The sequence below is a fragment of the Sinohyriopsis cumingii genome, chromosome 9 (assembly GCF_028554795.1).
Source record: "Sinohyriopsis cumingii isolate HCF-2022 chromosome 9, ASM2855479v2, whole genome shotgun sequence".
Taxonomy (NCBI): Eukaryota; Metazoa; Mollusca; class Bivalvia; order Unionida; family Unionidae; genus Sinohyriopsis; species Sinohyriopsis cumingii.
The window spans coordinates 7,449,570-7,593,748 of NC_142969.1; the positions used below are offsets into that span (position 1 = coordinate 7,449,570).

The window sequence follows — 144,179 nt, forward strand, 5'->3', positions numbered from 1 at the left end:
ACAATGGGTACTAAATGTTAGCCTGGAAAGTCCATTATTTCCCTTCGTAGTCAATGAACAGATTGCTCTTTTCTAAATGACTATACAATTTAAATTACTTTTTTTCCAAACTGGAAAACGTCATACACTGTTAAAGTTTAATTAGTAACTTCTGTTGGATATTGCACTATTTCTTGAAATCATTCGTTTTTAGTCTCAAAGTATAGTTGCGTATGTTTTATTATGAATCTGCTGGTTCATTGTTATAAAATGTGTTTTTTTAATCAACTCATGAGAAAAAAAATTGTTTAACAAATAGTGTGCGTTTCAGTCCATGACAAATTCACATTAACCTTTCTTATACATGAGCAGCTCAGAATATTACTGTCTTAACGACTCACCGGAATCTAGTTTCCGTAACTGGAACTTGTCGATCATGACCGTCCTCTGGTGATACCCTACCCGCGACATACAAATAGAAACATATATACACACACAAACACACTTACATGCATGTTAGGTATTTACGCATTATTAACAGTTTTATAAAGGGAAGGAGAAAGGTCGTTTAATATAATTCGCGTCATTCTCCGGTATATAATTAAATTTTTCATAATCGTCGTTGTTATCTTCGTCTTCATAATCATCGTCAACAACAACAATATAATTGTTATTTTCATCATCATCATCATGAGCAAATCTAAGCATGAAAACACCAGACAAATATATGCATACATTTTGTTACCACGATACTCATCAGAAAGTGACTGCTGATCGTCACATCTATAAAGACACCGCCACGTCGGAATGATATATATTTAAATTTACAACACGGAAGAAAGCACTAGAACGTTGTAAGTTTTTCTCCTTGTTTAGATCTGAATAATAACACAGCCGGAGATGGTGCATGCAAGTACTGCTGGTAACTGTTCAGAAAAAGACGTCTTTTACATGCACTGTTGTTGAGTAGAGCGACCTAACATGAATTAACATGACATGGCAGTCGTTTGGGACACAAAATAGGGGAACAAAAATGACCATGGGATTACTGTACATCATAATTAGTCTTCTTTTAAATGGTACGTATTGACATATAGAAGTTCATCTTCTACAGTCACAGAGTGTAATTTGTAAACATGGATCAAAGCACGATATGTATGTAGACTACCTCAGTGCGTCAATACTGACAGATCCATTAGATAACTATCAACATTTCCCTCTCTTGTATGCTAGCAGTCTCTGTCAGAATTTAAGTTCTTTGTGCATATATATATATATATATACATACATACATACATACATACATGCATTTCTGCATACATACAAACATACCTACCTACATACATACATACATACATGCATGCATGCATACATACATACATACATACCATTGCCTTTAAATTTTTGGTATAAAATGCTTTGATATACCAATATACTAATACTGTTTTGGTGTCAAGTTGGGATCCACAAACGGAACATTAACATACATAGATAAATACTGTGCCAACATTATGTTGCATTTTCACATTAGGCAGTCAGTTATATTTTCCCTAAATTAGTGATGAGTTCTTGCTTATTAGTAATTTGCATTGTAATAAAATAACGATAAAAATATCAATAATCCGCGCCTTCCAAACGAATTATCATGGTGAAGAATTTCACCGAATCCTCTATGCTTCCTCCCTCTCTACACGCCTTCTATCTCTCATTGTCTATGTATGTATGCATATATGTATGTATATATGTATGTATGTATGTATGTATGTCGGTCTGTCTGTCTGTCATGTGCAGTGGAGAAAACACGTGGAAGTATGTGGTGTAAGAGAAAAGTAAAAAAAACTGAACTTACACCAAGTAACGTACAAGAAACATGGGACTTAGTAACGTTTAGATGTAAACGTTCATTGGGATTCTAACACATTGTTCACAATACTCGTGTTACAAAATTGCAATAATATGTCAAGATTTGTATGGTGCATTTAATTGTCAGGACGAATACACAAATAATCTATTTAATAATTTGTTTTTATTTTTTGCTTCATGTTTTATAAAATGTTAATATGGGTCTAAGTCTACATTGTTTCATATTAAACTTTCCGCTCTACCATCCCTCAATCTCTATCACAGTGGTATGACTGATCTACTGAGAGACCAACAGAGAGTGAGATAGAGAGAGAGATGTGGTGGTAGTGGGGTGGGGAGACTTATCATAAAGGTATGTATTTATTGCTCATCCCATCCTTACGTTTCTTTGTTGGTCGATTATTATGCTGCCTTACCTAATAATGGGAGGGAAATGCTGATGGAGTGATAGGACATTGTATATTTAAATATTAAATCATGTTTTTAGAACAGTAATAATGTGTTTAATAAGATAGGAAGAAAACATATAAAGCATTACATAGTATAGTATATTTGTTCCTTCTAAACAAGAAATGTCTGGCCGCTGAAATTTTGTATCAATGATATCATGTGTCTGTGTTTGTGTGTGTGTGTGTGTGTATGTGTGTGTGTGTGTGTGATTTGGATTTTTAACGTAGCTTTAACCATTTTTAAGTCATATCGCTAAGGTTTCTGCAATGTGACAGTTTATAATAATGTCTAGCACTGGGGCATCATGCCGCAGACATGTAGCATAATGTCTCACCCAGTCACATTATCCTGACACAAGGCCGACCAGTCCTAATACTAAGCTATTAATGCTGAGCGCCAAGCGAGGCAGCTGCTAGTACTATTTTCGTAAGTCTCAATGGTACCATGAACATTCTAATGTCTACACCTAACCGTTACGAAGACCCATATTCTTGTATGTTACTTTGTTTTCTTTTTCCTTCTCTTTCCGCATATTTTCCCATATTTTATCCGTTGTGCATTATGGAGAGATCTCAAAAGGAATGTAGAGAGGATTACGATGAATTTTTGTGGGTTTTTTTTTTTGTTTTTTCTTTCATTTACAAAAGTGGTATTACTAATATTTTTCCCTTAGTTTTGTAAGTCTCTAATGATTATTCAGTATAAATTCGAAACTCATTTAGTGAGTATAGAAACAATAGTCGATAATAACCTACAGTTAAAACAATATTTATAGATGTGTATCAAAGCCCTAATGCCGCCAATTATCATACATTTCACAATTCTTACGTCTACCTAACGTAAAAACATAAACCGTTCTTTAAAATAATTAAGATCTTAGGTTTAAACAACACATTCATTCCCTTTAGATTTCAGCAGTGCCATCCCTTAATTCAATCAACGAAGTTAATTCTTACCTTTTTTCTGTAGTGTTCCAAATGTGTTGATGTGGTACATTCCACAAATTCCTTTAGTTACTAACAACATTTGCACAGCTTGATTCGAGATTAAGAGAGGCAGACCATTTTTTCCTAAGCAGATCTGAGACGAAATAGCATGCATTTTATAAAATTAAGACTCAGGTTAAAATTGGCGATCAGTTGGTACTCTGGAATATACATCGAAGGGCGAACATGGACTGAAGAAAATCCAACACATCGGTTTAATTCGTGAACATGTGGAAAATGGCAAAGAATCTTTGTTTGATGAGACCTTTCCTGGCCCATAATGTGATGAAACATTCATAATATCTAGTTTTAAATGAATACAACTATGTTTGGGACTAATATATTTCAAACTTAAGTACTATTCAGGTGATTTGTAATATAACACATTTTGTACGTAAGTCGGCTTCGGGTCTTTCACGATATATGGGCGGATCATATTTTAATGCACCAACAGGATTGGTACATCAAATTGCTTTATACCAACACTTTGGTTTAGTAGATAAGTGGATTGGAGAGTGCAAGCATGGCGATGGGAGCCGAAACACGAGAACCCAAATCTTAACAGAGTTACAATATAACTTGTTGAACCCCGAGTAACATAATTTTTCTCCATACAATTTCATTTTACGTTATCACGCATTTTTCTGTTGGATCCAGGAATGCTATTATGTTGTAGATTAGTAAGTATCTAAAACAAATCAAATAATAAGAGAGAGAGAGAGAGAGAGAGAGAGAGAGAGAGAGAGAGAGAGAGAGAGAGAGATCGGGGGTAAGGCTTGGTTGAAAGAAAAAGATAGATAACAGCATAATAATAGTTGAAGTGAACGTTGATTATTAAGTAAAAGGATTTTAAAGCAAATTAAACAAATACATTTAACTGGCACGTAACGTATATATTTACTTAAACGAAAATTATCACAGACCGGTCGAGAGACTGCTTTTCCTCTTCATTTGAGATTGAATGTGGCTGTTGCTATATTAGCATATAATTCCTAGGGAGAAGACCACCCGCCACCACCAACACAAATATCGCTTAATAGCCATTATAGCTAGGTAGAAGACTATCCACCCACCCCACGACAACAAATATCACTTACAATGTTTCCTTTTAAAAGTAACTTCCACAATATTTATCGGTGGTCGGTAATCGTGGATTACACCACGATTACTGACCTAGTGATATTTCAAATAAAAAAACCGAATTAGAAGAATGATTTAATTCAACACTCTTTCAAGTCTCAGAGAATATATAAATGGAGTGAGTATGATGATTTGCAGAGCAAAGATGTTTCATCAATTTTGGGTCATACCAACTACATCATTATCAATACGATCATTTCTAGACAATACCATTTTAGCCTGTAGAGGATGTCTATCGAAACTATTGAATTAATGTCTCATGTAACGTGCATAGTGAACCGTGCAATTACACAACGAATCACTCACTACAAGTTTTCTGGACTAGCAAAGATCGCCCGTCTAAACTCCCACTGTAACCTTTATTTAGCTATACCACAATGTACAATTTTACATAAAACACGGGTTGTTCACTCTTAGTATTGTTGTAAATTATGGGAAAGATACTGGAATCTCAATACGCAACTGTGCAATTACAACTTTGCCCATATAACGTCATATGAACTTGTTCTACCTGGCAAATATATATTGAAACAGGATTTTACAACATAAGTAAACACACTTTCCCAGATATTTTATCAACTTTCTCCGATAAAAAGGTGGAAAGCAAACTTGTGTTTTTCATTCAAGATATTTTTTTATTTTTTTTCAAGTAATCTCCCTTTTTTAGCCTATGCTTCTGTATATCAATGATCCTGTAAAACGAAGTATTTCCCTTTATGTTCGTATTCTTGAATATGCTATTGTTGTGGGCTTAATGCCATTTTTCAGCATGTGACTAACTTTACATGGCAGCCAATATAAGCGGTGGAGGAGGAACCATGGGAAAATTACGGGAAGAACCATCGACTCCACCTCAAGCTACTGGCAATTTTCCTCACACTCTCTTTTGGACCCAGGCTGAAACTCGATCCCACGCAGACAGAGCTGATAGGAGAAACGATACAAAATAGTCGGATATTAGTGCATCTATCTAACTATCGGTCTATCCATTACAGATGAAGTTCACTCAGTATTTGAAGTCATCGAGTCTCCAAACCAATTATCCTGGGAGACAGCCTTACACCATTGTAAGAACAGCAGAATCAATTTGACTGTTGCCATCCCTGCTGTAAATATAACAAGAATGAGAGTTATTGACAACATCGCTTTGAAAGGAGAAGCTTGGGTTGGCTACTTCCAGTCATATGAACATTTTCGTTTCATAGGTAAGATGCTATCAAACTGGACAGAAAGATATAATAAAAACTAAACATCATGCCAAGTCCCATTGGTATTTTTCATCATATTCTTCATTGTAATCGAGAACAAACCTTTGTCACTAGCAAGCAAAAGAGTTTTATTTTTTGGTTTAATGTAATTGTTTAGTATATGCAATAACATCAACTCTTAAAATCCAAATCAACCATACGATCTTGCATCGGAGGATAGACAATGTATGTTTTTGTTATTTTTAGCTCAGGTAGACAAATTTACTACGTTTGGGACCCGCTGGCGAGAATCAAGTTAGAACTTATAAATCAATGCATGAAATTACTAAGTTATATGCATGTCTGTTTTACAAATTGGCATGGCGGTAAAACAAATGGGATGGAATGAGATTCGAGGTGTCTTACGTCCGCATGGAGTCGTCTACACTGGTCATCAGCACGAAACAAAATTCGCGACTATGTAATCTATGAATAAACCAGCTATTGACTATAATGCTTAATTAGTTTATAACAGCATTCATATTGATTACCCTATGACTGGTATGTCGTATGCAATACTGATTTCAATATCCCTATCTCATAAAACGCGTAAAGACAAGGTATTTACCCTTTTTACAAAATTGTCAGTACGAAGTTAAGTCAATGAAGTTAACATTTATAAATATGCTCTGTGTTTGATAATGCTTTTGTGTTATCTAGTGGTGGTGGCACCTAATGTTGTACACGAACCAAAACGTCAAAAAATAGTCTTGCATTAAGTTTTTTGAATAGTTCGTCAATTTATTTTTAAGACTTTTTCGATAGTTTATAATATTTTTTGTCAATTTGTAGGCATTATAAATAGATGGAACAGTTTAGTTGCCTGTATTAGCTAAGTCTAATCTATCATAAAACGAATTAAGCATTCTAAGGGTTACAAAATGCACAGCAACAAACGAGACTCATCGCGTCGTTGAATAGTTCTGATCCCTATATAGTTTTAAAAGCCGTCCATTTAAATTATATTCACGTTCTGACAGTGACAATCCATGCATTTCGCACGGTGTGGAAGGCTAGTGGATCGTATGAGCGACCATCAGTTTAAAGTGATGCTTCCAAAGCATATCACCAAGTTTCGTTTTCAGCGATATGCGTAACTTCCTAAATAATAAGGTGTGCAACCGCATATAATTTCTTCTTCCCTGAGGTACTGGAAACCGCCTCCATTAAACATTGAAATTTTGATACATACTTAATCCTATAGTTTGCTCCTTTATAAAATTAATGTAATAATAATAATTTCAGTGTTAATTCATACAATAACAAGCGTGTTTAAACATGAATGCGTTATTAATACAAGCTGGATATTGCCGATTTAGATTGTTTTTAGATTATAATATATATATATATATATATATATATATATATATATATATATATATATATATATATAACCTGAAAAAAATTAAAGTCACACACACACACACACACACACACACACACATATATATATATATATATATATATATATATATATATATATATATATATAACCTGAAAAAAATAAAAGTCACACACACAAACACACACACACACACACACACACACACACACACATATATATATATATATATATATATATATATATATATATATATATATATATATATATATATATGTATATATATATATATATATATATATATATATATATATATATATATATATATATATATATGTGTGTGTGTGTGTGTGTGTGTGTAACTTTTTTTTTTCAGGTTGTGTTCCTCTAAGTGAAATAGACTCCTACGTATTTGCTAAGTTTAGCATTGGAAGAACCCAAAACGGACCAGGGATATGCTATTCCCTTTGTGGATTACAGGGATATATCGGCTTACAGGTATTGTATGAACTATTCATTTCATGTAATGTTTTGCAATATGTACATCAAGATTCAGATGACCCCAAAAATATATGACAAATATAGGGTACAAATGCTTAAACAGTAGTAATCTTTAACTATGAAATCATTTTAGAAAGGTGACGCTTTGGTAAGATAATCCAACAGTTGTGACTCCTGAAAAAAATTTGTGGCCCCTTCAAAAATATGAAACTCCTTGCTTTTATTTCCTCGATGTATACCTAATATTGGTGACATTGCTATTAAAATTCTTTAGTAATGCATCTGTATGTGAAGTTCTATGTGACCCACTGTTATGCGTTGGGGTGGGATGCTCTCAATCTGGCTCGTTTTTGTAGGAATTGAAATTAATGATAGAGAGAGGTAAAGCTCCGATTCCCCAGTCAGCAGTACCGACAATTAAATTATTAAGAACACAAAGGTGAAATTCAAAAGAATAACAATTTAATACAGATTAAACGATATTAATTTCTCAACCAATCTTCTTCCTCTCGACCATGTAACAACCTATTTCATCACGTGATTATAGTGTGAGATGGCTTTCCCCCTGTACTTGGTTTCTACTCATCTGTGTTTACTCCGCCAGTTCCTTTCCTCCTTCCGGCGTTCTCCGTACTACGTTCTTCATGTACGCTTCCCCTTCTTGTTCCTTTTTCTCCTCCTCCTTCTCTCTCTCTCTCTCTCTCTCTCTCTCTCTCTCTCTCTCTAGCAACTAGGCTTGTTCTCTGCCTAATGCCTTGCTCTATCCTGTCTCCCTCTCTGAGTCTCGGGGACTTAGTTCTGTCCCCAAAAGCTTCCTGTGAAAAACACAAGGACGTTATCATTTGTGTTAGCCATCTCGCCTCACACTACATCAACAATCAATCATCAGATAAAGGCTATCTACATCTTCGGTCACGCATTCGTGCACATCGAAAACCACACACGTTCTTATAGAAAACAACGTTGCAATAAAGTGCGGTATACTACTTATCATACAGACATCACTAAATTGCGTCACATCAATATATTCTTAATCTCATTATTCTCAACAATATCACAATAATCCGACGCATTTCTGTACATTACACTCCCACAAGTGTACACAAATATTCAAATATCCATATTATTTAATTTTACACACTGCAACCATTTCTAAAGTTACAATTCAATTCAACAGTTGCAGAATCTGGAATATCACATGAATAAATACACTAGTTTACCACGAAGTAACTAAATAGCGAATTACAATATTAATTCTGACTACGAGCTAGCAATCTACATAATCATAGCTCATTTCTCAAGTACGCATGTAAATTAAATAATACAAAGGTAATTCTACGTACTAACGATTCTAGTAAGTAAATATTCATACTGCACGTAATTACAATTACAATGCCGTAACATTCTGCAACAAATGAGCAAATAACTTACTGACCTTTACGAAGCTTTCGATCCTTAAGAATGTACTAAGTGTTTTCTTTCTTTTTTTTTTTAAATAAGATAACTGTGCTCGAGGTGGGGTACATACTTATTTTATTTTGATGTATTTCTCCCAGCTCGGACAGGTTATCATTTTAAATTATTTATTTCCAAAGAGTCTAATTTTTTTTTTAAAAAAAAAAAAGGAAAAAAGGAAAGAAGGAAAAGAAAGCAGTTTAGTATATTTGTCTAGTGATCCTGTGTATTCCTCTATGGATTATTTCCTATCTCTTCCCCACGCCTACCCACTTTGCGTGGCGCCTTGTAGTATAGCCCTGTGGTTCATTGATAGTACTTCCTCCATAGAGGAACTGTCCCTTCCCCCCATATAGAGCTAAGGAGAGTACTTTGTGGGATAAACGTTCCGTCTAGTCTTTTCCAATTTTTATAACTTGTCCACAAGCCATCATAGTGTCTACTATGTAATTCGTTACTGTGTATAGAGTCTTTTTATCAAAGTTTCCGTCCAAGTAGAATAAGTTCTGTATTTTGTATATATTTTTCTCCCTAATTTTTTCAATTACTTTTTGTCTTATTATCTGTCTTTTGTCACATTGTAATATTGTATGGATTTTACTAAAATTATGTATTTTACACAGTGGGCATTTTGGCGATACTCTGATCATGTGCCGCCGCATTGCAGCCTCTCCTGTCAACCATGCGTTATGAATGTATTTGAAGCAGAGGCACTGTATTTTTAGAGATTTTAGCTTCATCCAATTTCCTCATGCTTGTTTCCAATTCACATGTATGTTCTCTATTTCTACTTGATTCTTAATTTTCCCAGTTACATTTTCCCTGATCCAAACGTATGTCTTGTTTTTCCCTATATCCCATAGTTCGTTTTTATCCCTATTTTTAATTAAAATTTCCCTAATTTCCCTAAATTTCCTTGGCGTTTCAAGTAATCTGCTTAATTTGTTATTTGTATATATATCTTTTCTCTGCCTTAACAGTAGGCCAAACCAATATATATAAAGGCCTTCCCATGCCATATCTGGGACAGATTTTAGAACCTTAAACCTGTTTATAATATTTGTGTATTTAAGTATCATGGGATTTGCAATGGCTAACCCCCCACACTTTCCCTTGCTTTATAGATTGTTTCTTTTCGTATATAGTGGGTTTTAAAGTCCCAGATATAATCATTAATAAAGTTATCCATAATTTTTAAAATATCATTTTTAAAATCCAAGGATTTCATTAAATAATTTATATTTGCATACATATATGTTTTGGCTACCTGTGCCCGCTCCATAAGACATAGAGGCGTAAGTGCCCAGATTTTCACATTTTCTGCTATTTTATTCTTTAGATGATTATAGCTTTCTTTTTCTTCATTTAAGCCAAAATATACCCCTAGGGCTTTGACTCTTCCCTTAATGTGTTCTGGGGGTAATCCAGAGTAGTTTCCCCTCCAGTTTCCTATTTTTAGAATTTCAGTCTTATCATGATTTATTCGGCATCCCGATGCTTTACAAAAATTGTCAAATTCATTCATTAAGTGTTTGAATGAATAATCGTCCCTTATAAAGTTGGTACAATCGTCTGCGTGCTGTATCATTTTGATTTTTTCTATTAGGTTCGGGATTTTGATTCCTTTTATTTCCGAGTTTTGCCTCATCAGTAAATTTAGCATTTCTATGGCTATCACGTATAATAGCATGGACAGGGGGCATCCTTGCCTCACCGATCTTTTTATTTCAAATTTTTCCGTGTTAGTTCCATTTACATGTACTGTTGAAGTTATTCCATTATACAGGATTTTGGTCCAGTTTCGGAATTTTTTTCCAAAACCAAATTTCTCTAGAACCTTTTGTAAATAGTTTTGTTCTAATTTGTCAAATGCTTTTTCCTGGTCGAGAAGTACCATGGCACCTCTCTGACCAGAGATATTTATATAATCAATAATAGTTCTTATGTTTAGGATATTATTTTGAATATCCCGCCCTTTAGATTCACATGTCTGCTTTTGATTTATTATTTTCCCCATATCTTTTTTCACTCTCTCAGCTAGAATTTTACTTAGAATTTTATAATCGGTATTAAGGAGGGAGATGGGCCTCCAATTTTTTATGTCTTCCCTGTCTCCCTTTCCCTTATAAATAAGTGTAATCATTCCCTCCCTCATACTTTCAGTCATTTTGTCATTTTTTAAAAGTATATTATTGTACAACCATTCAAGTATGGGCGACAACTCACCACAGAATTTACGATAGAATTCTGCAGTGAGTCCATCTCTCCCTGGTGCTTTCCTTAAAGATAAGTTTTGTATCGCTGTCGTTACGTCATCTTGCGAAACGAAATCATCACATAAGTCCTTATGTTCTGATGATATCGTTTCGCATTTAATCCCTGCTATATACTCATCAATAATCTCTCCTTCTATTTCTTGTGATTTATATAGTTCACTATAACATTTATGTATATGATTTAAAATTTCATGTTTATCATCAGTTATTTTGTTTCCTATCCTAACTGTATTTAAAATTCTCTCTCCCCCCCCCCCTTACTTCCTCCCTCTTATACAAGCCCTCTGCCTTTCTGTAAACTTGTGTATATTTTCTGGCCCTTATTTCTTTCCCTCTAATTTCTTCTTCTTTTATTTTTTCGAGTTTTTTTGTTAGAGCTTCTTCTCTTTCTTTTGTGACTTCTTTCTTAAGTATATATAAAATCGCTTCCTTTTCTTTTCTATTCCTGTATGATCGTATTTGTGAGTGTCTTAACGCAATGTTTTTAAAATTTTCTTTCAGACCCTCCCATTCCTGAATTATATCCTTGTTTCCTTTAGCTTTAAAATTTATTATTTCTTGTTTAATTTCATCAACTAAGTCTTTTGATTCCAAGATTTTACAATTTAATTTCCAATTCCCTTTACCCCATCTAGATGTATTGTTAATTTTAATTTCTAAATAAATTAGTTTATGATCCGAAATTTTAAAATTTTCAATTGCTGCTTCTTTATACATGTTTGTATTATAACAAGTTCCATAAAATTTATCCAACCTACTGGCATCATTTATTTTATAGTCATATGTGTATTCAGTTTTTATGATATTTAAACGTATATATATATATATATATATATATATATATATATATATATATATATATATATATATATATATCTACAAGGTTATGGTTATTTAAAAAAATTTCTATCTCTGTTTTAAATCTTATATCACTAGTTGCTAATTTACCATTCTTCCTGTCTATCTCATCCCCCACCCAATTAAAGTCTCCTCCCACTATAAGTTTTTCCATATTATATTTCTCGATGGATTTATTTAATTTTTCTAAAAACTCCTGTTTCTTATATTTATTAGCTGGGACATAGATATTAACTAATTGTATTTCCCCAATTGTTATGTGTAGTAATCTTCCTTTAAAAAATTCCCCTTCATTTTTCCTCTCCCATTGTATTCCCCTTTTATTTTTTATTATAGTTGCCACCACTCCCCTGATGTCACTCCCTACATAATTATTTAATATTATTACTCCATCCATAAGTTCTTCACGTAATTTAATCAACTCTCCTGTATGCACATAACATCATAATTTTTAATTTCACTCAGTTTAATAATTTTTTCCTTATTAATTCCATTTGTGTTTATAGACAGAATCCGGAAGTTGTTTCCTTCCATTTTTCTCTACCCAGGTTGTCGCTGGTTGTAAAAACTAAAATTTTCAATTGTATAAGAGATATAAGAGTATATAATAACTATTTAATTTAACATATAATTTAATAGAAGGAATTGTATTCTGTGGGGAGAACTATGTCCCCCCTCCCTCAAATCTATTTCCAATCATTGTCTGTGACTTTCCTGTGGGGTCGGTCTCATCTATATCCATTGTCATATTTCCAGTGTCCATGTCTTTTGTCGTATTTTGGTCCGTTTGTGTTTCCTCTGTCTCGTCTTCATATGTTTGATTTTCACTCTCTGTCTCTGTCTCTGTTTCTATATCGTCTTCAGTGTCTCCTCCATCCGTACTCTCTTTAGTTATTTCTCGTTTCTTTTTCCTTGTTTTTCCCCTTCAATATTTGTCCCACTGATCGGTGATGTTGGCGTCCTCTCTTTTCTTTTCCTTATCATTTTATGTGCTAGTGGTGTAGAGCAATCAAGGGGAGCCATTCCTGATACATTTTGTTCTTCCTCTCTCGCACTCGTTATCTCCTCTTCCTCCTCCTCCTCTTCTTGTGGTGCACCGTATTTATTGGTAAGTAATATCCCTTTTTTGATTGGTGTCTTTAATGGTGTAGTTTTATAGGGACTCATAAATTGAACCCATTGGGCATTTGTCTCCGATGGCAATCCTGCTATTTCAGGAGTCTGGGTTCCCGCCCTTTCTTTATTCACTTCTCTAGTTGTTTCCCTTTCTTCTTCTCTTGTTCTATTTTTATCTCCTGTTGGTTTTATTGCAACCTTGCTTGCATAAGTTTCTTTTTCTGGTGGTTTATTTTTTCCTTTTTGCAGTCTCTGGGCTCATGTCCCACTTGGCTGCATATGGGACATATTCGATTGTTCTCGCACCCTCTGTACCATGTCTTTATTCTAAATCCCATGACATAGAAGCATGGTGGCAGTTTTTTTGCTTCTTCTTTATCCATTATCATGGTCCTGGTCCCCGACTTTATAGGACCGAATCCCCACACAGTTGCCATCTTGTGAGCTTTCACTTGCACTTTAAACTTGTTGGCAACCTTTTTCACTATTTCCTCCGTGTCTATTTCCATTGGTAAGCCCATGGCGTGTACTTCTATGGTCCTCTGCTCTAAATGTTTTGTGAATGGGGCGGAGGGGGGCGTCTTCGATAGTAGCCACTGTCCCCCTTACTTCTAGAGTTGCCTTTTCCAGCAACTTTTTCATTTCTGTAGGATATATGCAGAATTTGTTGTAGCCTGCATTCTGATGGGTATCAATTTTTCCTGTTTCTATTATGTTGTTAAGTACTGCTAGAATTTCGCCCTGCCTAGGGATCGCCGCTGCCGTTCCAAAGTTGATAATATGACATCCTTCTGCATGTAGGGAATGCAGATGTCCATCTTGTATATATGTATTAAAATATACATTAAGTTTTGTCCCTTTCTGTCCCGGTACTAATCTTTCCCCGATCGGATCCATTGTTATCCTTGGTTTGAATATCACTCACTTTCCAGGTCGCACACCACTGTATTCTCGTGTATATGTGCTAAAGCACTTTATAGTCCAAATGAGGCGTCCAAGGTGAAAATTTCACAGTCACAAACAATTAAGTCTTAATTAGTTCTCACACATAAATGTACCAAAGAAAGCTATTTGAATTGCGTATTATAAAACAAACACATGAAGACTTTTCCCGTATGACTAAGGATAGGCAATGTTCAATCTAGTAATTTTCACACATATGAGAAAATATAAGGCATTACATTTCCCCGTAAGAAACGAGAAATGAAGTGCAAATGCAACAGAGAAAAATAAGAGAATAGGAAAAAAGAAAATGAAGAAACTGACCAAAAACAACCCCAAAAAAATAATAAAAAGTAGAGAAAGGATATAAAACAAAAATATATAAAAGCTACTAAACTACCGCTCATGTCTTAATGAGTTGTTTTCAGTTGTCTTTGCTTTGTCCTTGCCATTTTCAGACGATAAAACAACGGACTGTACTTCTTTGGTTTCAACTAGCTTACTAAGTGTTTTCCCGCCAAATCACGAGTAGCTCCCGCAGTGAATATATTTCTGCTTGATCAGTACGATGGCTTACAATCACTAACATGTTCCCAGCCAAAATGACTGTTAAATTCTGGTTCGAATTGATGGTCCCACCCCTTCTCAGTTCTGCTTGGATATTAATTCTACCCCAGTCGGTCTAGATTAACAGACGAGCCTCAGGACATCTGTCAACGCGGAAAGATTTACAACAACATCGAGGGTCCTTTGTTCTAGAACAAAGCTTCTAACGTCTACATGTTAGTTTTGACACCTAACGAAGAGAACTCTTGTACAAACACGAATCGCCACGACAGTGCAGGGTCGACATACTCATGGCGCTAACCCATTCCTTTGTTCATGACTTACGTAATCGCGGGCAGACAAACGTGACACTGTATGTACAATAATATTATTGTAGAAGTCTTCAAGTGACTTATTCCTTATAAACTTGAGTAAATTATAGCATTTAAATGATAAGTTTAAATGACTAAAATTTCATAATTGTTGGTAGTTTCTTTCAGTTTGAATTCGAATCGAGAGTATTAACAAGAGAAACTAATTTGGGGTCTTCAAAAGTATTTATGCAGTATTGACTGACCAAAATGGGATATTGATTGTCCGTCACGATATGTATGTATGTATGTATGTATGTATGTATGTATGTATGTATGTATGTATGTATGTATGTATGTATGTATGTATGTACGTATGTATGTATGTTATGTACGACTATATGGTCCTAAACTAAGTTGTTGTTGTTGTGGGGTTTAACGTCATTTTTCAGCACACGATAGGCTATGCATGGCGGCCAGTATTATTGGTAGAGGAAGAACCTAGGAAAACCCCGGGAAGAACCACCGACCTACGAGAAGCTACTGGCAAGCTTTCTCACATACCCACATTAGCCGAATCAGAGACTCGAACCCACACAGACAGAGGTGAGATGGCAGTGGTCCGTAACGGAGAGCGCTTTAGACCACTCGGTCACTCGGCCCCCCCCCCCAAACTAAGTAACAGTCAAAGCAAACCCATCAAGCTGTACAAAATTTCACTCATAATGTAATGCTCTAACTTATATTAATTAAACTTTAAGAGAAAATTACGATGATCTGAAGTAGAACCCAAATAAGCACATGTTCTACCTCAATTCCAAAAGACTATAGCGTTTCGAATGAATCATAAGTCCTAAATGTGATGCTATTTTACTATCCTTGAATATGGCGAAGTTCTATCACATGCTCAAAAGAAGTGATAACATCCTTGAATGTGCTTAAGTACAAACAGTCTTGATATCTCACAACGTCTTTGTTCAGGTCCTCTTTGAATAAATTCACAATAGTCCCAACTGTTTTCTTAGTTTTATAGACAGTTTGTAATTCCAATAGCTCATCTCTCTCTCTCTTTGTTTTTTCTCTCTCTCTCTTAAATAAACTGGTTTAAAAAAACCTAGATCAAGTAAAGTCCTAAACATGCATCAAGTTTCCAAAAATATTAGTTTATTTAAAGTAAATAGTAGAATAATAAAACAGAGAACAACAGTCATTCATTCCATTATATGTTTATAAAGGATATACTACATATCAATTTTAATTAACATTTTGTACAATTGTATAAAGTGCCTTGGTAAAACTTACGAATCCAGTAACTTTCCTTTATCAGTCTATTCGCCTCTCCATCCTCAATATATATTGGCATGAAATAAAACTCGAGAAAAAAGTGATCATTTATATTAAAATGTATTGAAACATTAGGGGAGAAATGAGGATCTCAACAATGTTTTATATGAAAGAGATGATTATTCATTCTCTTAGAAACTTGTTGAATTGTTCCTCGAATATAGTGCATGTTAAGTGAAATGTTGCACATATTCCGATTGTATTAATTAATTGTTTAAATGCTTGCATATAATCACATAATCCCGAAGTACTGACTTTAAATTAATGATTTACCACTCATCTATACCTAAAAACATGTAAGTATAAATCACCATTTTCGATGGCTCATATTGACTCAGAAAAAACTGCATTATAGCTTCTAGTAACATCTATAAACTTGCAAAATTAAAGAACAAAAAATATATGTCACGTTTATAGGGTCTTGAAACTGGCAATAGTAAAAGAGTGAGAAGCAACTAGCCTTGACAAATTCAACAAATATTGTATTGGCCTAGAATACAAAATATAAAAAGTAAAAATAACTTCTGGTATTACGAATTAAATCGCAAATACTCCTAACATATCTAACATAAGTAAAAACTGTTTTAAATTATGAATAAACTAGTGTGATATTCCAAAATAAATCCAATACTGGAAACGATGATTTGACTGTGATGACCAATGTCGCAGTGATGTGCCAACAGCCGTTTGGTGAATCACAATAATATAATCCAAGATTATATGCTTACTTGAATTTTACTATGACTTCCTGTCTTTAGTTAAAAGACAGATGTTATTGAGCACATTATATCTCAAGAATAATAAGTTGATAATAGGTTTAATAATCTGAATAAAAAAAATTCCAGCCCAAATGATATACTAACTCAATAATCATACAAATGATTCTAGTCAGATATTAAAGCACAGAAAATATTGTTTCCACTAATAAGATTATATAGGCCCCTAGATGATCTCAGCTCACAATTAGCACATTCTAAAATATATCAAATGATGAAAAATGCATTGCAGACATGTTCCAAATGTTTGGATGATATTTTCTTAGTTATATCTAGAAGTTTTGTTTCCAATATTATAATACAAGAACATAGTAAACACAATGTCCTTGCCTCAGACCAACATAAACATGGTTACTTCTAGTAGTAGTAATGATAATATTATACTTATACTCATTGATAAAAAAAATGGGATCTATAGTTTCTTCAGAATAAAAATATAAATAATTCGGGTCAGGTAGAAAATGAACACGCAGGTCATCCACATTTAAAATGTCATTGCTTATAGAACTAAACTATACCTGACAAAGAACTGAATGTATTGGTGTTGCTCTTCTAATGTATCACTCGTGTGTTTGCATCCCTTAATATCTGCATAGTGTTGAAAATATGTACAATATATATATATATATATATATATATATATATATATATATATATATATATATATATATATATATATATATATATTGTTACCTAAAGGCTCTTAATACACGTAACAAGAAGCAATGCAAGACAACAAGATTTATATAATTTAACATATAATTGATTTCCCTAGAAAACCAATATCAAAATGGAAAATAGAACTTACGGTTTTAAGAATCAATTCCAAAATAAAATCCAAGAATGTTCCAAAAATTAAAAAGTCCTAGCATTAATATGTTCTAATAAATTTGAGTTCGACTTCAGGCGAAATATCCTAAATGGGAAGGCGAAGAATTAGGTTATAGCCAGTGTAATACTATATTAATATTAAGGAGATTGAATTCCGAATAAAATTTCAAAAAACTTCTTTTTTCAAGAATTCTGTGTGAGTACTTAAATCTTTCAGGGTAAAGAATTAATCGTTATGAATCCTAATAATTTGAAGAAAATTCAAAATGTGACTCCAACTGGTCACAACAAATTGAACACCTTAACATCAAATGTTTTAAAGCCCAAACTGAGATTACTTCTCGAAACATCAGACTTGCACCTAGCTACTGCGCAAAAAAGATGCCCGTATGAGTTTCACGTGACCATTTTCAAGAAACAGATCGAATATTCCAATGATTAAAATCATTTATTCCCAGTCAACCTCGATTTCATTCTTATGAATCCCACATTGGGAATTAATAATAAAAAGTTTTTTACTTGATTCTCAATCAAAGCTAGGAACTAGGTCACCTCTTACATACTAAACTCTATTATTAGGTGTTTACGAATAAAACAGTCAGGTCAAACTTAATCCTGGAAAATGTCAAATTCAAGTAAACAAAATTATATTACTATAGCGTGTAAAGAAATAAAAAAAACCTAAACTAACAACCAAACAATTAAATTAAATCAAATATACATAGCAATATATATATATATATATATATATATATATATATATATATATATATATATATATATATATATATATTTGATTAACTACATATATACATTATACATATTTTCACAACTATGCAAATATCAAGGGATGCATTTTTTCCAACGTTTCAAGATGGAATGCTATAAACAAAATATATATTCATTATAATTTTAATTTTAAACTTGTCTTGGAAAATTGGCTTCAAAAATAGACTTCGCTCACTGAATTCACATTTTCTCCAAGAGAAGCCACCAAATTGTATTTAATGTCGAACAGATTATATTTAATGAAACACAATTAGTCCATGATTATTTTCCAAAGCTACAACGAAACGTTAGAGGCTAAAGTATGTAATTAATGATGATCATTTCTGAAGAATTGTCTTCTTTATATATATATATATATATATATATATATATATATATATATATATATATATATATATATAGTTTTAATATCTTGGTTTCTACGGTGGCTATCATTGTTATTATTATTATTATTATTATTATAGGCACTTTTTTGACCATTCTGTTGTCATAACTTAAGAAACAAATAGAAACCAGCACCATTTTGTCTTTAAAAGTTAACAAATAATTTAATTATCAAGTTATAAAGTGAAAATGTAAAGTATCGTGAAGTATAATGAGTCCAACCTAATCCTAAAAAATATATTCAAGTGCAAACGAATTGAATGTTCAGAAAGGATTTCAGTTCCTCGATTGTGTGTATAACAATGACATTGTCTATAATTCCTTTGAATGATTCCAAATAGTCATGAATAATGTTCTAGTCCAGTGAGCATATGGTAATTGCAATGAATAAACCTAATAAACTTCTACTCCAAAATTATCTTAGCACAGTATGGAACATATTTGCAGACTGATTTCATCAAATGAAATAAGAATCCGAAATAGTAATGAATCAAATATAAGAATGCTGGCTGCTCATTGCTGTCCAATATACACACCTTTAAGAGTCTATTACAACTATATTTCACATTATATCAGACCAGACAGATCATTCTACTCAATCTAATATTTCAAAATACATATTCTTGTGACCTAATCCAAACAATGGGAAATAACTTAATTATGCGAAGAACACAACTTATTTAAACCCTGTAATCGGAAGAAAAAAATAGCAACAAGCAAACAGGTCTTATTATTAGTATAATTACTAATATTCCGAAACACCGACGCCAACAATTATGTACAGATCGTACGCAATCTTCACTCTCAATATCTTAAACAAGAATTGTATACCCGTGTACAAAAATTAACTACCGAAAGATGATTACAGATTATAATCATGAATGGAAACTACACATAATATGTGCACACCAAATCATGTACCAAGAGTTACAAAATTACATAATTATACATAACTACGTCCATCATATATATTTTGCTAATTTTAGCCCTTACATGTTACTAATTGCACATCACAAGTTAACACATGGCAGGCAAAGGTTTTCAGTGAACAGATTATTCTGACATATTGCGGGCAATAGACGACACGATTTTTACTATTAATGTATTTATATGCTGGATGCACTATCTGCACAATGAATTCGACTGATTGAGCAGCGTTCAATCATTTACAACACATACTTCCAAGATGTATACTTTGGAAAAGATGATACAATATGAAACTTAAATGCGACATAAATCAACTTTTACAACCACCTGAATTAATTTCCAATTTTCTGTTTGCAAGATGTTTACAATGCAATATCAAAGAATTTGGATAAATGGAATCGTTAGGATTTTGTATCTTGCATTGCTGAACGAAAACTGAGGGCAGAAGTAGAAGTGCTGTATTGTGAATCTTAATTGTTTTTTTTTACTTATATATATATATATATATATATATATATATATATATATATATATATATATATATATATATATATATATATATATATATATATATATTAAAAAGGATCTTAAAGAAATTAGGTTTTCACTGCAATAATTAGCTTAAACATCAAATGTCGCTTTAAATCAGTTTAATATTTAAAGAAAGTGGGTGCATTTCATTATAGAAAATGCAGCGTTCTTAACTTGAGACCATGTCTTGAATGTTGTTTGAGGTGGGAATAAATAGTTTGCAAACTTTTTAATATGCCTATCATTTGCATATCTTAATATAGTATTCGTTGTTTGCTATGCAAATTAAAAGTACATTAATTTTCTTTTTTTAAAAGGCACCTTATCTTGAATATATAATCCACGTGCAAAGTATCACATTCTAATCACCATGTTCTAATACTTCTAATAATAAATAAACATGCTTTGTTATATAAAATTGTAATTGGTGTATTTCAGGATGGCCTTTGCTACTGCATTGCTAAAAGGGACTTTTCCGCCTTAGACACCCAATTTTTCAACAGCAGCTATGAGCAACCATTGCATTGTGGAAATGGAATGCTTTGTGGAGATCAAGGATACAGGACTATATCAGTCTATAAGGAAGGTCAATCGTGTTAAAAATGTTTTTGCCTTACTGATGAAACAAATGGTATCTCTATCAAGAGAGAGAGAGAGAGAGCTATCCGTGCAATGTGAATTTCAATGTACCCGATATAAATTGCGCTACAACTAAACGGCTGCGGACAAAGCATATTTGTCTTAGTCATCACTAACCCTACCCATATATCCAAATTTGTCCTCAGCCACTCAACATCTTCACTTAAACTTTGCAACCAGGAAATTTATCCAAAGTCCAAACCAGTTCCTCACATATGCGTATAACCCATTCTTATATCCCACTTTTTTAAAACTTTATCTGACTCCTACTCCGAGGATATGTTGTGAGAGTTTAAACATTCAATTAAGTCCGGACCGGCTGGATACCATACTCCTACTATTTCTTCGAAAATGTTTAGTAGAATTAAACGTTTGACATGGAGCTTCGTAGACAATTCGTATTTGATGATCGGAAACATTTGAAGTTAACTCGCGAGCAGATAACTTATACATAATAAAGATGCAGTCAAGGCAAGATGGTAACAAATAAGATCAATTCGAAAAATAAACATGATTTAGTAGCAGAAAAAAAGGCAACAATTGATCTTTGCACTTCACCATGAAACCTTATTGTCATGGATATCAGATGATAAACATATAATAATTTAATCTAATTTAAATTGAAGTAATTCCAGTTTTTATGAATTGACCGTGTTTTCTACATTTTGCTTAGATGTAAACGGTCACGCGATACTGATCTTGAACTTTTTGCACCTCAATACATTATGCGGATTACGTTTGTTTTCCTGCTTCTATGTCATTCTTCGGAAAGTCGTCTCGACAACATGTTCCAGCAGGAATTATTTAGTGTCAGGGTTATATATCATGCAAGGGAAATCACTCAGAATGAACACCAATTGTTTGAAAGATCGAAATAAGTAGAAGTAACAACAACGGACGCTATGACAACATGTCACATTTGCAAGAGTAATTCTATATAAAACAAAAGAATACCCTTGTTTAAACAATCTCAACCAATTTGTATTTATTGAAATAATGTTCATGGCAATGTATCACTATGATAATCTGCTCTCTATTACTGTATAAAGAATCGACGAATTTTGGCTAGAGAATATCGGGCTATGTATTCTGTTGCAGTTAAGAGGCTAACGGAAGAAAATTTCGATCTACATAAAAGTGAATGTTTTTTTGATGAAATCTGCTGATCTGATGACAGAAAATGAAAGTTCATATAAATTATATGGATTACATGATCAGGGTTGGGTATTTCTCGATGTGTCAGTTGTACCTAATCACTTATAAATTTATAACAAAGTACATCGGACCAAATTTGTAAAGAAAGTATAATCAAAGATAAAAAAACAATAAAGGAAAAAATATATCCGTTGCAGCTTGGTTCAATATATTAACAACTTGATACATTTAGCAAATACATTAAATGAAGCACTGAGAACCAGGCTCCTATATATCTTATGATAATTAAATATAATAAGCAACCGTTATGCAAATCACTTTCCGACATGGTCTTTCTGTCTTCATTGCCCTCATAGGACCGTCATGTACGCTCGTTCAGTTAACCTTTGCCTTTGATGGGTGTACACAATATTTACGAAACACGACTGAGCTGGCAATATTAACTTTTTAAACGATATAGAAATGCAAAATCGTACTAAATCAGTATGTGATTTTCCCTTATTTAGAAAGAAAGTTGATACAAAAATGATCTCACGAGTCAAACTAAATAACGAGCAGGAATATTAAGTCACGTTTTACATGCATACTAATTAGTACATATTAGCAAATTGCATATACTTGATACATGATACCAACTTTGATGAACGGTTTATATTTCTAATGCAAAAACTACAAGCAGGTAGATCATTACACCACGGGCACCATATCTTAACTAAAAAGTAAGGGATTTGCGTTCTTAGTGTGATACAACACTATTTGTTGGATTATTTTTAACGAACAATGTACTGGTATAACCGTTTCTGTTTCATCATATTACTCTTTATAAAGAAAATATACATTTCCTTTGATCGGGATCCCTAATTTTGTCCCACCATATCCTTATATATTTGATTCTCCTTGATAACATAATTTTTATGATTATGCCTTTTATTCATATGGCGCTATTTAACCTCACTTTGCAAGTGAACCGTAAAGTAGACAATCAATCGATGCTGAAATGAATAATCACATGCCAATAGATAAGCAGTTAGGTGTGAAGTTTGGCAATTGTATATATATATATATATATATATATATATATATATATATATATATATATATATATATATATATATATATATATATATATATATATATGTATGTATATATACTTCATACCTGCATACACACACACACACACACACACACACATATATATATATATATATATATATATATATATATATATATATATATATATACATACATATATATATATATATATATATATATATATATATATATATATATATATATATATATATATATATATATATATATATATATATATATATATATATAATTGCCAAACTCCCCACCTAACTGCTAATGATGTTTGAAAACATTTTTGTTGCACATTCAAAGTATGCAAATATATGCAGCCCAACCTGTCCTATCCGTCACTTGTGTTCATCGGCCACATGTTCATACCGGATACTGTAATTCTTTTCCGGCAATGTCATGTTATCAACGTCATCTGTTTTCCGCGGCCAGTGGCGAGTTGTTTCTTAACCGAGCATTGATTTCACCCTGCCTTCTGCGGATACTGGAGCTCATCAGCAGTAACCGCTCCAAGCATGCAAATGAAACTTATTTTGTTTGAAAAGTGAATGGTATATATCGATATTTAAACGTATCATAGTTTGATTGTACTTACCAGGATCCAGTGAAACAACGAAGTTTTTGAAAACTCTAAATGTTGACACTTGCTCTATTCTTGACGAATATGACGTTATCCAAGCTGAGGCGACTAAAATAGTTTATGGTCGTTGTTCTCAGAATATGTTGTAAATTATGTTTTCTTTCGTTCTTTTACAAACTGCATGTGACTTTAAAGTAATTCTTTCATATTTTTGTACAACAGAATTGGAATAAGGGGTATTGATGATATGATGTGACTACTGGTCCTCTGCTGTCATCAACATGTAGGTTGCGAGATTTGTGTTGTCATTTTACTACAAATGCAAACGGTTAGTACCAGATCATATTTCATGAACGTTGTAGCTTTGCCTCGTCTGTCAGCCGATTAAATACACAACGATTATAATAATCGCCATTTCTTTAAAAAAAATAATATTTGTTTCCCCTTTCCATGTCACGGAAGTATGACTCGAGGTAACATCGGTTAAGTTTGATAGGAACGTTGGTAAGAGGTTACCTGTTCGGTGGCTTTGAATTCATATTTTTGACAGACAATTTACTCTTTCCCTACAACACAACACAAATGTAGAAATGTCAAAACTGGGGTGGGAACGACCAGACGAAACCCAGAATGATGGTGTAGGTGCCACTACCAATAGTCTCAGGAAGGTTCTTCTCAGTACCTAATCATCAAAAGCGGCAAATAAATTACGACCGTGTTCTGATCTCGTTGAGCTATGCAACTGTTTAATACATTAACTGTTTAAAGTCTGAAAACTGTTTCAAGCCTAATTATACAAACTGCCCTGCCAAATAATCAGTCGTGTGTAAAACAATTATATATACTCTGTCACATAGTAATTTGCTTAGGAGACGTTTCTACTTATAATGAGAGAAACGCGTCTCCTTCTCTCTGTGCGTATGTGTATGTGAGATAGGGAGATACATAAACTAGTACATGTACACAGCTACACATTTGTTGTCCTAGGGTTTTTCAATTATGAAATTGGTTTTATGATAAAGTTAAGAAATTCCATGACAGAAAGAGATAAATACTGATAAATGAATAGTGTTATTTCTACATTAGACGCCATAACGCCTCTTGGTATTAATAAGTCAAGCAACATGTGAAGCCATAGTATCCTTGTGCTGAATGGAATATAGCTTATTAATTTTTTTCTTTTATTCTTCTTCTGCAAAATAGCTAAACTAACACGTATATCTTCGTAGCATGCTGCTAATAGAATGCATTTAAAACAATAATAATGACAATCTGAATACTAATAATGATAATGCTTTTGGGTTCATAATACATATATTTCCAGGTATGGGAGATCAACCTGCCTTAAGAGGTCACCTGTCTACGAATATCACTGTTGTATCTTCCCATGTGTGACTTCTATACACATACATACATACATACATACATACATACATACATATATATATATATATATATATATATATATATATATATATATATATATATATATATATATATATATATATATATATATATATATATATATATTATAGTTACCATTTCATCACATGTCAGAGGCGATGGCGGTGGTTGCTTGATAGTTACAAAGGACACAAAATATGAAATGTCAGTAGTGAATTGCAGTAGTAACTATCGACCTCTGTGCGAAAATCAAACTAGTAAGTTGTCTGCGTTAATAAGTTACAAAGGAGTTAATTTGTGACACATTATTGTCATGGTGTCACCTCATTCATCTGCCTTTTTCTTGTTTAATTATGTGTCGTTAATTGTATTCAAGTATTTAATAAAATGATTGTGAGCAGGTTTATTGCTCCTGACGTTAGTTTTAAGATGATTTGTTTTGTTTTTAAATGGTTTTTGTATGAGAAACGATCACATAATGCTGTTCCAATACAACTTTACGTATACGCTTTAATCTTAATGACGTGAAAAATAATGACATTATTTAATTCACTTTTTAATATTTTAGGAAACAAAATATCTGGTGAATGAAGAGTAGTGATTTGCAACTCTTGAATTTAATCGTAACTCTACACTATTTTATTTCTGAACCACACTACCTACCGCCATGCAACACGTACAAATACTCTTTATAATTATATCACATTCGTTGGACATTTGTAAGACATACAATATTATTTATGAAGTTAATGAAGTATCTGCAAATTGCATAACTGTAATTTATGTAGCTCGCAAGATCCCTTCCACGAAATTTTATCCGTATTGCCCTCTAATTTTCCACATTTTAGGGCAAAATCTGTATCTGGAGAGTGGTAGAGACACGCAGGGATGGGTTTATTCAGTTAAAAACTGTGCAAAAACTGGCAAGAGACCTACAACATTTATTGACGACCGAACAAATTTCATATTCCCAAACGTTTCTGGGTCGTGGTGGACCTCCGTTGTCCGAGATATCGTCATTCGGAATTGTTCAGAGAGTGAGTATACGTTTTTACTGATTACATGACATTAATGGTCATATTACATTAACATATAAAAACAAGAACGTGCAATTACGGGATGATACATTTGAGAAATTAGATAGGACATAGTATCCACTTGATAAGAAAGACTTAATCATTTATTCCACTTAGTATACTGAAGCAAACTAAATTAGGACTAATGCATTATCTATTCAAATTGCTTGGTCCGGAAAGAAATGAAATATAACAATTATATGGATATGTTAAAAAATCGTTAATATTACCAACGTCTTGTGATTAGTTTCCAGGAACTTATTCGAGGGTATACTACTATCTGTTGAAAAAGATGTCTGATTAATTGCACACAATTAAATAACCTCGTTATATGAGCATGTTCAACATTTATGTGCATCATAATATACATTTGTACCAATTTTGGCTGAATATGTATTTCTATTTTATAGCTTGTACAACAAATGGAACACATTCATATGAAGGCTTCTTGAAAAGCACCAATGGCGTAATACAACTGGAATTTGTCCATGCAGGAAATAATGCAAGGAAGACGTCCGTTGTCTGTATGTCTGGTAGGTTCTCCAGGAAAGAGAATCAGTCACGTTTTGCAAAAGAGATGCAAATACAATAGATATAAGAGGCTAATTAATGAACTCATATATGACAACGGAATACAGAAGTAAAATGAATTTGGATGTTGCTGTGCGAATCTATCTCGTGTTATCATATATATATATATATATATATATATATATATATATATATATATATACCGCCTCCATATTATACTCCCATTACTGCTGCTACTACTAATATTACTAGTACTACTAAGAAGAAGAAGACAGAGAAGTTGGCTGGGGAGAAAACGTTCGTACGATAATAATGGTAGTACATAATATTTAAATATTTTTCCGTCCCATGATCATCCACTTAGGTGATGGATCGGTTTTCATAACTATTTCGGACATCAACCCACCGTTAGAAAACCCCCAATTTGTAAAATCTTTGTTATTCATGATGTATTATCGACGAAACCAATCTTAAGACGATTCACAAAGTCTTGTTTTTTGGAAAGATCTAGTAAATGTAATTAATAGCAACAATATTAGTAGCAATTGTAGTAGTAGTTGAAACAGCTGTTGTTTCAAATGCATTTGTGCTTTCGAGATTATTAGTTTTGCCTACATAACCTTTCTCCGTTTAATTTATTTGTCTTGTCAAAGCTCGCTTTTGTCTGCCAGTTGTAGATGTTTCGTCATTATTAATCTTAGGCAAATGTTTTGTTTCATTTTGGTAAACAACGTACTGATAGGTATCGATCACGTCACAATAATATAAGTCATCTTCCATGGAAGTATAGATGGCTAGTATATTCATTGTTGTGCTAAACTTAGTCGTTGAAATGTCACACTGGCTAACGATTTCATAAAGTCGGAAGCACACGTGAGATCGATTTCATGACCACTCTGGTCATAAAGAAATAACATTATTGATGACACGTGTGGTTTTGATGAAGGATATATCATGGTGAGTTAGATTTTACAACACAATTATTTTACCAAGGTACCTTGAAGGATGCAAATAAAATGATTGTAACTAGTGGCACATGACAACTGACCCAAATACATGCTCTTAGTTTTATTTCCAAGGTGTTACATATATTGGTCGTTTTAACTGCAAATCTTGTAATAGTAATGAGAATATTACAGTTTCGAATGATCTTCAAATATCACCTCCACCATTAGGTCTGCGAATGCCATTAATAACCCTTTGTATCACAATTGCACGGTTTGCACGATTTTTGTGCTGTACCTTTACAGTTTTATTTACTGAGACCAACAAAAAATAAAAATTAAAGCACTATTTATATTTATACTCAGATGGAGAGACCTAGCCTAATATCCATTCCATCAAAAGAGGACGATATCCAGTGTATATGAGCGTTAGCTATTGTTCTGCGTGCACCGTGCATAATGGATGACACCTCATACAAGTGATAATAAACTTCTAGCTAGTGTACATGCGTTTTTGTCTTTCCATGTAACTTAGGTCATCGGTGAACTACAAAGCCATATCGTATATTAGTTCAATATGTAAGAGAAGTTAATTTGTGGTACATTTGTTTCTAAACTCGTTTGCTTATAAATTTCATAATTAACATAAATTATAAGATTGCCCTTTTATTTGAGAAGTCCATACAATTTTTTTATCTGGGAACCTCCTTTGCGATTCAAAAGGTACTAGAGATATTTATTAAATCTTGGAGTTTCCAGTTCCTGTATTATATATTGTCCCTCGTTCTTTCGTGAACAAGCTATCTTGCATATACCAATAATGCAAGAAACAATCACAACATTAAAACTTTCTCTACAGCGAATAATAAGTGTTTTAATAGAAGGCATATGTTCACCATTTAGAGATTTTGTCTGATATATTGGCTTTACAAGATTTTATATAAGCACTTACTTACTAGACCTGAAATATAACATCCCAATTTTGTGTTTAGATGTTGCATCAAACTGCACAAGATATTCTAAAGAAATAGCATGCACAAAAAAAGGCACTAACCTGTGTAGGAAGCACTTATTGTTCACAATATGCCGTTGATTACAATCAGATTCCACTTGCGCAGGCAGACATGTCATCCGTACATTTAAGAATTATAATATTCGCGTAAGGTCATTTCAAGCATGGTAAAATATATTAGAACTTAGTCAAATTAGCAAAATTTGTATATCTTGAAATTTTCCACATTATATAACGCGATGGAAACTGAAGAAAGAAACTCCCACATGATACAGATTTCTCACGGAATGTATTCACTTAATTCATACATTTCAGTTGTATTTCATGCAGAACATTAGTTCGATTTGATTTTTTCTGCAGCAGGAGCGAAAATTTAGAAATTTATATCAAATAAGAATAGTACGTCACCTGAAATGACTTCATCAGTTCCAGCAAAGACTATGTCGACCCATAAAATATTTAAAGCAACAATTAAAACATTCGTATATATATATTCATTTATTCACTCATTCTTATACGATAATATAATTCGGGTTCGAATCCTACCATCCTATCAGCCTGACATAGTTGAAGTGGTATGTCCTATGACAAGGATCTTTACTCCAGGTGCTTTGGCATGATATAATCTCGACATGTTCAAACTCCGTCAAGTAAGATTGAAACAAGCTAACCAGAGATTTGCAAGATTAACATCCTTTTCAGGTGTACATATTACAATGCCTTAGTTCTTTACATTTTTCGCATTCTCTCGCTTTTGTCTCTCGAATAGACAAATATACCTGAATAATGGTTGTATTATTGGCAGTTAGTAACTTATAGGCTCGATTAGAATGTAAATAGGCAATTAAGGTAATCTATCTAAAATCAGATGTCTGTTTTTGTATGCGTGAACCTTGATATAAAAATGTCTTATTATGTTGTAGTGTCTAAGGTCTGTTTTACTAGCATATGCGTATTGTTTTAGTTAATAAATGTTCAATGCAATAATCACCATCAACCTTGATGCATTGCCTTAGGATCAGATTTAGCGTTAAATATTTATTCCCCAGCCAACCCGCCTAACATTTCTGTAACTGATGGGGTGTTTTCAGCTGGGATACAAGGAGGATGTGAAGCAAATACATTCTCGTGTGATGATATGGGCGGAAATCTTTACTGTGCCTGCGGTGACTTTATATATGTTTTATTATGGCTGGGCACCAAACTGAGCTGTGTGATTATGTGTATGGATCAAGGTCAACAACCTCTGATTGCTGGGGAATCTCCTCGTTGATTATTTTGATGAGTATCGTGCCAACTACTATCCGCTTCGACACCTAAAGTCTAGAATGCGTTTAACATCTGACCTTTGATTGAACCCACAAAATGTATTCCCGCCAGAACCTTGCAGAAAGGAGTATCTTTTTCCACGCACACCATCTCAGCATGGGTTACAAGGTATAATACAGGCATCACGTCGTACACGGCATGTATCCAACCATATTCATTGACTCCCTGCTAACCGTATTTCGTCCTACTCCCCATGAAAAGCCATTTGAAATAATTTTTTCCGATCATATGCATTTAATGTTCATAGTTACTTTCGGTGTGTGGTATGTTCATCATTTGCGCGGTTACAAATTCTGTGGCGGTTAGTGTTGTGCTGTCTTGGACGAATAGTAACGGTAAACATCTTATCAGGTGGATACATCGTTTCCAGTCGAACAGTAAAATACATGTTTTTTTTTGTACATCTACTCCATCATTGCTGCTCCTCCTGAAGATTTAAAGACACACCTAATCTAATAAATATTGATACCGCTTTGAGATTTAAAGGAACACAGAATCGATATGCGAGATCCATCATGTTCTATTTGGACCTGACTAACAAACTCAAATCCACTCTATCTCAAGGTAGACACGATCGATAAGTTTGAGGGTAGCTGTTGAGTAATATACCCTATTTCCAATGATCATTTTAATTGTCATTGTAGAATGATATAGACCGAGTTGCAGATGTATTTTATTTACACCAGATATTATAATATTTCGAATTAATTTGAATGTGGGACAGTGGGTACACGTCAGTGGTCGTTTCATCGGTTGATTGAGAGACGCACCATGTTGGAAAAGATTTATTCCGGGTTGCTGTTATTGTTTTGATAACTCAATGTGTAGTAACAGTATGTAACGTGGGGGATAAATATGTTCCTGTTCTTTGGTCAATCATATCGTAAAAAAACTATTTTGGAGGAGGCACCCCCTTTGTTACTTCTTTGCTCATTCTCCTTACTTTTAAATGTTCTTGACAGCGAAGAACGTCTTCATAAGTGGTATTGATTCTCAATTACAATTTGAAGTAAAATAAAACATCAACATATTTTGGAATATATTTCTCTTCCCTGTCAGGTCTGAGATTTAGTTCAAATAAAAAGCATTGAAAGGTAAAGACAGTTTTCATATGACTACACAATACTTAATCTATGATATTATGAAGCAATAATCACTTGCTAACAAGTAGTCAGCTAGTGTAAGTGTTCTGGAACATCACTGATGCATCCACACTCAATATTGATATCCGTATGATATACTATTTACTTTTGAAACATATTAATTGAAATAGAAGAATGTTTCTTTATAAAAATGCCCATTGTGTCTGTTTCTGATGATGAACTTCAAGACTACACTGACATACTTAAAGCTTGAAAGTCGGGAGACTTATCTTCGTTTGATTGCTGGTAAGCAATTTTAAAGAACAACTAAGTGGGTGTATATGGCGGAAACAATTTGTTAGCTATGCATATAAATTATTAAATACAATAGTTTGATATTCCCAAGAAACAGTATATTACCACACTCTTCACTCTCTGAATCATGATAAATGATAAACAATGATGATGGCACTAGATTATGGTCAATTCCTGAACTGTTCCACATATTAAAGAATACGATTCTAAATACCCACTCTCAACATCATTGCATTTAAGTGTTTATGGACTTCAGCAACATTTCCCCAGTTTATTCGCAGTCTGGATACAGTTTTAATTGCAAAATTAAATCTCCTCCCAAGCTCACTTTAACCTTATTAATAATGACTTATTAGGTCGCATGTGGACGTAGGTAATCGTCGATTATCAATACATTTTGACTTTCTATTTCCAGGCATGAATATATATATATATATATATATATATATATATATATATATATATATATATATATATATATATATATATATATATATAATATTTCGAATTTTTTAATATTTAACAGTTAAATAAGAATCATAACAGAAGTAGAAAACAAAGTTACTCCCTCTAAGTCTTTTTTTCACTACAGACGTACTACCCGGAAAAATAAACCATTTATGGGTTTCGTATATAACAACACCGTTTATTAGCAAAAACCATTTAAAATCTTTCAAGCAAAAAATAGATGGAACTACTTATTTACCAGGCACTTATTGACTTAACTAATATCATTCAGCTGCATTTAATGTACACAATTTTAATTCCATTTGATGTACTTTTGCAGAAGGTAAAGTTAACAAGGTCTCTACACCAGCTAACAAAGACGCGGAATCAGAGACAATGTCAAAAGAAACAGCAGGTACCGTTATGCCCCATACAATTTTGGGAACAACGATAGCGATATTGCCATCGGTATATCTAGTCCAAAGCAACATTGTGTCATTACATCCAATATATCTAGTCCTAAGTAACAAAAACCTCTAAATGTCTATCATTATTTGAATATTGCTCATGAATAGAAAAATAATTAAGATAAACATAAATTATAAGCTATTTATTTTCCTATACGAACAGTGGCTGCAGTTAGGTGCGCTGCAAACATGTTAACCTAGCTAATTGTACCTCCTGGTTCGGTTTAGTGTATAATAACGCCAGTGGTGTAATTGTATGTATCCTTTGCTTTTTTTGCGGGGTGGGAGGTGGGTTGCTAGGGTTTTGTCTTTTGTATATACTCACTATTATTTCATTAAGCTTAAATCACTAATAGATCAAAGTCGAATCTTGGACTATTGTATTATATTGTATCTGTGTGCTTAGTTAATGTATAAGGAATGTACTTTATTTGTTACCTCTGCCTCTTTATATATGTACCATTGTACATGCACAAGTGAGACGATGTGTGATACAGTCGCTATTTCGTTTCAAACATTTTTCCTTGAAATGTAAACGTTACTTAACTCCATTTAAAATTTACACTGAATTTTCCAGTGCAAGCTAAACCCTATGCGGAAACTTTCAGTGGGTATTTTTTGTATTCGCAAAATGTTCTTTTCTCATCAACCCAAATATGTTGTCCAACAATGTAAGACAATTAAACTTTCCTGATGCTCCAGATCAATATCTAGTGACAATATCCATCCAATCAAATTGCAGAATATGCATCGAGTACATAAAATTAGAAAAGTATTTTAAATTATTATCTAGCTTAATTAATATTATTTTACCAATCAGCAATATCATGACACTATACTTATTTATTTGTTACGCTTATATTTATTTCTGTACACTCAACAATCTCGCTATGAAAATTTCCGCATTATTAGCATATTAGAGTTGTAATCGATAATAAATGGAATAAACTTGTTATATCATAAATGGTGCTCCCACAAACCTATCATGACTGATTTGGAAATTAAGAATACCAACATAGTAATTGGTTTTCTTCTCAAAGGAAAACTACAATTAGCATGCACTGACATATTCCCAATAAGAACAAAAATGATCGCGTGGAACAAATTTGGTATTGAACAACAAATCTACTTATGGAGAGCCCATGTGACTTCCGTGAAATATTATGAAACGGCTAGAAATCACCTCGTAGTCAAAGGATAAAGCGTGGACCACACGTATGTATACTGTTTAATATACTACTTAAACTGTTCACCTTGATCATTATGATCTTGCCCATCTAAGTGGTAATTAAAATGAACTATCGTGGCAATGATATGAATTGCAATGGACAAAATCATTGATGGTCCTCATATTTATCTTAATTTTTACTAGACTTCCTTAAATGAACTGCATAGTTTCCAAACAATGATATAACAATTTGGATTCTTTTTTACGTACGTCATAATTTGGAACAGCATATGTCTTTGTAAAACGTATCACACAATCCTTGTGAAATCCATCCCATGTCTAACTTTTGGATCGTAGCACGTCTTCTCTTCAGCGTAATTATTCAAGGTTGTTGGAGCTTACAAAGGAACCAGTGCAGATTGGATGAATGGAGACGTAACAGAAATTGAGCGTTGACTATACCAATAAATGTTCGTTCTATAATCATTGCTTATACAAAATTTGAGAATCATTATGCTACGAAATTAATAAGCACTTATTAATAAAGCCGGACTAAATACGTCCTATATGTTATATCGTTCTCTCCTCCTCAAGTTGACATAATTCATCAAGATGGTCAGGTTCCTACAACGATTTGTCTACAATAAAATCTAAGAAAACTGTGTACAAGGTGGTTCTCTTCACAGACACGCTAAAGAGTTTGTACCGCAGCGGTGTCGTAAGTGGTTGGAGCGTTAGCCTTGGATGCGGGAGGTCGTGGATTCGAACCCCGGCCAAGTCATACCAAAGACTTATACAAATGGTCCTAGAGGCTGCCTCGATTGACTCTCAGCATTAAGAGGCTAGCGTTAGAACTGGTCGGCCTGGTGTCAGGATAATGTGACCGGGTGGGACATGATGCTGGATGAATACAGCATGATGCCCCAATGATTGACATCACTATAAACTGCCATAATGCAGACATTGTAGCGATATGACTTAAATAATTAAAGCTTAATTGTTTTAAATGTTCTAAATGTTTTAAATATTAGTCTCTCTCTGTCTCTTGCTCTCTCTCTCTCTCACACACACACACATACACAAATAGACACACACAATAAAACACACACACACACTTTTTCTTAGCAGAACATGAACGTAACATATGTATCAACTCTGTCGACAAGATAGATGGCTTCTCCGATTACAAAACCTACTGACTTGCAAATTTTTAAAAATGTTAAATAATGTTCTCTCGCAGACTTCTTCACCTACTATTATGCCATATTTTCAGTATATATATATATATATATATATATATATATATATATATATATATATATATATATATATATATATATATAATTGGCTGTAAACCACAAGTGTCATTTATTGCCACCTACTATGATATCATATTTTCAGTATATATATTGGTTGTAAGCCACAAGTGTCATTTATTATCACCTGCTATGATGGCATATTTTCTTTATCTGTACTGGCTGTAAGCCACAAGTGTCATGTATTATCACCTGCTATGATGGCATATGTTCAGTATATATACTGGCTGTAAACCACAAGTGTCATTTATTACAATGGGTTCTTTCTTTTATTTGCAGTACTGATGGTTTTACTGCCTTTAAGATTGACCGCACTTGTGTTGATTGCAGTGGTTGCTCTAATCATTGTGTGTCGGAAAAGGTAACAATGTACATACATGGACCTTACGAATATGATGAATGCAAAATATAAATCAAATTCCCTTATCCCACCGATATTTCATTCCTCGGTGAAGGAAACATAATTCTGCCAAATTCAACATTTACTCTGTGGAAAATAGGTCTTTCCGGCAAATAAAGTTACAATGCAGATGTATTTGTCGAATTGTAATTGAACTGTTACTGTATGATTACATATTTAAGCTACTTTTATTACGTGTATCACCTTCAAGTAGATATGGAACATATTGTATAAAAATTAAAATTTTAGCATGCAAACTATAACGTGTACAACAAATAATAATCAAGTAGACGGAACTCAGAAACAGAGCTAAATTCGGATCATGTTCTACATTGCCTCGAGAAATTACCAGCAGAAATTGACTTTGAACAAATATTCACTTACGCAGTCTACTCAAGAACCCACTGACTGGAATGCGCTCTTGGATGTAGAGGTAGGAAATGGTATATACCGGTAGTTTTAAAACATGGCTGAATGATACAGTTCAAGTCATGAACTGGTTTCTAAAGCACTAGTTTAGTCCTAGCGTTTCACATTTCCAACGATGCATGCACTGTCACAGTACATGTACAAACCCCTTTCCTTATTTATTTAGACAGGAATATAAAATAAAATGTATTTTCTCAAAAATAAATATGATATATTTTAGCAAATTTGGCTAAAAATGGAATAATTATGTTTTCCTTTATCACCGGTTTTTGATAAATATATGTTAATAAACAGATATAGAGATACCAAAAAAGTAATAATTGAATCAACACATAGTTTATTTTATTTGTAATAGGCATATGAATGAGAGAGGTTATAATTACTATCTTCAGGCGTAAAGAGAAGGCAACTATTAATGTGGAAGCCCCGAAACAGACGAATACTGAAGCTGTTGTATCACGAAACGCAGAAAGCCATCAAAGGTACTATGAACATGATAATGACAAACTAAATCAACACGAAGAAATCGATCAAGGTCATGTTTCTTCCGAGTACGACGCATTTAAAGAACATAATGCACCTTTTTCTGCTCTGAAGGGAAACCTATATGATACAGCCAATTTCAACATTGGAGATGTAACATATGATGCTGCATTTTCCGAAAACAATCCGAGACAGGCAGTCCAAGCGAATTCTTATGACCATGTGAGACTAACAACAACAGATGATGAAACGTATGACCATGTCGATTTTCAAGACAAAAGCATTACAGTGCATGAGAGAGACACATATGACCAAGCAAATGCTCTAGCTTAGACAATGCGTAATATGACAACTTCCAAGAAAAATTCAAGCTGCATCAACAATTCGTTATAAATGTATATGATGCGGCACATTTTCACCTGACAAAGTAGCTAATAACAAGACCATCAAAGTGGGTAGACTTATTGTGTATAACAATAATTTTTAAAAAAATCCAAAACTCACATTGATCGCAGATTACATTTTTTATTAATGCAAATACACAATTTAATTTTGAATAGGTACTCAACAATATATGGTATCACGAAACATAATTATCATATAGAAAACTTAATTAAATGAAAACAAATATGTATTATGCAAACACAATTAGATTGCAATGACAAAAATTCATTTGGCAAGCACTGTATCGGATAAAATGACATATTTTAACCACGAAATGTGTACAGGCTCCAAATAAGAATAGCAAATGTAACAACTCTAGTGAAAATAAATTGACATTTATTGAAACTACTAAATTTGATTAAAACGGTTATATTTGTTCCTAAAATGATTCTGATAATCTCCTACATCGTTTCTATCTCCGGAGACTTTGCCTTCGGTTATGGGTATATTTGTAAAGAAAGACATATCTTAGCTTTCATTCGGTACGCATTTCTAGATCAAATTTCATGGCGTGTCGATACCGTTTATCGCAAATGTTAACATCAAACCAAGACGAGGCTGTGTAAATAATACAACGTGATCTTATAGCACAGACATATATCGGCAATGTTCACCAAGCGTTTTTTGTTTTTGTTTTCAAGCTAGAATATTGCTACTTTTCACTTATTTATGGAAATAATTACAAATATTTGCTGAAGCTTTCCACTCGTCTTAAAGACGTGATCACATTCTAGTATATCACTACCAAATGTTTCATATGCATCTAAACATTTTACCATACTTTATATAGACAGATAAATGGCTGCGATAAACACACACACACACACACATATATATATATATATATATATATATATATATATATATATATACACACACACATATATATATACATATTGCATCTAAACATTTTACCATATTTTATATAGACAGATAAATGGCTGCGATAAACACACACACACACACACACACACACATATATATATATATATATATATATATATATATATATATATATATATATATATATATATATATACATATTGCAGTACCTATATCAAGTGTCGCTACTAACGTTTCTTTATACAGCTATTTTATATATTCATATAACGAAACTATTTCCATGACTTGTTTTATTTTGAATTTAGTAGGTCAAGCAATGAACACGCTTCGACGTGCTCAATATCTTAATCATTTTCTGTAATGCAATCTGCGGCATAATTAAGTGGACATGACACATCACACTTTCTAATTTTAAGTATTGCCTTAAAGTTTATGCAATTATATTTCTTTTGTGCGTTTATTAAATCTTTTGTTATCTTCTTGGGACGATTGATAAGTGCAACTATCAGGTTCGTGACAATTCCGTTTTATTTCTTTTGTCCTTGACATTTGGAGATTTGAATCCATTTTTACGAATTAATTTTGAAATCATATTTTCATATTTAAAGTAACCATGATATAAGACATGCGCTATAGCCCTGCTCTAGAGTATGATATTGAGAACGCTATTGAGGTTTATTATTGAAAATCTGTCCATAAGATATATGAACATATATTAAAGTAAATCGGTCACGTTTGTTTTCTTCTTCTTTCGGTTTTGTTTCTTCACGAGCTACATCAAATCTGACTAGGTAATAGCACATAGACTTCCACCTGTCTTGTCTAAGTCTCTGTTGTCAAGTGTGTTATAAGAACACGTTTGCATTTGTAAAGAAAAATCAGATAAGTTGGTTATGGGCACCGCACCTACAGAGTGTATACTAGTGGTGTGTCTGATATTTTCTAATCTATGCTTAGGATTTTAATGAAATTTTACTTTTTTGTATTTCAATGCTGCTGTAGTATATAATAGATGTTATGAACATTTTCACGAGGCAAAGCAAACTTACTTGACTGGTATCTCAACAAGATTTTGAATTTGAACAAATTAAATGTTAGCAGCAAAATACTCCTGAGTATTCCCATTTCTGTATATCTATTTTAATTTCATCGTTAAATCGCTTCGTCCTACAACGCATGCTCTTTACTAGTTTATATCAATATATTTATTTGATTGTATTATTTATGAATGAAGCATCTATCACGTTATATCATTTTGTTTTATGTACATATCAAGAAATACACGTATCTGTATATTCTTGCATCATATTGTTGAGACATCTAGTCACTACTATATTTTTATTTCCTTATGTTTGCTATCAAATTATATGCATTTGCTTCCGCATCGTGATTTGCTATATTTGTTGTACAGCTTGTTGAATTCAATACATGGATTTATGATTTTAGGGGACGGACAATTTGTAACTGTTAGAAAATTGGCCCAGACACTTTGATTTATACTTATAATTTGACAATAAAACTATTGGAATGAAATCACTTACCCTCTTGTAAATCTTGTTGTCTATTAAAATGTCTCTTGTGGAACACATATTGATCAAATATCATGTAAAGCATAACTACATTAATGGCTTTGTCTTAAATAGTTGTGTCCATCATAGGGATTACCTAAGGGATACAATTTTGCAGCACCTTGGAGCAAATCTAATCACCTTAAAATACTTATAGTTAGTGTTAATATAAGAATGGTTTGAGTTTCAAACATATGAAATTGTCTATGGGAGACATGTGCGATGTAAATTCATATTACACTTTGTCAGTACCAAATTGTGCAGCCTTGTTTCGATACCTTTTTAATCGGATGTTGGTTAAAACATTGCACATAATCGCCTTCTTTGGAACATATCATTTCACTAGCATTCATTGGTTAGTTTTAATTTGTATATTTTTTAATCAAGTAAATGTTGAACGTGATCAGTTCTTTAATAAATTAAGTAACCAAATATAACTGCAGTCATAAGCAGATCAATGTGATTATGTACGCATATATTATATTTGAGCGATTGTGAACATACTAAACGACTGAAATAATGTAATATGATCCTGCAATACTTCCTTCGAATTAAGTTGTACATATTTTCCTTTGTCTCTGGTAGATTTACGAGAATAATCTATATTTATTTTCGCTTTTTATCCTGTTTTGAGGACTGCATGATGTTGTCGGAAAATGCCATATAAATAAATCAATCATAAAGCACTGAAAACATTACTTTCAGCGGTTCTGTTTGTTAATATGAAAAGTTAAATTAACGATAAAGCCAGTTTATCTGAGATTTAAAATATATAGATAGCTTTCACTCAAATAGTGAACTATTTATTATATTTACATTTAAACGGCAAATGGGGAAATTGTAATAACACTCAAGGGAGCTTATGTCTTTCTGATATATTTTTCGTCTCTTAGTCATCGAAAATATTTGCCATCCATATTTCTCCGTCAAATCCTGGAGGATTGTATTGGTACTTAGAAGTTAATCTAAATCCATGCGTTTGGCAGATATATGTACAGGTATAGACGGAGCGGGTGCTCTCCCAACCCAACAAATAAGTTGAACGGGTCACAACCAACATACAATTGTTTTATATTTTAATGGTTAATCGTATACCCTTTTAACTCTGAAAATGCAGGAGTCTCAAAGAATTTTATCCACATGCCCCCCCCCCCCCCGGAGTTTCTGTCAAACAGACATGTTCCCTACATGTTTACTCTAACATCCACTTACCACAAAAGCACTTATGCTTCGGTCAATGAAAGAATCTACATTTTTATTTATTTAGATATACGTTTATCCATATTGGCATAGCAAGGGTTCTCTGGGATGTGGTTGATCCCTTTTAGTCAACCTTCCGATCTTTCCAGTATTTTGTATGATAATTAAGTGCTCTTCCTAGCAATGTATTTAAGTTTATTCCTTTGGTTTGAACTCATATCTTAGAATATATCTACAAAACGTCAAAATATTTTTTCTGTGTACAATATAATTTCTGTTTACAGTACGATTATATGCATTTCCTTAACTATATTTCTGTTTATTTGTTATTGTGTTTATAAAATTGTTGCAGCCTATTTACATTCTAAATAACACACGCGTGACTTTTTCTTACGTACAACGTAAAGTAATTTGTTTTTAGGACCCCAAGTTAAACAGATCTAAAGGTGTAGAACATCAAATTGATCCATCGATATAAAAGATATAACTATGTCGTCCTGTTAGCAACCTCTTGTGCTGGCGCCGTCGAGTGGTCTTTTTTGTCCACTTTTCACTGGAGTCAATAACCCGAAACCATAATCTGCCGCCTGTACTTCTACAAAAAACAACCAGTTGGAAACAATTGAGAAGTTGTTCGTGTCAACAAAGTGTGTAGTGAAGGGGGATACTATACAGACTGTGGGACTTCATTGTATTATATGGATGTTTGTACTATCGGGTCTATGGGAGTTTAACATAGGTTGGACACTCTAGGGCAATGTGAAATTAACATAAGGAATGTATAGCGACAATAAATTGGGACTGTATTGGGTCAATTGGAATTGAACAGTGTGACGTCACGGTACTTGATACTTGGGAAACAATGGCAACACTGTTGCAAGGGGTTGCCCTCAGTCGGGCGGGTCATTATTGTAAGGGGCTGACCTGAATACGTGATATTCCCTATGTTAAATTCAAAATGGACTCTAGAGTATCCCACCCATGTTAAATTCTCATAGACTCAATAGTACCAACACCAAGTTTTAAAATAGATGTCCCATGAACCCTATTTTATCTCCCTTCGCTACTAGCTTGCCGTTGTAGGCATCAGCTCTTATTTCTATATGCTAGAGTAATGATGTATTATCATAATATCGCGTACATCGAATTCATCGCCCATACTGAAATAGTGTGCGCTACTACTTTAAGTAGATTTAGAGATTTTAAGCATTTATCTTTCAGGTTCATTAGGTGTGGAATAAGAGTCAGTTTTCTGTCGAAGATATTACCCAAACACTTTGTTTCCTCAACAACTGGAATAGGTGTTGCGTCCAGCGTGAGTTTAGGTTCATCGTGGTGGCTTCGAACTGATAGAAATGCATACATACCGTTTTTGATTTCGAGAATTTGAAACCGTTGGTACTGGCCAAATTTTGAATCTTGTTTACATTTTGCTGTAGATGTCATTCGAGTGTATGCATGTCCTTTGATCGATAACATATTAGAAAATCATCAACATATAGCGAGCAATTGACACCAGGAGTCAAACACTTGTTGATGCTATTAATTTTGATGTTGAAATGCGTCACATATTAAATACTGCCCTGGGGCACACCCATCTCTTGCTCGTGCAAATCTGAGAGGGTACAGCCCACTCGTACTTTAAAGTATCTGTCTGAGAGAATGTTTGATATGAAAGAGGGCAGACGGTCTTTTAGACTCATATCGTGCAGGTCATTTAATATCCCGTACTTCCATGTCGTGTCATAGGCCTTTTCTCAATGAAAGAAAACCGCTACTAAATGTCCCTTCTTGATAAATGCATCGCGAACAAATTTTTTCCAGTCTAACCATATGATCATTGGTGCTCCGGCCATATCAAAAGCCACTTTGGAAAGTAGATATTTAATCATTCGTTTCCAGGTACCATACGAGACGAGAATTAATCATTCTTTCCATTGTTTTACACACGCAGCTTGTGAGTACAATAGGTCGATAGCTGTTAGGATCTGCGCTAGCTTTACCTGATTTGGGAACTGGTATTGCTGTTGCTTCTTTTCAAATGTTAGGTACATTACCAGTAATCCATAAATCATTTAAGATTTTTATAAGGGATCTAAAGTTGATTATGGAAGGTTTTTCAAAAACTGATAATGTGTTTCGTCAGGCCCAGCGGATGTATCATGTGCCTTATATAAAGCCTCCATAAGCTCCAGTAGTGAGAACAGTTGGTTATAATTGTCTGAGTTGTTGGATGTGAATTTTAGACGTGACGTTTTGAGGTTTTATTCTTCGAAAGGCTTCTGAATAATTAGATGATGACGAATTTGTAGAGAAACTGTCAGCAAGAATATTTGCTCTGTCACATTTTCAATTAAAATTGTTATTGTTCAGTTTCAGATGTCGAAGTGATGTGTGGTTTCTCCTTCCCCTTTTTTTTGCTTATAGTTTCCCAAACTTTCTTAATACAGAAACGAGAGTATAAATAAGACACATATTTCTTCCACGATGCTCGATTACTTTCTTTGATTGTGTGGAGAGCTTTGGTCCGTACAATACGATATATACCTATGTTTTTCGGCGTCGGACGATTGTTAAATGATTTCAGTGCTTCTCGACGTTGAATAATGGTTTCCTTACATTTTTTAGTGAACCAAGGTTTTGGGGTTCCATTACAGCTCGTTGAGGACATAGGAATGGATTTTTCGGCGATCTCGATTAAAATTGAATTAAAATCCTGAATAGGATCATTAACGTTGAAAAATATATTCTCATTCAGTCTAGTTTGACAGAGTGTTTCAAACTTAGACCAGTCGGCCTTCTTAAGATTCCATTGTGGAATTGCATCATCAATTGTAAAGTTAATTCTTTGAAGGGAGATTGGAAAGTTATCATTGCTGTGAAGATCATCAGCGACCTTGCATTCATAGTCTAAAAACAGTGAAGGATAACAAATTGTCAAGTCGATGCATGTGTATGTAACCTTTCCTGGGTGTAAATATGTCGGTAATTTGCTGTTATATAGACACAAATCGTGTCTAGAAATGAAGTCTTCTATTTTATGACCTCGGTCAGGTATGTCGTTTGATCCCCATAAATTGTTATGGGCATTACAATCCGCGAGTAAAACAAATGGTGAGGGAAGTTGCTGAAGAAGTTTGTCTGAATCGTTTGATACTACGTTGTTGTTTAGTGGTAAGTATATAGACCAACATGTAATCACTCGATGTAGAGTGACGCTTACAGCAATGGCTTGCATATTTGTGTTTATAGGGATGACGCTATGAGGGGATTTATTGTTCATAACAACATAAACTCCTCCTAATGCCCTGTTAACATTTAGGTAGTAGGGGTTAAACAGGGAGTAGTTTTTAAGTGTTATGTTATCCGTATCTTTCAAGAACGTTTCCTGATGGCATAGTACTGCAGGATTGTGTTCATTTAAAAGCGAATTAATATATCCTGGTAGTTGGCGGTAAGTCCTCGACAGTTCCATTGTATTATGGTGTTCTTCATTATATATTTAAATAGAAGATTATGGAGCTAGGTTTGAACTTCAGTGGAGGCAATTTATGAGGTTATGTCTCTGGGTGAAGTACGGGAGTTACGTTTTTGTTGGTTGGTCCGGAGATACCTTGAGAACCACCATGATGACATTACATCGGCCACATACTTGGCTTCTTGAGTATCGGTCTTCATGATGGCGGTATGTTTGACATTTGAAGCATCGAAGGGGATTTGGTATATATATCTCCTGTAAAAATCCAACCTTCACTACTTTAGGAACTGTAGGTTTGTTAAATGTGAGTATAATGATGTTTGTGTTTTGCAGATTGTTATTTCCTTTGATACGAATTGGACAGACTGCAATGACACCTTCATTGTTTATCCCTTCGATGATTTCATTGTCGCTGACTCCTGCTAAGGCACGGCAACGAATGACGCCTTTTGATGTATTAAGTAATGTGTGTGCGAAACAAGTTACTGGACTGTCATGAAAGGTCATAACGTTTTGGATATTCTCAGTATGTGCTTTACGTTCTCACTTCACAAGTAGATCACCCGATTTAAGTTTTTTAACGCTTTTTGGGGTATTCCGACTAATCCAAGTATAGTCTATTCCACTAGAAATGGTGATAGTACGGCAAGTGGTTTAGTTTCTTTTTTGGACTGGATGACCATGAAGCGAGGAAAATATTCCACGCCACATGACCCATCGTCAGAGGCTGAAACGGTTTTTGTTCTCTTGCGTTGATTTTTTAAAAAATTTCCCATGTTTGTTTTTTGTTTTTTGTTTTCTCGTCACCCGTTCTCCCCACCCGCCACAGAGTCCAACAAGGTGACACTTTTCAAGTGCCAGGGATACACAGGTGGTACACTAAGTAAGGGAAGCTAGTGAAAATGCAACCAATTCAACCTTCATGTATCCTGTATTTACCTTTTTCAAACAATTTTCCAAGTGGCCATGCAATAAAATAAGAAGGTGTTAGCATCTTCAATAACCATATACCTACCAACAAAATCTTCAAAAGAAATACATAAACTGACTCAAGCGAGAACTGCATAGAAACTATGTTCTATAACTAATAACTTTGACAACATAAAGAAAACCACATCGCTCATAAATGACCCAAGGACAAGGGCTGTATGTTATTGTACATATTTTAATTTTGTTTTTCAAGCAGTGAGGCTGAAGAGTCGTTAAAGGAATGCATTTCCAAATGTCTGTCTTTAAGATGGAAAAAAGGTGTTTTACCCCGGAGTGGACCAAAATGGAAATATAAATCGTTTTATGTAAACTACATCAGCCAAGCCACACCCACACCCCCACTATGCGGATCCAATATTGTAGAATTAGCCCTTGTCCCCACTACGTGTCGTAAAAGGCGACTAAGTAGAGACTTCTTATTTGCAGTGGGTTGCGTCCCGTGTCGGGGGAGGAAAGGATCCTGGTAGTTGAGCAGAGGCGTTCCGATGCAATACACTACTTTGGCCTCAGCTTCTTCTAGACATGGTGCATTTTGACTGTATGGTGAAAGCTAGATGCGTGACTGGTGTGAATTTGACATAAACCTTTAGATTTGTTCAACATCTGTCTACAAATACCAATATATATTCTCATTCGTTTATGCTGAGCCGCCGCTGTTGACAACTGTATTCAAGCGATATAAGATAGTCGTCCCGTTGCTGTAGATGTACAATAAGATTTTGGTTGTTTCCTCTCAACAATTGATTGAAGACCTACCTAATTTTTAGGAAAACAGTTTGAAGCATTATAACAAGAAATTCTTTTTTTAGGAAATGAGCTAAACTTCGTTCCCCATGACAAGGAACAACGACTGAATACATACATGAATATACATACATACATACATACATATATATATATATATATATATATATATATATATATATATATATATATATATGTATGCATGTATGTATTTATGTATGTAATCGGTCGTAGTAACATGTAACTAGGAACGAAGTTTGGCTCATACATGAATATACATATGTATGTATGTATGTATGTAGGTATGTATGTATGCATGTGTGTATGCATGTATGTATGTATGTATGTATGTATGTATGTATGTATGTAATCGGTCGTAGTAACATGTAACTTGGCTCATTTCGTAAAAAACGCTTTTCCTGTGTGTGTGTGTGTGTGTGTGTTTGGCCTTGATGTGAATTTGTAGAGTGCGATTTTTCCTTACGCTTGTCCTATTAGTTTAATGCTGCATTCTTTCCACATTTTCGGTATCAAGCGCAATGTCCATATATTCATTATCGTTTCTTAGTACAAATTGACAAAAAGTGTAATTAATGAAAACAATGTTACTAATGGGGCAAAATACATGTATGGTTATGTGTGCTAGATAACCTATTTCTGTTCATTATCTTTCGAAAAAAAAATACATTAAAGAGTTCTCGCCCCTAATCCAAATAGTGACAAATGATATGGATTGTTAATTTATATTATTGATGTCATTTATGAACAATTATCTTTATGATGTATTATACAATAGTGATATTTTTATTTTTATTTGGTCCATTTTAGGTCTGAGGGTTTTTCTAGTTAATGGTACGTATACAATAACGTATTGCAAAGAACATTTGACAATATACTGAAAACGTTTTATTGGTACTAAAGATATGCATGAAGAATATAATCTGCTATCGTTAATGAGTGATGACCACAAAATCAAAAGGAATGAATTTGGGAACTAGGATGTTTTTATGTCTACGGATTTCTTCAATTGATGTTATTTTCACCGAATTAACATTATTAATATATTCATCGCAGATAGCTTTACTCTCTGAACTGTACTAAGACTGTGTTTATATCTTAGTATAATAATTGTGTTAAAAGTTTTGAAGATCGCTAATTCGTGTTTTCGCGATGAAGCATTCTAATTGGCTGTAGCAAATTCATTTAGATATGTTAAAAACCTTGCTTGATTTTGCGTGAATTTGTATGTAGTTGTATTAAGGTAGTCTGTGTCTTCAATAACTCCAATGACTTAGAGTGTTCGCTTCTTTTTGTATCAATAAATCCAAAGGCGTTTTTTTTTTAACTTGCTCAGTTCACGCTCTACATCTATTGATGGCACATATGTTCAGCATATGAGGCATTAAATCACAGCATAAGAGTAAAAAAGTTGGTTCACCCATCATCATCTTTAAATACATTATTTGTGAAGAGATTTTGATTAAACAAGCGATAAAAAACATAGCAGTGGGGCGTATGTCCTTTCTTAAATCCCTGCCAAATATTTGCGAAGTGCTGGAATAATGTTGTTGGCCAAGTACGTATATTTGGCAGACGGTCCATCTTTGACAAAGCTTCCGATGTCTCCAACACTGTTTGGAGAATCATAATGATTCATATCCTCTTCGTGGGAGATGGCAACGTGAGCCAAACATCCACACTTTGGCAAAACAATGAACAGCAGATAATTCAACTTAAGCATAATAACCATTATACAGTAATCCTAGTGAAAGTTGTGTTTTCTTTTTCTGGGATTCACAGTACACAAATGGCAATGGATATAAGCTATTTAATCTTTGACATCTCGGAAAGATTAGTTTGATCTATAAGGTTTCATACATGTAAATTTGCTTGTACGGGACTTTCAGGTGTCAACATATTAGAAATGAGGAGTTTTCTCGCTTGATCTTGAGAGTCACACACATTTAACAATTTTTATATTATATTGCTTAAGATCATATAATCTTAGTAACTCACAGAAGCACAGGCGAAAACGAGCTTTGCAAAAAGAAATCATTCCTTCAGATAGGCATCACACCGAAATGGGAAATCGAAATCACACAGGAGAAGATTAAGTATTATATAGAGAGTTTGAGACAACCATGGTGATTGTACATCACAACGAGTTTGAGGTTATGAGTATATGAGATGTGTTCAGTTGATATTGACAGCAGATCTCATCATGTGTCATAACTTTGCCTTGGCTAAGATTTTCTAAGTGCACCAATTGTAATCTCAAATGAAAATATAATGATTGACGTTATTGTAGATCAAAAGTGATCTAATCATGTATTCAAACATATAATGCTACATCTGTGAATATGACATTTCCGCGATCAATGGGTCAGTGCGCTGGTGATGAGAACTGGCTGATATGGATTCTTTATCACGAAATATAACATATTTCAGCTTAGAACACATTACAAAAATGAAAATGCCTATCCGTTCGATTCGTCACCACATAATTAAGTGAGGAGGTCTTTGTTGCCTCTTAGTCATGACCTAAAACTAAGAATGGTCCTAATGAAAGGTCGTGTAAATGGTATATTACCCTTAATATGCGATACATAACATACTTGGGTGATGCCGTCTGAAGCGGTATATGGAAGTATGCGTTGCACATATCTTGTCCAATTGTATGCTAGTTGCCTCACGCTGAAAGACGAAATGCATTTGCCATCTCCATCATAAAACGGAGTAGCAGAAGTTGTTTATATATATATATATATATATATATATATATATATATATATATATATATATATATATATATATATATATATATATATATATATATATATATATCAGTTTGACCGGCTGCATCGGAAAAATTGCAACTTTCTCAGCCGGCTTCATGCTTATCTTTTTCATCCACAAGCTGGATAAACGATACTTGTGAATAATTACATCAAACGTGGCCATTCAATACTAGATTTAGAGCATAAAACCATATTGATGATGATGTTTCACATATAGTGTACGATTGATGCTTGTTTAACATATAGTGTACGTTTCAAACCCTATTGATGATGATAACATTGATTAGATCATAACCTACACACTAAAGGGAAACTCACAAATGATATGTTAGGTTATAATGTGATTGAAAACTGATTAAATATGACAGTTAAAATCGTGCGCATGAATTCCAATAATAGGTTATATAAAATGATGCGCACTGAATTAAACATCTGATATAAAGGAAATGATAGTTTCACTAACTGGAGACTGGAACGATATATAAACAAACACTGAGGGATGGACATTGAACAAATAAGACTGACGTATGAATCTAGCATCTACGACGATGTATGTTAAGCAATTAAACCAATGAAAGAATGTTTAATTATCATTAAGGGTGATCTAATTATGTATGTGTAAATATTCACCAAGGGTGTAAAAGTATATGATCTGAACAAATATGAATAATATTTGATCGACAAGTAGGACGTATAAACGGACACACACACACACACACACACACACACACAGATAGAGAGAGAGGTAGAGAGAGAGAGAGACAGAGACAGAGGAAGAACGTACTCAGAAAACCCAATGTTTCAAACGTGAAATAAAAGAGCCATCTGTCTAAGCACTTAGCACTAAAATAAAGCAATTGACGGCAACTCTGAGGATGTCAAATAAACTTATCATTCTTTAAAGACTCGTTGTACTCAGCCGCATCCAAACCCTCGTTTTGCTTACAAAACATTGGTCTGATGAGAATGTTGTTCATATGCAGAGGTTACTGTAAGAAGAAAACAATCAGCGCCAAACGACATTTCCAGAAGACTGCATTTCATCAAACTAAAACAGCAGACTACAGCAACCGCAATATGAATGCCCAGTCTAATTTTGAGACCATAAACACTCGTCCCTGCACAATAAGTCAGACATGAATATACATCTATGAGTCTCTGTTGCTTTGAGGGCAATCTTCGGGTCACACAAATTAGGAAGATCTCCATCGTTGGACACAAGGCTCACTGACAAAAGACAGATGCTACAAAAGATGAGCAGAACACTTTCACATCTCCAAGTGTATATGGTGAGGTAATTGATAGACTCTCCAAAAATGAAAAACAATACATCACTTGCTAATCAGCGGAAGAAAATAAAACCGATAACTGCTTTCAAATTTCAAAGCACATGGAGAGGACTTTATGGAAGCAACTATCTATAAAGCTCGCATATGGCACAACAATTTCCAGAATGTACCAGTCAATGTGGACACTGGGTGTATCATCCATTGTCCATTTGTACAAGTGGAAGGGACAACACAGAAATCCTGCGATAACCATAAGGCCATGTACCAGCCGTCAGCAACCTGTAAATCCTCATCATAATTCTGCTGAATCACCTAGTGCATCACAACGATCATGCACCTATCATGCCTACTTGTAGCTAAATTTACTAACTTGACAAAAGAATTTGACGTAAACGGTCGTAGGGACTTTTAGATTTGTTCTTCCCTGTTGAATTACATCTTAAAGGTTTGTTGATTCCATCATAGAATACCCGCACGAGTCGTAGACTAAGGTGTCATCTAAATCATTATGTAACAAATGGAATCAATTATGGATGTAAGCCGATCAAAATTCTCTTCTGATGAAAACTAAGAATTAATTGACGGAAGAAAACAAACTTCATTCAATCGATGTCAAAATGGTTATTAGACTTGCTAAAATAAATTAGAGGATGTGCTGGTGGTTTTAAAATATTGTTTGTTTTTACTTTAATAATTTGAATGCATAATTGTAGGATACTTAACGATCCTTAGTGTACTTAGGAGTCAAATAGATTCGTGTCGCGATCAAGCGTTTATTTTTTCGCTCTTTTTCATTTGCGACAATGAGTTCCATTTACCAATATTAGTTGGAGGAGTGACAAAATATCATGCTCAATGGAGACTAAACGTTCCTTTAACAAATAATGTACTTTTCAATCCATGACAATTTCTTATGTACTTTTCTTATATTTGAACAGCTCTTGTTAATGCGCAATTTCCTCTTCGGCCTTTTTCGGAAGATCCAGTCACTTGAATCGTCATTCATCTTATCTCGAAATAATTGTGTAATACTTTCCAATGCCATTACTTAATTAAGAGCAGAACGTAACAATCTGTTTACTTTGCTGAGATTATAACTCCTACAAAATAGTATCTAAAAAGTAACATTAATAGGTCGAACTACAGAAAAACATGCAATTTGTACATATTATTGCAAACATTCAGTGAAAGAAAATATATAAGGCAGCAAATAACACTAATATTGATGTTCGTTATGCCAAGATATCGCAAGCAGAGAATAATATTATATCAACGAAACACCGGAATCTAGTTTATGTATCTGGAGTTGGTCACTCATGACCACCACCTGGTGATGTTATTGTTGCTGTAGGGTTTAACGCCATTTTTCAGCACACGATAGGCTATACATGGCTGCCAGTATTAATGGTGGAGGAAGAACCCAGGTAAACCCCGTAAAGAACCATGGACACACGAGATGCTAATGGCAAGCTTTCTCATATACCCACATTGGCCGAATCCGAGACTTGAACCCACGCAGACAGAGGTGAGATGGCAGTGATCCGTAAGGTAGAGCGCTTTAGACCACTCGGCCACTCGGGGCCCCACCACCTGGTGATAGACCCAAGACATACAAATACAAACATACATATTGATACGTTAAGTATTTACGCATCATTATCAGCGTTGCAAAGGGAATGAGCAACAAATATTAATATAATTCGCGGCATTCTGATGTAAATCATTAACTAATTACTTCATAATCGTCCTCGTCGTTGTTGTTATGATCATCTTCATCATCATCTTCGTCAACAACAACAACAGTATCATCATCATTTTTATCAGAATCGTGAGCATGTGAAAGAATGAAAACACTTGAGAAAGCTATACATATATTTTGGTTCCCACGATCCTGATCGGAAAGTGATTAATCATCGTCACATCTATAAAGGCACCCCTACGTCGTAATGATATATATTTATAGCAACAACGTGGATGAAAGCAACAGAAGGTAATGAGGTTTTCTTGCCCTGTTTACAGCTGAGTAATAACACAGCCGGACATGATACATGTACGTACTAACAGTAAATGTACAGATAAAGATACTAACAGTAAATGTACAGATAAAGAGGACATATACGTGCACTGTTGATAAGTACATAGACCTAACTTGAATTAACAAGACAGAGCAGTCGTTTGGTACAGAAACATAGGGGAAAGAAAATGACCAACGGACTACTGTTCATCATACTTAGTCTTCTTTTAAATGGTACGTATTAACATATATAAATTTATCTTCTCACAGATCGAACGAATGTAATTTGTAAATATGGACCAATGCACCACATGAATGAACGCTTCCTCCGCGCGCCATTTCAAAAAGTTCCATTATATACCTATCAAAATCACCCTCTCCTGTATACAAGTAGTCACTGTTAGATTTTAGTTATTTATATATGTGTGTGTGTGTGTGTGTGTGTGTGTGTGTGTGTGTTTCGCTTGCTTCCGCAATATTTTAACCCGTTATAATAGTACCTGAAGCACTTCTTCCTTAGTTACTTTTCTGAGTTTCTTTAAAAACACTTGACGATTTGATGCGTAACGGTTATTATGAAATTATGCATCTCCATGTTTTAGTGCACAAACGTAATGTATTTTTTTTTAACCTAGAGACAAATGGCTTAAGTTTCAGCAATGGCACACTTGATTTAATCAGTGACCTCATATAGGCCAATCTCTCTCTCTCTCTCTCTCTCTCTCTCTCTCTCTCTCTCTCTCTCTATATATATATATATATATATATATATATATATATATGTGTGTGTGTGTGTGTGTGTGTATGTAAGGAAGAATACACATAGTATACTCGTTTTAATGATTTGTTTGTTTGTATGTCTTGCTTCATGTATAAGAAAACTTTAATATAGGTCGAAATGCATATTTTATCATATTAAAATTTCATATGTCCGCTCTACCATTCCTCAACCTCTGTTTAGCACAGTGGTACAACTGTTGTACTGACAGACCCACATAGTGAGAGGGAGAGACAAAGAGAGAGAGAGAGAGAGAGAGAGAGAGAGAGAGAGAGAGAGAGAGAGAGAGAGAGGGCAGGGTGGGGATGGGTTGGTGGGGTGGGGTCAGGTAGGGTTGGGTGGGGTGGGGTCAGGTTGGCTAGGGTTGGATGGGGAAATATGGGATAGGGTTGGGTGGGGTCAGGTGGGGTGGAGTATGGGAGACTTACCATAAAGGTATGTATTTATTTCTCACCCCATCCATACGTTTCTTTGTTGGTCGATTAGTCTGCTGCCGTACCTAATAATGGGAGAGAAAGGCGAATGTGGTGATATTACTTTGGATATTGTAATATAAATAATGTTTTTAGAATCATATCAATGTGATTTGATGAAATAGAAGATAAACAAATAAGTATTAAATTGTATAGTATGTTTGTTATTTCTAACCAAGGAATGTCTGGCCTTTGCTACTTTGAATCTGTGGTGTCATGAACAGACTGATGTCTACACCTAACCGTTATGTAGACCAATGTTCTTGTAGGTTACTTTGTTCTTTCTTTCCCTCTCACTCCGCATGTTTTCTGGTATTTTGTCGTTTTTCATTAAAGAGACATCTCGCTAGGAAAGTAGATCGGATTTCGATGAAATGGTGTAACGTGTTTATTTAATTCACAAAATGGATGTATTAATATTGTCCCTTTTTTTCTTACTTCGCTAATGATTATTCAGTAGAAATTCTTCACTTATTTAGAGAGTATAGAAACAATAGCCTACTCTTGATAATGCCCATCATTTTAAACAATGTGTATATATGTGTATTAAAACCACAATGATTCCATTTATCTAAGGTTGGGAAGGAAGGAAATTATTTGTTAAAACGTATAGTTTTTTTAAGTAATTAATATGTAAGGTTTAAACAACGTTTGTATATTCAGTTTAGAATTAAGAAGAGGGACCCCTTAATTCAGCCAACGAAGTTACTCGTAATTCCGCTCCTTTTCTGCAGTGATCCATATGTAGTTGATGTAGTAAATTCAATAAATTCCGTTAGTGAATATCAACATTCGCACAAATTGATTCGAGAAGGAATTAGGACATTCACGCCAGTTTTAGTTAAGCAGATATGAGGCGTAAACACATGCATTATATAACATTAAGACTCAGATTAAAATTAGCAATGAGCTGCTGAACTAGAATATGTACCGAAGGGTGAACATGGGTTGAAGTCAATTCGACCAATTGGTTTAAAAGGACGTTGGAGTGAAACATATTTTGAGAAGAGTTAATGACTGTGTAGGCATGTCGGCTACGCACGGGTGCTTTGTTTAGTAGATAAGTGGATTGGAGAGTGCTAGCAGGGCGATGGGAGCACTAACACAAGGACTCGAATCTTAGCAGAGGTACCATAGAAATCGTTGCACATTGAAGACCATACTTTTTCTCCTGACAATTTTCATTTTACCTTTTCACGAATTTTTCTGTTGGGTCAAGGAATGCTATTTTTTCATTGTGGTGTACATTAGTAAGTATATAAAACAAATAATGAGAGAGAGAGAGAGAGAGAGAGAGAGAGAGAGAGAGAGAGAGAGAAGAAAAAAGAGGTGGGGCTTGGGAGGGAAAGTAAGATAGGGAAAGCCTAAGGTTTTTTGAAGTCAACGTTGATTATTTCGTACAACAAAAGTATAAAGCCTTTTAAGCAGGTACATAGCATTGGCACGTTACGTATATATTTACTTGTATGAACATTTTCTCAGAGCGGACGACAGACTGCGTTTTCTCTTCCTTTGAGATATCTTATAACTTAAAAAATAAACTTTGACAACAACATGTTGGAACTAGGACTTGTGTATTAAATGCTGTTTCCTTTTCAAAGCAGCTTCGTCAAGTTTCTACCCGTGGTTGGTGATGGTGGGTTGCTGTCAGAGATAACACCAAGATTACTGACCAAGTCACATTTTAAATCTTGCCCGAGAAAGCAAACACTGAATGAGAAGAATGATTTTATATCCAATACTTTCTTGTCTCATGGAAAACATAAATGGAGTTAATGTAATGATTTTCACAGCAAAGCTGTTACCATTAAATTTGGGTCATACCAACTACATCATTATCAATGCGAAAATTGCTAAACAATACAATTTTAGCATGTTATGGATCCTTGTTGAAACTATTGAATGAATGTCTTATGTAACGTGTATTTTGAACCGTACATTTGCACAACAAAGTCACTCTACAAGTGTTCAAAACGAGCAATGATCACCCGTCAAAAATCCCATTAATTTGCTATATCATGATGAACTATTGTAGATAAAGCACGGGTTGTTCACTCTTAGTATTGTTTTAAATTATGGGCAATATACTGGATTCACAGAATATGCAACTGTTCAATTACAACTATAACCGTATAATTCATATGAACTTGTACTACCTCGCAGCTATGTATCGAAACAGGATTTAACCACATAAATACATTTTCCCAGATGTTTTCTCAATTGTTTCCGAAAAAGGGGCGGAATGTCGACGTGTGTGTTTAATTCAAGAAGTCTTTATTTATAAAAAAACGTCAGCTTAATAGTTGTTTTACATATGCTTCTGTGTATAACTGACCCTGTAAAATTAATTATTAGCCTTTATTGTTCGTGTTGCTGAACATGTTGTTGTGAGCTTAATATCACTTTTCATCACGCGACTGATGATACATGGCGGCCGATATAAGTCTTGGATTAGGAACATGGGAAATTTACGAATCGAACCATCGACTCCACCTCAAGCTATTGGCAATCTTCCTCGCACGCACTTTTAGGCATTGCCAGAGACTCGAACCCACGCAAGCAGAGTTGAGATGAGGAACTATACAAAGTAGTGGAATATATTTGCATATAGCTATATGTCTATCCGTTTCCATTGCAGATGCAGTTCACTCAACATTTGAAGTCTTGAATTACACAAACCTAATATACTGGGAGACAGCCTTACACCATTGTAAAATGAGCACCCCTGCTGTAAATTTAACAAGAATGAGGGTTATAGACAAAATCGCTTTACACGAAGAAGCAGAAGCATGGGTTGGCTACTTCCAAACATATGAACATTTCCTTTTCATAGGTAAGATGCTATAAAATTAGCAGGTAAGTTATAATAAATACTTAACTTCATGTTAAATCGCATTTACATTTTTTCACCATCTATGTTTTTCATTTTATTCGAGGAACAAACTTTTTCAATAGAACGCATAAGAGTTTATTATCTTCGTGTAATGTATATGTTTAGTATATTTAATAATGTCTACACACAAAATCTAAATTAACCATACGATCTTCAATCAGAGGATAAGCGATTGCAGTTTGTGATAGTTTTAGCACAGGGAGACAAGTTTACATCATTTGGGACCCAATAGCGAGAATCAGGTTATAACTTATAAATCAATTCAGAAAATTACTAAATTGTATGGAAGTTTATATAATTTATGCCTTCTGTGTTACATAACGGTATAGCGGTACAACAAACGGGATGGGATAAGATTCGTGGTGTCTTACGTCCGCATGGAGTCGTCTACGATGATCATTAGCGCAAGCAAAAATTCTTAGATGTTGGTCATTAGCTCCAACAAATGTTTCAATTTATGCAGGATATGATTAAGCTAGCTATTGACTCCAATTTCGCAGTGTGTAATTGCATTCCTATGGATTACTCTATGACTGATATGATGTATGCAATATTGATTTCAATATCATTATCTCACAAATGCATATAGACAACATATTTACCATATTTGGAACCCATCATCCATATACTATTCCGGTTAATCTTCGTAGGAAACAAAATATGTTAGTACCAGTTTTAGTATCTACTCTCTGTTTTATAATGCTTTTAGTATTGTATCCAGTGGCGGTGTCCCTTTATGTAGTACACGCCCCAAAATTTATAATAACATAGTCTTGCATTAACTTTTCTGAATAGTTCGCCAAATTATATTTAAGAGTTGTTCGATAGTTTTCGAAATATTTCAGCAATTTAATGGCATTATGAATGAATGGAATAGTTGCCGGTATTGGCTTAGTCTTGGTTATTTTGATACGAATTTATTAAGCATTCTAAAGTCAAAACTATGCATAGCAACAAACGATATTCCTCGCGTCGTTCGGTAGCTTTGATCCCTATATAGTTTCAATAAACGACCATCAAAAATAAATCATATTAACGTTCTGACAGTGACAATTCATGCTTGAGTCATTTTCACGGTGTGGGAGGCTAGCGGATCGTATGAGAGACCATCAGTGTAAACTGATGCTTCTAAAGCATATCACAAAGTTTCATATTTAGCAATCTGCGTATTCTCCTTGCATGATAGGGTGTGCAACCGCTTATTTTGTTATCTTACCTGAAGTCCTGGAAACATCTTTCATTAAACATTTAAACTTTGATACATGCTTAATCCAATAGATTGTTCCTGTATAAAATAATAATAATTTCAGTGTTAATCCACACAATAGCAAGCGTGTTTAAACATGAATGCTTCATGTAAAGTTATTTATACGAGCTGGATATTGCTGATTTATGTATATATATAAATATAAATAAATAAATAAATAAATAAATAAATAAATATATATATATATATATATATATATATATATATATATATATATATATATATATATATATATATATATATATATATATATATATATATATGTATACTTGTGTGTGTGTATAATTATTATTGTTTTCAGGTTGTGTTCCTCTAAGTGCAATAGACTCCAACGTATCTACGAAGTTCAGCATTGGGACAACCAAAAATGGACCAGGGATATGCTATTCCCTATGTGGATTACATGGATATATCGGTTTGCAGGTATTTTATGAACTATTCATGTCATGTAATGTATTACAATATGTACATCAAGGTTCAGATGACCCCAAAAATATATGACAAACATAGGGTTCAAGTGCATAAGGAGTATGGATCTTCAATTATGAAATCATTTAGAAAGGTGAAGCTTTGGTAAGAAAATACAACAAGTTTTCAGAGAGTATGTGATTATATTGATTTTTGATTGCGTGAAGGAAGGTCAGCATAGACAGATAGATATGGACTCCTGAATGAAGTGTGTGGCTTCTTCAAAAATTCCTTGATAATATTTCCTCCTTTTATACATAATATTGCTGACATTGCTATTAAAACTCTTTAGTAATGCATATATATGCACAATGGTATTATTGTAGAAGTCTTCAACTGAGAACTAAAATAAGCAATGCCCTAACGTGATGACTTATTCATTTCAAACCTGAGTAAATTATATCATTTCAATGATTAGTGTAGGTGACTAAATTTTCATAATTGTTTGTAGTTTCTTGAAGTTTGAATTCGGATCGAGAGCATTAACAAGAGAAACTAATTTGCGTTGAAAAATGTTTAAAAGCATTGTTGTCTGACGAAGAGGGGTTATTAATAGTCCCTCACGATATGACATTATGTATGTATGTATGTATGTATGTATGTATGTATATATTTATGTATGTATGTAAGTATGTATGTATGTATGTATGTATGTTTGTTTGTATGTATTTATGTGTGTATGCAAGTTTGTATGTATGTATTTGTGCATGTATGTGTGTCTGTAGGTATGTATGTATGTATGTATGTGTGTATGTATGTATGTATGTATGTGTGTATGTATGCATGTATGTATGTATGTATGTCGGTAGGTTAGGTATGTATGTATGTATGTTTGTTTGTTTGTATGTATGTATGTTTTTGTTGTCTGACCAAGAGGGGATATTAACAGTCCCTCCCGATATGACATCATGTATGTATGTATGCATGTATGTATGTTTGTTTTTTTGTATGTATGTATGTATGCATGTATGCATGTGTGTATGTATGTGTGTATGCATGTATGTATGTATGCTTGTATGTATGTATATATGTATGTATTGATGTTTGTTTGTTTATATGTATTTATGTATGTGTGTATGTATGTATGTATGTATGTATTTATGTATGTTTGTTTGTATGTATGTATGTGTGTATGTATGTATGTATGTATGTTTGTTTGTATGTATGTGTGTATGCATGTTAGTAACGACTATATGTTCCTAAATTATGTAACAGTGAAAGGAAACCAATCAATATGTACAAAATGTCACACATAATACTCTAACTCATGCAAATAAAACGTTAAAAGAAACGTACGATGGTAAGAAGTAAAACCCAAATAATCACGAAAGGGTCTATCACAAGCGTAAAAGAATATAACGTTCCGAATGAATCCTATGTCCTCACTTTGATGCTATTATACTATCCTTGTATTAATGAATTGTTTAAGTGCGTGAATATAATCACATAATCACGAAGGACTGACTGTTTGAACTAATCATTAACCACTCATCTATACCCACAAACATGTAATCATAAATCACCATTTTCCTTTCAGTGACTCCTTTTAATTCTAGATAAATTTCATTATAGTCGAGAAATGAATATGTATCGTCATTATATAGTGTATATTTCCGTTTCAAATAAAAGATGAATGATTCACAATTATTTCGATAATTAACTGAATCTTATTATTCCCTTTCACAATAGTTTGGTTGTGAACACAAAAAGTCCTATTTTGACCTTAACCCTTACACCAATCAAACGTTAAAGAGTGAGTTTTAACAATATAAAGAAAAATTTCACTATAAATTACACGCTTTGTTTACGTGACCCCAATTCATACTCGCGTGTCATTGATTACCATCATAGTCGTTTATATGATCATATCGATCGGCCTTGTCATGAATGAATTCTTACGACAAGGAGTACGTGTCACTTTATGTACTTGGTCCACTTCACTTTCTTTAATTTTGATTCGTCATACCACTCTGCACTCAACAAACAAGTACTAACATGTTTCCGGATGATGCAACACTTTAGTTAACAAGAAGCAATGTCTATATTCGGGATGCTAAAGTAAGCTCAAACCTTATATAAATTGAGGAGTGGTCCAACCTAAAATAACATGATAATAACTGAATCTAAGACAATATTCAAGGTTCCAGGAAGATATACAAAGTTGCAAAATTAAAGAACAAAAACGTAGATCACGATTATAGGATCTTGCAATTTCTAATAGTATAAGTATGATAAGCAATAAACTTTGAAAAATTCAAAAAATACTGTATTTGCTCTGAATACAGAATAATAAAAAGTAAATACACCTTTTGGTATTACTAATTAAATCCAAATTAGTCCTAGAATTTCTAACATAAGTAAAAATATTTAAAGTTATGAATAAAGCTTTGTGACATTTCAAAATAAATACAACGCTGGAAGTTTTGATTTGTCTGTGGTGACTATTGTCGCAGTTGTGTGCCGGCAGCCGTTTGGTGAATCACAATAATATAATCCAAGATTATTTTTGAATTTTAATATGACTATCTGTCTTTATTTCTAAGAAATATGTTATTGAGCACATTATATCTCAAAAAGAATCATACGTTAATACTAAGTTTAATAACTTGAATTAAAAAAAGTCCAGCCCAATTGATATAATGGGCATAATAATCATACAAATGTGTCTGGTCAGATATTAAAGCACAACTAATTAAGTTTCCTCTAATAAGATCATAAAGGCCAATACCTGATCTCAGGTCACAATTAGCACGTCCTAATAAAAGATTAATTAATGAAACAATTCATGCAGGAATGTTCCAAATGTTTATAAGACATTTTCTTAGTTATATCTAGAAGGATTGTTTCCAAAATTATAATACAAGAACATAGTAAACACAATGTCCTTCTCTCAGTCCAACATAAACATGGTTGCTTCTAGTAATAGTAATGATATTATTATACTCATACTCATTGATTAAAACAAATTGATCTATATTTTCTTCAGAATAAAAATTTTAATGGTTCTGGTCAGGTAGAAAACAAACACGTAGGTCATCCACATATAAAATGTACTTGCGTAATAGCAATCAAATCTATCGGACAAAGAACTCAAGAAATTTAAGTCAAAGTTCTGGATTCATTGGTGTTGCTCTTCTAATCATTTTTGAAAATATGTACAACGCATATATATATATATATATATATATATATATATATATATATATATATATATATATATATATATATGCATAGTGTTACCTTTCGGCTCCTAATAAACATGACAAGGGAAAGGTGATCACAACAAGATAAACATCTAGTAATAGTAATTATATTAATATACTCATACTCATTGATTAAAAAAAAATTAATCTATATTTTCTTCAGAATAAAAATTTAAATACTTCTGGTCAGGTAGAAAAAGAACACGTAGGTCATCCACATCTAAAATGTCATTGCTTAATAGCAATAAAATCTATGTGACAAAGAATTCAAGAATTTTAAGTCAAAGGTCTGGATTTATTGGTGTTGCTCTTCTAATCTAGTTTTGAAAATATGTACAACGCATGTATATATATATATATATATATATATATATATATATATATATATATATATATATATATATATATATTGTTACCTTTCGGCTCTTAGTAAACGTAACAAGAGAAAAGTGATGACAAAAATATATATATAATTTAACAAATAATTTATTTCCCTACAAAACCAAACTGAAAATGGAAAAAACACCATACGATTTTAAGAATCAATTTCAAAAATATATCCAAGAATATTCCAAGAATTAAAAATTAGAAGCCCTAGTAATATTATGTTGTAATGAATTTGAGTTCGAGTCCCGAAGAATAATCCAAAATAGGAAGGCGAGGACGTATGTTGTAGCCATTGTAACAATGATGTATCTTCAGTTCTTTTTTGTGCCATGGAAAATACTATTACGGTGATGGAATTCCGAATACAAATTCAATAAATATTTTTGTCCAAGAATTATGTGTGAGCACTTAAATATCCCATGGAGAAACATTAATCGTTAGGAAACCAAATAATTTGAATAAAATTCAAAATGTAGCTCCATGTGGTCCCAACAAATTGAACACTTGATATCAAGTATTTTAAAGCCTAAACTGAGATTATTTCTCAAAACATCAGAATCAAACATAGCTACTGCGCAAAGCACATTCGCGTATGAGGGTCACGTGACCATTTTCTAGAAACAGATCGAAGATTCAAATGCTTAAAATCACTTCTTCCCAGTCAGTCTCCATTTCATTCGTATGGATCCCACATTGCGAATTAATAATAAAAAGTTGTTTACTTGATTCTAAATCAAAGCTGGAACTAGGTCAGCTCTTACATTCTAACTTATATTATTAGATGTTTACGAACAAAACTGTCAGGCCAAACTAATTTCTGGAAAATGTCAAATCCTAGTAAACAGAATTATATTACTACAGCATGTAAGAAAATAAAAAAAAATAAACCTAACAATCAAACAATAAAAAACTAAAACTGACAATATATATCGACATGTATATTTGATTTATATATATATTGATATGTATATTATATATATATATATATATATATATATATATATATATATATATATATATATATATATATATATATATTGATATGTATATTATATATATATATATATATATATATATATATATATATATATATATATATATATATGTTCCTGTACTAAGTACATGTTAGCACTTACAGACTTGTCTGTTAAAAATGGAGATAAATATTTATGAGATGAATGCATTTTTTCCCAATTTCAAGATGGATATGCCATAAAAATTGTTTGTTCATTTTCATTTTAATGTTATACTTGCCATGGAAAATTGGCTTGTAAAATAGACTTCATTCATTGAATTCACAATTTCTCCAAGAGAAGCCACCAAATTTTATCTAGTACGTCGAACAGATTATATTTCATGAAACACAGTAAGTCGATGATCATTTGCCAATTCTACAACGAAACGTAAAAGGATAAAGTATTTAATTCATGGTGTTCATTTATCAAGACTTGTCAGTTTTATATGTGATCCTTGTTTTAATATTTTGGTTTCAACGGTGGCTCATGTTGTTGTTGTTATTATTATTATTATTATTATTATTATCATTGTTATCATTATTATTATTATTATTGTTATTATTATTATTATTATTATTATTATAGGCACTTTTGTACGATTCCGTGGTCATCCAAACAATGGGAAATAAACTGTTTCTTCAAGAGAAATCAACTGATCTAAACCCTTTAATGATAAAAGACCTAACAACAAGTAAACATTACTTATTATTAAGATAACTAATAATGTTCCTAAACAGCAACGTCAACATTTATTTACAAATCTGATACAATCTTCAATTTCAATATAATGAGTTCACGAAAATCGTGCACATTGGCCTTTAATTTAGATTGGGATTGGTTCTATTATAGTGCACAGAGTAGAGCAGGTTCCGGCCTAGTATTGAAGCTCGTTCGAAACGTATGCCTGGTAACACACGGCAGAGAAAGGTTTTCAGTGTACCCATTATTCTGACATATTTTGGGAAATAGAAGACACGCTTTTTGCATGTATTATTAGTGTATTTGTATGCTGGATACTCTATGTTTACAATGAATTCGACTGATTGAGCAGATTTAATTCATTTACAATTAATTTTTTCAAGATGTATATATTGGAATAGATGATGCATTATGTGCTTCAGTAAACTTAAATACGACATAAATCAACTTTTACAAACACCTGAATGAATTTCCAATTCTGTGTTTGCAAGATCTTTACAATACAATATCAAATAATTTGGATAACTGGAATCTTTCATATGGATCGGCGATGGGAATAATAAAGAGGATTTTTTTCTCATATTTCTGAACGAAGTCAGGGTACATGTAGTAGTGATGTATTGTGAATCTTAAATATTTTTTACTTGTATATTTTAAAACAGATCTTAAACAAATTAGGTTTAGACTGCAATAATCAGCTTAAACATCAAATGTCGTTTAAAAGAGTTCAATATTTAAAGGAAGTTTGTGCATTTCATGATTTAAATTGCAGCTTTCTTAAATTGAGATCATTATGTCTCGAATGTTGTTTATACTGGGAATAAATAGTTTGCAAACGTTTTAATATGCCAATCGTTTGTCTGTCTTAATATAGTAGTCGTTGTTTGCTATGCAAATGAATAGTACATTCATTTTCTATTTTTACAAGGCACATCATCTGGAATATATAATCCACGTGCAAAGTATCACATTTTATTCACAACGATCAATCTCTTCTAATAATAAATAAACATGCTTTGTTTTATAAAAGTTTACTTGGTGTATTTCAGGGTGGCCTTTGCAACTGCATTGCTGAATGGGACTTTTCCGCCCCAGACACCCAACCTTTCAACAACAGCTGCGAGAATCCATTGCATTGTGGAAATGGAATGCTTTGTGGAGATCAAGGATACAGTAAAATATCAGTTTATAAGGAAGGTCAGTCGGGTTGAAAATGTTATCGCCTTACTGATGAAACAAATTATACCTCTATAAGGAGAGAGAGAGAGAGAGAGAGAGAGAGAGAGAGAGAGAGAGAGAGAGAGGTAGACAGAGAGAGAGAGAGAGAGAGAGAGAGAGAGAGAGAGAGAAAGAGAGAGAGAGAGAGATGTATGACGTGAATAACCGGAAATTGATAACAGTGAAAAATTTACATTTCAAAATATCCGATGTAAATTACTTTACAACTAAACGGCTGCGGACAAAGCATATTTGTCTTAGTCATCACTAACCCATCCCATATATCCAAATTAGTCCTCAGCCACTCAACAACTTCACTTAAAATTTGCAACCAGGAAATTTATCCAAAGTCCAAACAAGTTCCACACATATGCGTATAACATACTCTTTGATCCCACTTTTGAAAACTTTACTTGTCTGCTCCTAGGATATGTTGTGAGAGTTTAAGCATTCAAGGTCGTCGGACCGGCTGCATACAACAATCCTACCATTTCTTCGAAAATGTTTAGTAGAATTTAAAGTTTGTCATGGAGCTCCATATACAATTTATATTTGATGATCGGAAACATTTGAAGTCAACTCGCGAGCAGATATCTTCTGTCATGATACATAATAAAGGTACAGACAATGCAAGCACGTTACTAATAAGACCAATATGAAACGTGTGCATCATCTATTAGCAGAAAGCAAATTGCTACAATTGATATTTGCACTTCACCATGAAAAGTTATTGTGATAGATATCAAATGATACACTTATAATAATTTAATCTAATTTAAATTGAAATAATTGAAGGTTTTCTCAATTGACCGCGTATTCTACATTTTCATTGAATACTATCGGTCACGTGATACTGATCTGGCACTTTTAACACATCGATAAATTATGCGGACTACATTTGTTTTCCTACTTCTAGGTCATTCTTTGGAAAGTCCCCTCGAGAACATATTAAGCAGCTATTATGTAAGGTCAGGGTTTTATATTATATATCAAGCAAGGCTATTCACTAAAAATGAACACGACTTTTTTGAAAGATCGAAATGCGGAGAAAGTAACAACGGACGCTATAACAACACGTGCCATACGGCAGCGTAATGCTATATAAGAAAACAATACTTTGGTTTAAACAGCATCAACCAATTTATATTTATTGAATTAATGTTGATGACAATTTATCGCCGGTTTAGCCCGCTATGACACTCTACCCTCTATTACTGTATAAAGAATCGACAACGTCTGGCTAATGAACGAAAATTTCGATCTACATAAAAGTGAATGTTTTGTTGATGGAATATGCTGATCTGATGACATAATGGAAGTTCATTAAGATTATATGGATTAAATGATCATGGCTGGGTATTCCTCGATGTGTACATTTTACCTAATTACTCACAAAGTTATCATAAAATGCTTCGGACATAATCTTTACAGAAAGTATAATAAAACATAAAAATAATAATATAAAAAAGATATCCATTGCAGCTTGGTTCAACATATTTACAACTTGATACATTTAACAATTACGTTGAATGAAGCACTCATAACCGGGCTCCTATATATCTTATAATATTCAATATACTAAGCAACAGTTATGCAAATCACTTTCCGACATTTTTGTTTCGGTCTTCAATGCCCTCATAGAAACGGCATGTAAGCTCGATAAATTTACCTGTGCAGGTGGTGGGTGTACAATACATCTACAACACGCGATTGAGCTGGCAATAATAACTTATAAAGGAAATAGAAATGCAAAATCATAATAAATCAACATGTGAATTTCCTTTATTTAAATATAAAGCTCATGCAAAAATAATCTCATTGATAATCTCATTGTCAAACTAGATAACGAGAAGGAATATGAAGTCACGTTTTCCGTGCAGACTAATTAGTACATATTAGATTGCATGTATTTGATACATGATACCAAATTTGAGGAACGATTTATATTTCTAATGCAAAACGTACGAGCAGGCAGATCAATACGCTACGCAGACCATGTATTAAACAACTTTAAAGTAAGAGTTGTGTTGGTAGTGTTCTACAACATCTTTTTGGGGGGGATTATTTTTTAACGAACATACGTACCGTTATAACCGTTTATGTTGTATCATGTTACTCTTTACAAAGAACATTTACATTTCCCTTTGCTCCTGATCCCTCATTTAGTCCTACCATATCATTGCAAATTTAATAATCATTTAAAACATACATTTTAATGATTATGCCTTTTTTTCATATGGCACTATTTAACCTCACATTGCTTTTCATCCATCAAGTCAACAATGAATCGATCTTGAAGCCAAAAATGACATGCAAATAGATACGTAGTTAGGTGGAGAGTTTGGCAAGTGTGTATATATGTGTATAGGTAGGTACGAAGTATGCAAACTGTTAAATAGAATGTTAAGTATGTGATGGTTTAGGAAATGTTTCACAAATATATAAATATATATCTCTGTCCAAAACTATTTTGTTGTAAATTCAAAGCATGCAAATATATGCAGTTCAACCTGTCCTATCCGTCACTTGTGTTCATCGGCCACCTCTTCATACCGGCCACTATAATTTCATTCTGGCAATTTCATGTAATCGACGGTCATATGTTTTCCGAAACCAGTGGGGAGTTGTTTCTTAACCAAACATTGGTATCACCCTGCCTTCTGCAGATATTGTACTGCTCCAACAATGCCAATTAAACTTCTGTTCTTTGATGAGAAGGGAATGAGAAGGGAATGTTATATATGAAGGTATATTAAGTGAATCGATGTTTAAACGTATCATATTGCATGTACTTACCATGATCCAGTGAAACGTAGAGTGTTTTGAAACGCTAGATTCATCAAAGAGTGGGCGCATATCAGCACGGCAGTCACATGAACAAAAAAAGAAACGTTGACACTTGCTCTATTCTTGACGAATCCGACGTTATCCGAGCTGAGGCGACTACAACATGTTTCTAGCAGTCGTTCTCAGAAAATGTCGTGAATTATGTTCTTTCATTCTTTTACAAACAGCATGTGACTTTAACTTAATGCTTTCATATTTTTGTACAACAGCATTGAAATGGGGGTATTATTGATATCGCGTGACTAATGGACATCTGCTGTCATTGACATGTAGGTTGCGAGATTTTTATTGTCATTTGACTAGAAATGCAAACAGTTAGTAGCAGATCATATTTCATGAACGATGTGGCTTCGCCTCGTCTGTCACCGGAATTGAAACACAATGATTATAATACTCGCCATTCCTTAAAAAAATGAATCGTTTCCCTATTGATGTCATGCATGTATGACTCGATGTAATATCGGTTAAGATAGCTAGGAATATTGATAAGCGGTTACCTGTGCGGTGGTTTTGATTTGTTTTGTTTTTAATGACATTTGACGTTTTCCCTACAGCCCAATAAAAATGAAGAAATATCAAATCTGGGGTGGGAAGGGCCTGCGGAAACCCTGACTGACGGTGTAATTGCCACTAGCATTAGCCTCAGGAAGCTTCTTTTTAGTACCTAATCATCTAGAAAAGACGACCGTCTTCTGATCTCACTGAGCTATGCAACTGTTTAATACACTAACTGTTTAGAGTTTGAAAACTGTTTTCATGCGTAATTACCCAAATTGCCCTGCCAAATAGTCAGTCGTGTGCATCAAAATTACATATGCTCTGTTACATAGTAATTTGCTTAAGGAACCGTATCTACTGATAATGACATAGACGCCCGTGTCTGTGTGCGTATGTATGTGAGATAGAGAAATAGGTAGGGATATGTATAAACTAGTGCATGTACAAGGTTACACAGCTGTTGTCCTAGGGTGTTTCATGACTTGACGAGGGTGTATTTAAATTATCAAATTGGTTTTATGAGATATTGCATGACAAGATGAGATAAATACTGATAAATTCACAGTGTTATTTCTGCAATATAGGCCGTGACACCTCTTGGTATTGATAAGTCAAGCATCATGTGAAAATAGATATCCCAATGGAATGGGACTTAGTTTATTAAATATTGTTATTTTCCTTTCTGCAGAATAGCTCAACAAAGACGAATATCTTCGTACCATGCTGCTACAAATAAAGCATTTATAATAATAATAATAATAATAATAATAATAATAGTACTAATAATAATAATGATACTATTGTTTGGTTCATAATACATAAATTTGCATATATATTGATTACAGTTACTATTTCATCACATGATATCAAAGACGATGACAGTGGTTGCTTGAGAGTTGAAAAAGACAAAACATACAAAATGTCAGTAGTAAATTGCAGTATAAACTATCGACACCTGTGCGAAACTCAAAATGGTAAGTTGCCTGCATAATGAATTTGAAAGGAATTAATTTGCGACACATTACAGTCATGATGTCACCTCGTTCATCTGCTTTTTCGTGTTTGATTGTATTAGTTCGTTAATTATATTCATGCAGTAGAATTTAACAAAATGAGTGTGAGTAATATTCTTGCTACTAACTATATTTTTTAAGATGAGTTGTAAACATTTGTTTTGTTTCTAATTGGTTTTGTATGAAAAACAACCCCATACTGTTGTTCATTTAGCCGAAATCTGCTCTTATTTAAATAACACTTTGCATATACCGTTTATTCTTAATGACGTGAAAAACAATGACATTATTTAATTCACATTTTAATATTTTGGATACAAATCATCGGGTGAATGAAGGTGAGTGATTTGAAACTCTTGAATTTAAACATAACTGTGCCATAATTTATTTCATAAACGCATCAGATCCATGCATCACGAACACATACTATTTCTTATTATATCACAATCGCTGGATATTTGTAAGACATAATACATTAATTATTAAATTAATGAAGTATTTACTAATTGCATAGCTGTAATTTATGTAGCTCGCAAAATGCTTTCACCTGATGGCATCCATATTGCCTTCAAATTTTCCACATTTTAGGGCAGTATCTGGATCTGGAGGAGAGTAAAAAGGAGGACCAGTGGGTGTATTCAATCAACGATTGTGCAGAGACTGGCAAGAGACCTACAACATTTATTGGAAACATAACAAATTACAATTTCCCAAACGTTCCTAAGTGGCGGTGGACTTCCGTTGTACGAGATCTCGTTATTCGGAATTGTTCAGAGAGTGGGTATACGTTTTCACTGATTACATGACACTATTGTTCATATTAAATTAGCATATAAAAAACAACAATGTGTAACCACGGTATGACACAGCTGAGAAATTAGAGAGGGCATATTAGCCACTTGATAACAAAGACTTGATCATTATTTAGTGTTTCACGCAGAAAACTGAGGTAAAATGATCTTCAATCAGGTAAATTAGGCCAAATGCATATGGAAATGCCGTGGTTCGGAAGGAGATGAAATATAACAATTGTAGGGACACGTTGAAAAATCGTTAATATTTCAAACGTCTTGGGATTAGTTATCTGGTTCTTATTAGAGGTATAACACTATCTTTTGAAAAAGATGTCTGATTAATTACACACAATTAAACAACCTATATGTGCATGTTCCACATTTATGTGCATCATAAGATACAGTTGTACGAATTTTGGCTGAATGTGTATTTTTATTTTCTAGCTTGTACAACAAATGGAAAACATTCACTTGAAGGCTTCTTGAAAAACAATGGTGGCGTAATACAACTAGAATTTGTCCATGCAGGAAATGAACCAGGGAAGAAGTCCGTTGTGTGTATGTCTGGTAGGTTCTCCAGGAAAGCTGTCTCAGTCACGTTTAGCAAGAGAGATGAAAATACAATAGTTATATGAGGCTAAGAAATGAATTCATATTTGACAACGAATGACACAAGTAAATTGAATTTAGATGCTGCTTTGAAAATGTATATCTTGTTTTCATATATATATATATATATATATATATATATATATATATATATATATATATATATATATATATATATATATATATATATAAAGCAGAGCACGATATTCGACTACAGAATAATTAATATAATATATGATGTTATGTAGCAGTTATCAGTTGCTAACAACGAGTCACCTGGCGCAGGAGTTATTAAACATTGCTGATGCATCGGCACTCAGTTTTGCATCTGTATGACGTATGAATTACTTTTAAAACAAATTACTTAAAACAGAAGGAAAGATTTATAAAAATGCCCATAGTGTATGTTTCTGATCATGCACATTAAGACTGTATTGACCTACTTAACAATTGTAAGTCGGGAGAAACATATCCCTGTTCGATTGCTGGTAAGCAATTTTATAGAACAACTCTCTGCTTAGACATGTCCGAAACCTTGTTTTGCTACGGATACAACCTTATTTGCTAGAGTAGTTTGATATTCCCACAAAATATTATATCACCCCACTCTTCACGTCCTGAATCATAATAAATGCTAACACTCATTTTGACACTAGATGTTTTCCAGTTCCTGAACAAAACCACATATTAAATAATACGACTTTGAATACCCACACTCAACATCATTGCAGTTTAGTGTTTATGGGCTTCAGCAACATTTCCCCAGTTAATGGGCAGTTGAGATACCCTTTCATTTGCGAAATTCAATTTGTACCATGGTCACATTGAGCCAAAACGACATATGTTATTTTCCGTAAATTTATGTGAGCGCAAATTATATCCCGGATACTTCATTATTATAGTAGTTGCATGCTATTAAGGAAATTTAGAGAATTATTTAAAAGCATGTTTCTCGGCTGCACAATATATTTGTATTTCTGCATGGTTGTCTTTTTGTAGTCTTTTTGCATTAAACCGGTTGGTTTCAATGTTCTAATTCAGCGTATCCAGTAAGGTTCCATTCCTTTCATGGTTTGGGAACTCCAGTTGGGGTTATGAGCAATTGCAATACGTGTTATGTCAATGAAAGTGTGGTTAGGGGAGAAGTGTTATGCGACCGGGCTTCTGTACAGCTTCTTTGCCATACAATCAGATCTATGAAGGTTGATCCTTTTTGTAGCTCTTCAGTTTCTTTGACATACTGAAGGGCACAGAATTTACATGTGATGATATAAGAGACATTCTCTGTTTTTGCACGTTTTGTTTGGACCATATTTGTTTAGTTTATATATAGTCACTGTGGAAAAAATGTCCAGGTCTGTATCACATGCAGCATTTTTGATGACAGATGCTTGGCAGGAGATACTAGTGATTGTTGGTTGGTTTCGAGTATATGTCTGTATGGAGTTTGTTTTATACCAGTCTGGATGTTGTGTCCAGTAAGACGTGGTATGAGGTAAAGTCTTCTGCCATGAATTTGGTTGAGGGATGGAAGTTTTTTGCCAATGATATGAAATCATCCAGACTTTCTCTACCATGTAGCCACTTCATTTTATATCAACGTTAAAACGTACCAACTGGTATGGTGTAAGTTCAACCTATGCTAAAAGTTGACCCTCCCGTTTTCCAATAAAAATATTAGCATACGAATTTGTCATGTTTGTACCCATTGCGGTTTCATTAATATGGAGGTAGATGTTTTCATTAAATTCAACGGTATTGAGTTTTAGGACACGCTCCAGGAAGTGGACTAGGAATATATATATATATATATATATATATATATATATATATATATATATATATATATATATATATATATAGGTAGTTTCAAACGTGTCAACATTTTGATACTCAGAATTTAATATGAGTCATAACATATAAAAAACAAAGTTGTTCCCTCTAACTCGTCTTGGCACTATACATCTACAATATACACTGTTTATTAGCAAAACCAACTTAAAATCTTTCATGCAAAATAGATAGAAGTATATATTTAGCAAGCAGCTACTGACTTTACTAGTACCATTCAAATGCATTCAATGTACAAAATGTTAATTCGATTTGATGTTTTTTTATGCAATAGGTAAATATAACGAGTCCTCTACACTAGTTACCAAAAGCTCGGAATCAACGACTATTTCAAATGAAACAGCAAGCACCGTGATGTTCTCTACGACACCAGGATCAAAGATAGCGTGTTTGACATCTGGTATATATATATTCCAAAGTAACATAGCGTCATCAAATATATCTACTCCGAAGTAAAATAAACCTCCCAAACTCTTTCATTGGCTGAATATTGCTCATGAATTAAAAAACAAATAATTAAGATAAACATTAATTGCAACTCACTTATTTTCCGAAGCGATCAGTTGGTAAAGTTAAATTCTATGCAATAATTCGGGTATCATCCTGACCATACAGCAATAGTGTGCCTTGGGGAAGGAAATCAGCAATCCACATATTTACATATGTTTCCTACGTATATATTGCACCGATGGGATCAATAGTATGGTTCGATGTGGTATAGTTGTATATATGTGGGACTTGAATTCTAGCATTCTCCAAATCATTTTGTTAAATATCTCACTTTTGTCATTTGACACCGCAAATTCACCTGTAACTCACAGTTTATATGTAACTATTTATGTATAATGCATTATAATACCTTCCGAAGTAAATGTTCGTTCAATCCCTTTTACACTTTAAAAATGGCAGAGTATTTACTGGGACAGTAAATGATTAATATAGTTGCCAAAGCTTTTGGTACACTCTAGTGCAGATATCAAATATGTTATTTATATAGCAATGTTTTTTGATCTTAAAGTTTCCGTATGCCTATTATCATTATCAACCGTGCATTTATAACAATAATAACAATATTAATAATAATGATAATAATAATAATAATGATGTTAGTAGTGCTATAGTTCTTAACACTTCCTCTCGAATAAAGTGCACATAGGTACGAATAATGAAATCCACCTATCTTAAATCAGCTGCGCATCTGTGCGGGCGTATAACTTGATTTAAATGTTTTTATTATCTTGTAGGATGCTGTATATTGTCACATATTCATAAATCACCACCAAAATTGAAACAATCACTTTAGCACATAATTGGATGAAAACAATTTATTTCCCCTCCAGCCTAAAATTAGTATACTTCGAGGTATAATATAATTATTCGCGACCCGAGATCAATCTTTCCCAGCATACAGAAAACAATGAAAGCGTCCACTGAGGTGCGCTAACATCTGCACATAAAAATTAATTGAAAAGGCTATAATGTGAATACATATGATTTGTAAATGATCAACGCAAATGGCTCCACATGGAGAACCAACGCACTTTGGTCAACAATGTATCCTGTCATATTCTTGGATACGTGCCGATCGTGTATGACCAGGTTTCGGTCCTCTTCCATGTCACCTGTATGGGGTTGTGTATTGTGGAATGCGCATAAGGCGTATGTAAATACAATGGAAAGTCTGGAAAAAATCTTCCCAACTGCCTATATATGCCTTCGTCACACACCAGATAACAGCTACAAATATTTCAAAGATATCATCAAAGGGAATTAATAACTTCGTGATAATTTCTCTAGGGAACGTGCGTCAAATTATCGTTGACTCAAACGTTAATATTTTCCAGTAAAGGATACATTATTATCTAGATTAGTGTTTCGGGTCATTTATTCACTGTGGTCTCGGTGTACTTGATTATTTAAGGCTTTGTTGATTTATCTACAGGTGGAGAAGACGGTCATCTTCTTCTAGGCACATATTAAATCGTGACAAGCAAAATATTCTTGGGTAATAGAGGGTATGTTGTTGTCCATATCGGCCAACACGGCGCTCCATTCATTTGCATAATTGCAGCGCTATCGGTGGCTTCCGAATACAGTGTAGTGATCGGATCAGACTGGCACAGACCGCTCGCAGTCCACGTTGGTAAGTCACCGCTAATTTAATCAACTGCAATGCTAGTATTCTAGTAATATAATATGTTAAAATATACAATTGACATGGACGCTCCCGTGCACAAAGATGACGCCGTTCGCGTTTATCAAAATTATTCGTACGACGCACATGTGCCAAACAAACGAGGACTACAAGATCGAAATACAAGTAGATATTTAATGCAAGCAGACGCATTTATTGAAGTCGATGGTAAACTTGAAAAAGCTGATATTCATAATGGTCCTGCCGACTGTGCCAGTCTCACTCCACCTCCCAAGCTGAGTAGCGGTTATTTTGCCGTTGTTACCGCACCAACGATGGTCTCGTGCCAAATTATTTATTTGTGTTGCTGCGACCGCATATATTATTTTGCTGACATCTCCAGCCATTTATTTGGTACTTGGCAGTGACAACGGTAGACTGTTAGTTGTCTGGCCACTACGATTTTTAGAAACTAATCTAGATTATCTATATTTATCCGCAGAAAATCTGCTAGCCAGCTTGTTCATGCCAAGAATATCGATCAGCCGAAGATCTTGAACTTTTATAACCTCGAATGCCTTTTAGTGAACTAAAAACCACATTCACTTTCCACGGAGAGAACTGCACAAAACATAACATCCTGGACAAATCGCCAAGCCAATTTACGTATTACGTGTTGTACACAGGTGCTCATGAATGTGCAACTAGTACCGTTGTAAGAGTGTATCGATAAACGGTCGTGAAATTTATTCAAATAAAGTAGCAATTGAACCTTTATTGGGCAGTTATGTAAGCCCTTTACTCGGAGCATTAAGCGCATTAAGACCTTGAAGTGGAACCAAAAGAACTACTGATCCTATCTGGAGTTCCACAACGCATAGAAGTTCACATGTAACCGGTCACATCACTTTCTTTTCATCCTCGCTTAATCCAAACTTGAATCACCTCGACCTCTGAGCAAACACTGATAAGTTTGTGATTTAATGTCCCTGGTTTCGCTCAAACTCTGAAGATTTTATGTGGGGACATTAACACAACAGTGAAATTATAAACCGGATTTTGTTTTACTACAATCCCCTCTGCCATTCACAATAAAAGCTTGTGAAGCACTACTCGGTCTTTTACCGGTGGAAGCATTGTTATCTCATCAAGTCAATCGTTGCAAGAATACTTTTATGGTGCACAATTCTAAGCAAATATATAGATCTTATCTTTTAATTTCTAATTCTCCAATGAACATATAGCACAAGTTCACTCTGTATTGCTTTTTGTCCGCTTACCTTAAATATTTTCAGCCCGTTTTCTGTTTTCAAATTTCATGGTGTTTTAAAAAAAATGATATCATTATATAGGTGTTGTTGAATGATGTATAGCGCTAAGAGCTTCTAAAGATTAGGCGCTATACAAGGTCCTCATTATTATTATTATTATTATTATTATTACTAAATGCCAATTTGACTGATGTTATCTATATTAACTTTGTCAGAATCGACTGCAAACATTACCCTTGTCCTTGCTGTTGTCGTGTCATTAACGAGTCTACTTGTCATCAGTGTACTTTTGAATATCTTCTTGATCAGAGAGAGGTTAAGGTAAGATGTAAGAAATATAAACATTTCATTCATCATGCAAAGTACAGGAAAGGCAGGCTGAACCGCCGGAGGTTCATATGTATATCATGCTTGTTGACTTTTAGGCCATAGTTCTCATGTATATGATGCTTGTGACTTTTAGGCCATATTTCACATGTATCTAATGCTTGCTGACTTTTAGGCCATGGTTCACATTATATCATTCTTGTGACCTTTAGGCCTTAGTTCACATAATATTATCATGCTTGTTGAGTTTTAGGCCGTATTTCATACCTATATCATGCTTGTTGACTTTTAAGCCATATTTCACATGTATATCATGCTTGTTGACTTTCAGGCTATAGTTCACATCTAAAGCATGCTTGTTGACTTTTAAGCCATATTTCACATGTATATCATGCTTGTTGAATTTTAGGCCATAGTTCACATGTATATCATGCTTGTTGACTTTTGAGCCATATGTCACATGTATATCATGCTTGTTGACGTTTAGGCCATAGTTCACATGTATATCCTGCTTTTGATTTTTGAACCATAGTTCACATGTATCTCATGCTTGTTGAGGTTTAGGCCATAGGTCACATGTATATCCTGCTTTTGACTTTTAGGTCATAGTTCACATGTATATCATGCTTGTTGCCGTGTAGGCCATAGTTTACATGTATATCATGCTTTTGACTTTTAGGCCATAGTTCACGTGTATATCCTGCTTTTGTCTTTTAGGTCATAGTTGACTTGAATAACACAGATTGCAGTGCGCGGATATTAAGAACATTGCTTGAAAATATTCTCTCCTCCGGACACAACATGTGTAATTTAAGTACGCTGTTTCTCAGGAGTAATTGTTGTAAAATAATGATGCCGGTTTTCAATTGTATCTATATAAGAAATTTAAAGCAATTCAGTAAATGATATGTTCATTTACAATGTACTCGGGTCATAAATTTATCTGACAGAACACGCGTGCACATAGAGTCCAACAATTGATTTAACACAATAATTTGACCTGAGTTCAACAGTTTATACAAGTCACTGATATTGTTCCTATATTGGACAAATCATTGTATATAACTTCAACAAGTAATCCGACGAGACCAACCTATGAAAGTTATAAACAAACATAATTAACAGATTGATCTATTACCATGGATGACAAATGTACAGAGCTGATAAACATTATGAACAGCGTATGGTTATATCACCAACGGTGATGCAAAATAAGAATATTAGAAGTTTCTTGTATCATTAATTTTCCCTCATAAAGTGACATTTGATTGTTGATTTAACTCATATTGTGATATTGAATAATCTTGATTCAATAATATAACATGTGTATCTTGTGGGGTACATTTGAAAAACACGATGAATTTCCGGTTATATTGTGCTCGTCGTTTGGTCAACAACACAACAACGCACCGAGTTATATGATTCCCCATTAAAACAGCTAAAATATCATTAATGTACCGTGACGTACACGCCACACAGTTAAGCACGAACATAATAATAGACTTTACATGCTCTCACATGAACTTTCTTCGTTACGCTTTAAGTCATTGTATGCGAACAATAATTATTATAATAATCACAGACGTGCATAAATCCTAGTCTGACAAGGATAATCTAACTGAATTATAAGAATTCGAACACCCCTAATTATTTAATGCATTGAATGTATTTTTAAATCAATTTTTCTGTTCACTATAACAAGCTAACATGAAACAGATTATGTTATATTACATAGCATGACGTATGTCGTTATTTAACATGTCTGACTCGCAGCAAAATTGTTTTTATTTCATTCATTTCTTCCGTAACCTGGTTGGCAGCAGAGGTACCGCTGATGTCATTGCGTTACTCTCCCTCTCACTCTCTCTCTCTCTCCATAACGCCCTGTTCTCCACAGTCCTTTGAGACTTTTCACACCAATGCAAATCCCCTCTTTGATGTTTTCTTCACATCTATGCTTCTGTCTATCTCATGCTTCTCGTACCTATTGCTGTGCCTGTAGGATTGTCTTTGGCATACTAGATGAGCGTGAGACGACACCATACCATCTTAGTTTGTGTTTGTTTAGGATTTAAGCAGATCTTCATATAGTCTATTTGCACACTGCTATCAAACGCAAAACTCTTCACGAGATGCACGGCTGAGTATGGGATTTTTGGGATCATTCGGTAACATCTCATCTCTAAAGCATGGATTCATTGATCTAGTTCGCTGTCAGGGTCCATGTCCGACATGCGCACATGAATACGAACAAACACATTTGATCCTAGACCCAGGCCTAATGTTGCTGTACTACCAAACAAGCTTCAACCTACTTGGTGCAGTGGCTGTCCCTGCAATCAGAGAAAGAAGTTCAGGTTTTGAGCCTACATTTGAGGTTTTAGCACCTATGTATTAGAATATCTTCAATGTACTCAGCTTAGGTAAATTAACTCTTTTCTTTAGATGCCACTCGGGCAATTTGTCAATTACCTGGTCTTTCAGTGCCGATCTCCATCCTATACCTTGGTGATGCCTAGATGAGACGGTTTATTGCGGTTTCCACATAAGAATGTCAACGAAAATAAAGGAATTTGATATTTCACCTACAACTGAAACCTGCTCGAAACCAGGTTATCTTCTTGACAAAACCCATTGCAGTGTGATAACACCAAATGTACTTACTATATAACTAGACTAAAACTATGCTGTTGGGTCAGTTTTCACTTATATAAAACTTATAAAGTGCTATTATGTTTTTAGATTATGACTTCTAAATTAATATCGGTTTCATTTTCCTTCATAGGGTAGAACAACAAATTGGTTAAGCTAGCCCAGACATCTTTCTAAACGCGCGTTTTCTATTTTTCATATTGTCCGCTTATTTCGTTTATTACTTTTTTAAACGTCTTTTAACACTGTCCTAAACTAACTTTAAGTGTACATTTTCTAATTAATGGTGCCATTTCAAAATTATTTATAATAGATAAAGACTACATATATGGGGATCTTAGGAGAACATATGAACCGATTCACTGAAATTTGTTGGCATAAATACCGATATATATACATATATATATATATATATATATATATATATATATATATATATATATATATATATATATATATATATATTGTGCCGTTCTTTTTTAGCATGCAAATAAAGAGGACAACACTACTACGGCATATAAGTCATATGACACATGAAGATGAGGAAGAGAGATATGACACTATATCCGTGGCGCTCAGCACTGAGATCACAAGAATACCAAACACACACTGTATTTTCTCCACCTCCACGGCATCTTATATATCACCGGCCCAAGACCAGGATGGATACTTAATACCCATTACATTTGGAGGTAATGCTGCGTACGATTATGTTGAATGCTTCCAAACATAGATATATAGAGAGTTTTGCCTTAAAGGAAATCCGTATAGGGAGATTTTCTAGTATGCTTGACCACTGAGTTTAATATTTCATTGTTTACAAGTTTTCCGGACCAGGCGAAATTGTCATGTATACATGTTTCGGTCCTGAATACAAATTGTCAACAAGTCTGATTATGATCTGTAGCGCTACCAGTGAGGATAAAATTATGGTCATGTATGCTAGATAACATTGTATTATTTAGTATTGTTCTTTCTCGCCACTAATACAAATTGTGACATGTCAGACTGATGATGCATACATTATAGATGCCATATTAGCACAATTATTATATTGTTCAATTATACAACTGTGATGAGTTTATTTTGATGGAGATGTTGTAGGTCTGAAATTATTGATTATTAATGTTACTCAAAATAATAACATATTGCACATACCATTCTACAAGATCCTGATAACGTTGTATTGGTACTATACTTATCGAGTGGGAATACAACTTGATATCGTAAATGTGTAATGCGCACAAAATCGAAAGGGATGCATTTGGAAACCGGGATTTTTTTTCTTCTATATGTTATACATTTAATTTTGTTTTTGCCTAATTACCATTAATAATGTATGCATCGTTTATATTATTGCTTACTAAACCATATGCAGACAGTATATTTAATAATTTTCTAATTGAATAATTCTGGTGATTGTTTCGTCATTGCTAGTATGTTCTTTCGCTGTGCAGTTTTCTAACTACCTGTAAATAATTAATTTTGATATATTAAAACCAGTGTGTGATATTGCATGCATTCTATCTCGGTATTGAGGTAGTTTGTATATTCCATAGTTACAAAGGCGTTTTGTTAGAACTTTCTGAATAAACGCTATTTATCTTTTGCGACATAGATTTTCAACATATGGCGCGATAAATCTGATCAAATAAGTAATCACATGGTTAAACCATCATCATCTGTGGAGTGAGATTTTGATTAATAAATTGGAAAAAAGCATTGCTCACGAGCGCACTTCATTTTTTAATTCTTGAAAGACATTTACGAAGAGCGGAAATATTGTATTTGCCTACGCGCCTAAATTTGGCTAGCAGTCCTTTTCTGAAAAAAGTTGCTGACGCCCTTCTCCAACACTGTTTGGACGATTGTAATGACGCTTCTCGTATTAGCTGCTTCGATGCACATTAATGTTTTGATTCTGTTCACTCTCCCAGTTGTGCAGAAAGCCATTTTGATGGTTTTGAGTAGCTAGGAAATAGGTTCCTTGTCACTACTCCTTCCATACAACCTGTGTATTTTTATTCGGACTTTTCACGATGGAAAATAGATTGGTGTAGATGCCATGTACGGTCGCATCTTAATATATTTTATTGAAATATATTAGACAACGTAATTTGGGGAGAATTATGTTCTATTTCGCTTTCCTCTACACATTTCGACCATTAAATACATTTGCATAATGTAGACATGTGATGTATAGACTCATATATTGACTTTATCAGCTTCTTCATTATACTAAATATTTATAAACATACTTTTGAAAGAGAGATACTTGGATACTGATGTAATCATCATTTCATGCACTCTGATTGTAGGACTCGAATTGATTATGCTAGCTATGTTGTATGTACGGATTAAATTCACCCCTCTCCAGGTATATTGGGGAAAACATTGTCTTGGTTGTTAAAAATAAGGTATATTATTAATCGAGATTGAAATTTCTATCCTTCCTATATAGTTCTGAGGAGTTAGGTATATCTTTCCTGACTAGTTACGTGGCGGGTAATATAGTTTACCAAACACGATTCATATTTCCACTCTGGTCCACGTTGGGGTAAAACACCTGTTCTCCATCTATACAATTATCAAGGCTGAAAAATATACAGCAAACTGTGGGGTGCATTTGAGAAAAATAAAACAATACACCGCTCCTCGCTTCAGTTATATTTCGATTTAGTCATCAGGCATAGTGTATTTCTTGATGAAAATAAATATGTTGTTTCATTTTACGGTTTTCTAGAACTTGATTTGTGTACCACAAAGAAGATGATGGTCACTAATTGAACGTGTTGGAATGAATGTCTTGATTACAAACACAGGATAACGTTATGATTCCAAAGCATAAACATATGTAACAGAAAAATGTGAAACCAGTAATTGAATTCGAATCAGCTCTTAGTTTATTTATCTAAAATCCAAAGTAAACTTCGGAGGACATTTACAGATTTTGTGAATTGAATTCGAAATAATGCTACATTTCCCTTGAGATGTTCAAAAATATAAAAGATTCCGACAGTGTTCCAAACGTCTTAAATGTCCACATATAACACAGTGATACGGTTATGAAATAACACTCAATAAATCGAGGTAGCGTGTGCAAGTCAAAGAGCCAATGAACGCTTTTGCAATTTCCAAAAATATTTAAAATAAATAATTCCTCTTAAACTAAATCTGATTTCAACAACACAACTGCGAACTGCGGTTCAGCTAAACCAGATTAAATAATTTGCTTTCCAAATCCCCTATGATACATATATTCACTTTATCGACTTCGTCAATTATATGAAAAATTCTTATTGAAAATACTATTCTAACTGAAAACATGACTGTTCTAGAACTCAAACGTTACATACAGTTTGTGTTTAAATATTACAATCATGGACCAAATCTAGCTAAGTAAACATTACGTTGAGAACATAAAAGTAAACACAAACGTTAGCAAACGGTATAAGTTAAATATCTATCAGTACGAATAATGAAAGTTATAGCATAATCATCACCTTGTAAGCTTCAAAAATATGGAACTTAATCTTTTGAATAAGAATTTATATTTGTGGAAAAGCATTGCATGTACTTATACAGCCATATATCATAGAACACCAATTACTAGAAGTTCTGACTCACAGTTGGAAATATTTGAGTTGACGAGGAAATGTGTGTCGGCTTTATAAACGTTACACGAATATTTATTATTATTATTATTATTATCATTATTATTATTATTATTATTATTATTATTGTTATTATTATTATATCGACAGGTGTAGTAATCACTGCTATGTATGTGTATATATATATGTATATATGTATGTATGTTTGTATGTTTGTATGTATGTATGTATGTATGTATGCATGTATGTATGTATGTGTGTATGTATGTATGTATGTATGTATGTATGTATGTATGTATGTATGTATGTTTGTATGTATGTATGTGTATTTTCCATGTTTCACATTTGGGACGTATCTGTTTGATCTATGATAGGTACGATTTTTAATAAGGTGACCAAAACTTTAATTTCAATATCAATTATAAACACGTTCTCGAATTTCGATAATGATTTTGGGATAATTGAATCATGTGGTTAACCACTGATGCGTAAATCACGTAGGATAAGTAATCATGTTTGTATTGTAGGGTTAAATTGCGTTTTCGCCTCATAGTTGAGCTGTGAGCATGGATATAGTCGGAGATAAATGTGGACTTATATTCTTACCTAATTTCCGATTTCCAAATATTGATTTTGCTGTGATATCAATGGCCAGACTGTTTAATATTGTTTAGGTTTACCTTCAGCTTAAACCTTTATTTAAATTATGTATTGTAAGTACAAATACTCATATTACTTGAGAAAAGCAACAATTGCATTATTGTGCCTGGAATAATGCCATAGTGATGGAACATTTGTTTATATTTCCAAATAAGCAGGGTACATTCTCACATTCATGCTCTTGAATTAATTTGGAATGCTCTGTTAAATGGTATTTGTGATAAAAATATTCGGATACGTGTGTCTTTAGTTCACAAAACTGTAATTCCGCTTAAATATTCTTGTTTTATGTTAGATATTTATATTATGTGGTAATTTTTCAACACCTAACGGTTTTGTTTTTCTATTACTTGTTTGAGACCATAGATTCGAATTAGTATGCATCGTTTAAATCATCCAGCACCATGCTAGTTCATGGTTATTTCCAATGTGAAATTTCGAATAACAATGAGGAATTTCCTGCAAGGTGCACAGTTGTCAGCCACAAGGTAGAAATTAAATGAATACAAGACAAAGCTCAATCGTAAATATATTAAATGGAAGAGACGCAGAAAGTGCTGGTTAATGTATGATCCAGTAAATGAGGTAATGATGTACTGTCATTATTTGTGAAGGGCAATGCAATTGTTAAATCAAAACATATTTCATGTCGCTAATCAACTGCTCAGGAATATTTAATGATGTGTAAACAAATTTTCTTTCTTAATGTTGGTTATCATTTCAAAAACATATTTTTATATAAATTATTGCAAATATCACAAAATGAAAGGTCTCTCTCTCTCTCTCTTTCTCTCTCTCTCTCTCTTATATCAATCTCAAAAATTATAAATATACGTTTTGCAAAAAGGTGAATGCGTGTGTCTCGACTATGATGACCTGAAAGTTGCTTTCTTCATTGCACTTTACCTCTCAATATCATCAGTTTTTCAACACATTCGTATTTTTCTATCACCGTGTTTTTCCACGGCAAGCAACAGTACCGAATAATGTTATTCTTCCTTAAACATGACACTGAACTTATGTTGCTAATGTCGTCACACAAAGTACAAGAACCTTTCGAGCTTTATATCATAATGTTCAAAATAAGCATTAACGTGAACACATTTTCGTAGAAAAATTAGTTATGATTTTTACTTACGTGTGGCACAAAAACGACTTTTCTGCGCCGATCTACCTCGTTACATGTACAGGTTGCTTAATCTAATGTCCACGTGAATAAACCATTGCTGCAATTTTAAATTTCAGGAGATTCATATTCTCAGTATTATTTGTAAAGGATACCTGAATTCACGATCAAGATGAGTCGATGTCTATATCATTACCTTATGTTTGTCTCATTGTTTCTGATGGATAAGAGCTGACTTCACCTGTTCATATTTATGTCGTGCACAGTTCAAATGCTCTATAATACCAATACAATATCAAACACAAACACTATTCTTTGAAAGTTAGAATGTGTTTAAACGTCATCTAAATAGTACGCTGAATATTACAATACGCCACTTTAATCCTCATTCTTTTATTCGAAATACGAGAAAACAAATATTTTATTTTGTATCAATGTGAATGGAAAATGGGAACCCTCTGAATAAGATCCGCCTGACGGACACAACTTCTGCCATTGAGGGACACATTTCTATCAACACCGATTCACATGAAGGTTTATATTAAATTTAAATTTCTGGATAACTATAAAGTACACAAGTAACCAATTGGAGAAATCTACTCTATCCTCACCTATCACCAGATATGTTTATTTTTATTTGTGACTATACGTCCGCAAACAATGATGCATTGGTTATTGTGTTCGGAATAGAGAGGGAAATGTACGCAGTTGAGAACTCTACATCTTTCAGCCATGACAAACTCGTGATATACAGAACGCCCAAATTAGCTAGAACATATGTTTTCCCCATTTAATGGCGGACGGAACAAGGATGACATATTTGCTGTGTATACACACATTAATATAATAGTAAATTCAAATGATGTCATGTTTACATCCCCAGCTATCTGAAATTTAATTATTTTATGTACAACTCGCATGATCTTTGAAACTGTAATTATTGTCCACACTTTATAGGGAGTTGGGGTAGTATTAGAAAATACAACTTGATAATCACCATTTAGTTCCCGTCTCCTGTGTTATGTTTCCTTTGTTCGAGGATTAGGGTAGTATTCTAACCTACCTGACTATTATAAAGTTTAAAGATTTTATTTGAAGTTTACTCCAGGACCTAGCCCTGATTAGGATCTAATTATGTTCTGGGTGGGAGTTGACAATATTTGAGGCAATGTTACTATTAGATATGGTCAGTGTCTATAGCATTATGTTGTGTTATGAGTCAGATGACATTTAAGGACATTCAATTTTCAAGAACAGTGTACTTCATTCAGAGTATTCCACACATTTAGACTTGACATGGAACGTTCATGATTATTGGTTATTTAAATCACAATACTGTAAGATGTTTTTATTTTCACTTTTGTATTCAAGGAAATACGTTGTATGTTGAACTTAAAAAAAGATAAAATAAATATGTAGACTTTGTTTCATCCGGTTATATAGCGTAATATCATATCATATTTGTAACTCACAGAAACACAGGCAAAAACAAGCTTTGCAAAAAGAAATTATTCCTTCAGATAAGCATCATTCCGAAATGGGAAATGAAAATCACACACGAGAAGATTAATTATTATATAGAGAGTTTGAGACAACCATGGTGATTGTACATCACAAGGTAGTATATGAGATGTTTTCGGTTGATATTGGCAGCAGATCTCATCAAATGTCATAACTTTGCCTTGGCTAAGATTTGCTACCTGCACCTATTATAATATCAAATGAAAATATAATGATTGACGTTATTGTAGATCAAAAGTGATATAATCATGTATTCAAACATATAAAGCGGTATATGTTGATAAGACATTTCCATGATCAATGGGTCAGTGCGCTGGTGATGCGATATATATTCTTAATCACGACATATGACTGATGTCAGCTTAGAACCCATTACGAAATTGTGAATGCCTAACCCGATCGATTAAATCGAGACATTATATCTATCTATCTATCTATCTATCTATCTATCTATCTATCTATCTATCTATATATATATATATATATATATATATATATATATATATATATATATATATATATATATATATATATATATATAGTGGCATTGAACTGTTGATGTTAAACAAGCTAAACATAATTTCATGGAAATTACGATGGACATATGGCCAGTTACTCTCCATTTATGCATGAACATAATTCAATTTCTCAAACGACACTAGTCAATACTTATGTTATAAATGTCTAAATGTTGCGCCCTACTTCTGGTTTCCAGTTTCAAATTAGTTATATATGAAGCTGTATATATACCAACGCATTACACCATACTAATAGCATAAATGCAAGCCCCATCCACCCTCATCTATGAACTCCGACTAATATTTCGAACGCTTTACTAAAATCGCCCAATAGAAGTTAAAGCAATGTAGTTGCACAGTCATCTCTTAACTCCAAGACTCACCCTTTTGCCAAATGAAGTGTATGGTAGGCATTACAAGCGTATCATCTGGCGTGATTTCATTTACCTGCGCAATATGTTACACAGCTATAATCAAAGGTAAGTGTCATACTATATCGATGAATTTCACTACAAATGGACACGAATTTGCCTTTGTAATAACGCGTTGCAAGTAAGAACGACGAATTCCATAAGAACACGTGTCATACGCAAGAGTAATATTAATAAAATGAATTGCTTGGTACATATAGCATTAGCCAATTTTTATAGCTATGAAATAATCATAAAATACTCCTAAGATCACTGGTATTAGCAGTCCTGATACTCTACCATATTACTTTAGAGTAAATCGACTATCCTTGGCTAGCGATGATAGGATTTTGCGTTCAGTAATGAAGGTAAGGAAACTAATCTTCGAGGTACCTAAATGTGAATGATTTGTTGACGTAATCTACTGATATCATGCCAGAATAGAAGTAGATTGGAATTACAAGGATTAATCGATAATAGTCGAGTATGTATCGATGTTTAACGTGTTACCTACTCACTCCAAAGGTTAACATAACGTCCGTCGGACTTGCCTTTTTTTGTATGATTACGTAAAATGTACACATCGATGAATAAATACCAGGTGTTGGTGGAGGTGTGTGATCGCCTCCACTCCTTATTGACTTTGGTTATCGTTATCCAGGAATCGACCATGGTTTTATTGGCCGGATCGAGCAACCAATCAAATCAAAATAGGAAATTAAGGGGAGGGATAACACAGTTATGAGCAGAGATGTAGTAAAGAATAACAGGACCCCCATGCTTAAAATACGATAATTAAATCAATTATATCAGCAAAATTAAATCCAACAAAACATGTGAATGTTTCTCTCTCTAGCAGAAATAGTTGCAAAACGTATGCACATTTCAACTAGCCGTTTGTCATAGTGATTAAGACAGTACAACATATGATCGAGTGACTGTTCGAACTCAATTCCCAGTAAGACAGCATCAGCTGGTCCGTCTGGGCTTTCTCATATCATTCCTTGCAATGGTCGCGTCTCTATCGTCTTGTCTCCTTGTCTCTCTGTATCTCTGTCTCTCTATATTTCATTCGTTCTCTCTCTCTCTCTTTCTCTCTCTCTCTCTCTCTCTATCTCTCTCTCTCTCTGTCTCTCTCTCTCTACTAGCCCCTTCGGGTCATCAACCGCTTGTTTGCAGACTGTGATCTTTCCCCAATATGTATTACTGGTTTGGAATTATTTTATTTTCCTTCAAAATAGAGTATTATTCTCACCTAGATACATGAGAGTCACTTTTCTTACCCTGGGATGAACAATATCCCTCAGATATTGTATATCGTAATTCAAAGGAACTAACTTTGGTCATATCGCACCTACTAAACACGTACACAATATTAGTCGTGTCGTTGTGTCTTTCTAGCTGTTCTCGCATTCCAAATGAGGCCGTGATGTAATTGTATATCTCTAGATCGACAAACGTACCCCGTTTTGGCTATACATTACCACCTGAGCATTGCCAGTTGATACACGGTTAAAGAGAATTCACAACTTAAATTACATTCGATTTATTGAACTTCACTCCTTGCCCTAACTACTTTACTTTGCTAATTAGCAATGTATTCCCATACATTTCTAGAAATATGACTAACACATATTCTGTATTCATCACCCACATCATTTAAGACAGATATCGCTGTATATTCTCATATGTTGCTTCAGAAGAAATGCATGCAATTTTACACACTACGTGATTTTTATAAAAATGCTAAACGATCAAACTAGGATCTCATTCATATACCGAAGTAGTGTGTGACATTCTTACAAGACATGAATTATAGAACATGCATACTTACTTATCAAGGTTAATTTGATGTGTGAATTTAAGATAAAATAATTCAACACTTAATCACATACAAGTATCAATTAACAAAGTGTACGTAATTGATACTAACCATGTGCTTTATTAGACATTCGAAGTCGAATGTAACTTCTTTTTCTTGTCCCCCACTTTCCGACACATGCTCCTTTGAACATTTTAAGAGAAAGTCTAAGTATATCCTGGATATAAATTTTGGCGAATCTCAGAAACGTAGATTACTTTTCCGATGGCGATCTCTTTAAGACCATTAATACACAAACCGTCCTTTTGCTTCACCAATCATAAATACTATTTTAACTCCCACAATTCTAACGAGTCCCATTGTAATGAGAAAAATCCTTTCCTGTCCGCCGTTAGTAATAACTATTCTCGGAGATATCATGTATAACACTTATTTCAAATCGACAACAACGTCTTAAGTTTATTTTGCCAGGTTCACCTCACTCTTATTATTTTAAAGTTATTGACCTATTCGTATCTGCCTTTAACCGTTAGCCACGCGGGTCCTAGTTAAAATCAAAATCATCATGCCCCAAGCAGAACAGATTCCATTCCTCGCTGTAAATAATGCATGCCGAGTCTAACCCATACGTCAAAACTCATCGACTAGGTGTCAGGTTCACCAAGAACAAAGTTTGCCCCATCACACTTCCCAACCATGACCTTTAATACTATAGGAAACAATTCTTTATATAACCAAGGCTGGTTATCGATGTCAAGTCAACAACTTTCAGTCATAGTATGTCACGCTTTAGCTTGAATGGTGGTCATGAAAACATCACATGATCCTAGAAGAACGTTCATAACTGAAGAGCCTTCATGTTCGCCCTAATTCCTGACTGTCTCTGTATGTAGAGAATAAAAGAACGTGGCTAAGTCACAATAAATATTTCGGTGTGCAAATATATATATATATATATATATATATATATATATATATATATATATATATATATATATATATATATATATATATATATATATATATATATACATATATATATATATATATATATATATATATATATATATATATATATATATATATATATATCTATGTATATATATATATATATATATATATATATATATATATATATATATATATATATATATATATATATATATATATATATATATATATATATATATATATATATATATTTGTGGGGGGAGTGATGCAAGACTGAATAAAATTATCCATCTTGTTATCATTGCACACGGGAATTAAATGTGCACTGTCAACAACATTTAAACTTTATATCAATGTTCATCCATAGACACGAAGATATCACGGTCATGGTTATTTGTAGTTGTGTTATATATATATATATATATATATATATATATATATATATATATATATATATATATATATATATATATATATATATATATATATATATATATATATATATATATATATATACATATATATATATATATTTTTATATATATCTATATATATACATATATATACATATATATATATATATATATATATATATATATATATATATATATGTGTGCGTGTGTGTGTGTGTGTGTGTGTATGTGTGTGTGTTTGTGTGTGTGTGTGTGTGTGTGAGTGAGTGTGTCATACAATACTGAATAAAATTATACAGCTCTGTTTAATTTCAATCAGGTTTAGCTATCCATCTTGTTGACATTAATATGAAGGATGTTACTATCTGATGGGAATATTAATTTATATATTTCTGTGTTTGAAATTTACACACACGTAACAGGGACAAGTCGTATTCTTATAAGGCCATGCTCATATAAATTAATCTTGTTGGGTGTGCTAAAATCTCCATTGGTTGTACCTAATCCTTTGGGAGTTCTAAGTACACTGATTTAATAACTTACTTAACCAAGCGACTTGCACTTCTGAGTTTTGTTTTATTTCATGCCTTCAGTAGTGTAAATAGTTGTTGTAGGACTGCTGTAAATAAGGTCTAAGCGACCGGGGTACCATCTTAGGGCGCATACTGGTGAGTAATGCAGCTGAGATTATCTCAATAGATCGATTGAGCCGAGATAGAGAATATTCATTTGTCTTTTCCCAAATATTCTTCCAAAGGAAACAAAATTGCGTAATTAGAACGAGCGAACTTCCAGAATGGAGACCCATGTAATTCAGATCTATTGGGATCGTATGCAGCTCGTTCACTCTGCATTTTGAACTAACTTTATAATGACTTGGAAAAAGATTTATGTGAGGTGAAAAAGTAAGAGTGAAACTTAGACGTGTTTAGCCAAGTCAAACTACATCAAATATTATATTTAAAATGAATGCGAGTAAGCGTGGATATATCGAAATTGGTCAGCAGGAGTGCGATTACTTTGCGGAGCTAATAGTATATGCCATGATTGTGATTGAGGTTAACCTGTCTATAGAGAAATATAAAGACGTTATCCGACGGATAATACACGCTTAGAGCGGTGTGAAGTAATTGAAGTGACAGTAGTGATTGTTAACAAACGGTCTCCCTAATACAGAATATTCATTTGTCGGTTGGCAATTCTAAGTATTCTTCAAAAGGAAATACTATTGTGTAATTCGAACGACTAAACTTCCAGGATGGAGACCCATGTGGTGCAGATCTACTGGTATTATATGCACCTGATACACACTGCATGTTGTACTAGCTTTATATTGACTTGGAAAAAAGGTTGTAAGATAACCGTGAATGTGAGATGAAAAACTAAGATTCAAACGGTGACGTGTTTAGAAAATGTCAAACCACAACAGATATTATATTTAACAAGAATGCGAGTAAGCGTGGATATATCGAAATTGGTCAGCAGGTGCGCGATTACTTTGCGGAGTTAATATTATATGCCATGATTGTGATTGGGGATAACTTCCTTATAAAGAAATATAAAGACCTTATCCGACAGATAATACACGGTTAGAGCGAAGTAATTGAAGTAACACTAGTCATTGTTAGCAAACGGTCTCCCTAATATGACTTCAAGTGGAGAGGATCTATAGTTATTATGACCTTCTCTAAAAGTACAAACGCCTTTTCGGAACATGACTGAAATGAATCAGGTGTGAAGAATGGGATTCTCAGGACATTGATGCACTAGAGCCGATCTCGACGTTTTGAAAGTTGTGTTGGTCGTTAGGAATTGTTGAGGTCCGTCTGCCTATCATTCAATGCTCAAGTGTATCCAGGATTTTTCTTTCATGTTCGTAGGACAATGCGGACTATTGTTCAGTCTGTGTCGTCATTTTCTGAATTATTTCATCATCAAAACAGACTAAGTTAAGGCGCATGCTTCATTGCCTACTAGTGTTTAAATAACATGCAGCTGCGTTAGGAACAAGATCAAGAGACGGAATGCTCTATTAGGTACAGACACAATTGAAGGTTCAGAATGGACAATTGGGTTTCGTATCTTTTATACTGAGTGGCCCAGAAAATGTCTAGAAAATGAATGTGTCTCACTTGCATATTATCTGATTCTGCAAGAATCAGAAAATGCACAAACATGGCGTCCGGTAGAGGTTCGTTGATTTGTCACCCATTCAGACATTGTCGAAATGTGACGCTCAAACCGAATTATCTGACCCTTTCAGCACAGGTGTTTCCTTGCATGTGTTGTGCTCACTAAACTAATTATCAACATTAAACGAAACAAGTATGTTTCTTCAGGTTTTTATCCAATGGCATTACTTCGTCGAGGACTCTGAGTATTCCTCGGAGGAGGTGCGTAATTAGCATAATACGTCATCTAGCTTCTTAATTAATTTCCAACGCCAACTTCTTGATTGACACCTGATCTGACGCATGTTCAATATGTTGGATGCATACTAAATGGAGACATTGTGTTGATATGTGATAATTATTCCATACCTAGATGGACATAATGCTGACAAGAGATAGGTCTGCACTTCTCTTTGTTGAGTTGCCACAAGATAATGGAGTGAGGAGGTATTTGCTTCTTCGTCATGACCTAAACTACGAATGCGCCTAATGAAAGGTCGTGTAAATGGTATCCTACCCTAATATGCGATACATAGCATAATTGGATGATGAGGACTGAAGCGGTACATGGAAGTATGCGTTGCACATATTTAGTCCAATCATATCATACTTGCCTCATCCTGAAAGACGAAATGTATCTGCCATCTCAATCACGAAACTGATTAGCATAAATTGTCTAAGTATGTTTATATATATATCTCAGTTTGATTGGCAGCATCGGAAAAAAAATTGCAACGTTTACAGCGGCTTCATGCTTATCATGTTCATCCACAGGTTGGGTAATCGATACTTGTGAATAATCACATCAAACTTGGCCATTCAATACTAGATTTAGACCATACAACCATTTTGATGATGATGTTTAACATATAGTGTACGATTGATGTTTGTTTAACATATATTGTACGTTTCACGTTTGTTTAACATATAGTGTACGTTTGATGTTTGTTTAACATATAGTGTACGTTTCAAACCATATTGGTGATGATAACAAGGATCAGATCATAGCCTACACAATAAAACGGGACTCACGAATGATATGTTAATTTATAATGTGATTTAAAACTGATTAAATCTGACACTTAAAATCATGCGCACGAGTTCCAATAATGCGTTTTACAAACTGGAAAATAAAACAATATATCAACAAACCCTATGGAAAGGACATTGAACAAATAAGACTGACGCATGAATCTATCACCTACAACGATGCATGTTAAGAAATAAACAAATACAAGAATGCTTAACTATCATTAAGGGTGATTTAATTATGCATATGTAAATATTCACCAAGGGTGAAAAAGAATATAATCTGAACAAAAATGAATAATATTTGATCGACATGTAGGACGTATAAACGGACGCACATATACACACGCACACACACACACACACAGACACACACACACACACAGACACACACACACACACACACACAGACAAAGAAGTACATGCTCAGAAAACTCAATGTCTCAAACTTGAAATAAAAGAGCCATTTATCTAATCACTTAGCAATACAATAAAAACAATTGACGGTAACTCTATGAGTCTTTTTTGCTTTCAGGGTAATCTTCGGGTCACAGAAATGAGGAACATCTAAATCGCTGAATAATTAGAATGACAAAACGCTCACTGACAAAATATATATGCTACAAAAGATGAGCAAAACACTTGCAAATCTCCAAGCTAAAACTATCTGTATGTGGTGAGGTAATTGATCAGTTCTCTAAAAATGAAAAACAGCACATCACTTGCTAATGCGCGGAAGGAAAATAAATCGGAGAACTGCTTTCAAATGGCAAAGCTTCGGGAGACGATTTTATGGCAGCAACTATCTACAAAGCTCGCATATGGCACAACAATTTCCAGAATGTACTAGTCAACGTGGACACCGAGTGTATCATCCATTGTCCACTTGTGCAAGTGGAAGGTGCAACACAGAAATCCTGCGATAACCACCAGACCATGTACTAGCAATCAGCAACTTGTAAATCATCACCTTAATTCTACTGAATCACCAAGTGCATCACAACGATCATGCACCTATCATACCTAATTTTAGCGATGTTCATTGACTTGACAAAAACATTTGACATAGACAGTCGTATGGACCAAATATTGTTTTGCCTGGGGAATTTCATCTTAAGGGTTTGTTGATTCTATCATAGAATTCCTGCACGAGTCCCATACTAAGGTGAGTCATCTATATCATTGTAACTAATGGAATCAATCATGGCTGTAAGCCGGTCAAAATTCTCTTCTGATGAAAACTAAGAATTAATTGACGGAAGAAAACAAACTTCATTCAATCGATGTCAGAATGGTTATTCTACTTGCTAAAAAAATAGAGGATGTGCTGGTGTTTTTGAAATATGTTTTGTCGCTCTTTTTCATTTACGACAATTACTTCCTTTTACCAAATATAAGCTTCAGGAGTGACAAACTATCAAGCAAGATGGATACTAAATGTTTGCTTAACAAATAATATACATGCAAATCCATGTCAATTTCTTATGTACTTTTCTTATGTTTGAACAGTTCTTATTAATGCTCAATTTCCTGTTCGTACAGAGAAAGAGGACATATACGAGCACTGTTGTTAAGTACATAGACCTAACTTGAATTAACATGACATAGCAGTCGCTTGGTACACAACATAGCGGAAAGAAAATGGTCAACGGACAACTTAGTCTTCTTTTAAATGTTACGTATTAACATATACAAATTTATCTTCCACAGACAAAGCGATTGTAATTTGTAAATATGGATCAATGCACCACATGTATGAAGGCTTCCTCCGTGGGCCTTTTCTGAAAGTTATATTACATACCTATCAAAATCTCCCTCTCCTTTATACAAGTAGTCTCTGTCAGACTTTATTTATGTTACTTGCGCATTTATACACACATATGTGTGTGTGTGTGTGTGTGTGTGTGTGCGTGGTTTGCTTCAGCAATATTTTAACCCTTTATAACAGTACCTGAAGCGCTTCTTCCTTAATTAATGTTCTGAGTTTCTATAAAAACAATTGGCGATTTGATGCGTAACGGTAATTTGATGGGTATCGTTATGAAATTATGCATATCCATGTTTTAGTGCACAAACTTAATATATTTTAGTAAGAGAGAAATGGCTTAAGTTTCAGCAATGGCACAATTAGTTTAATCAGTATATATTTATAATATGATATATATGTATATACATGTCTGTGTGTGTGTGTGTAAGGACGAATACACATATTATACTTGTTTTAATGATTAGTTTGTTTGTATGTCTTGCTTCATGTTTAAGAAAACTATACTATCGGTGGAAATGCATATTTTATCATTTTAAAATTCCTGATGTCCACTCTACCATCCCTCAACCTCTGTCTAGCAGAGTGGTACAACTGTTATACCGACAGACCCACATAGTGAGAGGGAGAGACAAAGCGATAGAGTGAGAGAGAGAGACGTGGTGGGTAGGGGTGGGGATGGGTCAGGAGGGGTGGGGTTGGATGGAGAAAAGTCGGATGGGGTGGAGTGGGCTGGGGTGGGGTGGGGTGGAGTATGGGAGACTTACCATAAAGGTATGTATTCATTTCTCACCCCATCCATACGTTTCTTTGTTGGTCGATTAGTTTGCTGCCGTACCTAATCATGGGGGAGAAAGGCGAATGTGGTCATATTACTTTGGATATTTTAATATAAATAATGCTTTTAGAATCATATCAATGTGCTTGGATAAAATAGAAGATAAACACATCAGTATTACATTGTATAGTATGTTTGTTCCTTTTTAACCAAGGAATGTCTGGCCATTGCGACTTTGAATCAGTGGTGTCATGAACAGACCAATGTGTACACCTAACCGTTATGTAGACCAATGTTCTTGTAGGTTACTTTGTTCTCTCTATCTCTCTCACTCCACATGTTTTCCCGTATTTTGTCGTTATTCATTAAAGATACATCTCACTAGGAAAGTAGATCGGATTTCGATGAAATGGTGTACACTGATTATTTCATTTACAAAAGGGATACATTAATATTTTCCGTTTTTGTCTTACGTCGCTAATGATTATTCAGTAGAAATTCGTCACACATTTATATAGTATATAAACAATAGCCTTCTCTTGATAATGCCCAACAGTTGAAATAATATGTATATATGTGTATTAAAGCGACAATGCTTACAGTTATCTAAGGTTTGGAAGGAAGGAAATTATTTGTTAAAACGTAATGTTTTTGAAGTAATTAATATGTAAGGTTTAAACGACGATTGTATATTCAGTTTAGAATTAAGAAGAGGCACCCCTTAATTCAGCCAACGAAGTTACTCGTAATTCCGCTCCTTTTCTGCACTGATCAATATGTAGTTGATGTAGTAAATTGAATAAATTCCGTTAGTGAATATCAACATTCGTACAGATTGATTCGAGGTGGAATTAAGACAGGCACGCCAGTTTTACTTAAGCAGAGATGAGGCGTAAAAACATGCATTAGATACAATTAAGATTCGGATTAAAATTAGCAATTGAACCATACAGTTACACAATAAAATCATTCACTATACCACGATGTACTATTGTACATAAAGCACTCGTTGTTCACTCTTAGTATTGTTTTAAATTATCGGCAATGTACTGGATTCACAGAATATGCAACTGTTCAATTACAAATACAACCATATAAGTCATTTGAACTTGTACTACTTGGCAGCTATATATCGAAAGAGGATTTTACCACGTAAGTAAACACATTTTCCCAGATATTTTCTCAAATTCTTTCGATAAAGGGGTGGAATGTAGGTGTGTGTGTTTAATTCAAGATATCTTTATTTATAAAAAAACGTAAGCTCAATAGTTGTTTTTCATATGCTTCAGTGTATAAGTGACCCTGTTAAATTAATTATTTGTCTTTAAGTTCTTGTTGCTGAACATGTTGTTGTGGGCTTAATGTCACTTTTGAGCACGTGACTGATTATACATGGCGGCTAATAAAAGAGTTGGATTAGGAAACTGGGAAAATTACGAATCGAACCATCAACTCCACCTCAAGCTACTGGGTGGAGAGGAGGAACGATACAAAGTAGTGGAATATATTTGCATCTAACTATCAATTTCCATTAGAGATGCAGTTCAATTAACATTTGAAGTCTTGAAGTCTCCAAAGCGAATTTCCTGGGAGACAGCCTTATACCATTTTAAATTGAGCACCCCTGCTGTAAATTTAACAAGAATGAGGGTTATAGAGAAAATCTCTTTACACAAAGAAGCATGGATTGGCTACTTCCAGTCAAACGGAGGATAAACGATTGCAGTTTGTGATAGTTTTAGCTCAGGTAGACAAGTTTACAACATTTGGGATCCACTGGCGAGAATCAGGTTATAACTTATAAATCAATTCAGGAAATTACTAAGTTGAATGGATGTTTATATAATGTATGCCTTCTGTGTTACAAATTGGTACGGCGGTACAACAAACGGGATGGGATAAGATTCGAGGTGTCTTACGTCCGCATGGAGTCGTCTACGATGGTCATTAGCTTAAGCAAAAATTCTTAGACGATGGTCATTAGCTCGAACAAATATTCTAATTTATGTAAGATATGATTAAGCAACTATTGACTCCAATGCTTTCGCAGTGTGTAATTGCATTCATATGGATTACTCTATGACTACTATATTGTGTGCAATACTGATTTCAATATCATTATCACACAAATGCATATATACAATATATTTACCTTATTGGGAACCCATCATACGTATACTATTCCGGTTCCACTTCGTAGGAAACAAAATATGTTAGTACATTTTAGTCACTGTTTTGTGTTTAAAAATGCTTTTAGTATTTTATCTAGTGGTGGTGGCACCTAAACACGCACCAAAACGTCGAAAATATAGTCTTGCATTAACCTTTTTGAATAGTTTGTCAATTTATTTTTAAGAAATGTTTTCGAAAAAATTCAGCAATATATTGGCATTATAAATGAATGGAACAATTTAGTTGCCGGTATTGGCTAAGTCTAGGTTATCTTGAAACGAATTTATTAAGCATTCTAAGATCAAAAAAATGAATAGCACCACGAGATTCCTCGCGTTGTCGGGTTGTTCTGATCCCTTTATAGTTTCAAAACACGACCATCGAGCAATAAATTATATTCACGTTCTGACATTGACAATTCATGCTTGAGTCATTTTCACGGCGTGTGAGGCTAGCGGATCGTATGACAGACCATCAGTTTAAAGTGATGCTTCCAAATCATATCACAAAGTTTCATGTTTAGCAATATGCGTAACCTCCATGCATAATAGGATGTGTAACCACTTGTTTTGTTATCTTACCTGAAGTCCTCTAAACCGCCTTCATTAAACATTTAAACTTTGATAAATACTCAATCAAATAGTTTGACCCTGTATAAAATTCATGTAATAATAATAAATTCAGTGTTAATCCACACAATAACAAGCGTGTTTAAACATGAATGCTTCATGCAAAGTTATTAATATAAGCTGGACATTGCCTATTTAAATTGTTTTTAGTATGCATACAATATATATATATATATATATATATATATATATATATATATATATATATATATATATATATATATATATATATATATATATATATATATATATATATATATATCAATATATATATATATATATATATATATATATATATATATATATATATATATATGTCTGTATGTGCATATATAATTTTTATTTGTTTCAGGTTGTGTTCCTCTAAGTTCAATAGACTCCTACGTATCTACCAAGTTCAGCATTGGAAGAACCAAAAACGGACCAGAGATATGCTATTCCCTATGTGGATTACAGGGATATATCGGTTTACATGTATTGTATGAACTATTCATGTCATGTAATGTATTACAATATGTACATCAATGTTCAGATCACCCCGAAAATATATGACAAATATAGGGTTCAAATGCTTAAGGAGTATGTATCTTTAACTATGAAATCATTTAGAAAGGTGAAGCTTTGGTAAGATAAGCCAACATTTGTTCAGAGAGTATGTGATTATATTGATTTTTGATTGCGTGAAGGAAGGTCAGCATAAACAGATATATATCATGGACTCCCGAACGAAGTTTTTAGCCCCTTCAAAAATATGAAATTCCTCGATATTATTTACTCGATTTATAGCTAATATTTGTGACATTGCTATTAAAACTCTTTAGTAATGCCTTTGTAAATACAATGAAATTATTGTAGAAGTCTTCAACTGGGAACTAGAATAAGTAATGTCCTGACTTCATGACTTATTCCTTTTAAACCTGAGTAAATTATAGCATTTAAATGATTAGTGTAAATAACTAAACTTTCATAATTGGTGGTAGTTTCTTTCAGTTTGAATTTGGATCGAGATGATTAACAAGAGAAACTAATTGGCGTTGAAAAAAATGATTAAACGCATTGTTGACAGAACAAGAAGTGATATTAATAGTCCGTCACGATATGAAATTATGTATGTATGTATGCATGTATGTATGTATGTGAGTATGTATGTTAGTTACGACTATATGCTCCTAAATTAAGTAACATTCAAAATAAACCCACCAATCTGTCCAAACTGTCACACATAATGTAATGCTCTAACATATCAAATTTAAACTTTAAAAGAAACGTACGATGGTATGAAGTAAAACCAAAATGTTCTATCACAAGTCCAAAATACTACAACGTTCTGAGTGAATCCTGAATGTGATGCTATTAGAATATCCTTGAAGTTCCATCACAAGTTTAAAAGAATGTGCTTAAGTGCCAACAGTAATGATATCTCACAAAGTCGTTGTTCAGGTCCTTTTTGAATAAATTCACAACAGTCCCAAAATATTTACTTAGTCCATTAGACAGTTTGTAATTCCAAGAGCTCATATAGATTTCTCTCTGTTTATTTCTCTCTCTCTCTCTCTCTCTCTCTTAATAAATCAAATGGTTTAAAAAAAAAAAACAACTAGATGAAGTAAAGCCCTAAACAAGCATCAAGCGTCCAAAATATTAATTTATTTGATATAAATAGTAAAATAATAAAACAGAGATGAGCATTCCAGTATATTTTTATAAAGGATAAACAAGATATCAATTTTGTAATTAACATTTTATACAATTGTATAAAGTGCCTTGATAAAAAGGCCGATATAATACACAGTATCTAACTTATCAATCAAATAACTTTCCTTTATCAGCCTATTCATGTCTACATCCTCAATATATATTGGCATGAAGTACAAATCGAGAATAAAGTGATTATTTGTATTAAAAAGTATGGAAACATTAGGGGATAAATGAGGATCTCTATTTTTTAATATAAAAGCGATGATTATTCATTTCTCTTAGGAACTCGTTGAATTGTTCCTCCAACATATTGCATGTTAAGTGAAATGTTGCACCTACTCTGATTGTATTAATGAATTGTTTAAGTGCGTTAATATATTCACATAGTCACGAAGTACTGACTGTTGAAACTAATGATTAACCACTCATCTATACCCACAAACATGTAATCTAAAATCACCATTTTCCTTTCAATGACTCTTTTAATTCAAGAATAGTCGAAAAATACATGTGTATCGTCATTATATAGTGTTCATTACCGTTTCAAGTAAATAATCTACGATTCACAATTATTTCGATAATTATCTGAATCTTATTATTCCTTTTTCACAATAGTTTGGTTGTGAACACAAACAGTCCTAGTTTAACCTTAATCCTTACACCAATCAAATGTTAAAGAGTAAGTTTTAACTATATATAGAAAAATTGCACTATAAATTACACGCTTTGTTTACATGACTCAAATTCATATTCGCGTGTCATTCATTACCAAAATAGGTGTTTATATGATCATATCGATCGGCCTTGTCATGAATGAATTCTTACGATAAGGAGTACGTGTCATTTTCTGTACTTTGTCCACTTCACTTCCTTTAATTTTGAGGCGTCATACCACTCTGCACTCAACAAGCAAGTACTAACATGTTTCCGGTTGATGCAACACTTTAGTTAACAAGAAGCAATGTCTATATTATTGATGGTAAAATAAGTTCCAACCTTATATAAATTGAGGAGTGGTCCAATCTAAAATAACATGATAATAAGTGAATCTAAGACAATATTCAAGCTTCTAGGAACAAATACAAACTTGCAAACGTAGATCACGATTATAGGATCTTGCTACTTTTAATAGTGTAAGTATGAGAAGCAACAAGCGTGGAAAAATTCAACAAATATTGTATTTGCTTATAATACAGAATAATAAAAAGTAAGAAAAACTTTTGGTATTACGAATTAAATCCAAATTTGTCCTAGAATTTCTGACATAAGTAATAAATGTATAAAGTTATGAATAAAGGTTTGTGACATTCCAAAATAAAACCAACGCTTGAAGTGATGATTTGTCTGTGGTGACCATCGATTGTCACAGTGATGTGCCAGCAGTAGTTTGGTGAATCACAATAATATAATCCAAGATTAGTTGAATTTTAATATGACTATCTGTCATATATATATATATATATATATATATATATATATATATATATATATATATATATATATATATATATATATATATATGTATATTGTTACCTTTCGTCTCTTACTAAACATAACAAGGGATATATATATATATATATATATATATATATATATATATATATATATATATATATATGTATATTGTTACCTTTCGTCTCTTACTAAACATAACAAGGGAAAAGTGAAGACAACAATATATATATAATTCCAAAAATATATCCAAGAATATTCCAAGAATTTAAAACTTAGAAGCCTAGTACTATTCTGTTGTTATGAATTTGAGTTTGAGTCCCGAAGAAAAATCCAAAATGGGAAGACGATGACGTATGTTATAGCCAGTGTAACAATGATGTATCTGCAGTTCTCTTTTGTGCCATGGAAAATAATATTACGGTGATGGAATTCCGAATACAATTTCAATAACTTTCTTTGTCCAAGAATTATGTATGAGCACTTAAATTTTCCTTGGGACAAACATTAATCGTTAAGAAGCCAAATAATTTGAATACAATTCAAAATGTAACTCCATGTGTTTCCAAAAGATGGAGCACCCTGACATCAAGTGTTTTAAAGCCAAAACTGAGATTATTTCTCAAAACATCGGAACTAAACATAACTACTGCGGAAAACAAATTCTCGTATGAGTGTCACGTGACCATTTTCTAGAAACGGATCGAACGTTCAAATGCTTAAAATCACTTATTCCCAGTCAGCCTCGATTTAATTCTTATGATTCCCACATCGGGAATTAATAATAAAAAGTTGCTTACTTGATTCTAACTCAAAGCTAGGAACTAGGTCAGCTCTTACATACTAAGTTATATTATTAGGCTTTTACGAACAAAACTGTCAGGCCAATTAATGTCTGGATAATGTCAAATTCTAGTAAACGAAATTATATTACTATAGCATGTAAGAAAATAAAAAATTAAAACTAACAATCAAACAATAAAAAACTAAAACTGACAATATCTATCGATAAGTATATTTGATTTATATATTTATATATTGATATGTATATTATATATTATATATATATATATATATATATATATATATATATATATATATATATATATATATATATATATATATATATATATATATTCCTGTACTACCTACATCTTAGCACTTACAGACTTCTCCGTTAAAAAGGGAGATAAATATATATGACATGTATGCATTTTTCCCCAATTTCAAGATGGATATGCCATAACAAATCATATGTTCATTTTAATTTTAATTTTATACATGCCATGGAAAATTGGCTTGTTAAATAGACTTCACTCATGGAATTTACCGTTTCTCCAAAAGAAACCACCAAATTTTATATAGTACGTCGAACAGATTTTATTTCATGAAACACAGTAAGTCGATGATTATTTTCTAATTCTACAACGGAACGTCAAAGGATAAAGTATTTAATTCATGGTGATCATTTGTCAAGAGTTGTCAGCTTTATATGTAATCCTTGTTTTAATATTTTGGTTTCAACGGTGGATATTGTTATTATTCTTATTAGTAGTAGTAGTAGTAGTAGTTGTTGTTGTAGTAGTAGTAGTATTTTTATCATTATTATTATTATTATTATTATTATAGGCACCTTTTTACGATTCTGTGGTCATCCAAACAATGGGAAATAACCTAAGTCTTCAAAGAAGATAACTTATCTAAATCCTGTAATGGGAAAAAAGTCCTAAGAACAAGTAAACATGACTTATTATTGATAATTACTAATTTTCCTAAACAGCAACGTCAGCATTTATTTAACAATCAGACACAATATTCACTCTCAATAATTTAAACAAGAATGTTATACCCGTGTACAAAAATTAAATACCGAAAGATGATTACAGATTATAATCACAATTATACATAACAATTTCCATCATATACATGTTGTTATTTTTAGCCCCAACACGTTACTAAATGTAATACATCACCAGTTAAAGGAAACATAATGAGTTCACGAAAATCGTGCACATTTGTCTTTAATTTAGATTGGGATTGGTTCTATTATAGTGCACTGATTATAGCAGGTTCCGGCCTAGTATTGAAACTCGTTCGAAATGTCTGCCTTCTAACGCATGGCAGGGAAAAGTATTCAGTGTACCCATTATTCTGACTTATTGTGGGCAATAGAAGACACGCTTTTTGCATGTACCGTTAGTGTATTTATATGCTGGATGTTCTATGTTTACAATGAATTTGTCTGATTGAGCAGAGTTCAATCATTTACAACTCGTAATTCCAAGATGTATAAATTTGAACTGATGATGCATTGTGTGCTTAAGTAAACTTAAATACGACATAAATCAACTTTTATAAACACCTGAAAGAATTTCCAATTTTGTGTTTGCAAGATCTTTACAATACAGTATCAAATAATTTGGATAAATGGAATCCTTGGTATGCATCAGTGAAGGGAATAATAAATATGATTTATTTCTCTTATATTTCTGAACGAAGGGTAGATGTAGTAATGCTGTATTGTGAATCGTAAATGTTGTTTACTTATATATCTTAAAACAGATCTTAAACAAATTACGTTTACACTGCAATTATCAGCTTAAACATCAACTGTCATTTAAAACAGTTCAATATTTAAAGGAAGTTGGTGCATTTCCTTATTGAAATTGCAGCTTTCTTAAATTGAGATCATTATGTTTTGAATGTTGTTTGAGGTGGGAGTAAATATTTTACAAACTTTTTAATATACCTATCTTTAGCATCTCTTAATATAATACTCGTTGCTTGCTATGCAAATTAATAGTACGTTAAGTTTCTATTTTTACAAGGCACCTCATCTTGAATATGCAAAGCATCACATTTTATTCACAATGATCGAATTCTTCTAATAATAAAATAAACATGCTTTGTTATATAAAAGTTTACTTTGTGTATTTCAGGATGACCTTTGCTACTGCATTGCTAAATGGGACTTTTCCGCCCCAGACACACAACCTTTCAACAACAGTTGTGAGAATCCATTGCATTGTGGAAATGGAATGCTTTGTGGAGATCAAGGATACAGCAATATATCAGCTTATGGGGAAGGTCAATCGGATTGAAAAAGTTAATACTTTACTGATGAAACAAATTATATCTTTATAAAGAGAGAGAGAGAGAGAGACAGATATGTATGATGTCAATAACCGCATATGGATAACAGTGAAACATGTACATTTCAAAATATCCGATGTAAATTGCTTTACAACGAAACGGCTGCAGACAAGCCACGTTTGTCTCAGTCATCACTAACCATACCCATATTTCAAAATTACTTCTCAGCCACTCAACAGTTTCACTTAAACTTTGCAACCAGTAAATTGATCCAAGGTCCAAACCAGTTCCTCAAATCTGCGTATAACAAATTCTTATATCCCACTTTTGAAACCTTTATCTTACTCCCACTCCTGGGATATGTTGTGAGAGTTTAAGAATTCACGGTCGTCCAGACCGGCTGGATGCCATAATCCTACCATTTCTTCGAAAATGTTCAGTAGAATTAAAAGTTTGTCATGGAGCTTCGTAGACAATTCCTATTTGATGATCGGAAACATTTTAAGTCAACTCGCGAGCAGATAACTTCTATCACGATACATAATAAAGGTGGAGACAATGCAAGCACGTACCAAATAAGATCAATATGAAAAGTGTGCATTATCTAGTAGCATAACAATTGCTACAATTGATCTTTGCACTTCACCATGAAACGTTATTGTGATAGATATCAGATGAAACACTTATAATAATTGAATCTAATTTAAATTGAAATAATTCAAGTTTTTCTCAATTGACCACGTATTCTACATTTTGATTGGATATTAACGGTCAGGTGATACTGATCTGGAACTTTTAACACATCGATAAATTATGCGGACTACTTTTGTTTTCCTACTTCTAGGTCATTCTTTGGAAAGTCGCCTCGACAACATATTACATCAGCTATTATGTAAGGTCAGGTTTATATATTAAATATCAAGCACGGTTATTCACTTAAAATGAACACGACTTTTTTGAATGATCGAAATGCGGAGAAAGTAAAACAACGTACGCTAAAACAACACGTGCCATACGCAAGCGTAATTCTATATAAGAAAATAATAGCTTGGTTTAAAATGTATCAACCAATTGAGTATAATTATATGGATTAAATGATTATGATTGGGTATTTCTCGATGTGTAAATTTCACCTAATCACTCACAAAGTTATCATAAAATGCTTCGGACCAAATCTTTACAGAAAGTATAATAAAAGATAAAAAAAATAATAATAGAAAAAAGATATACTTTGCAGTTTGGTTCAACATGTTTACAACTTGATGCATTTAACAAATGCATTGAATGAAGCACTCAGAACCGGGCTCCAATATATCTTATGACAATGCAATATAATAAGCAACATATTGGAGCGCATCAGCAGCAACCGCTCCAAGCATGCACATTAAACTTCTGTTCTTTGATGAGAAGGGAAATGGTATATATAAAGGTATATTAAGTGAATCGATGCTTAAACGTATCATATTTTAATTGTACTTACCATGATACAATGAAAGGTAGAGGTTTTTGAAACGCTAGATTCATCAAACAGTGAGCGCATGTCAGCGCGGCAGTCACGTGATAAAACAAAACCAATGTTGACACTTGCTCTATTGTTGACGAATCTGACGATATCCAAGCTGAGGCGACTACAACATGTTTCTGGTCGTTGTTCTCAGAATATGTCGTGATATATGTCCTTTGGTTCCTTTACAAACAGCATGTCACTTTAACTTAATACTTTCATATTTTTGTACAAGAGCATTGGAATGGGGTATTATTAATAACACGTGACTAATGGACCTATGATGTCATTAACATGTAGGTTGCGAGATTTTTGTTGTCATTTGACTAGAAATGCAAACAGTTAGTAACAGATCATATTTCATGAACGTTGTAGCTTCGCCTCGTCTGTCAGCGGAATAAATAGACAACGATTATAATACTCGCCAATTCATTAAAGACTGAATCTTTTTCCTGTTGATGTCATGCAAGTATGACTCGATGTAACATCGGTTAATTTTGCTAGGAACGTAGGTAAGCGGTTACCTGTGTGGAGACCTTGATTTCATTGTTTTAATGACAATTTACTTTTTCCCTCAACCCAACATACATGAAGAAGTATGAAAACTGGGGTGGAAAGGGACTACGGAAACCCTGACTGACGGTGTAGGTGCCACTAACAGTAACCTCAGGAAGCTTCTTTTCAGTACCTAATCATCAAGAAAAGCGACCGTCTTCGTAAGTCATTGAGATATGCAATTGTTTAATGCATTAACTGTTTAAATTTGAAAACTGTTTCCATGCATGATTACACAAATTGCCCTGGCAAATAGTCAGTCGTGTGTATCACAATTACTTATACTCTGTTGCATATCAATTTGCTTAAGAAACCGTTTCTACTGATAATGAGATAAACGTGTGTGTCTGTGTGTTTGTGAGATAGGGATATAGGGAGGGAGATGTATAAGGTAGTGCATCTACACGGTTACACAGTTGTTGTCCTAGGGTTTTTCATGACTTGACGGGGGTGTATTTAAATTATCAAATTGGTTTTATGAGAAATTGACATGACATGAAGAGATAGGTACTGGTAAATGCACAGTGTTATTTCTACATTAGAGGCCATAACACCTCTTGATATTGATAAGTCGGGCATGATGTTAAGATAGATATCATTGTGTGGAATGTATTTTAGTTCATTAAATTTTGTTATTTTCCCTTCTGCAACATAACTCAGCAAATACTTATATCTTCGTACCATGCTGCTACAAATAATGCATTTATAATATTAATAATAATAATAATAATAATAATAATAACAATAATAATAATAATAATAATAATAATAATAATAATAATAATAATAATAATAATATTATTATTATTATTATTATTATTATTATTAGCATTATTAGCATTATTATTATTAATATTAATGATAGTACTACTACTAATAATGATACTGTTATTGGGTTCATAATACATAAATTTGCATATACATTGATTACAGTTACCATTTCATCACATGATATCAAAGACGATGACAGTGGATGCTTGGTAGACAAAACCAATAAAATCTCAGTAGTAAATTGCAGCAGAAACTATCGACACCTGTGCCTAACTCAAACTGGTAAGTTGCCTGCATACTGAAGTTGCAAATGAGTTCATTTCCGAATCTTTATAGTCATGATGTCACCTCATTCGTCTGCATTTTCGTGTTTGATTGTATGACGTTAATTGTATTCATGCAGTAGAATTTAACAAAATGATTGTGAGCAAGTTTCTTGTTTCTAACTATATTGTTTAGATGAGTAGTAAACATTTATTTTGGTATTAATTGTTTTTGTTATGAAAAACGATCACATACTGTTGTTTATTTTGCCGAAATCTGCGATTATTCCAATACAACTTTACATATGCCCTTTATTCTTCATCACGTGAAAAATAATGACATTATTTAATTCACATTTTAACATTTTTTGGAAACAAATCATCTGGTGAATGAAGAGTAGTGAATTGAATCTCTTGAACTTAAACTTAACTGTACCATAATTTATTTCATAAACGCATCATATCCATGCATCACGAACAAATAATATTTCTCATTATATCACAATCGGTGGACATTTGTAAGACATATCACATTATTTATAAAGTTAATTCAGTAGAGATACACGGAACCAGCAATGGGCTTATTCAATCAAATATTGTGCAGATGCTGGCAAGAGATCTACAACATTTATTGAAGACAGAATATATTTCACATTCCCAAACGTTTCTTGGTCGTGGTGGACGTCCGTTGTACGAGATATCGTCATTCGGAATTGTTCAGAGAGTGGTTATACGTTTTTACTGATAACATGACACTATTGTTCATATTAAATTAACATGTAGAAACAACAATGTGTAACTACGGTATGATATATCTGAGAAATTAGAGAGGACATATTAGCCACTTGATAACAAAGACTTACTCATTATGTAGTGTTTCACGCAGAATACTGAGTTACACTGAGCTTTAATCAGGTAAATAAGGCCAAATGCATTATCTATTGACAGGCGTGATTCGGAAGGAGATGAAATAAAACAATAGTAGGGATACGCTGAAAAATCGTTAATATTTCAAACGTTGTGTAGATAGTTATATGGTAGTTATTAGAGGGCATAACACAATCTGTTGAAAAAGATGTGTGATTAATTATACACAATTAAACAACCTCGTTATATGAGCATGTTCCATATTTATATGCATCCTAATATACATTTGTACAAATTTTGGCTGAATATGTATTTTTATTTTATAGCTTCTACAATAAATAGAACACATTCATATGAAGGCTTCTTGAAAAACACCAGTGACGCAATACAATTGGAATTTGTCCGTGCAGGAAATGATGCAAGGAAGACGTCCGTTGTCTGTATGCCCGGTAGGTTCTCCAGGAGAGCTGTCTTAGTCATGTTTAGCAAGACAGATGAAAATACAGCAGCTATATGAGGTTAAGAAATTAATTCATATATAACAACGAATGACAGAAGTAGAATGAATTTGGATGTTGCTGTGAGAATATATCTCTTGTTTTGATAATGATGGTAGTACATAATGCATTTAAATGACTGCACTTTTCTTGATGATGTCTGGCAAAAATGTTTACCGTCCCATGATCATCCATCTTAGGTGATGGATCAGTTTTCATAAACTGTTTCGGACATAAACCGACCTACATAATACCCCAATTTGTAAAATCATTGCTATTCATGGTGTCTTATTCTCGAAACCAATCTTGAGAAGTATCACAAAATCTCCTTTGTTGGAAAAATCTAGTTAATGCTATCGTAATTAATAGCAACTGTATTATTATTATTATTATTATTATTATCAGTAGTAGTAGTAGTAGTAGTAGTAATAGTAGAAATTGTTGTAGGTGCCTTTTTGCTTTTGCGATTATTAGTTTTTCTTTCTGAGAGAATTTAAGCTCATTTTTGTCTGCCACTTGTAGATATTTCGACTTCATTGAATCTTGAGCAAATGTGTCGTTATATAATGGTAGGTATCGAATACCTCACAATAGTAGTCAACTTCACTAGAAGAATAGATGGATAACGCATTCATTCTTGTGCTATCATCATTTAAATGTCACACTGTCAAACAATTTCACAATGTCGGAACCACATGTGGGATTGATTTCGTGATCAATCGGGTCATAGAGAAATAACGTTATCGATGAAACATATGTTTTTCACTAAGGATATCTCATGATGAGTTAGATTTTACAACAAAAAACAATATGTTACCAATGTACATTGAAGGCTGCAAATTAAATGCTTGTAAGTACTGGCACCTAGCAACCGACCCAAATTAATACTCTTAGTTTTATTTTCAAAGTGTTACATATACTGGTCGTTTTAACAGCAAATCTTGCGATGGTAATGATTAACGCGAATATTACAGTTTCGATTGGCTTTCAACTGTCGAGGCCCCGAGTGGCCGAGTGGTCTAAAGAGCTTCCGTTACGGATCCAGCCATCTCACCTCTGTCTGTGTGGGTTCGAAACTCGGATTCGGGTAATGTGGGTATGTGACAAAGCATGACAGTAGCTTCTAACCTGTGTAGAAAACACGTATTGTTTGTTCACCATATACCGTTGATTACAAGCATATTCCACTTGGGCAGGCATACATGTTATCCATACATTTAAGAATTATAATCTTCACGTAAGTTCATTTCAAGCATGGTAAAATATATATTAGAACTTGGTCAAATTAACATAACCGGTATATCTTGAAATCTTCCGCAATATATAAAGCGATGCAAAATGAAGAAAGAAACTCACACATGATGCAAATTGCTCATGGAATGTATTCACTTAATTCATACAGTTTAGATGTAGTGCATGCACACAAATTAGTTCAATTTGATTTTGTTTCTGAAGCATGAGAGAAAATGGAGAACTCTATATCAAGGAAGAAAGGTAGGTCACCTAAAATTACTTGATTAGATCCAGCAAAGACTATGTCGACCAATTAAACATCTAACGCAAAAATTAGATAATTTGTATATATATATATATATATATATATATATATATATATATATATATATATATATATATATATATATATTCATTCACTCATTCTTATACGATAGCAGAATTCGAGTTCGAATCCTACTATCCTATCAGCCTGTAATAGTTGAGGTTGTATATCCTATGACAAGGATCTTTAATGCAGATGTTTTGGCATGATATAATCTCGTCATATTCAAACGCCATCAAACAAGATTCAAACAAGCTAACCACAGGTTTGCAAAATTAACATCGTTTTCAAGTGTACATTTTACAGTCATTTAGTTCTTTCCATGTATCGCGTTCTTCCAATGAAAGTATCAAATCTCTCACTTTTGTCTCTCCAATAGACAAATATACCTGAACAATGCAGATTATATCTTACTATTCTCTTATTAAAGTTTCTGAAGAATATACATGTGTCGATGTCTACTACTGATGCCAAAGCTTGTCGTACACTCAGGTGTATATATCAAATATGTTATTGATCTTGATGGGTCAAAAGGTCATGTGTCATTATTGATCGTGTGGTTTATAATAATAATAATAATAATAATAATAATAATAACAATGGCTATATGACTGGTAGTTAGTAACTTTACGCTCGATTAGAATGCAAATAAGCAATTAAAGTAAACTCCCTCTATCTAAAATCAGATGTCTGTTTGTGTATGCGTGAACCTTGATATAAAAATGTCGTATTATGTTGTAGTCTTTAAAGTCTGTTTTACCAGCATATGCGTATTGTTTTAGTTCAATGCATCAATCACCATCAACCTTAATGCATTGCCTTAGAGTCAGATTTAGCGTAAAATATTTATTCCCCAGCCCACCCACCCCGCCTAAAATTTATGTAGTTGATGGGGTCGTTCCAGCTTGTATACAAGGAGGATGTGAAGCAAGTACATTCTCGTTTGATGATATCGGATGAAATCTTTGCTGTGTCTGCGATGACGTTATATATGTTTTGACATGGCTGAGCAGAAACCTGAGCTGTGTGATTATGTGTATGGATCAAGGTCAAAAACCTCCGATTGCTGGGGAATCTCCTCATCATTGGCTCTGCGAACACGTTGATTATTTTGATGAGTATAGTGCCAACTACGACCCGCTTCAACACCTAAAGTCTAGAATCCGTTTAAAATCCGACCTTTGATTAAACCCACAAAATATATTCCCGCCAGCACCTTGTAGAAAGGAGTGTTTTAAAGCACATACATTCGGCATGGGTGACAAGGAATAATCCAGGCACCCGGTCGTATATGGCATGTATCCGACATTATTCCTTGACTCGCTGTTGACCGTATTTTTTCATATTCCCCTGAGAAACCATTTGAAAAAATTCTTTCCGGTCATATGTATTTAATGTTCATAATCAGTTTCGGTTTGTGGTAAGTTCATCACTTGATTCTTTTATTATTTGATAGGGCAGGGCGCGGTTACAAATTCGGTGGTGGTTAATGTTGTATTATCTTGGAAGAATATTAACGGTAAACAGCTTATCGGGAGGATACATCGTTTCCAGTCGGACTGTAAAATACATATTTTGTGTAGATTTACTCCACCATTGCTGCTCCTCCTGAAGATTTAAGGACACACATTATCTAATAAATCTTGATTTCTCCTTGATATTTAACAGAACACAGACTCGATATGCAAGATCCATCATGTTCTCTGTGAACCTAACTAACAAACTCTAATCCACTCTATCTCAAGGTAGACCCGATCGATAAACTTGACGCTAGCTGTTAGTTAATATACCCTGTATCCAATGATCATTTTAACTGTCATTGTAAAATGATATAAACCGAGTTGAAGATGTCTTTCATTTACGCCAGATATTATAATATTTCGAATTAATTTCAATGTGGTAGTGTCGGTTGATTGAAAAACGCACCATGTTGGAACAGATTTATTCCGGGTTGCTGTTATTGTTTCAATGTGTAGCAACATTATGCAACGTAGGTGATAAATATGTTCCTGTTATTTGGTCAATCCGATGGTAAAATAACTATTTTGGAGGACGCACCCGTTTCTTACTTCTTTACTCATTCTCCTTACTTTTAAATGTTCTTCATAACTGGCATTGATTCTCAATTACAATTTGAAGTAAAATATAACATCAACGTTTTTTGGAATTTATTTCTCTTCCCTGTCACGTCTCAGATTTAGTTCAAATACAAATCAGTGAAAGATAAAGACAGTTTTCATATGACTACAAAATATACAATATTTTATATTACGAAGCAATTATCAGATGCTAACAACTAGTCAACTAGTGAAAGAGTTGTGGAACATTACTGATGCATCCACACTCAATACTGATACCCGTATGATATACTATTTACTTTGAAACATATTAATTGAAACAGAAGAATGAATTTATAAAAAGCACATTGTGTCTGTTTCTGATGATGCACTGCAAAACTAAACTGACTTACTTAAAGCTTGAAAGTCGGGAGAAACTTATCTTGATTTTCCAGTGCAAGCTAAACTTTATGTCGAAACTTTCAGTGGGTATTTGTTGTATTAGAAAATGTTCTTTTTTCATCAACCTAAATATTTTGTCCAACAATGCAAGACAATTAATCAATATCAAGTGACAATTTCCATCCAATCAAATTGCAGAATATGCATCTAATTCATAAAATTAGAATTATTTTAAATTATTATCTGGCATGATTACTATTATTTGACCAATAATCAATATCATCACACTATAAATATTCATTTGTTACGCTTATATTTAGTTCTGTAAATTCAATAATCTCGCACTGAAAGTGTCCGCATTATTAGCATATTTGACTTGTAATCAATAATAAATGGAATACGTTTGTTATATCATACATGTTGCTCCAACAAACCTCTCATGATTGATTTAGAAATTAATAATACCAATATAACAGTTGGTGTTCTTTCTCAAAAGAAAACTACAACTATTATGCATTGACATATTCCCAATAAAAACTAAAATGATCGCGTGGAACAAATGTGATATTGAACAACAAATCTACTTACATATGGAGAGCCCTTGTGACCTCCGGGAAATTTTATGAAAGGATAAGGCGTACACATGTATGCATACTGTTTAATATACTACTTAAAATATTGACCATGAGTATTATGATCTTGCCCTTCTAAGAGGTAATTAAAATGAACTATCGTTGCAATGTTATGAATTGCAATAGATAACATCATTGATGATTCTCATATTTATCTTAATTTTTACTAAACTTCCTTAAACGAACTACAAACAATGATATGACAATTTGGATTCTATTTTAAATACATCATAATTTGGAACAGCATATGTATATGTACAACATATCACACAAGCCTTATGAAAATACATCCCATGTCTAACTTTTGGATAGTAGCACGTCTTCTCTTCAGCGTGATTATTCAAGGTTATAGGAGCTTACAAAGGAACCAGTGCATATTGGATAAATGGAGAAGTAACCGAAATTGAACGATGACTATATCAATAAATGTTTGTTCTATAATCATTGCTTATACAAATTGTGAGAATCATTATGCTACGAAATAAATAACCACTTTTTATTAAAGCCGGACTAAATGCTTCCTATATGTTCTATCGTTCTCTCCTCCTCAAGTTCACATAATTCATCAAGATAGCCAGCTTATTACAAAGATTTATCGAGTTATTTTAAATATGTACACATACAAATTTAGAACGCTAACTCTACTGCCAGACAACCCACATATATGCAAGCAGGGATAAATGGGTGCGTGCATGCTTATATAAAGAGATATGTGATATTTAACAATTTTGCAATCTTTTAGATGCATTTCTTGTGTAAATTATAGACTTATATTCTGGTCTAGCCACAATACAATCGAACAAAACTGTGTACAAGGTGGTTCTCTTTACAGGCACGCTAAAGATTTTTGTACCGTAGAGGTGTAGTAAGTGTTTGGAGCGTTTACCCTGGATGCGGGAGTTCGTGGGTTCGAACCCCAGCCAAGTCATACCAAAGACTTATACAAATGGTCCAAGAGGCTGCATCGATTGGCATTCAGCATTAAGAGGCTAGCGTTAGAACTGGTCGGCATAGTGTCAGGATAAAGTGACCGGGTGGGACATGATGCTGCATGTATACAGCATGATGCCCCAATGATTGACATCACTATAAATTGCCATAATGCAGACATTGTAGCGAAATGACTTAAATAATTCAATCTCTGTTAAAACTTTTAGTCTCTCTCTCTTGCTCTCTCTCACACACACATACAAACACAGACACACACGCATATACACAAACAGAAACATACAATAAAACACACACACACACTCTTTCTTAGCAGGACAAGAACGTAACATATGTACCAACTCTGCCGATAAAATCGATGGCTTCTCCGATTAAATAACCTACTGACTTGCAAATCTTTAAAACTGTTAAATACTGTTCTCTCGGAGACTACTTCACCTACTATGATGCCATATTTTCAGTATATATATATATATATATATATATATATATACTGGCTGTAAACCACAAGTGTCATTTATTACCACCTACAATGATGGCATATTTTTAGTATATATACTGGCTGTAAACCACAAGTGTCATTTATTACAATGAGTTCTTTTTTTATTTGCAGTACTGATGGTTTTACTGCCTGTAAGATTGACCGCACTTGTGTTGATTGCAGTGGTTGCTCTAATCATTGTGTGTCGGAAAAGGTAAAAATGTACATACATTGACATAACGAATATGATGAATGAAAAATATAAATCGTATTTCCTTATCCCGCCGATAATTCTTTCCTCGGTTAAGGAAATATAATTCTGCCAAATTCAACATTTACGCTGTGGAAAATAGGCCTTTCCGGCAAATCAAGTTACAATGCAGATGTGTTTGTCGAATTGTAATTGAACTGTTACTGTATGATTGCATATTTATGCCACTTTTATCTACTATATCACATTCAAGTAGATATGGAACACATTGTGTAAAAATGATTTTAGCATGCAAACTATAACATGTACAACAAATAATAATCAAGTAGACGGATCTCAGAAACAGAGCTAAATTCTTATCATGTTTTACATTGCCCCGACAGATTACCAGCAGTAATTGACTTTGAACAAAAATTCACTGACGCAGTCTACTCAACAACACAATAAATGGAATGCGCTCTTGGATTTAGAGGTAGGGAATGGTATATATCGGGAAAATTAGTACCCTGCGAGATCGGTACCTTTAAAATATGGCTGAATGATACAGTTCAAGTCAAGAACTGGTTTCTAAAGCACTAGTTTAGTCTTAGTGTTTCACTTTTCCTACAATGCATGCACTGTCACAGTACATGAACAAACTCCTTTCCTTATTTATTTAGACATCAATATATAATAAAAAATATTTTCTCTAAATAGATATGATATATTTTAGCAAATTTGGCTAAAAATGAAATAATTATGTTTGGCTTTATCAACGGTTTTTAATAAATATATGTTAATAAACACATACAGAGACACCAAAGAAATAATAATTGAATCAATGCATAAATAGTTTATTTTAGTTGTGCTAGGCATATCAATCAGAGAGGTTATAATTACTATTTTCAGGCGTAAAGAGAAGACAACTATCCCCGTGGAAGCCCCGAAACAGATGACTGCTGAAGCCGTTGTAAAGCGTAACGCAGAAAGCCATCAAAGGTACTATGAACATGATAATGAAAAATTAAATCAACACGAAGAAATCGATCAAGGTCATGTTTCTTCTGAGTACGACACTTTTAAAGAACATGATGCACCTCTTTCTGCTGTGACGGGGAACCTGTATGATACAGCCAATTTCAACATTGGAGATGAAACATATGATGCTGCATTTTCAGAAAACAATCCCAGACAGGAAGTCCAAGCGAATTCTTATGACCATGTAAGACTAACAACAACAGATGATGAAAAGTATGACCATGTCGATCTTCAAGAACAAAACATTACAGTGCATGAGAGGAACATATATGACCAAGCAAATGGTCTAGCATTAGACAATGCTTATTATGACAACTTCCAAGAAAAACTGAAGCTGCATCAACAATTCGTTAAAAATGTATATGATGCGGCACATTTTCACCTGACAAAGTAGCTAATAACAAGACCATGGAAGTTGGTAGACTTATTGTGTATAACAATAATTTAAAAAGAATCCAAAACTCAGATTGATCGCAGATTACATTATATTATTAATGCAAATACACAATTTAATTTTAAAAGGGTACTCAACAATATATGATATCACGAAACATAATTATAGAGGATTTAATTAAATGAAAACAAATATATATTATGCTAAACACAATTTGATTACAATGACAAAAATGCATTTGGAAAACACTGTATCGAATAAGATAACACGAAATGTGTACAGACTCCAAGTAAGAATAGCAAATATATCAACTCTAGTCAAATAAATAGATATTTATTGAAACTAATACATTTGGTTAAAACGGTTATGTTTGTTTCTAAAATGATTCTGATAATATCCATCATCGCTTCTATCTCCGGAGACTTGGCCTTCGATTATGGGTATATTTGTGAACAAAGAGCTTTCATTCGGTACGCATTTCTAGATCAAATTCCATGGCGTGTCGATACCGCTTATCGCAAATGTTAACATGAAACCAAGACAAGGCGTTCCTTGTTTTTGTTTTCAAGCTAGACTATTGCTACTTTTCACTTATTTAAAGAAATAATTACCAATATTTGCTGAAGCTTTCCACTCGTCGTAAAGACGTGATCACATTCTAGTATATCACTACCAAATGTTGCATATGCATCTAAACATTTTGCCATATTTTATATAGACATAGAAATGGCTGCGATAAACACACACACACACACATATATATATATATGTGTGTGTGTGTGTGTGTGTGTGTGTGTTTATCGCAGCCATTTCCATGTCTATATAAAATGCAGTACCTATATCAAGTGTCGTTACTAACGTTTCTTTATACAGCTATTTTATATATTCCTATAAGGAAACTATTCCGTGACTTGCTTTATTTAGAATTTAGTAGGTCAAGCAATGAACACGTTTCGACGTGCTCATTATCTTAATCATCTTCAGTAATGCAATATGAGGCATAATTAAGTGGACAGAATACATCACTCTTTATAAGTTTAAGTATTATCTTAAAGTTTATGCAAATATACTTTTGGTGAGTTTATTAAACCTTTTGTTATATTCTTGTGACGATTGATAAGTGTAACTATCAGTTTCGTGACAATTCCGTTTTTATTTATTTTGTCCTTGACATATGGAGATTTGAATCCATTTTTATGAACTAATTTTGAAATCATGTTTCATTATTTAAAGTAACCATGATATAAGACATGCGCTATTGCCCTGCTCTAGATTATGATATTGAAAACGCTATTGAGGTTTATTATTGAAAATCCATCAAGAAGATATATGAACATGAACAAGTCTCTGTTGTCAAGTGTGTTATAAGTACACGTTTGCATTTGTAAAGAAAAATCACAAGATGCATAAGGGCACCGCACCTACAGAGTGTATGCTACTGGTGTGTCTGATATTTTCTAACCTATGCTTAAGATTTTAATGAAATTTTATTTTTTGGAGTTCTATGCTGATGTAGGATATAATAGATGTTATAAACATTTTCAAGAGGCAAAGAAAACTTACTTGACTGGCATCTCAACAAGATTTTGAATTTGAACAAATTAAATGTTAGCAGCAAAATACTCCTGAAAAATTCACATTTCCGTATATCTATTTTAATTTCATCGTTTAATCGCTTCGCCCAATAGCACATGTTCTTTGCTAGTTTATGTCAAGAGATTTATAAGATCGTATCATTTATGAACTGAGCAAGTATCACGTTATATCATTTTGTTTTATGTACATATCAAGAAATACATGTATCTGTATATTCTTGCTTCATATTGTTGAGACATATAGTCACTACTATATTTTTATTTCCTTATGTTTGCTATCCCAATTATATGCATTTGCTTCCGCATCGTGATTTGCTATATTTGTTTTATAGTTTGTGAATTCAATACGTGGATTTATGATTTTTCGGGGACGGACAATTTGTAACTGTTAGAAAATTGGCCCAGACACTTTGATTGACAATAAAACTATTGGAATGAAATCAATTACCCTCTTGTAAATCTTGTTAACTATTAAAATATCTCTTGTGGAACACATATTGATCAAATATCATGTAGAGCATAACTACATTAATTGCTTTTTCTTAAATAGTTGTGCCATTCATTGGGATTACTTAAGGGATATTTGTTTGGAGCACCTTGGAGCAAATCTAATCAAACTAAAATAATTATAGATAGTGTTAATCTGACAATGGTATGAATTTCAAAGATATGGAATTGTCTATAGGAGAGGTGTGCGATGTAAATACATATTACACTTTGTCAGCAGCACATTTTGCAGCCTTGTTTCGATACCTTTTTAATGGGATGTTCCTTGAAACATTGCACATAATCAGCCACAAACATTCGCCTTCCTTGGAACATATCATTTCACTAGCATTAATTAGCTGGTTTTTATTTGTATATTTTTTAATCAAGTCAATGTTGAACGTGATCAGTTCTTTAATTAATAAATTAAAAAATATAACTGCAGTCTTATGCAGAACAATGTGATTATATATGCATATATTATATTTGAGCCATTGTGAAACGACTGAAATACTGTAATATCATCCTGCAATACTTCCTTCGGATTAAGTTGTACATATTTTCCTTTGTCTCTGGTACATTTACGAGAATGATCTATATTTATTTTTGCTTTATGTCGTGTTCTGAGGAATGTATGCTGTTGTCTGAAAATGTTATATAATTAAATCTATCATAAAGCACAGAAAACCTTCATTTCAGCTGTTATGGGTGTTAATGTGCAAAGTTAAATTAACGATACAACCAGTTTATCTGAAATTTTACACACACACACACACACACACACACACACACACATATATATATATATATATATATATATATATATATATATATATATATATATATATATATATATATATATATATATATATATATATAGCTTTCACTCAAATAGTAAACTATTTATTATATTTACATTTAAAAGACAATTGGGGAAATTGTAATAACACTCAAGCGAGCGTATGTCTTTTTTGATATATTTTCGTCTCTTAGTTATCGAAAATATTTGCCATCCATATTTATCCGTCAAATCCTGAAGGATTCTATTGATACTTAGTAGTTGGTCTAAATCCATGCGTTTAGCAGATAAACGTACAGGCGGACATGGAGCGGGTGCTCTCACAACCCAACAAATAAGTTGAACGGGTAACAACCAACATACAATTGTTTTATATTTAAATGGTTAATCTTATACCCTGGTAACTCAGAAAATGCAGGAGTCTCAATGAATTGTATCAACATGGCCCCTGCGGAGTTTCTGTCACACAAACATATTCCCAACATGTTTACTCTAACATCCACCTACCACAAAAAGACTTATGGTTCGGTCAATGAAAGAATTTACATTTTTATTTAATTAAAAATACGTTTATCCATATTAGCAGCACAAATGGTTCTCTGAGATGTGGTTGTTCCCGTTTAGTCAACCTTCCCATCATTCCAGCATTTTGTATGGCAATTAAGGACTCTTTGTAGCAATAAATTTAAGTTTATTTATTTCTTGTGGGCTCCTATCTTAGTATAGATCAACCAAACGTCAAAATATTTTTCTTTCTTTGTACAATATAATGTCGGATTACAGTACGAGTATATGCATTTCCTTAAATATATCTTTGCTTTTTTGTTATTGTGTTTCTAAAATTGTTGCAGCCTATTAAACATTCTAAGTAACACACGCATGACTTTTTCTTACGTGAAACGTTAAGTAATTTATTTTAGGACCCCACGTTAAACAGGTCTAAAGGTGTAGAAAATCAAATTGATCCATCGATATAAAGGATATAACTATGTCGTCCTGTTAGCAACCTCTTGTGCTGGCGCCGTCGAGTGGTCTTTTTTATCGACTGTTCACTGGAGTCAATAACCGAAACCATAATCTAAAGTATGTGCTTCTACAGAAGTCAACCAGTTGGAAACAACTGAGAAGTTGTTCGTGTTGACGAAATGAGTAGTGAATGGGTATACTATATAGTCTATGGGAATTCATTGTATTATATCGATGTTTGTACTATCTGGTCTATGGGAGTTTAACATAAGTTGGATAATCTAGGGCAATTGGAAATTAACACAGGGAATGTATAGCGACAATAAATTGGGACTGTATTGCGTCAATTGGAATTGAACAGGGGTGACGTCACAGTACTTGACACTGGGGAAACAATGGCAACACTTTTGCAAGGGATTGACCTCAGTCGGGCGGAACATTATTGTAAGGCGCTGACCTGAATACGCGATATTCCCTAAGCAACATTCAAAATTGGCTCTACAGTATCCCACCCATGTTAAATTATCATAGACTATAGTCCCAACACCAAGATTTAAAAAAGAAGTCCCATGGACCCTATATTATCTCCCTTCGTTACTAGCATGCCGTTGTAGGCATCAGCTCTTATTGTTATATGCTAGAGTAATGATGTATTATCATAACATCGCGTACATCGAATTCATCGGCCATACTGAAATAGTGTGAGTTAATATTTTAAGTAGATCTAGAGATTTTAAGCATTTATCTTTCAGGTTCTGTGGGTGTCAAATAAGAGTCAGTTTTCTGTCGAAGATAATACCTAAACACATTGTTTCCTCAACAACTGGAATAGGTATTCCGTCCAGCTTGAGTTTAGGTTCATCGTGGCAGCTTTGAAACTGACAGAAATGCATACATACCGTTTTTGATTTCGAGAATTTGAAACCGTTGGTACTGGCCCAATTTTGAATCTTGTTTACATTTCGCTGTAGATGTCATTCGATTGTATGCATGTGCCTTGATCGATAACATATTAGAAAATCATCAGCATATAACAAGCAATCCACACCAGGAGTCAAATTCTTGTTGATGCTATTAATTTTGATGTTGAAAGGCGTCACAGATTAAATACTGCCCTGGGGCACACCCATCTCTTGCTCGTGCAAATCTGAGAGGGTAGAGCCCACTCGTAACTTAAATTATCTGACTGAGAGAATGTTTGATATGAAAGAGGGCAGACGGTCTTTTAGACCCAGATCATGCAGGTCATTTAATATCCTGTACTTCCATGTCGTTTCATAAGCCTTTTCTCAGTCAAAAAAAAAAACCGCTACTAAATGTTCCGTCTTGATAAATGCATCACCAAGAAATGTTTTCCACTCTAACTATATGATCATAGATGCTCCGGCCATATCGAAAGCCACTTTGGAAAGGAGATATTAAATCATTCTACAAAACGAGAATTAAGCATTCGTGCCATTGTTTTGCACACACAGCTTGTGAGTGCAATAGGTCGATATCTGTTAGGATCTGCGCTAGTTTTACCTGGTTTTTGAACTGGTATTAATGTTGCTTCTTTCCAAATGTTAGGTACTTTACCAGTAATCCATAAATCATTGAAAATTGTTATAAGAGATTTAAAGTTGATTATGGAAGGTGTTTCAAAAACTGAAAATGTGTTTCGTCAGACCCAGCGGATGTATCATGGGCCTTATATAAAGGCTCCATAAGCTCCAGTAGTGAGAACAGTTAGTTATACTTTTCTGAGCTGTTGTACGTGAATTCTAGACGTGACGTTTTGAGGTTTTATTCTTCAAAAGGCTTCTAAATAATTAGATGACGAATTTGTAGAGAAACTGTCAAAAGAATATTTGTTATGTCACGTTTTGAACTAAACTTTTTATTGTTCAGTTTCAGATGTCGAAGTGATTTGTGGTTTCTCTTTCTTTTTTGCGTATAGTTTCCCAAACTTTCGTATTAGAGGAACAAGAGTTTAAAGAAGAAGAATATTTATTCCATGATGCTTATTTACTTTCTTTCATTGCGTGGAGAGCTTTGGCCCGGCCAATACGTTAGAAAACTATATTTTTTTTCGGTGTCGGACGATTGTTAAATGATTTCAGTGCTTCTCGACGTTGAATAATTGCTTCCTTACATTCCTTAGTGAACCAAGATTATGGGGTTCCCTTACAACTCGTTGAAGACATATGAATGGATTCTTCGGCGATCTCGATTAAAATTGAATTAAAATCCTGAATACGATCATTAACGTTGAAAACTGTATCCTCATTCAGCCTAGTTTGACAGAGTGTTTCAAACTTAGACCAGTCGGCCTTCTTAATATTCCATTGTGGAATTGCGTCATCAATAGTAGAGTTAATTCTTTGAAGGGAGATTGGAAAGTTATCACTGCTGTGAAGGTCATCAGCGACCGTCCATTCATAGTCTAAAAGCAGCGAAGGAGAACAAATTGTCAAGTCGATGCATGTGTATGTACCCTTTTATGGGTGTAACTATGTCGGTGATTTGGTGTTATATAGACACAAATCTTGTCTAGAAATGAAGTCTTCTACTTTGTGGCCTCGGTCAGGTATGTGGTTTGATCCCCATAAATTGTTATGTGCATTAAAATCCGCGAGTAAAACAAATGGTGAGGGAAGATTCTTAACAAGTTTGTCTGAATGGTTTGGTACTACGTTGGTGTTAAGTGGTAAGTAAATAGACCAAAAGGTAATCACTCGATGTAGAGTGACGCTTACAACAATGGCGCGCAGATTTGTGTTATAGGGATGACGCTATGAGGGGATTTATTGTTCACAACAACAGAAACTCCTGATGCCCTGTTAACATTTAGGTAGTAGGCGTTAAACAGGGAGTAGTTTTTAAGTGTTATGTTATCCGTATCTTTCAAGAACGTTTCATCATGGCATAATACTGCAGGATTGTGTTCGTTTAAAAGCAGAATAATATCATGGTTGTTGGCGGTAAGTCCTCGACAGTTCCATTGTAGTATGGTGTTCTTCATTATATATTTAAATAGAAGATTGTTGAGCTAGGTTAGAACTTCAGCAGAGGCGATTTATGAGGTTATGTCTCTGGGTGAAGTACGGGAGTCACGTGTTTGTTTGTTGTTCCGGATATACCTTGAGAACCACCATGATGACATCGCATCGGCCAATTGCTTGGCTTCTTGAGTATCGGTCTTCATGAAGGCCGTCTTTTTGACATTTGAAGCATCGAAGGGGATTTGCTATATATATATCCTGTAAAAATCCATGTTTGACTACTTTAGGAACTGTTGGTTTGTTAAATGTGAGTATAATGATTATTTGTGTTCTGCCGGTTGTTGTTTCGTTTGATAAGAATTCGACAGACTGTAACGACACCTTCAAGCTTCATCTTTTCGATGATTTCGTTGTCACTGACTCCAGCTAAGCCATCGCAACGAATGACGCCTTTTGATGTATTAAGTGATGTGTGTGCGAAACAGGTTACTGGAATGTCATGAAAGGTCTTAACGTTTTGGATATTCTGAGTATGTGCTTTACGTTCTCACTCCACGAGTAGACCACCCGATTTAAGCTTTTTAACGCTTTTGTGTTTTACGACTAATCCTGGTATATTCTTTTCAACTAGAAATGGCGATAGTGCCAGCAAGTGGTTTAGTTTTTTTTTGTGACTGGATTACCATGAAGCGAGGAAAATATTCCACGCCACATCGTTCATCGTCAGAGGCTGAAACGGTTTATGTTCTCTTGCGTTGATTTTTTTAATATTCTCCATGTTTGTTTTTGTGTTTTTTCGTCACCCGTTCTCCCCCCTCACCACGGAGTCCAACAAGGGGACACTTTTCAAGTGCCAGTGATATGCAGGTGGTATACTCGTAGGGGTGGGTAGTGAAAATGCAACGAATACAAACTTCATATATCCGTATTTACCTTTTTCAAACAATTGTCCAAGTGGACATGCAAGAAAATAAGAATGTGGTAGAATCTTCAATAACCATATACCTAACATCAAAATAGTCAAAAGAATTACCCAAACTGACTGAAGGGAGAACTACATAGAAACTCTGTTCTATAACTAATCACTATGACAACAAAAAGGAAGCAACATCGCTCAGAAATGAGTCAGAGTACAAGGGCGGTGTGTTATTGCACATATTGCAATTTAGTTTTTTCAAGCAGTGAGGCTAAAGAGTCTTTAAAGGAATGCATTTCCAAATGTATGTTTTTAAGATGGAAAAAAGGTATTTTACCCCGACGTGGACCAGAATGGAAATATAAATCGTTTTCTGAAAAAATACATCAGCCAAGCTCCCCCCCCCCACCTCAATGCGGCTCCAGGTTTGTAGGATTGTGCCGACGTGTCCTCACTACGTGTCGTCTCAGGCGGCTAAGTAGAGGCAACCTGTTTACCGTGGGTTGTTTACCGTGTCGGAGGAGGAAATGATCCTGGTAGCTGTGCAGAGGCTTTCAATGTAATTCACTACTTTGGTCTCAAATTCTTCTAGACTTGGTGCATTTTGATTCTATGATAAAGCTAGATATAAGACTGGTGTGAATTGGACATTAACGTTTAGATTTGTTCACAATTTGTCTACAAAAGCCAATATAATTCTCATTCATTTATGCACATCCTCCGCTGTTGACAACTGTATTTAAACAATATACGATAGTCGTTCCGTTGTTGTAGATGTGCAATAAGATATTGGTTGTTTCTTATCATCCACTGATTGAAGACCTACCTAATTTTTAGGATAACATTTTGAAGCATCATAACAATACAAGTTTTCATTTGTATCTTTAGGAAATGAGCTAAACTTCGTTCACAAATACAAGGACCAACGACTGAATATATACATCCATCCATATATATATATATATATATATATATATATATATATATATATATATATATATATATAGATAGATAGATAGATAGATAGATAGATAGATAGATAGATACGTAATCGGTCGTTGAACCCTGTACCTAGGAACGAAGTTTGGCTCATTTCACCCCAAAAGATGTTTTTCCTGTGTGTATGTGCGCGCGTGTGTGTGTGTGTGTGTGTGTGTGTGTGTGTGTGTTTCGCCTGAGATAAACTGTAACTTCACCTCCTTGACGTGAAATTGTACAGTGAGATTTTTCCTGATGCTTGCACTATTAGTTTCATATTGCATTCTTTCCACATTTTCAGTATCAAGCGCAATGCTCATGTATTTATTATCGTTTCTGAGTACAAATTGACAACAAGTCTAATTAATGACTGCAATGTTACTAATGGTGTAAATTACATGTATGGTTATGTATGCTATATAACCTTTTTATGTGTGTTATCTTTTGAAAAAATACATTAAAGTGTTCTCTCCCCTAATCCAAACAGTGACAAGTGATGTTAATTATTAATTTATATTATTTATGTTTTTTATGTACCATAATCTTTATGTTGCATTATACAATAGTGATATTTTATTTCGATTGATTACATTTTAGGTATGAGAGCATTGTTTGTTATTGGTGCGTAAACATGAAAGTATTGCGAAGAAAAGTTTACATTACCCTGAAAACGTTGTATTGGTAATATAGACACGGACGAAAAATACAGTCTGCTAACGTAAAGAGTGATGACCACAAAATCAAAAGGAACGAATTTGGGAACTATGATGTTTTTATTTCTAAAGATTTTTTCAATTGATGCTATTTTCACCAAATTAACATTATTTATGTATTCATCGCATATAGATTTACTCTCTGAAAAGTAATAAGACTTTATTTATATCTTAGTATAATAATTGTGTTATAAGTTCTGAAGATCGCTAATTCGTGATTTCGCGATGTAGCATTATAATTGGCTGTAACGAATTTATTTAGATATATTAGAGACTTTCCTTGATTTTGCGTGCATTTGTATGTAGTTGTATTAAGGTAGTTTGTGTCTTCAATAACTCCAATGAATTGGAGTGTTTACTTCTTTTCGTATCAATAACTCCAAAGACGTTTTGTTTTAGCTTTCTCAGTTCACGCTCTTCATCTATTGATGACACATATGTTCAGCATATGAGGCGTTAAATCGCAGCATAAGAGTAAAAAGTAGTTGGTTCACCCATCATCATCCTTAAGGACGCAGTGTGTGGAGTGATTAAACAATCGATACAAATCATGGCAGTGGGGCGTATTTCGTCTCTTGAATCCCTGCCAAATATTTGCGAAGTGCTGAGATAATGTTGACGACCATGTACGTAAATTTGGCAGACCGTCTTTCTCTGACAAAGCTTCCGATATCCTCCAGCACTGTATGGAGAATCATAATGAAGTTTCTTGTACTACCTGCTTCAATTGTCAGTAACGATTTACTTCTGTCCATTGTCCCAGGCTTTTGGGGGTAAAGGTGGGGTATGTGTGAGTTGGTTTCCGTGTAACCTCTCCTTCAGTACTAGCTGGTGTATTTTAAGGTGGGGCTCTTGTTAAGATGGATAAATGATTGTTGTAGATGCCATGAAAGGCCACATTTGGAAAGATATGATACTGAAATATTATGGACGACGTGTGGTGGGGAGAATTACGTTATATATCACTTTCGTCTGCATATCTTTGTGAATTTAATACATCTGTATAACGTAGAAACGTGATATTTGTAGTAACACACTATATCTATTTAATGTATCCCATTGTTTCCCTCCAATTTCTGAAAACAAAATTGCAAAGAAAGATATTAGGACGACACTGATTTAGTCATTAGTCCAATCACGCTGCTTGTAGGACTCAAACTGTTTGTGATAGCTATACATTGGGCACGAATTCAATCTACTCATTTGCTTATATATTGGTGAAAATATTGTCTTAATTGTTCAAATTAGGTATATTGCTAATTGAGATTATCATTGCTATCCTTACTATAAAGTTTTGTGTAGTTTAATACATCATTCTTGACTAGGAACGTGACTTATTTATATTAACAATCACGATGTACCTCTTCATTACGTTCCGCCTTGAGGTAAACAACCCTTTTTTATTTCTTAGAAAGAGGCATTTGGAAATTGAAACCTTTATCGACTCTTCTGCCTCACTGCTTGATAAATTGAATTAAAATATGCGCAATAGCGTACTGCGCTTGTCGTTTTTCTCATTTCTAGGCTACGCTGTTTCTTTAGGTTGTCTACGGGTTTAATTTTCGAACACATCGTAAGAGAGTATGAATAATTCGAAAGGAAAACAATATTCTAAATTTAAACAAGATTGTTCCTTAACTCAAACTCTAAGTAACCTTTATGTTTGCAACTTACAGCCATTTACAAAAACTGGCTACGTAAACATTACGATTAGAACATACTAGCATTCACAAATGCTCGCACACAATACAAATTAAATTTACATCACATAATAAATAGTCGTTATTAACGCCAGTTTAAACATTCGGGAACTGTATCTATTGAATGAGCCAGTATGAATCGTATAATATCATTCCATTTACTTATACAACCACAAATAAAACCAAGTTGACCAATTAATACAAGGTCAGAGTTACAGTTACATATATTAGAGTTGATATTACAACTTATGAATACTTTTGAAATTTTGCACGAATATGGCATACGAGTATTCATTATTAATTAACGATGTTTATAAATATAGCATTTCACGGTTTGTTCTTTTTAGCATGTAATAGACCAAAACCGTCTGTTTCCGCTTGCTGTCTTTGTATTTGTAGTACTTTTCTATCTCATTTACATCAAACATGATATAATTTTTTTTATAATAATGGTGTCAATTTGTTTATACAAACATACATTGAAGGTACAACCAATATGAGCACATGCATGAATTACAGCACGAAATGTACATGAAGACCGTGTAAAAGACCGCTAGAGTAAAGATTACAAGTGTGGAACTAGGATGGTAGCGAAATGTACCCTCCAGGATGAGGGAGATGGCATCATTCCAGGGTAACCGAGTGTGAGGATTGAGGTAGACACTAATATAGGGAAATTAAACACTCCTACTGGGATCTTAACCTCTTAGTGGGAGGTGGGAACGTGAGCCAAACATCCACACTTTGGCAAAACATAGAACAACAGCTAATTGAACCTAATTATAATGACAATAATCCTAGTGAAAGTAATGTTTTGTTTTTAGGGAATTCCCAGTACACAAATGACATTGGATATAAGCTATAAAACCTCTGATACGGGGCAGTAAGGTGTCAACAGATACGAAATTAGGAGTTTTCTCGCTTGATCTTGAGTCACACGCATATAAAAGAAAACACAACTAAAAATTGTTATAAATTCAATTTATATATGCGACATAGGGCAAAATATTAAAGTGTATGATCACTAGTGCTGCAGATTTGGCCGATGAGATCATTTCACATCACACAGGATAGACAATATGTATCTTTGGATTGGATTGTATGTTTTAGTACATTTGTATACGAAACAACTGCGGATGTTGCCCTCATTTCATGTGCTCATGTATCTTAATCTACTCCGTCATGCACGATACCGAGAAAGGGATGGAACAAGACCGTACATATAAAGACAATGATATATCCATACGTTTAATACAGATTATGTTCGTATAAAGCTATAAACACCTTTCCTCCCTGTTTGAAGATGAGTAACAACACTGCTAAAATGATAAATATAAGTGATAACGGTAACCGTTCAATGAACTGCGACATACACACGCTCCTTTGTTTAGAAAGTTAACTTTACTTGAGTCAGTATGACGTTTTTGTTACACAACATTGTTGAACGAAAGATACTAGGGGACTACTTTTAAGAGTATCATTGGTCTTCCGTTAAATAATATATATTTATCTTTAAACCGTCATCCTCATATATACGGACTGATTTCTTTTTGTTTGCACATGTAGATTAAAGTACATATACGCATGTAAGTGTATACCGGATTTTATTACTGCGACCTTTCTTGGTTAAATGTGTCTAGCAGTCTTGTTTGTAGATACCATACAAGCCATGGGCAGGTCAGATCGGTTACCATGCTGTGGCCTTGACCAGAGAAAGTAACAAACATCATTTCCCTCTCTGTCTGCCTATCAGTATATCTATGTATGTATGTATGTATGTATGTATGTATGTATGTATGTATGCATGTATGTATGTAAATATGTGTGTGTGTGTATGTACGTACGTATGTATGTATATATGTATGTATGTATGTATGTATGTATGTATGCATGCATGTATGTATGTATGTATGTATGTATGTATGTATGTATGTATGTATGTATGTATGTTTGCATGTTTACTTTCCATATTTCACTTTTAAAACGTATCTGTTGGATCTATGATAGGTACGATTTTTAACAGGGTGGCCAAAACTTTAATTTCAATATCAATAATAAACAGGTTTACTATTTTCGATCATAATTTTAGGATAATTAAATCATGTACTAAACCACTATTGCGTAAATCACGTAGGATATGTAATTAGGTTTATATTGGAGGGTTAAGTTGCGTTTTCGTCTTTTACTTGAGCTGTGAGCATTGATATAGTCGGAGATAAATGTGGACTTATATTCTTACCTAATTTCCATTTTCCAAATATTGATTTTGCTATAATAGCAATGTCCAGACTGTCTAATATTGTTTATGTTTACCTTCAGCTTAAACATTTACTTAAAGTATGTATTGAAAGTGCAAATACTCATATTACTTGAGAAAAGGAACATTTGTATTAATATGCCTTGAATAATGTCATTGTGATGGAACATTTGTTTATTTCCAAATAATCAAGGTACATTCTAACATTCATGCTTTTGAATTCATTCGGAATAATCTATTAAATCGGCATTATGATAAAAAATATTCGGATACATGTGTCTTTAGTTTAGAAAACTGTAATTCCGCTTAAATATTCTTGTTGAAAGTTAGATATTTATAGCATATGTTAATTTCTACAAAGCCTATTCGTTATGCTTTTCTATTACTTGTTTGAGACCATAGGTTCGAATTGGTATGCATCGTTTAAATAATTCAATGTTAAATTTCGAATAACAATGAGGAATTTCTGCAAGGTGCACAGTTGCCAGCCACATGGTAGGAATTAAATGACTAGAAGATAAAGCTCAATCGTACATATATTTAATGGACGAGACTCAGAAAGTGCTGGATAACGTATGATCCCGGAAATGAGGTAATATTGTGTGGTCATTGGATGTGAAGGGCAATACAATTAGTAAATTACAACATATTCAATGTCGCTAATCAACTGCTTAGGAATATTTAAGGATGTGTAAACAAATTTTCTTTCTTAATGTTAGTTATCATTTTGAACACATACGTTTATATAAATCATTGCAAATATCATAAAATGAAAGCGCTCTCTCTTATATCAATCTCAATTTGAAATAGAAGTTTTGCAAAAAGGTGAATGTGTGTGTCTCGCATATGACAGTTGCTTTCTTCTTTGCACTTTACCTCTCAACATCATCAGTTTTTCAACACATTCGTATCTATGTGTCACCGTGTTTTTGCACGGCAAAGCACCAGTACAGAATACATTTATTCTTCCTTAAGCGCAAATTGTATCATGACACTGAACTTATGTTGCTAATGTCGTCACACAAAAGTACAAAAACCTGCCGATCATCATTCGAGCATTATATTACAATACTCAAAATAAACATTAACCTGAGCACATTTTCGTAGACAAAACGTTATGATTTGTACTTACGTGAGGCACAAACAGACTATTCTGCGCCGATCACCCTCGTTACATGTACGGATTGCTTAATCTAACTAATGTCCAGTTAAATAAAACATTGTTGCAATTTTAAGTTTCCGGAGATTCATATTCTCAGTATTATTTGTAAAGTGTAACTGTAAAGATGAGTCGATGTCTATATCATTACTTTTATGTTTGTTTCATTGTATCTGATGGATAAGAGCTGACTTCATTTGTTCACATTTATGCCGTGCACAGCTGAAATGCTCTACATTACCAATACAATATCCAACACAAATACTGTTCTTTGAAAGTTAAAATGTGTTTAAACGTCATCTAAATATTACGATGAATAGTACAATACGCCACTTTAATCCTCATTATTTTATTCGGAAATACGAGAGAACGAATCCTGCATTTTGAATCAATTTGAATGGAAAATGGGAACCCTCAGAATAAAATCCGCCTGACGGAGACAACCTGTGTCATTGAGGGACACGTTTCTCTCAACACCGATTGACATGAAGGTTTATATTAACTTTTCATTTCTGTAAAACTATAAAGAACCCAAAAAACATTCGAAAAATCTACTATATCTTCATCTATCACCAGATATGTTTTTTTTTATGAACTTATGTTGCTAATGTCGTCATACAAAGTACAAGAACCTGCCGATCATAATTCGATCATTATATCAAATGCTCAAAACAAACATTTACCTGAACACATTTTCGTAGAAAATCAGTTATGATTTGTCCATACGTGCGGTAAAAACAGACTTTTCTGCGCCAATCAACCTCGTTACATGTACGACTTGCTTAATATAATGTCCAGTTAAATAAACCATTGTTGCAATTTTTAAATTTCCGGAGATTCATATTCTCAGTATTATTTGTAAGGATACCTGAATTCACGATGAAAGATGTACCACTCGCATGATCTTTGAAACCGTAATTAAGCAGCAGGGAGGGCGAATCCGACATTTTGTCCAATCGTCATTTGGTTTAATTGATACTTTCTGCACTCAGCGGATCCGGTGTCGTCAGCGCCTGGTAAAAAAAAAACGACGTCGTCGTCGTTGTCATCGTCGAGGGGCCAAATCGACAATTGTCCGGACGTCATTTGGTTTAATTAATACCTTCTGCGCGCCGATCCCAGCGTCGTCAGCGTCCGGTAAAAAAACGCGACGACCGCGTCGATGTCATTGCCGTCCGTGCTGCTAAGTGGCTACTTACAATGATCTTACAATTTAACCGAATATTTGGTCGAGTCCGATACGATATCGTGTCCGAGGATCATGTAAATTTATCGTTACAAATCCATGTGGGGTCGACTGAGCATGACTAAAAAAGTTTCGAAAAACATTAAAGTCCATGTCATCGCCGCACCATGTTTGCCAAATATTTCGTAGCGTGTGTGTATCAACGCCGTTGAACACAGCAAGAATATTACAGTTGTCTCTGATTACTTTTGGAATCTGAGTGTATCGTTGAGTGACATATATCACGTCAGTGTTTTTATGCCTGCCTCTGGAAAATATCCTAGCTGGGTTTTTTTGATTGTCTAACATAACATCATCGTACACGACTAGATTGTTAACGTCGCCATCAATATCATCGATACCTGGTGCATCATTGATATCTGTAATAAACTCAATAACATTTTTTTCAGCGATCGCTGATGCATTCTCGTTGAAATCTTTCAACACCTCGTAGCATCGTTGATCATCTACGCTAGGAGCAACCAAATACAACTTATCCCACTTCATCCATCTCATTATTAAATTGAGTAACAATTGCGTCTTGCCGGATCCAGATGGTCCGATGATAATCATCCGGATCGAGTTTGGTAACGCTGCAACATGCTTAACTGGTTCTCTTGTTTTAGTCGCCGAAAAATCAATTATATTCATATCTCTATACATAAATTATGGATCTATATTGCGTGAAGTGTAGAGTGCGTACTGGCACAAATGATATGACAACCGTTACAACAAGAAATAACAGATCGGCACTTACTGGTAAGTGTGTACAATGCGGTACAAAGAAGTTTAGATTTATTTCTGTTAGACCCGGAGATGTTTTAAAAAAAAGCGAGGAGGTGACATCGCAGCCAAGTTATCAAAACTCCCCGGAACCCCGTGGGCAAAGTATCCAGGAGAAAAACACCTCCCAGGATATAGCTACTGTGGCCCCGGAACACGATTAGATATCAGACTCGATGATCAAAATCAGCCCAGGCCCGGTGAGTATCCAATAAACGCTATCGATAAGGCGTGTCATGCTCATGATGTTGCTTACTACAAAAGTAGCGATCTGCAACAGCGTCATATCGCGGACGTAAAATTAATTCACGCGTTAAATGCTATTCCTGATAAATCCTTCAAAGAAAAATTGGCCTCATGGTTGGTAAAATCGGCTATGAAAGGTAAATTAATGATTGGAAGCGGAGCTTCTCGCGCTGGTAATTGAAAACGCTAGCGTTTATAATAACAACATGGAATCCATCTATTATTCTCCGAGAGGATACTGGAAGGGGAAGGCTGCAATTGGTAAGCTTGCAAGCGCTGCAAAAGTAACGAGGGCCACTGCGGATAATTGGTTATCCAAACAGGCTATATGGCAAATCTATCTACCACCGCCTAAACAAATCAACTTCTCGCGCTTTGATGTCAGCGTACCTAATGAAGTTCATCAGGCTGATATACTATTTCTGCCGCATGACAACGGTTACAAATACGCGCTAACCGTAGTTGATGTTGCGAGTCGATACAAACAAGCGGAGCTGTTAAAAACAAAGTCAGCAACTGAAGTAGCCGATGCGTTTGAGCGGATTTATCGAAGAGGCCCTCTGCGCTGGCCAAATCTATTACAAGTTGATTCTGGTAGTGAATTTCGCGGCGCTGTTTTATCAACGCTGAAACATCATAGCGTCGCGGTACGACGAGGTCATACTGCGCTACATCGTGATCAGGCAATTGTTGAACGATTCAATCGGACTCTTGCTGAACGGTTATTTGGATATCAATACGCGAGGGAATTCATCCAAGAAAAACGATCTCGTGAATGGGTCAAAAGGTTGCCAGGCGTAATTGCAGCGTTAAATAACGAGATTACCCGAGCAATCAACATGAAGCCCAGCGACGCGATTAAATACGAGTATATACCCGGAAGATCAAAAATAGATAGCGTTTCCAAGCCGATTCTCGGCGATGTCACTGTTAGATATCTATATGAACCAGGAGAGCTTGAAGGCGGTAAAAAAGAGCTACTGATCCTATTTGGAGTGTTACCACACATAACATATCAACGATAACACGATCAACTGATAGACCACCGATCTATAGACTGGATTCAACTGCCCCACAGCGGGGGTTTACACGCGAGCAACTACAAGTGATACCTGACGATACTCAATTGCCCCCGCGTGGTCTTAACTAGCGCCGTTGCGTCTATTGCACTCAAGACAGGTCAACCTCACATTGTTTTTGACATGACCGAGACTGTTATCGATCCTGTCCACGGTAAATTGGCGAGCGTCTTTATCAGAATAACGCCAACGCATTACACAATTACAACTCGCGCAGTGATTATTCTGTTGTTGTCGTAACGCAATTATTAATTCGGCATCAATATCAAAACGCCGCTGTTTTTTTTTATCCTGTTGGCGGTAACCCGAGAGTTTTCTATCGATGACGCTTGCATCGATGATGTCGTTGGTGACTTTGTCGCCGGCTTCGTCACTGACTCCGTCAACAACAATTCTTCGAAGCTGATTTATTCTCCGTACTCTGGACACTGCAAGATAGACTAGATTTGACCATTCGATGCGATTATCAACCATCCAAACAATTGTGTCCGTGATGGTTAGTCCCTGCGAGGAATGTATTGTTGTTGCGTATCCTAGCGTCCACGGGGATTTATCAGCACATAGCGCGTCCTCGACGACGCTGATATCAACGACCACAATATCATTCAGCACGAGAATTTGTTTTTTTGTCCCTGACGCTGTCGGGGCCGGGATTTCAACTTCAATGTTCTGCCGCCGTGTGTCCGAGGGTCTATAGCATAACGGCACTGGGCGCGTTGGAAACTTGTCCTTATGCAACGTAAACAACTTCCGCTGAAGTGTGTCTCTGACTATCTTTCTACTCGCTGCAATTAAATCATTTGGTCTCCATGTTTCCCAGAATTCATTTAACGGCGTTTCGGGAATCACCTCGCGAATTATTTCACATTGAATTCTATCCGGCTGTAATCTGATTAATTTTTTAACCTCACTCAGTTGTTCATCAAGTGCTCGTTAATCAGTATCGGTTTCTTCATAATAGTCCAGAAAACCCTTTAACCAATCATGTGGACCCTCGCCGACAAATGGTGGTGGTTGGCCATGGTCGCCACACATTATCACCGCTGTATTCGCGCGCAGCAACCAATCAAGAAACATTTGTAAAACATCTAACGAAACAGTACATATCTCATCCCAGATGATAACCCCAGGAATAAATTTTTCGCCCATTCGATCAGGAGTCCACTCACCGCCGCTGTATCGAAAAAAGCTGTGATAAGTAACGGCGTCAACATTTCGTTGTTTTATCTCTCGCGCTAGTCTATGGGTCGGTGTAAGCACGATTATACTTGCCCGCGTTCGAAATAATTCAATTGCCCGAGTCATCTTTCCTGACCCACCACAGCCGCTTAAATAAACTGTTTTATGTCTACAAATTGGATCAGAACACGGTGGTGCATTAGACCATTCTGACAATTTATTACCGCGTAAGTAGTTTTCTCAACGGTGACATCTGCTGACGGGGAATAATCGCGTCGTATTTCATTTTTAATTCTCCATGTACCCCATCTCTCGTCCGGACTAGTAAACTCGGCTATGTTTCCCTTATACTTCGCGTCTATGTAAAATGAATCAACGGCTACTCTAACCGCGGTGTCGGGAAATCTATTTATCATTGAGAATAAATTGATAGCGGCGTAACCCAGCATAGACGCCCTCAAATGCGGGTATGCTGGGCTGTCTCCATCGCTGTAAGTAACATTTGTACCCAACCTTGTTCCATTGGACAAGAAAGCTGTTTTGCAGTTCACGTATCTATTTTTCGCCACTGCGTCCTTGATTACGAAATCATATTCTGCGTCATCTATAATCAGCCGTGAGCAATATCGTTTGTAATCGCAGTTTTTTCCACCTTGTGTGAACTTACCGATTATTCTTCTACCGAGATCTTTTGCCTCGCGGTTTCGTTGGTTGAATATCCTCCTGGACCATTTGACGATATATTCCTCGTCGGCATCAATGTGTTTTCTGGACTCGTCAATTATGCTATCTAGACGCTCCGGTTCTGGTAACCAGACTTCAGTCTGCGCCCGATATGATATAATCGCGTCACTGACAATCAACGAAATTAGCATTTTACAATCAATCATATACCGTAGCAGCGCTATTGGCAACCACTTCTTTTTAGACGTGTGTCTACCGATCCAAATATAACAACAGCGATGAAGTCCTGCCGCGAAATCAAATGATACTATGCGAGCGAATCCGGTTAAATCAAAATCAGGCAGTGGTCCATTAATAGCAACGCGAGTCATTTCATGTCTGGGGTGTCCAAATCGTTTAAAGTACTCAGCGGCGGATCCATACCCGAGAAAACTCGCTGGATAACAGGCAACCATATCAACGGAAATCATAGCGTCGCGGTTGTATTCAGTGTTCCATAGTCCACCGTGATAGTATTCCAAACAACTGGATTGTACATCCGGTAGAAATTCCTTGCGTGTTGGACTCCACGCATTTTTCCTTGCTGCAACATGAGCCGCAACCGATGGAATCGTGAAACAATTTGTTAGCAGTTGTTCATCATGCTCCTCAAATTCCATGGCGGTTTTTTTTATCTTGTTGTGAAACGCTTCAGTGCGATATAATTCGCCGTTTGGTCTTACAAACTGATCAAAGGTATCCGCATCGTTTTCAGCGCTGCGAAGTAACCACACTGACACAGGGTCATCTTTACACAAACAAGCAATAGCATCAAATAGTTTCCTCTCCGCGAGAAAACCATCTTGTAAAAATTCCCCTGGGATATACTTTACTGTTCTATCCCGTGGAAATACTGTGATCGCGGGCGTCCACGCGTGTTCATTATGATCAATAATTTTGATTGGGGCTCCATTTGATTTATACTTCGATTCTTATAATACTTCACCGGTTATCGTTGTAACGGTTATTGGAAATCTTAACGACGTTTCTAATCTCGCTATGTCGCTGATGGTTGCTCCTCGCTCGCGCACTGTCTCCTCCTACTGGTTGATTTTGCTACGTCGTAAATCAGTCAATTTGTTTCCTCGACATGCATTTGTAAAATGCTCTATTACTCGTTCCGCTACACAATTTATCCCCGTTGACTGTTTCATCGGCGCTAGTTTTCCTATATCAGGTTTCTTATTTAACGGGTATATTCCATAAACAACTGCTGTTTCAGGATACGCTCGTTCATAGTATGGTCTGTCAATTCCGGTTAACAACCCCGGCTTGGAGTCGCGGCTAACAATGACTGTTTTCTTGTCGCTGAGAACTGGTTCAAATTTATCACGTATGATCCAATTACCTGATTCCACCCGGACAATGAATTTTACTCTGAAGAAATACTTTTTACCGTCAAGTTGTGATATTATCGTTGCTGCGCGGTTGTCGTTCATGGTAGCATCAACAACGCCATCAATTCGAAATGTTGAACAACTATGAGATGCACCATCACGCTTGAATTCATTGATACAATCGCGTATTTTACCCAACAGGGTTCTATCGTTTATTAACGCTTTTGGTGTGTCCTTGAGGACTCTATCGAGATTGAATTTAATATTTTTCCAGGGCTTAATTGCTGCTAATTTCTTGAACTCCTCCTCCATATAATTAAAACAAGTATTTAAATAAAAGAATATAGTATAATGAATCACTGCAAATGGTTGATGATTGGGTCGATAACCCCGTGCAATAAATCATGTAGAGGTGAATTCTGCGGGTATCATTTACAAAGCGTTCGTAATGGTTCTCTTGGCCCCCTCCCGTGCTTGGTTTGCCACGTTGGTGTAAGAGGAAAATCACAGTTGTGTATCAATTGTGGCGGAAAGCGATACAGAGAGTTAAAACGTTATTACGATAAACGAATAAAAAATGCCGTCATTGACCCCACCGCTGACTCCGTCAAGGACAAAATCATCAAAACTCCTCAGGACTACATTGAAAGATTTATAATTAAACCAAATAATGAATTAGACAAGTAGTATTATTATACAAAATGGACCAAGAATTTCAGCCGCATCCTGTGCTCGTTAATTACGAGGCATCTCGCGACGGCGTTGTTAGAAACCGCAGACTGAAGAAGCCGGTTGGTACCGTAAATAATCAGGGGTATTTGACGTTTAGTGCCGGAAAGAAGAAATATTTCTGTCACAGAATCATCTATGAATGCTTCCACGGATTGATCAAGGATGGTCTCGTCATTGATCACATTAATTCTAATTGTCAAGATAACAGACTGTGTAATCTGCAAGCTATCTCTCAGAGCGAAAATACTAAAAAAGGCCAAACTGGTAAGTGCTCAAAGCAAGCAAAGGGTGTCAAATCGTTTGATACAACAACTCACGAAGAAAAAACTTTTCAGTCGATGAATGAAGCCAGTAGATACTTTGACATTTGTATCGCCTCAATACGAAAAGTAGCAGAACGAGTATATCAAACAGCGATCTCAAAAAGGACCGGACACAGAATTCGATTTTCGTACACAAATATCAGCTGACGATTGTCTGTAATACCTCTTTTATGTTTAAATACTATCAATAGCAATAAATAACACACTGCGCTGGGTTCATTTTGTAAAATAATTTTTTTATTATTTAAAAACATGATGTTTTATAAGAATATGAATATCGAAGACATCAATAATATATTAGCCGAGATTTCAAAATTAAAAAATCAAGGAATTGAATTATCTGATGGTCTCAACAGCGAAAAAATATTATCCGATTATGAGATTATTAACGAACAATCGAAGCGGGGGCGTTTTACCCTGGCCCGCGAGTACTTTTTTATCAAACGATTACAACATACGATTAATGAAAACTTGTACCACAATGACGTAAATGCATTCATTGGACTATTCGCTGCCGTTGAAATAATACGAAAAAACTTGGACGTGTTTATGAACGACGCCGGGAGATTTCTAGTAAGATCAAAAACATTAGAAGGATTATAGACGAAAACTCCGTGGAGCCCCCGATGGTATACATATCCCCCCCCCCCCCCGCCACACTCGGCGGGAAATTAGAAATTGCGGAGCAATTGCAATAATGGTAGGCGAATCACTTACTACTCGGCTAGCCAGAGAGCGGCTAGCGGCGCTTAAAAAGTTCATACCGTTACGAGACAGGGTCCGAGAACAACTTCAAACGCGGCAGCAACTACAAACTGATTTTACTGTTGGAAGTGAACAACTCTTTGCTCCGATAACGAGTGCAACCAAGGATGTGAAAACAGCGATATACGGGGATATTCCCGACGAAGAAAGAAAGAAAAAGGCGTCACTGCTTGGCGTACTTGAAAAGATATCGGCTCGGACCGAACAAACAAAAAGGTCTTTAGAAACACTTCCTGCGGAAATAGCGGTTGCTACAACACGAAGGCCACCACCACTCGCTATAATGGACCCACAAGAACCTTATGTTACAATGGCCGACGAAGAAGAACTAGGTGCTACCGCAAGAGAACCAGAAGAAGAAATACCGGAAGAAATACCGGAAGAAATACAGGAAAAAAAAGAGAAAGGGGGGAATATACCCCGTAATGTACTTAAAAAGGACACAATAGATAAAATTAGAGGCTTCAGCAGCAGGGAAGAATTAGTTAAATTTACTGCCACAAATTTTGCTAAGAGCACACGAGATAAGAAGCATATCAATAGCGGTTACGAGGAAAATGTAAATGAGTTAAAGGATTGGACAAAAATGGTGTATTTAGCGAGTAAACATGAGAATGCGGTACCACGTGGTGATCCCGATTACAAAGCATTCCTCGATGAGGTTAAAAGGGCAAAACCAAAAAAAAGGAGAAGGATACCCTGTTGGTAAAGAATCCTACGGCGTTACCTGTCCTGGTAGTGTTCTCAGTGATATATCACGGCTGGAAGTACTAATCGGAGGAAAACGAGCCGGAAATAACTCTCCGGAAATAATCAATGAGGCCGCTGATATTTGCAAGCGGTTATTTGCAGGCGGTATCATGGACATTAATGCATATCGAACGCTCATAGACGAGTTAGTGGATGATTAAAAAAATTATAAAATTGTCGTTTTTGTTAATTTTTGTTAATTTTTGTTAATTTTTGGTCGTTTTTTTTTTGTCGTTTTTGGTTGGTTTTTACGGGTGAAAACCCCAGGAAATCAGTTAGAGAAAATCGATATTTTTTACCAAAAACCGGCAAAAACCAACCAAAAACGACCAAAAATTGACAAAAAACGACAAAAATTGACAAAAATTGACAAAAAATGCGGATTTTTACCGCCGATGAAAACCCCAGGAAATCATTTAGAGAAAATCGATGTTTTTGACAAAATTTATGATTCGGTGGTGGGGAGGGGGGATCAATCACCAATTGGAAAACTGGTGTTTTTATAATAAAGATGATCATACATTACAACCATGATAAACCAGTACTCGTCTACGTGGTAAACTCGCGATTGCCTGTTTACCGCGCGTATTATGGAGATGGTCTCGGTAGCACCATTGCGGGGTTATTTACAAGAATGGCTCCAAAAGTGGCGCCGTTAGCCAAACAATTAGGAATGAAGGCTATTGATGTTATTCGTGATAGGGGAATCAGCGCTATTGGAGATATTGCCGGAAAGGCGTTTTCTGCAGCAAAGGACAAACTAATGTCGTTGGTGAGAAAAAGAAAACAGAAACCACCGGTGATGCCATCAACGACAGTGATGCCTGCAAATGTCAGTAAAGTAATAAATAACGCCGTGGAAGAAAAACTAGAGTCGTTCGCGGCTCAGTCATTGATGACGACTCCGCCAATGGCGACTCCGCCATCCGCCGATGCGGCAACCAACGCGCTCATGAACGCGATAGCGGGGAGTGGTCTTAAACAGAATTCAAAGAATTTACGACGAAAACGACGTTGATGAATTGCAATTGAAAACATCAACATGATAAATAATAAAATGTTTGCACGAACCGCTGATCCCGCGTTTGATATGGATGCCCCAGTGCGCAGGGATGATTCTGTCCGTGATTATCAATTTTATTCCTATCAACCACCACAAGCCGACCTACGATCGCGAATTGAACTTCAAGTCCAAGATACCAGTAAATACTTTTTGCCGTGTGAAGCGTTTATCGAAATCGAGGGAGAACTCGTGACAAATGTTGCCGCTAATACACCGTACGCAGATGACGATCGTGTTCGAGTTGGCTTTGTTAACAACGGTATCATGGCGTTATTTGAGAGTGCCAGATATCTTATTGACGGGCGAGAAATTGAATCAATAGAACGCGAGGTTGATGTTGCAACGACGATAATTGGGTTAGCGAGATACTCGGATGATTATACAAGATCGGAGGGCCCATCTATGATGTTCGCGAAGGACACCACTAATAACGCTGATCATCTTCAGTACATTAACGTGCTGGCGGAAAGAGATACCGCAGTTGACCCACAGGCTGAAGCAGCTAACCCAGACCGCAGGGCAAGACCAGGCGCTAATTTCACTGTTATAAAAAGTATTAACGATAATTACAATATGGGATTCGCAGCACGAGTAGGGATGTTGCAAGGACAACGCCGACAGTTTTCATGCGCGATTCCACTCCATCACATATTCGGATTTTGCAGAAATGTCAGAAAAGTTATCTATGGGGCTAAGCATACAATCGCGCTAACGCGAAGGGGTGATGATAACAATGCAGTATGGCATGCTGCTGGCGTCGATAACGGTAAAGTCGTTTTAACTAAAATAGCATTGTGGATGCCGGTGTTGACTCCATCAGTTACCACGGAAGCACGATTGTTATCATTTATGGAACGGGGGGGAAATCGTTGTTAAGTTGGCTAGCGGTAACAACTGATGCTAAAGAGGATAATGTCGCTGATACATTTACATGGCACTTGGCATCAAAACAGGGTGTTTCAGCCCCGCGTCATATATTCATAGCGCTACAGAATAGGGAACGATTGGGTAATCAAGAACGCAGCCATATGATATTTGATCAATTAGGAGTCAGGGATGTTCCGCTGAGAATAAACGGACAACAGGAACCATCCGAGGATATACAGCTTAATTACGACAACAACCATATCGCACGTGTGTACCATCGATTACTGTCATATATGGGTCGTGATCAAAACGTCGACACTGGTTTGCAAATATCACAACTTGATTTTAAAAAACTGTATCCGATTTATTATTTTTCGTTGGAACATCTTGATTTAACGAGACAATCCGTCGTTGATATACACTTCCGAGCTCGTATAGCCCCGGGTGGTGTTAATTATAGAGCGGTTGCTGTCATTCTCAGCGATAAATCAATGCTGCTAGAAGGTGTTGGTGGACGAATGAGAATCGTTGATGCGCCAGTGGAAAACATGTAATTGAAAACACAAACGCGTTTACAATAAAATGTCGTATAGTGTTGTCGGCGTTACACTAACTGATGGTCAAGTCAAGAAATTACTATCAAAGTCCGCTAAACAATGCGGAACCACAATAACGCTGCAGCCGTCGCAGATGGCGGGTGGTAATCATAAGATATCGTTGACGGCGCGTCAAATAAAACATTTCAACGATGCGATGAGGAATAAAAAGGGTGTTCAAATAGATTTTTCGGCCGCAGCGATTAAAAACAAGGAAAAGACCGGTGGGATATTTCCGCTGTTAGCTGCGATTCCATTGTTGATTGACGCGGCCGCACCAGCAGTGGCTAAGGCGGCGGTGTTGGGGGCCGTTGGTACCGCGGCGGGGATGGCATTGAAGAAGGCAACCGGGAAAGGCTATAAAAAAAACGATCCGTGGCCGGAAAGGGTCTAAGACTACCGGGAACCCCGTATTCATGGTACTCGGGGAAGGGTCTAAGACTACCGGGAACCGTTTAATGACTCCGTTATCCAATTTTGATTTAATGGATGCCGCCGACGCGTTAGCGATAAAAAAACTTCAGGGGTGTTTTTATGAGGGATCAATTACCGGCGGCACCAAGGAATATTGAAACCGGCATAATTAACCTCGATGGGTCCTCCGGAGCGGGAACTCATTGGGTTGCATACGCGATTGATCCGCGTGCGATCGTCTATTTTGATTCATACGGGTTAGCCCCGCCGAACGAGTTCATGCGGTATATCCGGGCGTGTTCAGCCCCGGTTTTTTATTCCACGCTGCCAACACAGCAATTAAGTGACCCACCGATATGTGGCCGTGAGGTATTGAACGTACTCGCGGCGATTTCATCATCGCGGAAACCACCTCATGTGGTTGTAAACGAATACACTAGTGGGGTCGTAGAGGCCCGGCGGGTTAATTAAAAACACCGTTTTTTTTTACAATAACGATGATTGATATTTGGGGACGACCGGCTTCGGCGCTGAAAAAATCCACGGAAACGCCCGCCACCGATGACATAAAAAAACTAATCGAGGATGAAATCGCCGATACGTTAAACTTAACCAGTGTTGACCCAGGTGAAATAGTTGTATTTCAAGACCGCCAGGGTAAATTGAAATCCAGTAATGTGTCGCTGGATGACGTTTTAACACGACAGCGTGATGCCGCCGAGAACGCTATCGCGTTGTATACCAGCGACGGACGACTCAAACCGGGTGAACATCTGTCGACGGTGACGGATAGGGTAACATTAGTCCAAGACGGTTTTATAAGGTTAGATAGATCGGTGACCGAACTTGACGCGCAGGTGAATAAATCTGTCACCGAGGTGAAAAAATCTGTCACCGATATACAACTCACTACCGCTAGTTTTTTTGGGACTCCGACGGTAACCGAACCGAATCTTGCGGGGATAAAAAACTACTATTTCGGAGTTTACAACGCTGTCGGGCCAATTTTACGCGTTACGAAAAAATGTTAACAGGATCGATGACAACTTTGATAAATTCTTTGGTAAAAAAAATACCAAGCTGGATGAGATTACAACAACTATAAATGATATCACTGCGTATGGACAGGAAATAAAAACAATCAAAACTGATGTTGCAGCGAACAAAGGGAATATAGACGCGTATGGAGGGGAAATAAAAACAATCAAAACTGATGTTGCAGCGAACAAAAAAAGTATAGACGCGTATGGAGGGGAAATAGGAACGATCAGAACTGATGTTGCAGCGAACAAAAAAAGTATAGACGGGAATACATATGAAATAGGAA

At 34.4% G+C, this 144,179-nt stretch overlaps 3 protein-coding genes across 6 annotated transcripts; all 3 read left to right on the forward strand.

Moving 5' to 3' along the window:
* Window positions 1-855: 855 nt before the first annotated feature.
* LOC149791229 (uncharacterized) lies at window positions 856-36,954 on the forward strand. The gene is made up of 10 exons (XM_089969715.1): window positions 856-1,058; window positions 5,414-5,623; window positions 7,384-7,505; window positions 21,033-21,180; window positions 25,605-25,730; window positions 26,322-26,510; window positions 26,960-27,082; window positions 32,550-32,624; window positions 35,440-35,521; window positions 36,382-36,954. The coding sequence occupies exons 1-10, from the start codon at window positions 971-973 to the stop codon at window positions 36,803-36,805; spliced, it is 1,587 nt and encodes a 528-aa protein (XP_089825841.1). The 5' UTR covers window positions 856-970; the 3' UTR covers window positions 36,806-36,954.
* Window positions 36,955-51,801: 14,847 nt separating this feature from the next.
* Window positions 51,802-94,885, forward strand: LOC149791230 (uncharacterized). Of its 4 annotated transcripts, XM_089969710.1 has the most exons (12): window positions 51,802-52,074; window positions 55,730-55,924; window positions 57,553-57,674; window positions 64,074-64,221; window positions 68,433-68,561; window positions 69,189-69,377; window positions 69,839-69,961; window positions 72,129-72,254; window positions 73,926-73,997; window positions 75,475-75,580; window positions 78,722-78,930; window positions 93,009-94,885. In XM_089969710.1, the coding sequence occupies exons 1-12, from the start codon at window positions 52,029-52,031 to the stop codon at window positions 93,011-93,013; spliced, it is 1,470 nt and encodes a 489-aa protein (XP_089825836.1). In that variant the 5' UTR covers window positions 51,802-52,028; the 3' UTR covers window positions 93,014-94,885. The 4 variants fall into 4 exon arrangements, with proteins under 4 accessions (XP_089825836.1, XP_089825835.1, XP_089825837.1 ...); XM_089969709.1 differs by lacking the exon at window positions 93,009-94,885 and having other exon boundaries at window positions 78,722-80,892; XM_089969711.1 differs by lacking the exons at window positions 73,926-73,997; window positions 93,009-94,885 and having other exon boundaries at window positions 78,722-80,892.
* Window positions 94,886-105,944: 11,059 nt separating this feature from the next.
* LOC149791231 (uncharacterized) lies at window positions 105,945-119,915 on the forward strand. The gene is made up of 5 exons (XM_089969713.1): window positions 105,945-106,280; window positions 107,053-107,172; window positions 108,347-108,469; window positions 114,728-114,809; window positions 115,695-119,915. Exons 3-5 carry the CDS (start codon window positions 108,463-108,465, stop codon window positions 116,215-116,217), a joined length of 612 nt encoding a protein of 203 aa, XP_089825839.1. The 5' UTR covers window positions 105,945-106,280; window positions 107,053-107,172; window positions 108,347-108,462; the 3' UTR covers window positions 116,218-119,915.
* Window positions 119,916-144,179: the final 24,264 nt, after the last annotated feature.

What these genes read in the sequence shown, in the direction of transcription:
- LOC149791229 (XM_089969715.1), top strand. Translation starts at nt 971, where the DNA reads ATGACATGGCAGTCGTTTGGGACACAAAATAGGGGAACAAAAATGACC. An exon ending in AATTAGTCTTCTTTTAAATG is followed by an intron (nt 1,059 to 5,413) that starts GTACGTATTGAC and finishes TATCCATTACAG; the next exon opens with ATGAAGTTCACTCAGTATTT. An exon ending in TGAACATTTTCGTTTCATAG is followed by an intron (nt 5,624 to 7,383) that starts GTAAGATGCTAT and finishes TTTTTTTTTCAG; the next exon opens with GTTGTGTTCCTCTAAGTGAA.
- LOC149791230 (XM_089969709.1), top strand. Translation starts at nt 52,029, where the DNA reads ATGACCAACGGACTACTGTTCATCATACTTAGTCTTCTTTTAAATG. An exon ending in GTCCGTTGTGTGTATGTCTG is followed by an intron (nt 69,962 to 72,128) that starts GTAGGTTCTCCA and finishes TTTATGCAATAG; the next exon opens with GTAAATATAACGAGTCCTCT. An exon ending in ACCGCTCGCAGTCCACGTTG is followed by an intron (nt 73,998 to 75,474) that starts GTAAGTCACCGC and finishes TAACTTTGTCAG; the next exon opens with AATCGACTGCAAACATTACC.
- LOC149791231 (XM_089969713.1), top strand. An exon ending in ATCATTGTGTGTCGGAAAAG is followed by an intron (nt 114,810 to 115,694) that starts GTAAAAATGTAC and finishes TACTATTTTCAG; the next exon opens with GCGTAAAGAGAAGACAACTA.